Source organism: Crassostrea angulata, chromosome 7, assembly GCF_025612915.1.
Source record: "Crassostrea angulata isolate pt1a10 chromosome 7, ASM2561291v2, whole genome shotgun sequence".
Taxonomy (NCBI): domain Eukaryota; kingdom Metazoa; phylum Mollusca; class Bivalvia; order Ostreida; family Ostreidae; genus Magallana; species Magallana angulata.
Genome location: NC_069117.1, coordinates 16,076,484 through 16,218,419, shown reverse-complemented (window position 1 = coordinate 16,218,419; position 141,936 = coordinate 16,076,484). Strand labels below are relative to the sequence as shown.

The 141,936-nt window shown below is 33.2% G+C and overlaps 19 protein-coding genes and 2 long non-coding RNA genes across 26 annotated transcripts; 10 read left to right on the top strand and 11 right to left on the bottom strand.

Annotated features, from left to right (window-relative positions):
• Positions 1-282: 282 nt before the first annotated feature.
• On the bottom strand, positions 283-3,878 carry LOC128192701 (dnaJ homolog subfamily C member 22-like). Its single transcript, XM_052865596.1, has 3 exons — positions 3,439-3,878; positions 2,748-3,211; positions 283-1,549 (listed from the first exon to the last, which is right to left on the bottom strand). Exons 1-3 carry the CDS (start codon positions 3,833-3,835, stop codon positions 1,289-1,291), a joined length of 1,122 nt encoding a protein of 373 aa, XP_052721556.1. The 5' UTR covers positions 3,836-3,878; the 3' UTR covers positions 283-1,288.
• Positions 3,879-4,075: 197 nt separating this feature from the next.
• On the top strand, positions 4,076-6,423 carry LOC128192702 (dnaJ homolog subfamily C member 27-A-like). The gene is made up of 6 exons (XM_052865597.1): positions 4,076-4,226; positions 4,594-4,659; positions 5,051-5,123; positions 5,372-5,568; positions 5,677-5,747; positions 5,959-6,423. Exons 1-6 carry the CDS (start codon positions 4,158-4,160, stop codon positions 6,077-6,079), a joined length of 597 nt encoding a protein of 198 aa, XP_052721557.1. The 5' UTR covers positions 4,076-4,157; the 3' UTR covers positions 6,080-6,423.
• A 153-nt stretch (positions 6,424-6,576) lies between these two features.
• Positions 6,577-10,910, top strand: LOC128192700 (DC-STAMP domain-containing protein 2-like). The gene is made up of 3 exons (XM_052865594.1): positions 6,577-8,411; positions 8,595-8,980; positions 9,296-10,910. Exons 1-3 carry the CDS (start codon positions 7,404-7,406, stop codon positions 10,581-10,583), a joined length of 2,682 nt encoding a protein of 893 aa, XP_052721554.1. The 5' UTR covers positions 6,577-7,403; the 3' UTR covers positions 10,584-10,910.
• Positions 10,911-11,274: 364 nt separating this feature from the next.
• Positions 11,275-16,271, bottom strand: LOC128192699 (uncharacterized). Its single transcript, XM_052865593.1, has 6 exons — positions 15,891-16,271; positions 14,677-14,841; positions 14,326-14,445; positions 13,667-13,799; positions 13,278-13,480; positions 11,275-12,312 (listed from the first exon to the last, which is right to left on the bottom strand). Exons 1-6 carry the CDS (start codon positions 15,999-16,001, stop codon positions 12,052-12,054), a joined length of 993 nt encoding a protein of 330 aa, XP_052721553.1. The 5' UTR covers positions 16,002-16,271; the 3' UTR covers positions 11,275-12,051.
• Positions 16,272-17,813: 1,542 nt separating this feature from the next.
• On the bottom strand, positions 17,814-22,256 carry LOC128192698 (uncharacterized). The gene is made up of 6 exons (XM_052865592.1): positions 22,031-22,256; positions 21,329-21,493; positions 19,536-19,655; positions 18,963-19,095; positions 18,569-18,777; positions 17,814-18,426 (listed from the first exon to the last, which is right to left on the bottom strand). The coding sequence occupies exons 1-6, from the start codon at positions 22,130-22,132 to the stop codon at positions 18,166-18,168; spliced, it is 990 nt and encodes a 329-aa protein (XP_052721552.1). The 5' UTR covers positions 22,133-22,256; the 3' UTR covers positions 17,814-18,165.
• A 2,576-nt stretch (positions 22,257-24,832) lies between these two features.
• Positions 24,833-33,885, top strand: LOC128156605 (uncharacterized). The gene is made up of 3 exons (XM_052818800.1): positions 24,833-24,988; positions 32,723-32,980; positions 33,130-33,885. Exons 1-3 carry the CDS (start codon positions 24,931-24,933, stop codon positions 33,399-33,401), a joined length of 588 nt encoding a protein of 195 aa, XP_052674760.1. The 5' UTR covers positions 24,833-24,930; the 3' UTR covers positions 33,402-33,885.
• Positions 33,886-36,835: 2,950 nt separating this feature from the next.
• LOC128156851 (uncharacterized) lies at positions 36,836-38,979 on the top strand. The gene is made up of 3 exons (XM_052819160.1): positions 36,836-36,866; positions 37,448-37,705; positions 37,916-38,979. The coding sequence occupies exons 1-3, from the start codon at positions 36,836-36,838 to the stop codon at positions 38,188-38,190; spliced, it is 564 nt and encodes a 187-aa protein (XP_052675120.1). The 3' UTR covers positions 38,191-38,979.
• Positions 38,980-47,686: 8,707 nt separating this feature from the next.
• Positions 47,687-49,823, top strand: LOC128191589 (uncharacterized). Of its 3 annotated transcripts, none has more exons than XM_052863724.1 (3): positions 47,687-47,996; positions 48,244-48,489; positions 48,604-49,823. In XM_052863724.1, exons 1-3 carry the CDS (start codon positions 47,909-47,911, stop codon positions 48,759-48,761), a joined length of 492 nt encoding a protein of 163 aa, XP_052719684.1. In that variant the 5' UTR covers positions 47,687-47,908; the 3' UTR covers positions 48,762-49,823. The 3 variants fall into 3 exon arrangements, 1 of the variants encoding a protein (XP_052719684.1); XR_008244441.1 differs by having other exon boundaries at positions 47,699-47,996; positions 48,360-48,489; positions 48,573-49,818; XR_008244440.1 differs by having other exon boundaries at positions 47,717-47,996; positions 48,573-49,816.
• Positions 49,824-52,200: 2,377 nt separating this feature from the next.
• On the top strand, positions 52,201-54,348 carry LOC128157403 (uncharacterized). The gene is made up of 3 exons (XR_008239818.1): positions 52,201-52,330; positions 52,591-52,836; positions 53,603-54,348. It is a non-coding gene; the product is annotated as an uncharacterized LOC128157403 (long non-coding RNA).
• Positions 54,349-57,758: 3,410 nt separating this feature from the next.
• Positions 57,759-64,709, bottom strand: LOC128191500 (uncharacterized). The gene is made up of 17 exons (XM_052863600.1): positions 64,639-64,709; positions 64,230-64,534; positions 63,914-64,068; positions 63,460-63,697; positions 62,896-63,001; positions 62,093-62,180; positions 61,901-61,996; positions 61,660-61,710; positions 61,415-61,499; positions 61,174-61,233; positions 60,860-61,036; positions 60,404-60,542; positions 59,747-59,855; positions 59,555-59,627; positions 59,257-59,400; positions 59,016-59,161; positions 57,759-58,157 (listed from the first exon to the last, which is right to left on the bottom strand). Exons 1-17 carry the CDS (start codon positions 64,667-64,669, stop codon positions 57,923-57,925), a joined length of 2,238 nt encoding a protein of 745 aa, XP_052719560.1. The 5' UTR covers positions 64,670-64,709; the 3' UTR covers positions 57,759-57,922.
• Positions 64,710-65,682: 973 nt separating this feature from the next.
• On the bottom strand, positions 65,683-69,848 carry LOC128193237 (arylsulfatase B-like). The gene is made up of 8 exons (XM_052866583.1): positions 69,542-69,848; positions 68,756-68,942; positions 68,200-68,369; positions 67,925-68,036; positions 67,482-67,577; positions 67,057-67,300; positions 66,730-66,884; positions 65,683-66,256 (listed from the first exon to the last, which is right to left on the bottom strand). The coding sequence occupies exons 1-8, from the start codon at positions 69,791-69,793 to the stop codon at positions 65,994-65,996; spliced, it is 1,479 nt and encodes a 492-aa protein (XP_052722543.1). The 5' UTR covers positions 69,794-69,848; the 3' UTR covers positions 65,683-65,993.
• A 2,863-nt stretch (positions 69,849-72,711) lies between these two features.
• LOC128157281 (arylsulfatase B-like) lies at positions 72,712-77,643 on the bottom strand. The gene is made up of 8 exons (XM_052819757.1): positions 77,282-77,643; positions 76,386-76,572; positions 75,565-75,734; positions 75,219-75,330; positions 74,763-74,858; positions 74,197-74,440; positions 73,780-73,934; positions 72,712-73,636 (listed from the first exon to the last, which is right to left on the bottom strand). The coding sequence occupies exons 1-8, from the start codon at positions 77,537-77,539 to the stop codon at positions 73,365-73,367; spliced, it is 1,494 nt and encodes a 497-aa protein (XP_052675717.1). The 5' UTR covers positions 77,540-77,643; the 3' UTR covers positions 72,712-73,364.
• A 5,698-nt stretch (positions 77,644-83,341) lies between these two features.
• Positions 83,342-85,443, bottom strand: LOC128156497 (lachesin-like). Its single transcript, XM_052818668.1, has one exon. The coding sequence runs from the start codon at positions 85,342-85,344 to the stop codon at positions 84,250-84,252; it is 1,095 nt and encodes a 364-aa protein (XP_052674628.1). The 5' UTR covers positions 85,345-85,443; the 3' UTR covers positions 83,342-84,249.
• A 2,691-nt stretch (positions 85,444-88,134) lies between these two features.
• On the bottom strand, positions 88,135-92,079 carry LOC128191901 (calcium load-activated calcium channel-like). The gene is made up of 7 exons (XM_052864268.1): positions 91,932-92,079; positions 91,658-91,735; positions 89,557-89,613; positions 89,325-89,371; positions 89,137-89,204; positions 88,679-88,823; positions 88,135-88,349 (listed from the first exon to the last, which is right to left on the bottom strand). Exons 1-7 carry the CDS (start codon positions 91,990-91,992, stop codon positions 88,254-88,256), a joined length of 552 nt encoding a protein of 183 aa, XP_052720228.1. The 5' UTR covers positions 91,993-92,079; the 3' UTR covers positions 88,135-88,253.
• Positions 92,080-92,092: 13 nt separating this feature from the next.
• LOC128191900 (uncharacterized) lies at positions 92,093-99,261 on the top strand. The gene is made up of 9 exons (XM_052864267.1): positions 92,093-92,279; positions 92,556-92,628; positions 94,205-94,303; positions 94,482-94,595; positions 95,591-95,632; positions 95,762-95,892; positions 96,458-96,512; positions 98,358-98,536; positions 98,761-99,261. The coding sequence occupies exons 1-9, from the start codon at positions 92,208-92,210 to the stop codon at positions 98,884-98,886; spliced, it is 891 nt and encodes a 296-aa protein (XP_052720227.1). The 5' UTR covers positions 92,093-92,207; the 3' UTR covers positions 98,887-99,261.
• Positions 99,262-99,962: 701 nt separating this feature from the next.
• On the bottom strand, positions 99,963-102,044 carry LOC128191899 (uncharacterized). Its single transcript, XM_052864265.1, has one exon. The coding sequence runs from the start codon at positions 102,001-102,003 to the stop codon at positions 101,044-101,046; it is 960 nt and encodes a 319-aa protein (XP_052720225.1). The 5' UTR covers positions 102,004-102,044; the 3' UTR covers positions 99,963-101,043.
• Positions 102,045-104,343: 2,299 nt separating this feature from the next.
• On the top strand, positions 104,344-108,525 carry LOC128191898 (uncharacterized). The gene has a single exon (XM_052864264.1). It carries the CDS (start codon positions 104,405-104,407, stop codon positions 105,422-105,424), a length of 1,020 nt encoding a protein of 339 aa, XP_052720224.1. The 5' UTR covers positions 104,344-104,404; the 3' UTR covers positions 105,425-108,525.
• A 1,541-nt stretch (positions 108,526-110,066) lies between these two features.
• Positions 110,067-111,506, bottom strand: LOC128191903 (uncharacterized). The gene is made up of 2 exons (XR_008244481.1): positions 111,379-111,506; positions 110,067-111,202 (listed from the first exon to the last, which is right to left on the bottom strand). It is a non-coding gene; the product is annotated as an uncharacterized LOC128191903 (long non-coding RNA).
• LOC128191896 (tripartite motif-containing protein 3-like) lies at positions 111,201-113,275 on the top strand. 2 transcript variants are annotated; one of them, XM_052864262.1, is made up of 2 exons: positions 111,201-111,488; positions 111,775-113,275. In XM_052864262.1, exon 2 carries the CDS (start codon positions 111,868-111,870, stop codon positions 113,203-113,205), a length of 1,338 nt encoding a protein of 445 aa, XP_052720222.1. In that variant the 5' UTR covers positions 111,201-111,488; positions 111,775-111,867; the 3' UTR covers positions 113,206-113,275. The 2 variants fall into 2 exon arrangements, with proteins under 2 accessions (XP_052720222.1, XP_052720223.1); XM_052864263.1 differs by having other exon boundaries at positions 111,201-111,492.
• An 8,717-nt stretch (positions 113,276-121,992) lies between these two features.
• LOC128191902 (E3 ubiquitin-protein ligase RBX1) lies at positions 121,993-129,902 on the bottom strand. The gene is made up of 5 exons (XM_052864269.1): positions 129,764-129,902; positions 125,781-125,808; positions 124,700-124,821; positions 123,471-123,556; positions 121,993-122,378 (listed from the first exon to the last, which is right to left on the bottom strand). The coding sequence occupies exons 1-5, from the start codon at positions 129,866-129,868 to the stop codon at positions 122,366-122,368; spliced, it is 354 nt and encodes a 117-aa protein (XP_052720229.1). The 5' UTR covers positions 129,869-129,902; the 3' UTR covers positions 121,993-122,365.
• Positions 129,903-130,089: 187 nt separating this feature from the next.
• On the top strand, positions 130,090-139,495 carry LOC128155812 (uncharacterized). Of its 3 annotated transcripts, XR_008239647.1 has the most exons (10): positions 130,091-130,259; positions 131,855-132,258; positions 132,529-132,662; positions 133,356-133,498; positions 133,660-133,756; positions 133,927-134,079; positions 134,509-134,681; positions 136,090-136,255; positions 136,607-136,775; positions 136,896-137,036. XR_008239647.1 is itself a non-coding variant. In XM_052817674.1 (9 exons), exons 1-9 carry the CDS (start codon positions 130,117-130,119, stop codon positions 137,091-137,093), a joined length of 1,614 nt encoding a protein of 537 aa, XP_052673634.1. In that variant the 5' UTR covers positions 130,090-130,116; the 3' UTR covers positions 137,094-138,552. The 3 variants fall into 3 exon arrangements, 2 of the variants coding, with proteins under 2 accessions (XP_052673634.1, XP_052673635.1); XM_052817674.1 differs by lacking the exon at positions 136,090-136,255 and having other exon boundaries at positions 130,090-130,259; positions 136,896-138,552; XM_052817675.1 differs by lacking the exons at positions 136,607-136,775; positions 136,896-137,036 and adding an exon at positions 138,563-139,495 and having other exon boundaries at positions 130,092-130,259.
• Positions 139,496-141,936: the final 2,441 nt, after the last annotated feature.

The window sequence follows — 141,936 nt, the reverse complement described above, 5'->3', positions numbered from 1 at the left end:
GCAATAAAATACTGCAATTAACATGTTTTTAATCTGTCTCAGGTTTTTTCCTCAGTATCTGTTTAGTTTTCATACACATTCTAATACATTATGATTATTCTATTTGAACAACATGAACAGTATAGTAATAGCTTTAAAATATATACATTGCAAAAATGGTAATCAAATCAACAAAAATGAACAGTTAGATTTAATTTCAAGACAAACACAGACACAATGGCCCCCTTCTCTCTCTCTTCCCCCCCCCCCCCCCCCCCCCCCCCCCCACAAGATATAAGATATATCAGGACAAGGACGGACTTGTATTTTGAGATTTGATTAATATACATGATTTATTTAGTGTACTGAAAAGATAAAAATATTTTGACATAAACGCAATAGTGTTTAATCATTTAAATAATTCAGTTGCATAGATAGACAATGTTGAAGTATACTTTAAAATACTTTAGATCTAACAAAGTTAAGGAATGCATGCATTTTGTACATTTTAGCAAAGTTTTATAAAGAAGACAAAAAATATTAAATATAGTTTCAAAAATTAGTACATGTGCTCAGTTATGATGTGCTGATTGTCTAAAAGGGGTGTACGTTTGTGACAAAATGCATGAAATACTGTACTAGTGGTGGTAATTTCCACATACAAGTATCTAAATTAGGTCATCCTTCAAAAAATGTGGAAATGCCATCTGGAGGTTTCTAGATCCAGGGGAGAGACAGGGAATCTTTTTTTTTTATTTTTCAAACTTAATAAGTTTAACTAATCAAAAATTGGTAAACAATAAAATCTTCACATATTAAAAAAAAGTTTTTAAATTTTTTGCTAATAAAATTTTATCAGCGGAAGGTAACGTTATTTCCATGAGGCAATTCCAAACAATAATTTTATTTTGGCCTTATATAAGTATGTCTTCCACATTGATAAAGCAGCTTAAGTAATAAAAACTTGAATGTTACATATCTCTAGAAAACTGTAAAACTCTTGGAGTAAAAAAAAAAAGGAGGATATGTGTAATATACATATGACATCTATTTCGAAAAAAAAACTTGTGTACATGTAGTTAACAGGATACAGATCATGTTTATACTTGTGAGAGCTATAGAAAAAACTCTAATTTACAAGCTAGATGACATGCTTTATGCTCTCAAAGGCTTTTAAAAAATCTTTCCCCAGGGCACACAACCATTCATCCCTATCAATGTTCAACATTATAGAATGACTGGAAAAAAAGAACCCTCACTTAACAAATTCTTCATAAACTAACTTATGAATAATTACGAGTAAATACTCCTAAAACTCATCTTTCATCCTTTTCTTTCTGCCCGTTTGATCATAGTCCTCTTCTTTCCGCCTATCCCTCGTGTTCATTTTCATTCTCTTGCTCTGAATTTTGGAAAGAATTTCATACGCTCTCTGTATCTCCATAAACTTTTCCTGAGCCTCGGCCTTTTTACTTGGGTCAGCATGTTTATCAGGGTGCCACTCTTTTGCTAGTTTCCTATAACTAGTTTTGATTTGTTTTTCTGTAGCATTTTCTTTAATATTTAGGACCTAAAAAAGAGTGTAGAAGAAATATATACTTTTTGTTTAAATTAGTGTTGTGAACGAGTACTCAGTTTACTGGTTAACTGCGCCAAATGATGCAAATATCAGATAGTAAAACTGGTATTCGGTTACTCAGGCTAGAATTTGTTGAAGGTATGAAATGCATGCAAATACATTTCTCTTTTTCAATTACCATTAAACTTGGTCTTGTGGTTCACAAACAGGATCAATTTATTTTGATAAGTTTTCAGTTTATATAATTGATAGCTTTGATTGTAAGGGGATATATAAAAGTATTCAAGACCTGGGTTATAATTTACCTCATTTAAACCTTTGCTAGTCTGAGGAACATTATTTATAGCAAGATGCCACCACAGACATCAAAAGTGTGAATATTTTAATTTTAAAGAAATGCAGATTCAAAATCTGAGATAAATGTACATAAATTAATTGAATTGGAAGTATCTTATACATCATGGACTACAAATATGTTAAATCATCTAAAATTAAACATAATTTGGAAGCCAGCAGTTTACTAGATACTCTGCAAAACAACTGGCAATTACCTGCTATACATGTATTAATTCTCCTCGATCACAACATATATAAATCAGGGTTGAAAAGGAGTTTGTAATTGTAAATATAAATAAAGTTCATGAAAAGCTAATACATTAATTTTATATTGCTACTGATAATTAAAGGAAGTGGGAAAAAAATATATTATATATGAAAACTGAAATGAACAATCATCCCAGTAACAGAGTGCTTAAGCCGAAAAAGCAAGCGAAAAACCAATTATCAAAATCGTCAGATTTGACAACACTAGATCAAATCAATGAATTTATAATATACCATTCAATGCAATATGCTGTAAAATCAGATGTAGAAAGTTCAATCTTAGTGTAAATGCATTTTGAATTTCAATGAATATGAATTTATATGTACCAGTTACTGAATATTATAAAATATAAAAACAAAACCTTATTAACAATATGCTAAAAAGTTGTGGACATACCGTGGTAAATCATTCACCATTTAGATTCATACAATATAGATATACAATGGAACTAAGGTAAATGCAAGCATTCACAAATAAAATATTTTCATTTCTGACATTTTTTTCCAGCTAACATCACCAACTTTTTCTTGCCTTGAATCTATTTTCAAATAAAATATACATGTAGCATTGTATTCGAGGTCCTACCTTGTATGCATGTGCTTCTCCTGCCGGGTCTAATTTCTCCACAAATTCTTCCCAAAGCCTCTCGAATCCGTGCACCTGATAGAATTTGTACAACTGCTTCAGGGATTCCTTCATTTCTGCCCATGCAGGAGAGTTAAAGAAGTTAGGGATCGCCTCTCTCAGTGGAATTTCTTCTCCATCCTTAGTGGTGATACTGGCAGTTTGATAAATAGCCACTCCCCACATGGTGGAATATAGAAGACAACAAAAAACCAAACACAAGAAGCGTCTACAGAATGGTCTGTTGTTCCCTACCTCTGGATTCCATTGCACACCCTTCCAATTAACAAATATAGTAGCAAGTATTGATGAGTAGTGAATGCTCCCCGAGTCATATATTAACCAGGGAATTCCACACAATGCACCTACTAGTGGCCAATAAAAAGAAGCCCTACATGGCTTTTCGTTGGCAACCACATGAACCCCTGAAAAAAAAAAACCAAATATTGAAATATATTCATTAGACTGGAGAAATTTACTTATTAAAATGCATTATACTGAAATTCTAGCAATGGAAAACTATTGTAACATTAGAACAAAAATAAATGATTTTTTTTTATCAAACCCTTATAGAGGCAATCAACATTAACACCATTTTAGATAATTACAAATAAGAAGTAGTTCAAATAAAAATTGATAATAATACTCTTACCTAAAGCGGTGGCAAGTGGGGGTACAGTAACACAAATCAACCAACCAATTCCTTCATATGCGTGTTCCTCTGGAACGCAAAGGCGGACAAGGACCCCAAATGACCATCCAAGGATTAATTCCCCACAGAATCTCACTACATTAAATGGTGGGGTTGAATAACAAATTCGTTTGTGCTCAAATTCTCTCATATACCCTTTATCTCTGTTTGCAGCGAATATATACTCCGGAATTCGCCATAGGTCTCTGAACCAACCAAGTCCAAAACACCCGCCAAATGTGGCCCACCATATAAATGCTTGTCTGTCCCTCCCAAGATAAAAGTGGTGAAGTCCCCATGTTCCACCAACTAGCCATAATACGTATGCTATTAATATGTGCGCCATACTGCAAAACATACAGAATGCACTACTTTCCGTTTCTCTTTTAATTTACGGTGTTTCCCCAATCAACGTATAGAGTCATGAAAACACTTGAGGATACCCGAACATTAACACCTAAAAATAACTGTTTGCAACGTGTCGTTTAAAATGTAGTTTTGTAAACAGGCCCATTATTAAAAAGAATAAATCATACTTTTATATGTTTATTTATTCATTAAGCTTTCAGTGCATATTATTGAGATAAATGGAAAATAATATTCCCCATTAATATTTTGTTTTTGTTTACCGTATCGAGGGAGACCAAAAAATGGCTACCGCGCACATGTAAAATGTAAACATGGACAGAAAACCAGGCCATTTGACTAAAAATGCCCAGGATGCCGTGAATTCCTTGGTGTGGATAAAGGTATAGTATATAAATAGTCGATTTATAGAAAATGGCAAACACTAAATGGTTATAAAAGAATCTATAAATTAATTGTTATTTCTCTAGTAGCTATATATATATACTAGGCCTACATGTACATGTATTTATCTAACTATATAGTTAATATTTAGACATCCACATGTAGGTAACATCCCATGTACGGATGTGTCGATGCAAAATAAAACGCAACAATAGCAAAAGAAAAACCAAAAACTAATTTCACTTCCATATTTGTAGGTTCTGCATTTTTATTAATTATTGTATAAATACATTTTTGAAAAATTAATTATGTATATATATGCATGGTTGCATGAATAACTAGTATATAGACCACTTTCTGTTGCAGGTTGTAGGCATTGGAAATGGATGCGTTGGGAAAACCTGTCTTATCAAACATTTTTGCGAAAGCAAAGTAAGAAATTGTTTATTTATGTAAAGATGTTGCATTGTGGACATATACATGTAGATCTACTATGGAATTGAACAATTACTTCACAATATTGTTATAAAAACGTAATGATAAAAATCAATGTACCATTTAGGTTGTTTGTTTATCTCATTCATATACTGGGGAATCATTAAAATTCTCGGGGCCAATTTTCATGGATTGCTTAAATTTTAATGTAAAGGTTCGTGGGACTTAATTTCGCGTATCATCTTATAACATTATACCTACAATTGAAAACATGGCTTTCATGCCATAATTTAATAATTCGTCAAGGATGTTAATTCGTTGATGAGAAGTACCCACGAATTGAGCTGCCACGAAGTCTTATGATTACAAAGTAAATTTGTTTTTACAGTTTAGCGGTGGGTACCAGCCAACAGTTGGTGTAGATTATGGGTTTAAAATTCAGCACGTGGAGGGGGTTGACTGTAAGTATATAGATGTACCTATCCTTGCTTGGTTGAGTTATGCACAAAATGATAGTCAATTAAAATGGAATTGAAAAATGCAAACTGAAATAAGAAATTCAGCACATCTGCTACATCAAATAGACAGGAAAAATATTGTGTATAAAACGATTTGGAAATGTTCTCGATATCTGAAATGATTTTTTTTAAAAATTAATGTATAATACATATATACTTTACATTGTATAATTTCTTCTTAATTTTCAAAGTAAGAGTACATCTATGGGATCTCTCTGGCAGTCCAGAATACATCGATGTTAGGAATGAACTATATATCAACACAGACGCCATATTTCTTGTTTTTGATGTCACAAATTTGTCAACATTTGAAAATATGGAAAATTGGCTGAAAGAAGTGCAAAAATACTCATCCGGAAACCCTGAGCTTATTGTCGTTGCCAACAAGGTATTTCCCTCTAGAGACAATCAACCGCATTTAATTGGGGATTTTTAAAAAATTTATCAATATAACTTACATGAATCAGTAGTATATTTACAATGTTTTATTTTTCAGATCGATTTGAAAGCAAAAAGAGTTGTTAAATCAGAGGATTCTAAAAAATGGGCCCAGCAAAACAACGCAAAGTAAGAAACTATGAAGGTTTTCATTTCGTTTCATCATAATACATTTATATATACATTATACATCTATACATGTATGGTTCAAACAATATTTTGCAACAGCTTTGTTATGGTGAATCTATTCGGAATGTTGAAGCAAAACAAAGACTGATTCCTCACGGTAATGCTACCTAAAAACTTTGCAAGTCTTTAACACTATGTTCGGCATTTCTAGATACTATGAGACTTCTGCCGCCTCTGGAGAGGGTGTGGATAGACTGTTTAATGATATGCTGACTGGGCTGATAGAACGGAAGAAGCTGTGGAAAGCCAAGTCAGCAAACCCCAGCATCTGAATGATGGAATTTCGCGAAAACAAACGCAAGAGCTAGGACTAGATTGATTGTGAATCACGTGATCATGGTCACCGTGAACGTTTAGTGTTCTGTCCAAGTTTGTTGTAAAACGTGAAAGCAGTATATTTCCTGTATATACATTGTATGTCTTTATATGATAACGATATATGTACATGTGTTAACCAAATGCCAGTGACGTGCTTGCCTGTAATCCATGGGTTTGACCAATTTGCAATACACTGCTTTATACAGATCAAACCAAATAGTATGCCATGTTAATGTACAAATACATATGTAATGCATTCGTGTTTATCGTATGTTGAAAATAAAATGAAGAATTGGTCTTTTTAATTTTTTTGGTAGTAATTTTGTGTGTACAATCATTTTGTCCTAACAGTGTAATCAATGTTAAGTTTTGCATGTACAGATAAATCACAGTAAAATAAAAAATTAACAATTCTGTACAAATTAAAAATATGTGTTTAATGAAATAATTATAAACAGTTCTGTTCTGTCAGTATGTGTAGCAATGATAGTAAAACAGTACTTACTAGCATATAACTGCCATTATTGAGATGATTAAGATCATAATACATATTCAAAGAGACATTTTATACACGTTATCATAAATATGATCTGAAGTTCTTGCTTACTGCATAATAATCATGCATCTGTACACCTGTATCGTTAACTTTTGATTTATTTTCCAAGTTTCCTATAATTTATTTTAATATAATAAATAATGTTTTAAGAGGAAAAAAGTATCTTTGAAAAATGCCCTCATGTCATGAGCTACTTGTATGTGCTTTTACTATGTTCGTTTACAGTATACATCATAAAAATACATGTACATAGAAAGAAAACAACCCCTTAAAGAAAACAAAATAAAGTTTGAGAAAAATATAATCAAGTGCTTTTTCACAAATATATAATCAAATTCTTTTTCACAAATATATAATCAAATTCTTTTTCACAACGTCCAGAGTTGTGGTATATAAGAGAAGAAAAATACCTCCAATATTTACATTAATCTTTATTCTGTGTAAGATGCATGTTAAAAAGTCTGTACTTCCGTTAAAGTCCGGAAACACAATATCCGTTCAGCACGTATTGCGGGCTTTTTTTTTTTTTTTTTTTTACACTAAAACCTTTCTTGATGCCAGGACGAAGGTATTTAGCTTGATATAAAGTACATGCACTGTCTTTATTGTCATTTAATGCATGGAATTAATTATATAATAACCATTATTAATTTTAAATTTACTTTTAATCCACCATTTCAAAAGATATCATGTTTTAACAATTTCCGCATATAGAAAAAGCCATGGCAGAACAAGACTTGTCACGTGAGTACAAAGTTATCAAAGACTACCCGTCATCAGCACCTCAAAATCTGGAACTCCGAAAAGGAGATTACATAACGCATGTAAAGCCTCTGAACAATGAATGGGCTCTAGGGCGGAAAGTAGGGACCGACGAGACGGGGTTCTTTCCTGTTTCCTACACTGAGTATTCTAGACAGTCCCCAGAGCTTCCTAAAAATCCACATCGTACCACCATGATTATTCCCGAAGATCAGAACGATAGCGATGACGAAACCCCAAATCTTTTAAAACAGAAAACACCACTGCTAGAGAAAGGAGATAAGAAAGCAGAACAAGGGAGGTACGACCAGCCTGGTCAGTTTGAAATGAGCGAAATACCAATACAGACGAACAACGGTAACCTGATAGAGGAGCTTACACAGAGACTTCGGACAGGATTCCCAGTCAATGCATTGAGTCCCAAGACTTCACGCACCATTCGGAGAATCGTTTTGATTGTCTGTGGTATTTTGCTGGGAGCGCTGTTTTGTGGTGGCCTTTTCTCCATTTGCGTTTACAGTTTTGGATACACCTACAGAGTATCAGGAATTATAACGGGCGTGGCCTTCCTTCTAGTCCTGATTGGAGCTGTTGGTAGTCGATTCCTAAGCTGCTGCTTGTTGCTAGTGGTGCCATCCCTTTTCACCTCACAAGGAAGGGGTTTGGTCCTCGCCGCCATTTTCATCCTCCTTATGTCTGGACCGGGATCAAACATTGCCTACAACACGGTAGAAGTGTCTCGGTGTTTGGCATGCGTGGCTGACTTGATCCAGAACCAGTTGATGCAGCTAGGCAAACAGATCCTTCAGCCGTTATATCGCATCGCCTCAGCACTGAAGAATGTGTTTCAAACTGTGGTCGATGCTCTAACACCTGTGGTTAATACTATCAATTCTATTGTCAGCGAATTAGAGTTGTTTCTCAGTACAGTGGAGAGAATCGCTGCTGAAATTTCCAATGTGTTTTCTGTAAGTATTTTTCATAATACCTTCATCGTATCCAAATTTTATGTTTTTAAAGCAATATATATGGAATGTTGGATAGTTATTGATAAAAGGAAAAGAACAATAAAGGATAACCTTGTTATAAAGATTTGATATTTAAAAAGAAGTTAGTCTTTTTATCATGATGAACACATGTTTTATATCCAGTCTTGTGAAAAAACAATGACAGACGCTAAGTCTTCGTGCATTAACGGGATCAAAAAAGCAGAAAAAGACTGTGAGGACGCTGTCAATGCGGCAGTGAAATGGCTAGAAGATGCCGCAAAGGCAGTGGTGAATGCAGTGAAGTCAATTTGGGGGAAAAGACGTAGACGAGCCATAGGTTTTCTCCCCCTAAACACGTCTGGTGCTCCGAATAGCCTAATGAATTCAACAGCAATGCGTGGTAAACAGGCAAACAAGAAGGAGGGACGAAGTCGATCATATGATGCATTGGTTATGGAAATCGAAGAAAAGGAAAGATTATCGTCTCCCTCTGTAACTCAAGAGGGTGAATACAGAGCCTTGTCTGCGAGTAGAGTTAAACGCGACAGGTATACCATATATATATATATATATATATATATATATATATATATAAATATATATATATATATATATATATATATATATATATATATATATATATATATATATAAAAACCAACCACCAACGATTCTAGTAACTTAAATAACTTCATTGACTTGTTGATCAACTTTACATTTGACATTTTTCCGCTCTGTATATCCTTAAAACTTGTACTTATAGCTTTCAAAAGTTACCGATGTTTGAAAACATATGTACACATTTAGTACCTTAATATATATCTCTATTTTGGTTTTGAAGATGAGTTATACTTTGCGTTTCAGGAGGAAACGATCATTGGCGAGCTCTATATGTGGCATTTTAGGAAAAGTTGATGTGGTCTGTAGTGTATTGGACATTCCAGCCTATCTTTGTAAAGCAATAAACTTTGTGTCGGGCGAGCTTTCATCGGCAGCTTCTGCAGCCATGAGCGAATTCAACAAATTTAAAAATGAATTCGTTTTTGGGTTTAACTCTTCCTTTGACTTTAACATGAATATAACATCATCTAAAACCGCATCGCAAATCGTGACTGAGGTGTTAGCAGACATCACCAGCAAAGTATCCAGCATAACTACCATATCTGGCATCATCAGCCAGGCTCTTGGAGTGACAGTCCTATTCCTTTTTATTAAGTCTGTTATATACATGACCCGTTACATGAAGCAAGATTTTTACGACAACATATACATATCTCCGGAATTTATAGAATACGACGAAAAATGCAAGAAAAACGGACGGGAGTCGGTCCTTCCACTGAAGTTCAGAGAACACTCGAGGTACATCATCACTTCATTGCCATTTCCTACCGGTCAAGAATTGTCCTCGGCTCTTTCAGGCCTTGCCGCCTTCTTCACCCATTTTGGGATTGCCGTCGTCGTAATAGGTTTTGATTACGCCCTGTATTACCTCCTTGTTCTGATCGGTAACTATGGACAGGTAGCTGTTCTGTCCTCCAGTGTCAGCAGCCTTAACATTACAGTGGAGGGCAGCGGATTCCTCGCCAACTTCTTTCGAGACCTGATAGCAAATTTAGATCTCAATGTTAACATGACCGTCGAATTCAACATAACCAATTGCTTACCAAACCCAAGCCTGCCAAGTGAAAGTAATATCCCCGTTTTCTCGCTTCTGTACGGCGGTGTGCTGTTCCTTGTCTTTGTTCAAATGTACTCGCATAGAATCCGCCGTGTCATCACTTCTCATTTTTATCCTGACCGAGAGGAGGAAAGATGTCGTCTGCTTCATGAGTTGATACGTCATCGACGCAAGACGCTCTTCACCTGGGTTAGACAACGGCTGCAAATACGTCGTCATGACATCGATAACCGTGTTTCTATCCGGGGTCTCTTAGAGTACAGTTCGATTGGCATCTTTTGTAAACCATTCCTGGATATCTGTTTACCGCAAAAGGCAACTTGTATAAGCTGCGAAGAAGAGGCCAGTGGTAATGTATCCTTTAGGAAATGCAAGCAGTGTAAATCACTTTATTGCAAAAATTGTTTTGAGATGTTTCAGAACAATTGTTTGCTTTGTCATGCCAAACAACAAATGAAACCCGGTAAGAAGTAAACAGAAACGATTTCACGATGTTTTTATTTCTTTAATTTCTTTTTATTGTATTTAAGTAAATATATACCAATAGTAAAACATATTATTGATGTTAATTTGCTTAATTTTGAAGTTTCTGTTCATTAACAGTATTTTTAATTCTTATATATATATATATTTGAATTATATGAAGTAATTCAATTTTATCAGACTTTGATTAATTATTTTGTAAATCGAGGTAATATCTATGAAATTTATAGTTCAGTATATATTGTTGAATATATCCAATCTAATATCACTGGCGTCGGAAGCAAATTGAAAGTGGGGGGGCTAAACTAATCCTCAGAAATATTGAGAAAAAAGTAATTCCCAAAATCAGGGAAATCCTAATCCGGGGGGGGGGGGGGGGGGGGGGGGGAGTGGAGTATACCTATACTTCCTAAAGTATGCTAGTATGCTTCTGAATCCAACTTCTCAATCTTTCAAGGTAAATTTAGGAACAATAATCTTTCCTGCGAGGAAAAAGGGGGGGGGGGGGCTGAACCCTCTATCCTGCTATGTTTCTAATGGTTAGGTATAACTTTGCAAAAAAAGTGGGGGGGGGGGGGGGGGGCTAAGCCCCCCCGGTTCCGACGCCTATGAATATTCATACACAAGGAATTGCATCGTTAATTTTTTTATTAACATGAAATAAAAAATAAAGACACAAAAGTATAAGTTCAATTGTTTTTTGTTTTATTGTAACAGATAACATTTTATCTAGAAACTTTCTTTTTAAAATGTTACGTTTTTTACTACAAATTAATACTATATTTACTTTAGTTATACTTTAATAATTATTAAGGCATGTAAGGAACAGAATGAATATTTACTAACAATTTATTAAAATAAATTTCGTCGATCTTCAACAGTTGGAATCCTTTTCTGTTTTCGGAGAAGTTGAATTTTTACCTGAGTATAATAAGGGAGACACAAAAAAGAGAAACCAACTAACAATTTACATACACAAAATATAATGCATTGTACAACAAACATAAAGTATAATAGGTAAATATCAGTATTTATAGGTTATCAGCAAAAAATTGACATTGTCATACATATGTTAACATTGGCATTGAACATTTTTGAAAAATCTTGCCCGAACTTGTGTAAATAAGAGGTCTAATTGTACATTTTCTATATTCCATCATGATCTTGATGTTCTACCCAAAATGCCGGTATATGTACTAGATTTTTCTCTAAACCAATATGCCAATACCTTTACTTAAAATACTCGTCAATCGTTCATGATTACAATACATTGATTCGATGTACATTGATTAAAAGAAATCTCCGAGTTAAAATATCAATCAAAGTAAGCTTTTGTGGGTTTATAAATAAATAAATAAATGACAGTAAAATGAGTTACAATGAGTTAGTACAAAGATGAATAGCTATAGATTAATCATGACATATACAAATAAATGGAGAATGTAAATTAATTTTGATACTATAAATTTCCCACAATTCTCTGCTGGAAGTCCACTGTGAGATGAGCCTTGTCCAATCCTCGAAGGGTTTTCAAATAATCAAAGCTGTTCTTATATTGTTGTTGAGTAAACCCTAGAGTACTGAAGACTTGCTTCAGTCCATCAGACCGCGCTGTTTCCAGTGAGGCGGTGTAGTTGGCCTGTGACGTCACCGTAATCAGGTTTGCAATGGCTGTACCGTTTTCTCGAATTTCCAGGGCCTCGTTTTTGATAAGTTGTACCTATATATTGTTAGATTATACAGTATAATTATTCACGAAAATATTTTTAGATAAATTGATATAAACCTATTGAATTTAAACTACTTGTCATTTAAAGAATGATTTGGTTAACCTTTTTTTAAAACTTCATGTACATGTTTAACTATGATACAGTCTAAACTCTATTCCAAATATTGGCAAAGGCATTCCACCGACAGTCCTTCGACAAATATTCTTTGTCAATGGCTATTTAACGACTTGATGCAGATTTTAATAACAACTTAATATACACACACATACTAATATCTTTAGTACATGTATATTATACAAAGGTGAGACTCATCATACGAAAATGGTAATGGATTAAAAATCAAAATTACTTCAATATAAACTAACAAAGACATTTCCCAAATATGAAAATAATGATTCGCAATATTGTTGTAAACGTCAGCCAAGAGTGAGAAAGAGAGAGAGAGAAAGAAAGAGAGAGAGAAAGAAAGAGAGAGAAAGTCTCTAGGGGCTTTTAGTCAGTTGACTAATGCAATGTCTAACGGCATGCACAGTTCTTCTCTGTTATGCTGAAGACATAAGGATTAACTTTAAACACAGCTGAGATTCGGCTCGGCTTGGTATACGTACCATTTTGAAAATTTGAATTTCCTGGGTGGACGTAAATACAAACTTTACAAGATGAAAAGGTTTTCTTGTGGTCACGTTGTAAAATTGAATATTTACACCCATCCTCTAAATTCAAAATTTACCACATGACATTTCGATGGAAGCCTTCAAGTATCTCTAAACGTTAAAGCGCAAGCCCAAAAACGGTTAAACCGACATGAATCTCAGCCGTGATTAGATTGAACTAAAATAAAACTGGAATATATGATAAAATCAACCTCTATAAAACTACTACAGTACCCCATTGACAATCAAAAAATATAAAGTACTAGCAAGTGACCGTCTGCCTTCGACCACACTGATCCTACCATTGCTGTGGTGTTTTTCCTGACGACCTGCGCGTCCTGTAGCAGCTTCTCACGGTCAGCCTCTTCCTGCAGGGTCAGTGCCTTCATGTACTGACTCTGGACATCGTTAGGGATGGTGATGGAGCCAAGCTGGAAATACTTCACGTCCACGTAATAGCCTTTGTCCGTGGAGGTGCAGGTTGTCTTACAGCCGGTGGGACATGCTAACGGAATCAGAAGGGAAAAGGTAAATCATCCCGGCTCATCAATCATATAATCAAAAATTCTCTTATAAAATTGAAGAATCTTGTTGAGATTAGAGTTTTATAAGATAGTTCTACATTTAAAATCTTTTGTAACATGACTTTATAAAAGTTTGTTTGTGATTTTGTTATCTGCTGTCAACTTACCAAACTTGTAAGCGGTACAGTCTGATCGACAACAGGTGCCCCCGAGTCTCTGACTGACCGCTTTATAAATGTTATCCTCCATAATCTTACGGTTTGCAACAAGTTCTCTTGTATTGTACCCCGTAGTGGCACCCTTCAAAATTCAAACACATTTAAAAGTAAAATTTAATTTATGGGCAAAACATGTGAAAAAAAAAATTAACAATATTGTCAGTCAGAGACGCAGTTTAGGAAGTTGCAAAATACCCACTCTCTTAGACAAAAAGTTTTATGTGATAATACTACATGCTATAATATCATTCCCATTTCCATGAACTCAGATAATTACCCGCACCAGTAGTTGAGATTAGTTGGTTAAGTTAACATTTTGTCTTTGCAACCTTTCTTTTAAAGTTGAAAGATTTTCATTTCTGAATATATTGATTTCTTAACATCCGTAAATATTGCTTTGTATTTTTTTTCAAAATGTTTGTCAGGCAAAATAACGAAGACAGTACGATTTTTGTGATATCTTATAAAAGTTAATTCGACAAGGATTCCAAATCCCCCGAACTCCAAATGTTTAGTACACTGTTCATTAAAGGACATCATTGACATAAATTTCATTGTTTCGATCAAACTTATTATAAGTAACCTTTAAAATACAGGTAGTAGTTTACCTTGAGAGCGTCCAGCGCGCTGTTTTTGATGATGTCCTTGTAATCCGTGTCGTAGGCGTCATGGAGGAGCACCAGTTCGTCCTTCCGGAGGAAGTACTGGAGATAGGCGGTCATTTTCACCTGACAAAATAAGGTATAAAAACTACTAAAATTCTTTTTTTTTAATTATCTCCTATCAACTAAAAAAACGTTATATCTATAACCCGATGTCCTTTTTTTAAAATCATCAATAGAAATTATATACACAGTAAATCTTGTCGTAATTGTATCACTTTTGAAATCCTCATATCACATTTTTTGTATTGATAATGACGCTAAAAGATGATTCAAAGTAGGCAGATCTATACTAACCTCTAGTTTGTCAGCGGTAAAAATCGCTACATCGCTCAGTGTCACAAAATGTGCGTCCGAGTTAAAGGTTTTGAATTCCACATCGGGTCCCACGAAGTGTTTGCCGGTGGTGTATACCTCAGTCTTATCCACGGTTCCTGTGGACTTCTGTCGCTTGAACCCGTACTGGAACAAAGGGTGAGAAATAAGTTGGTTATAACGAGAATCAGTACGTGATCACAAGGAAAATGTGTAAAGGTACCCATAGAATGAAAATGATTTGTCTTGACTTTCATTCTAACAAAGATAATGTCAAACATGATGGTAGGTGAGTTTTACATCAAAATTTCGTTCAAAATGAATTACATATTTCGTTCTTTTAGAAAAGACCCCTCACAAGCTTTAAAAAAACCCACAACAATGAAAGGTTCTGATTACGGGGGGTAACTTCATTTACCTTCAACTTTTTTTTTCAGATATACAATAAAAAAAATTAAATTTTAGTGAACTGTTAATTTATTTTACATACTCAATCTTTGCGATGCTAGTCATTTTTTTCTGGAAAATATGTCTGTGCAACCCCCAATTTTGAAAAGAATGATCAGATATCGATGCCAATCGTGCCTGTCGATTCTTTATTAGACGATCACAAGCACGTGCTACTGAATATTTACCTACTAGTTTATTTTAGTTGAAATAGATGTTTCGCCTTTCCTGAAACCCGTGTATCGCGACACAGCCGGATTCAGGATAGCGAGGTGTTTCCTTTCAATTGGATGGTTTCAACAATACATGTACGTTGTATTTGGACCATTTACATTAACAAAATTACTCTTCTAATATTATTATTTTTCATAAAAACTCTTCTCAATTTTACCTTTTCAACTCTAAGGTGTTACGCGAGTAAACAAATACTTTACCTAGCTTTATATTGAATATTTTAAAACCGCGTTTCCAATATATCGTGTGTTTATGCTAAGAGTCAATACCACGGTTATTTTCTACAACGTACTCAAGTCCAACCAGAGACGTGTTCCCAGTGGGAAATGTCAACAGAGTTGTTTATTTACTATGCATTGAAAATAGAGACACGACCTGATTCAATTCATTGACAATGGTTTAAATAGCTATACGTTTAAACAGTTGAATGAACCTAGCTCTCAGGATGTTTTGTTCATTACAAAATTTAATTTTCTCGGTTATAATGTGTTTCAGTAACCCAATCACATACCTACCTCATAATATTCCAGTCCAGAAAAACTAACAGGAACCAAGATCACAATTAATAGAACCGGGATTCCAATAGCAACCGCGACGATGAAAAAGCACTTATTATCGTCCGTCATAGTTAGAGACTATCCTCACAACAGGATGCAAATAATCCCCCAAACGAACAGTCCAACTATAGTAAATATATCCTTATTAATTCAGCAATTGCGTAAACACTCGGTATTTCCTGGTTATCTATGTCTTATTCAGATAATCGTTTCGTGCATTTCGAAATAGTAGAGCCGACAGTCCGTATTTTTAAACGTTACGAATCGATGACCATCCAAGTAGAACAGAGGCTTAGTTGTTAAGCAAGTGGATCAATCCGTCACATGTCGGGTACTTCTTTACACGTTGCTATCTTCATTCTGTAGCCATCGCTCGCCGAGTCGCGCAAATACACATATATACAAGTTATGTTTCGAAATGTAAAGCTAATTAAAAAAACAAATAATCCTCCCCTCTGTAATGTAGATACAACACCCGTATAAAGTCCATATACATGTATGGCCAGAAATTAGTCCTGACTTTTACCCCTTTCTATTTGTAGCCAGTAACATTGGTTACATCGGTAACAATGTTTGATTATGAATGATTTTCAAACTTTGATGTACTTGTGACATGTTACAGTGGTTACTGGTAACATTGATTACAAAAGAGAGTTAGGTTTGGGTTAGGGTTAGGATTAGGGTTAGGGATTAGGGGTTAGGGTTAGTTTAGGATTAGGATTAGGAACCAATTAGGGTTAGGGTTATTTTAAGGCTAGGTAACCATTGTAACCAATGTTACCAATGTAACCAATTTAAAAAAAGCCCCCCCCCCTTGTAAACCATGAAAATGACTGTCACCGCTGTTACCCTATGTCACCAGGAGAATATAGCTGTTACCATTGTAACCAAATAAAATAAGACCCCCTGCTAAACAGAAAAAGGCTCGTCATCTATGTTACCTCTTGTCACCAATAGAATATAGCTGTAACCATTGTAACCATTGTAACCAAATAAAATAAGACCCCCTGCTAAACAGAAAAAGGCTCGTCACCTATGTTACCTCTTGTCACCAATAGATTATAGCTATTACCATTGGGTAAAAGTCAGGACTAATTTCTGGCCATATCTAATAAAGTCGGCCGTTTCCTCAGTGTGTGAAATACATATAAGATTACATTATATACGTTTTAAGGAGACTGGGCGGTCAATAAATGAACAATAAGATCTACATAGATTCTAAAATTAGAGATATGATTTATTTTGATATAAACAGACCTGTACGTATGTATACATACTAGTTAGTATATATACGCTCCTGATATAAACTTTCATTCAGTAAAAAAAAAAATCATATATTTTTTCCTTTTAAATTTGGGTATTTTTGTATATTTTATATAGAGCTCATCTAAAGGAGATAGATGCAGTCTAAAAATGGTTACGACCACCGAGTCTTCTTAATTCAAATGTAACTCAATGCAGACCTTGATACACTGAGAGTTATGGATATAAAACTAGGCCTATCCAACGTATATAAATTCGATAGCTACTGAGACTATATATAAGTTAAAAAGGAATGTCACAGTTTCCGCTTTTCGAATGGATTTTGTTACTATCGAGTATATTTCTTATAATAATTCAAGTAAATAAAGTTAAGACTAAATATATCTGTATTTCCCATTATTAACAAAGAATTGTAATAGACGTCTTGCAAATTAATGGCGCATATCACGAAGGATGGAAAAGTGTAGATTACATGTAGAAACAAAAAAGAATTGATGTGGCCACCAATTGTTATGCGGCAAAAATAATCAATACCTATGACGATATTATAAATTAACTTGTAGGTATGTATATGTATTTCTTTTAGTTTTGTTTAAAATATGCCATTCTGGAAAAAAGGACCATTAATTTATTTTATTTTGTGCAAAAGTTTTCACGAACAAAGTTTCATAATTATAATTATATATGAAAACGTCTACATTTTACACATATAGTTAAATAAGTTAACATATTGTACAATAAATAAATTCACATTTTTTCTGTTCAATGTTTATAATCCGCTCCTGTGTTGGTCGTAAAAACCAACGAAGGGAAATTCCGTAGGGAAATTCAGAATGACCAAAGAGATGGAACAGATCAAAAACACGTACCCTCTCTTTTTGAAAACATATACAGATATGAATCAGTTATAATTAATATTAATTTACATAAGGATACTCCAACGTTACAAAAACAAATTTATACACAATAATTAGATATTTCCAACGATTCTTTGCTGGAAATCAAGAGTAAAATGAGCAGAGGGCATCCCTCGTAATGTCCGTAGATAGTTGAAACTATTTTTGTATTCTTGTTGTGTAAAGCCAAGGTCATGAAAGATCTGCTTCAGTCCGTCAGACCGGGCGATCTCTAATACTGTACTGTAATTAGCCTGAGCTACAGCAGTTAACAAATTCGCCTCTATTGTGCCATTATTTCGAATTTCCTCCGCCGTATTCCTGATTTGCTGAACCTGTAGTATCAATAAAAATAAAAATTATGCAGTATGACATAATAAAATAAACTAGATAAATTTTATTCATATGAAATAGATAAAAGATGTAGATATCAGTCTGAGTAAGCTACACACGTTAACATGAGAATAGTTAGATTACCATGGCATTAGTAGTTTTGCGCACCACCTTGGCTTCCTGTACAAGATTTTCCCTGTCAGACTCCTCCTTCAGGGTCAGTGCTTTCATATACCGTTCCTGTACAGAGCTAGGTATGGTCACCTGTCCAAGCTGAAAAAACTTCACATCCACAAAGTATCCCTTATCTTCGTTGGTGCAAGATTTTATGGCTTTGCAGTTGGGGGGGCATGCTGAAATATGATAGTTGTATAAACATTTTTTTTGGCAGTCTGTACATGAAAAATGGTGTACAAGTAAAAAATAAGGTTATCTAAGGGCATTTATCCTTTGCTCTTTTTCTACTACTTTGAAGCGAATTACTTAATGCATAATCGACGTTATAGGAAATTAATTTATTTTCAGAACGATACTGCACCGTGTGCATACGATGAACAGTTTGGCAGGCAACACATGCCCCCTAGTCGCTCCCTGATGGCCTTATAGATGGTCTGCTCCAGTAACTTCCGGTTATCTACCAGATTCCGGGTTGTGTACGCTGTTGTAGAACCCTGTGAGGCCCGATAACAATAGATCTTTATTTGGTTTGGGTTTGTTGAATCAAAATAAGAAATGCAGTGACGGATGGGAAATATTAATGAAGTATGAGACGGCTTTTTTGTGAAACACTGTTTTTTTTTTTATCTCAATAATAGAATTTACATTGAATTTTTAATTGTTTTTCTTCTAACATAGTGCAATTAGTTAAGGGCCAGATTTAAATCTGTAAGTCATTTGTTCGAAACCGGCTGAATGCATTTTTAAAAAACCCACAGAATTTTGAGATTTGTTACATGTAAATGCATTTTACGGTTGTAACATTTAATATGAAAAAGCTACATTTTGAATATTATTTACTCGAAGTATCCCATACCACTTCAGATGAATTTGGCACCGCTCTCTATTTTTGGTTATATGATTCAACAATAGATAAACTACAAAATGGACTAACCTTCATAGCATCCAAAGCGCTAGATTCAATAGGACCTCTGTAATCCAAGTCAAACTTGTCGTGAAGTAAGGGAAGCTCGTCTTTACGTATGAAATATTGGAAGTGGACCGTGATCGCCACCTAATAACAAGAGGACCAAAAGCTGCATCGCTCACCTGACACCAAACTCTGATCATAATTTGAGATTTTTTTAAATATTTTCATGCAATTTTGATATCATAGCTTATTGTACCGCAATATAAAAAGTTATTGCCGCCTACTTCTTCACAGAAATTTTATTTCAGAGATTTGACTCTTGAATTAATTTCAGACTACAAGGGTCATGAAAAGAGCACACTTGAATCTACTATACGTAAGGTAAATGTAGCTTATAAACGTTTTGGTTTTAATCGTTTCTGGTCCAGGAGAAGATGATATTTGAATCGTTCCAACCTATTTTAAACAATTTGTAATTAACTCTCATTGGTAAGAAATTTGAATGTTTATTTAAAAAAACTGAAGAGACGGGAACCCAATGAAATTTTGACTTAGATTTGTTTAAATCTGTTTTTAGCAATAAGATGAAGAGATAAGAAGTCTACGATGTTGCAGACAGACCCTGGACTTATTTTGATCAGAAAAGCTTACTTCAACAAGCGAGTTAAAAAACCAATTCTTTACATAGTTCAATTGGACATAACTATGATTAAGACAGTTCTGTGACCTGTCGCCGTTTTCAAAATAGTCTGATCTGATCTGCCTTCATCTGCCTTTGTGGTATTATCTAAGAATTCATTTGTGGGTAATTATCTCTCAAACGCTAGTTACGACCTGTATCTCACTTATGAGGAAAAGTAAGGAAATCTTGTCAAATATCCAGTCCTTGGTATCACGTGCATATATAAGTATTCATTTTACAGATTTTGGCATGATTTCCACAGGTCATTGAAATTTACTGAAGTTCATATTTTGCATGTATTTTTCAACTTGAGATTGACGAATATCTCGCAGATAATACGTTCGAATCGCATAATGCTGGTTTTTAAACAATAAACCTTACTGCTAGATCGTTCAATAAACTAAAATGTTTATGTTGAATGAACTCCGTGGTAATTATATAATATGAGCCAACTATTACATGCAAAACATGCAATAACTAAGTCAGAATCGATCGCAAAACACCCGATCCAAAAGATTCAGTTAACACGGACAGTGTACTAATTTTGCGGAATAATTTGTATCGTTCAACGTAAAGTGTTGTTCACTTTTGTTGTTGCTTATTTTGCATCTACATTTATTTACCAAATAGTAAATGGGAGTTGCTATTCCTGACTTTCGTAAACGACATTGAACGATCGAACATTTTAACGATGTGTCAAAGCATACAGGTGAAAGTTATGTATCTTTTGTAGATTGTTTCTATGGAAATCTTATAGATTTCCCCACAAATACAACGAGAGTCGACAAACACAGTGAATATCAGAATTTGAAGAGTAATACTACCCGTTGCCTAGAAACTGGGAACATGCCAGTAGATAATGGAAATAAGCTTGTGTCTTACCTATCCATTTATATCTTAGGTTTCATTTTATTCAAGTTCATTAAAAGGATCCTGATGATTTAAATGTAAAATCTTGCAGTAAATACAAAAAATACTTTTAATTTTTTTATCTCAATAATTTGATTACTACAGACAAATGTATTGAGACTATTAGACTTCTATATTCCTGTAATTTATCCACCATGTTCATACCCCCCCCCCCCCCCTATATTAAAACTATCGATCTTGTTCGTATTATACTGTTGAGAATCACCTCTAGTTTGTCTGCTGTAAATATAAGTGCGTCTGCCAGGGTGACATGATGGGCGTCCAGCGGAAACACTTTGAACGTAACATCCGGTCCGTATAAATATCTTCCGATCGTATACACTATTGTCCTGTCAATCTTCCCCGTGGACTTTTGTTGTCTGAAGCCAAACTGTAATATTTATGGCTTATTAATTTTCATTAAGAATAAACACTCAATTCATCAACAGTAAAAAAAAATATGAATCTATAATAAATACAATGCATCTACTAAGTATACATAAAAATGTATTATTTGTGTAATATGTTATCAATGAACTGATTGAAAAACTCTTTTAGCTAAGTATCTAATTGGATCAAGCAGGTAAAATATGAAACAATCTGATTGAAACAACTTATTTTCTTATATATTTGTCCTATCAATGAAATTAAACGTTAACATTATTATGAAAAGAATATTTCAGAAACATTTTTAAATGCTATTATATTTCATATAAATTGCAAGATAATAATCAATTTTATGTAAATCATATTGAATAAAACTAACCTTTGAGAATAAAGCAATGAAATTAAAGGAAAGCATTAATATAATATTTCAGAAACAAAACCTTTAGTGCCAATTAGATGTTAGACAAGGAAGTATAGAATAGAATCTATGCAAATATAACTTAATAAGAATACTTTATGAGAATAAAACTTGAAATATTACCTCATAATATTCTACGTAACTGAAACTGAAAACCAATAGGAGACTTCCGATGAAGAGAACGATGAAAACAGCGATGGCTATGGAAATTGCTTTGTCCGCCATTGAAGCTATTTCACATCTGAATTTCTTACTCTGAATGCATTATAGATAAAATGTAATGTCAAGGTCGGAACATTATACAGTATTGACAATTGTAGTAATTCTCTTAATTTAGAAGTTAGGGAAGCAACATCTCCCAACATATTCAAGAAAAATATTACTGAAAGTATTCCTCAACCTCCGATATATTTTTCATTCGGTAAACGCACTATCAATATTTTGCATACCAAATTGAGACACAGTTGTATTTTGAATTATGATCTGTACAGAAGAAACATTATTGAATCACCTAAATATATTTGTGGTCAAAAGGAGGATGTTTATCATTTTTTCTTTGTGTACCAGAATTATGTTAATGCTAGAAACAATCTATTTGAACTACTTTTTAATAGGCTTGAAGAATTCCAAAAGCATCAAAAGCTTTCAAACATTATTTGCCGACTGGAGGCGCCTTTTCACACAAAGAAACCTATAGAAATCTTTGCAGGAAACCAATAAACTTACAATAGCAAGAAACCACGGATATATCCTATATATATGTATATAAAAATAAAATTAAAAGAACTAAATAAAGCACCATAAAACACTATCTTGAATCAACGAAAATCAATATGTTTCCCACATAATGCTTTTGCCACAACCACAACCACAACCACATCCCACTGTACTGGTCTTAAGCTCTTTTTTTCATATTCATCAAGTAAACTTTATTCACCGAATCAACAGGTTAGACAGTGTTGATTTATAATAAATTTTGAGATTTCGACACATGATATTTAGCTCTGGGCATTTTTGAATATACTGAGTAGTTTCAATTTAAGTTATGTTAACTATTTCATTTGTCTTCATTGAGCACTGTATCATAAATATATTTACTAATCGATGCGTGAAAATACTAGTATAAATGATAGATGAAAAGGATAAAAATACTATAGATTTTGATTTTTAATAATATAAGAAAAAATACCACCTGTTGAACTTAGATTTAAAAAAAAAAGATATTGAAGTGTTTATCATTATAGAGTTATGGATAATGGACTATGGATACTGTTCACACACAAAAACCCCAGTTTGCTGTCACTTTGGCAGCTTTTAACCGGGTTTTCCAAAAAAAAAATCCGTTTATTGAAATGGTGGAAATGGCGGTCGGGCGGCTGACAAAATGGGACCCATATCGTACGGGTAACTCCTCCTTCAGTTTTCAGAGTAGATAGTTGTTATTGTGCAGATCAATTGTACATTAATCAGAGATATGCATATTACCTGGATTTTAATTTTTTTTTCATAATTGATGAAACATATACTAGCTGTTGAACTTTGTCATTTTCTGGCAGAATATTGCATATAAGGTGCTCTGTTTCACTGGATAGGTAGTCTTTATCAATTCAGGGTTGACAAATGGATTATGGATACATATCACATAAAAGAAAACACGGTTTGCTGTCACATTCACAGCTTTTGACATGTTTCTTGTTTCATGTTCTTTCAGCTTTTTGGTAAAACACGTAATACTACTTAATGTACATAGGTGTATTTAATTAGGTGCTGCACTCCGCACAATGATTGCATTCTTAAGCATATTAAAAAAAAAACTATTTATAAACCAAATTGCTTCTCCCTAGGTTACATACAAATACTAATCGTCTTTGAACATTTCCGAAAAGCGGAAAAATAACCTCGATTGCCTCGTTCAAGACTGACCCTTTTTCTTTCTGTCTTTCTTTCTCTTTTATTTAATAATATTTGACACAAGTACTTGACAATGAATCTATACAGGGCATACGGGTTATTTTGCCAATATCTTAATTGAAGGGAAACAACCCCAATTTGAATTAGATATTACATTCAGTGAGCTGTATAATACAGTTTCATTAGGTTTCTGTTACACGGTATATTTCATGGAAAATATAACTAAAGACCTATTTGCTATGAAACTTGGCAAGTTAAATGTGTTTTAAAGTTATTTTTGTTACGTTTGGTTTTTAGTCTACCACGATAAAAAGGACACTTTGTGTATTTTATCCCAAAGGCATTCCTTTATAGGGATGAAAAGGGTTAATTACAGTTCTACGTCGTAACAGCTTTAAAAATCTATTTTTAAAAAATGCTCCCCTCTTTGGTTTGAAATTCCCTGATAGGACTGGTCTTAACGAACAGGTATAATAAAGCACATGCAAAACCCCATCACTGTTATCCGTATTACACAACAGTTTTTTATCATTACTACTCAGAGCCAACTGAAAAAAAAATTTTTTTAAAAGTGTTAGCAGCATGGTTTCACGTCGCAGCTGAATCAACCACCATTAACCGTATAAAGCAATGCAGTTCTTTTATCCCGGCGTTGAAAGCACAGATGACTCAGGACATAAAATACAAAAATAAAAACTGCATTCATGCATATACACGAAATTTGAATTTGAATGCTCGTTAAATAAATTCTAAGAACCATTTCCGAATCCATCAACTGAAAATAAAGTCGGTAATAAAAATTTAAAAAGTTGATTTCTTTTAACTTGCATAGGTCATGTATTTTAACCGGTTACCTCGTGGTTTAATTAAGTGATACATAATCAGAGTCACGGGATTTAAATGCAAAGTATCCTCAGGTTCTGTTGTTTACATTTACATACAATAACATAAAATAAGATGAGAAAGATAACTTGTGCAAAATAGACTTAGTTGTATATTTGATTCTGTAATTGAGAGGGTCGTAATGCATGGTTGAGCATAACTGGGTTTGAAACAAAACTTTGACATACATATCCATAACCCTTGATACAACATTTACTCAGATCGGGAAGATGACGTTGGGCAACATATTCCTAAAAAGTTTGATTTTTATTCAGTCAGTGAATGCAGGTAAGAGAAATATAAGTGTGAATGAAATGTTGGGTTTTTTGCAATTTCTTCCACGCTGCAAGGAGGATAAAATATTACTTCTAATGTTGTTTCGAGTGGAAACAGTTTCCTTCAGTTTTCTTGTATGTAGATGAAAATTACATGCACAGAAAAGGTTTCATGCGGATACAGAATACTTGAATCTGAAATGTATTCGAATACATCTTCATACATGGTTTTAATACTTTTTCTGAAAAACTAATTTAAAATGTTCTAGATCATCAAATTATATTTTCAGTTGACGTTTATTAGTAAACATTGTGCCGGATAATTATGGCAGTGACAAGGTGACACTTTTAAGATGCATTTAGGGAAATTTCATTTCATCAAGTGATAGATCATTGTCTAGAGAATGTATATCTTTTTTAGCTCACCTGAGCTGAAAGCTCAAGTGAGCTATTCTGATCACATTTTGTCTGTCGTCCGTCTGTCCGTCCGTCTGTCCGTAAACTTTTCACATTTTCAACATCTTCTCAAGAACTACTGGGCCAATTTCAACCAAACTTGGCACAAATCATCCTTAGGCAAAGGGAATTCAAAGTTGTGAAAATTAAGAGCAACACCCGTTTTTAAGGGGAGATAATTGGAAATTAATGAAAAATTTCGAGAAATTTTCAAAAATCTTGTTCTCAGAAACTAATGAGCCAGAAAAGCTGAAACTTGTGTGGAAGTATCCGTATGTAGTGTACATTCAAAGTTGTGAAAATCATGACCCCGGGGGTAGGGTGAGGCCACACTGGGGGTTGAAGTTTTACATAGGAATATATAGAGTAAATCTGTTAAAATCTTCTTCTCAGAGACTTATCAGCCATTAGATCTGATAAGGTACCATTAGGTAGTGTAGATTCAAAGTTGTGAAAATCATGACCCCCGGGGGTAGGATGGGGCCACCATGCGGGTTGAAGTTTTACATAGGAATATATAGAGTAAATCTTTTAAAATCTTCTTCCCAAATACTAATCAGTTAGGAAAGCTGAAACTTGTGTGGAAGTATCTGTATGTAGTGTAGATTCAAAGTTGTGAAAGTCATGACCCCGTGGGTAGGGTGAGGCCACATTGGGGGTTGAAGTTTTACATAGGAATATATAGAGTAAATCTTTTAAAATCTTCTTCTTAGAGACTTATCAGCCATTAGATCTGATAAGGTACCATTAGGTAGTGTAGATTCAAAGTTGTGAAAATCATGACCCCCGGGGGTAGGGTGGGGCCACAATGGGGGTCGAAGTTTTACATAGAACTATATACAGTAAATCTTTAAAAATTTTCTTCTCAAAAACTAATCAGCCAGGAAAGCTGAAACTTGTGTGGAAGCATCCTCAGGTAGTGTAGATTCAAAGTTGTGAAAATCATGACCCCGAGGGTAGGGTGGGGCCACAATGGGGGTTGAAGTTTTACATTGGAATATATAGAGTAAATCTTTAAAAATTTTCTTCTCAGAAACTAATCAGCCAAGAAAGCTAAACCTTGTGTGGAAGCATCCTCAGGTAGTGTAGATTCAAAGTTGTGAAATCATGACCCCCATGGGTAGGGTGGGGCCACAATTGGGGCTCGAAGTTTTACATAGTAATATATAGAGTAAATCTTTAAAAATCTTCTTCTCAGAAACTAATCAGCCAGGAAAGCTAAAACTTGTGTGGAAGTATCCCTAGGTAGTGTAGATTCAAAGTTGTGAAAATCATGACCCCCGGGGGTGAATGGGGCCACAATGGGGGTCGAAGTTTTACATTGGAATATATATACAGTAAATCTTTAAAAATCTTCTTCTCAGAAACTAATCAGCCAGGAAAGCTGAAACTTGTGCGAAAGCATCCTCAGGTAGTGTAGATTCAAAGTTGTGAACATCATGACCCCCGGGGGTAGGATGGGGCCACCATGGGGGTTGAAGTTTTACATAGGAATATATAGAGAAAATCTTTTAAAATCTTCTTCCCCAAAACTAATCAGCCAGGAAAGCTAAATCTTGTGTAGAAGCATCCTCAGGTAGTGTAGATTCAAAGTTGTGAAAATCATGACCCCCATGGGTAGGGTGGGGCCACAATTGGGGCTCGAAGTTTTACATAGTAATATATAGAGTAAATCTTTAAAAATCTTCTTCTCAGAAACTAATCAGCCAAGAAAGCTAAACCTTGTGTGGAAGCATCCTCAGGTAGTGTAGATTCAAAGTTGTGAAAATCATGACCCCCATGGGTAGGGTGGGGCCACAATTGGGGCTCGAAGTTTTACATAGTAATATATAGAGAAAATCTTTTAAAATCTTCTTCCCCAAAACTAATCAGCTAGGAAAGCTAAAACTTGTGTGGAAGTATCCCTAGGTAGTGTAGATTCAAAGTTGTGAAAATCATGACCCCCGGGGATGAATGGGGCCACAATGGGGGTCGAAGTTTTACATTGGAATATATATACAGTAAATCTTTAAAAATCTTCTTCTCAGAAACTAATCAGCCAGGAAAGCTGAAACTTGTGCGAAAGCATCCTCAGATAGTGTTAATTCAAAGTTGTGAAAATCATGACCCCTGGGGGTAGGATGGAGCCACCATGGGGGTTGAAGTTTTACATAAAAATATATAGAGTAAATCTTTAAAAATCTTCTTCTCAAAAACTAATCAGCCAGGAAAGCTGAAACTTGTGCGAAAGCATCCTCAGGTAGTGTAGATTCAAAGTTGTGAAAATCATGACCCCCGGGGGTAGGATGGGGCCACCATGCGGGTTGAAGTTTTACATAGGAATATATAGAGAAAATCTTTTAAAATCTTCTACCCAAAAACTAATCAGTTAGGGAAGCTGAAACTTGTGTGGAAGCATCCTCAGGTAGTGTAGATTCAAAGTTGTGAAAATCATGACCCCCATGGGTAGGGTGGGGCCACAATTGGGGCTCGAAGTTTTACATAGTAATATATAGAGTAAATCTTTTAAAATCTTCTTCCCCAAAACTAATCAGCCAGGAAAGCTAAACCTTGTGTAGAAGCATCCTCAGGTAGTGTAGATTCAAAGTTGTGAAAATCATGACCCCCGGGGGTAGGGTGGGGCCACAATGGGGGTCGAAGTTTTACATAGAACTATATAGAGTAAATCTTTAAAAATCTTCTTCTCAAAAACTAATCAGCCAGGAGAGCTGAAACTTGTGGGAAAGCATCCTCAGGTAGTGTAGATTCAAAGTTGTGAAAATCATGACCTCCAGGGGTAGGATGTGGCCACCATGGGGGTTGAAGTTTTACATTGGAATATATAGAGTAAATCTTTAAAAATCTTCTTCTCAGAAACTAATCAGCCAAGAAAGCTAAACCTTGTGTGGAAGCATCCTCAGGTAGTGTAGATTCAAAGTTGTGAAAATCATGACCTCCATGGGTAGGGTGGGGCCACAATTGGGGCTCGAAGTTTTACATAGTAATATATAGAGAAAATCTTTTAAAATCTTCTTCCCCAAAACTAATCAGCTAGGAAAGCTAAAACTTGTGTGGAAGTATCCCTAGGTAGTGTAGATTCAAAGTTGTGAAAATCATGACCCCCGGGGATGAATGGGGCCACAATGGGGGTCGAAGTTTTACATTGGAATATATATACAGTAAATCTTTAAAAATCTTCTTCTCAGAAACTAATCAGCCAGGAAAGCTGAAACTTGTGCGAAAGCATCCTCAGATAGTGTTAATTCAAAGTTGTGAAAATCATGACCCCTGGGGGTAGGATGGAGCCACCATGGGGGTTGAAGTTTTACATAAAAATATATAGAGTAAATTTTTAAAAATCTTCTTCTCAAAAACTAATCAGCCAGGAAAGCTGAAACTTGTGCGAAAGCATCCTCAGGTAGTGTAGATTCAAAGTTGTGAAAATCATGACCCCCGGGGGTAGGATTGGGCCACCATGCGGGTTGAAGTTTTACATAGGAATATATAGAGAAAATCTTTTAAAATCTTCTTCCCAAAAACTAATCAGTTAGGGAAGCTGAAACTTGTGTGGAAGCATCCTCAGGTAGTGTAGATTCAAAGTTGTGAAAATCAGGACCTCGAGGGTAGGGTGGGGCCACAATGGGGGTCGAAGTTTTTCATAGAAATATATCTATAGAGTAAATTTTTAAAAATCTTCTTCTCAAAAACTAATCAGCCAGGAAAGCTGAAACTTGTGTGGAAGCATCCTCAGGTAGTGTAGATTCAAAGTTGTGAAAATCATGACCCCGAGGGTAGGGTGGGGCCACAATGGGGGTTGAAGTTTTACATTGGAATATATAGAGTAAATCTTTAAAAATCTTCTTCTCAGAAACTAATCAGCCAGGAAAGCTGAAACTTATAGGGGGGTATATACACATTAGGGGGATGTTAAAGTTTTACATAGGAATATATAGAGTAAATCTTTAAAAATCTTCTCAGAAACTAATCAGCCAGATTATTCTTTATAATTATTATGACTTTACTCCAGGACAATTCTTCGGCATACAAGAAGGTTCAGAGTTTGATGTAGCTTTATATCCCATATATAAACAATTATTAAGTATCTTTTTGAGAACTGCAATACTCATAATGTGATATGACTTTAAATTCAGCCTGTTAGAAAAGCGACTAATGATTATAAACATAAGAATATCCAGGGGGGAAATGGATTTTATTTATACAGGATCTACATGTATTATTAAATTGTCCAGATAGTTTGTATTATGACTCGATTAAGCTGATTTTATCATACCTATTGTTCCTCAGGTGAGCGATGTGGCCCATGGGCCTCTTGTTTGTTTTTAATGTTTCACCTGACAGTTGAGATATTTACCTTTAAAAAATAATACCCCGTGGGAAATAATAATTCAAATGGGAGAAATGATCCTCCTTCAGGAAACATTGACATTCATACAGGATTTTCTAATTATCCAATAGGAATGATATTTCTTATAGGAGAAAGGCATTTCCTGTAGAAATTTGATTCAGACAGGTAGGTCTCCTAGAGGAAATAAAGTTATTCTATCGGATTTTGCAAATCCTACCGGAATTTAAATTCCTAGAAGAAGTTCTTGTATTCCGATAGGAATTTTGAAATTTCCTACCAGAAAATTGTGTCTCCTATGGGAAAATTTAATTTCCTGTTGGAATTTATTTTTGAAAGGTAAATATCTCACATAACAGGTGAGATACAATGATAACAAAGGTGGTTAAAAACTCTTTGAGCAATGGTCTATTTTATTGCACATTTAAATTTTTCTATTCATGCAGCTCAGACGCATGCAAAAATATCACCTTGGCACTGGCATAATTATCCGGCACAGTGCCTTTCTTAGAATATTTCAAAATCATAGTTTGGTTAGGTACATAAAATGTTGATAAAAGGGAAGGTGAATTAACCGACATATTTTATGGTGTTTTATAGTAGTAAATCGGGACTACGGACTGGCGCGGGGCTAATGAAAAAAGGAAAAATGCAATTTTTCATAAATTGTCAGTTCATTCTGGCTCTGGTCAAGATCTTGTAAACAAAAGATGCCTAGGATTTATGAAATTCAAATATAAATTCTTTGAATGATCCTCCATAACAATAGCTTTGTTTGATAGGATAACATGGAGCTTTAATGTTTTGTTAACACAAAGAAAAATCATGTTTAAAACTGGGTTTTTTTTTAATGAAATATGAAGGAAACAAGTGAAAAACTTTCAATGTGACAGCAACTGGGTTTTCTTTTATGTGAACTGTATCCATAATTCATGTCAACCCTGAATTGATAAACAATACCTACCGTATCCAGTGAAATGGAGTACCATATATGCAATATTTTGCCAAAAAATGACAAAGTTCAAAAGCTGGTACCTTTTTCATAAATAATTAGAAATCAAAATCCTAGCACTCTGCACACCTCTGACATATGTACAATTGATCTGCAAAAGAACAACTTCGTATCTTGAAAATTGTAGGAGGAGTTATCCGTTGGAAAACCCGGTTAATAAGAAACAAATCTCGGAACTTTGTCCACTTTGACTAATGAAGTATATCTAGAATGCCTACAGTCTCTTCAAAAAACGACATTAAAAAAGTTTATTACAACTGTTTAATTTTCTACACAACTTCTTTAAAGCCGTCAAGTACAGGGAAAAGATTCATCAAATCACCATTTTAGATAAATCACTAAAAAGACAATCTGGAACCATTTACTAGATCTTTGCCTTAATAAGTATAAAATGCAAGCAATGCATGTGTCTAAAAATTAATCTCAATGTGCATGTCTCAATGTGCATGTGTCTCCGAGATGCAGATCATTAAGATCATGTTTTTGGTCAAAAATCTAACCTACAAATAAATCAGAAGCATGTCTATTTAAAATTTCCAAGAACAATAATAGGCAAAGTTTCATATGCATTAATTGGTTCAAATATGATAATTATACATATTGAGAATATGTTCTTAAAATGCATTGATTAAAGATGAGAACACGGTCTTAAAAAATACAAAGCATTTGGGATGCATTTGATGGGAATTCATTGTTGAATAACCATACTTAATTTAGATAGTTTGTCTGCTGCGGTTTAAAATTGTTGAGCAAAACAAAAACAAAACATCAAGTTCCTCAAGACAGGTAGACATAGGCATGAAAGGGACAGGCAGAACAAACACTTTATGTCACCGATATAACTTCCATGTCTTAATCATTAGTTCATAAAATAGATCGAAGTATGTTTATCAGAGTTTTTTTCTTACTAAAACAAATCCAGACCATTGTACATCCTGTCTTTTTATTCCAGTATTCTCTTCTCATTTGAAAGTTTAACATAAATATCTATAATATCGGTATAAAAGGTTTCAAATTTTGGGACATGAAATTGAGGATTTCATTTTCTTAATTCATAACGTTTTGTTTGACATAAAAACTATTGTAATCGCAAAAGCAAATGAAACATTCAATAAATTTTGTGTCCAATTGTTTGTTAAATCATTTAACACATGAAATTCTATGTACATGTACCTATAAGAGATTAACTTGACAATAATTAATAAAGTCCGTTCAGTTGAATTTAATACCGTGATCAATGTATATGAATGAAGGCCGAACTTAACTCATTAAACGAAACAAACCATTAGTATCATTTCAATTCGAATCCAAAATGTATTTATTATTCAATTTTCTCGCTCGTTGATTTCTTTACACCAAGTATCGGTATACCATTATTTGTTATGAAACCTAAAAAAGCAATTAAGTTGAATAACGAAATGTAGATAAGACACTCAATGTGAGACCTTGTTCCTTCTGCATACGTCTCTATTATCCTACTGTTTGTGCCTACCTCCCATAAAAGCTTTTGGCGTAAATCTAGTTTGTACATGCATCAGATTCATGTGCTTATAACCACATTCAACATCATAATTTGTGTGTGTGCTTTTTAAAAGCTCTAAAATGTTTATAGCTTCGGCGTTGGCTTATTAATAGATTGAAATTAATCTTTTTAAAAGAGAATTTGAAAAGTTAGAACGAAATCGTATCCTATACATGTACATTACTTGGATTCCGAAAATGATGTTGAATTAAAATTGGAACATATAGAGTAGTAGTCATATTTAAAAAAATAATCTTGAACCGTATCGTAAAGGAGCTAATAATACCCGGTATTTAAGAGTGTCTCCACATAGTTCTAACTTTCAATAAGTATCGGGGTTTAGGAAGTATGAGGGTTGTACTTTGAGAGCAATGTTTTGCCAATCTGATTTTGTAACCATTTTCTTCTCTTTTAGGACTGGGTCTGTCGTGTGTAAAATGCACGTATCTCAGCAACGTGGATCTCACCCAGATCACTGATGCTACCACCCTGGCAGTGATTAATGGCGTGATATCGTCGTCGTACTCTGCAGCGTCTTGTGACACAGCCACCCTGGGAAGCAGCGCTACCCAGGTGTCGGATGCCACCTGCCTGGAGCCCTCGGACACCGTCCGTACTGGTTGTTTGAATATAACCGGATCTTTGGTATTTACAGAGCTAGTTGGATTACCAGGTAAACTTTATAGCCAATTTTCTATCCAGTTGAAAACGATCAACAGTCAATTCTAGAATTTGCCTCGAAAATCTATAGTTTAAAGCAGATTTAAGTCATCGAATGAAAAGTTCCTTCTTTCATAAAGTCTGATTAATGCGATATTTTAGGTGTCAATGTAACAGGGAATGTTGTCCACAGAGATTGTGCAAATCAGACGACATTCAGCAGCGGATGTATCAGTAAAACACAGGGGAATTGGTCAGACTTGCCTTGGTATCAGTCGTTTTCTCTCTTGCATCCCTTGGTATCTGCTGGAGAATTCACCGGTGAGGTCTGCCTCTCAGACGTCCAGGGAGGAAACAAAGCGCCAATAACAGAAACTCTGGGACCACTGATGATTGCATTTTGTATTTGTGTTGCACATTATCTCATTTTTTAGCGTCTTGTAGCTAGCTTTTTGCAAAACTCCGTACGTTTTGTCATTTTGGCCGCGTTTTTTCAACCTAGCAAGATGTTTGTAGATTGGATGCTTCAAAAGAGAAATCTTTTCTAATAAAATATTATGTTGTAGTTTTGTATATAAAATAATAAAGATAAATGTGCTGCATAAATATCTTGAAATAGGTAAGATTATTATTCGGTAACTGAATGAAACCATTGAGTGTCTTAGTCATAGGAAGAATTACTGTAAATTCCTAATTAAACGCGGGGAATTAATATCCGCGTAAAATCGCGAGAAGCATCCTTCGCGGATTTTAAAATCTCGCCATTATTTTCTGAGAGTTGAAAACTATGAGAAATAAGGAGAAAAGTTCCACGTTCGCGATTTTAAATTCTCGCGATTTGACACAAACCAGCGGGGTCGCGGAATTAAGTACTCGCGTAATATAAGGAATTTACAGTAATTGAGAATTAATGGGAAAGCACACACTTAAAACGCAAAGGAAATGGTTAACTGGGACAAAGTACAGGTTTTAAAAAATTGTTTTATTTACGTATGAAAAAAAAGATTGCCACGTACATTGAAAACTGTCTAGAAATGCAATTCTTAGCATTATCCTTCCAAGCATGACTGTTTGTTGCATCTATATAACTTACAAGTAAATAATTACGATAAATTATGCGATTTGTTACACTCTCTCCATGGATTACTAGAAGATTACAAGAAAGGTGTATTTTTAACAATAGTGTGTTTTGGGGGTGATATATATATATATATATATATATATATATATATATATATATATATATATATATATATATATATATATATATATATATATATATATATATATAAAGGTAATAATCTCATCTGTGAAAAGTATATATATTTTAATTACAAATTTTCGAACAAACGTATATCAAAGACAAAATAGTAGAACCGCCATGATGTAATCAAACTCAAATATATATATATATATATATATATATATATATATATATATATATATATATATATATATATATATATATATATATATACATTACCTCACTATATTTAATGTAAAGTGAAAGCAAGCAGAAGACTGTTGATGAAAAGGGCGATGAAACAACGCGAGATTGAGGTAAGAATTGCCTTGTCCGCCATAGAAGCTACCGCAATTCCCTAGGAATTTCCTAGAAATATAAATGTAATATCAAGGTCGACACAATTAACAGTATTTTGTTCTTAATATGTGGTTAAACATTTGTAGTTTTTATGATTATATGTCGGGCTCTTTGCGTAAACAATGACCATGCAGGCTATAGCTAAGGTGGACAGTACCGATCTTGGCTAAACAATGATGGAATTGATCTTCGCACAAAAATATACATCTACTTCAAACTTAAAATTAAACATCATACCAAGTCATATAGGCAGTTTAAGTTTACACATCATATATTAAAACATCACATGGTAATCTTGTTCTTTGTCACACCCTAAATACGTCAAGTTTGCACAAGTTTGCAAGGAAATGCGTTCATGACATCACCCTTCATGAGAGTACATATTAAGGCATACAAGGCTGTAAAGATAATACTTTAAATGATAGGAAGCCACTCCGTTTTGATTAAGATTCTAGCATTCTGCGATCATTTGATGTACCCAGAAAGATGTATTACCACACTCATTACATAAAATGTCTTGAGCAAAGAAGCACAAAGGTTATATTAAAAAAGAAAAAAGTAAATGTTGACTTTAAAACAGATATTGTTTTTCCTGAGTGGTATTACTTCATGATAAAATAACTAAGGACACTTAACAAGTCTGAATGATTTCTAAGGAATGAATAGGGTTAATTACAGTTTCACGCTGTCAAAGATATGAAAATTCTTTTTTTTTAAACATTACTCACTATTTTGTTTGAATTTCCCTGATAGGGGGGATCTTAACAAAAATGTCAAAATGCACAGGCAAATCCTCATTAGTTTCATCTGCAAAAGCAGTTTTAAGCAGAACATTTTCAGAGCCGACATCATAAAACAGGGTTTTTTAATGTTCTAAAAGGGTGATTTCAGATAAGATTATAAACCAATTGCAAATAGGTCTACCACCATTATACAATATACAACATATACAACGTAATCCTGATGGTGTTGAAATCATAACTATCATCGCAAGAAAACAACATAACAAAGTAAAAAAAAAATGCTAGTTCTATAATATAGCACAAAACAATACTTAGTTTACAGTACAATTGATGTGAAGTAGCATTTTTGCTGTTTACCATCTTTAATTTACATTTATTGCTTACGCACACATTTGTTATGCAAATTATAATTCATATTTACCACAAAGTTTCTTAGATTGCCGATATATTAAAAAATCAAATTGAATCGAATATAATTTTAACTTAAATGTGCATTTATTACGAATGTAATTTTAATTTAAATGTACATAACTGCAAATGATGTAAAGAAAGTTTAAAAAATAAAATTGATTCCTTAAAAGTTACATTAGTCATATAGGTCAATTTTAAGAGAACATAACACTCTTTTTGCATGCATCAGGTTTTTTTTCATATTAGTGTTTCAACGTTCCGATTACATCAATATTTTTCTAGTTTCATTATTGATTTCACAATTAACGATTCTGAAAATTCTTAAGTATTTGAAGTCAAAATAACAGAAACCTTTAATTATTACTGAAGTGAAGTGAAGCTTAAATTGCATGTATAGAACATTCTCTTTTGATTGTTTATATAACTACAATATATAATAAAATGAGAGGTAAAACTTATACAGAAATGACCAAATTGTGAAATCGATTTTACTATCGAGATGGTAGTAATACATGGCTTGGCGTACATATAAACCATTTCACACAGCTGTCTCTGATACTCGAATTTGCAAGATGACTTTGTGTAACATATTCTTAAGAAGTTTGATTTTTATTCTGTCTGTGAATTCAGGTATGTATGTTCACACTTCAATATATTTACGTGTAAGTAAAATGATTTCGTTAATTATTTAAAAATATTGATAATTTTTGTCAATAAGCATGGAGAATACAAATATTGCAGCGTACAACCATCCCCCAAACACACTTGCACTATAACATAAGTAATGGAAATAAACGCCTTTGTTAGTATTTAGTTTTCTTAATAAGAAGACATACGGGGGTATTGTAAGGAAACATTGTGATTAGAATGATATATAGGCTTGTATTGTACATGCATGCAATATGTCAACTTCAAAGTATGCTTTTGATACCATTTTCGAGTACTTATTACACATTTTATAATTACACATTTTCATGGTCATTAAGTATATTTTAAATTCAAAAATATTACTTTTCATTTACTGTTGAATATTCTTACATTCAACTTTCGGATAAAAGAAAGTGCATAAAAGATAGTCACAGACGTCTCGAATCAGGAACTTGACTCCAAAATGAAGCATACAAATGTAGCTCTCTACATAGGTAAAAGCCAAGGTCTGTGGACCTTTTGTTAAAATTCATTGCAGATTCTGTGAATATTTGTTACAACTGAAATTAGCAAAATTCTAACTTTTTTAACAAATGGTTGTAGAGAGGAGACCAATGAACCCCTTTCATATTTTTTCAGATTTTTAATTTCAAAATAAGTCTGTAGATGCACAGTTCGACAGCTGTTCTGAGTGATTAAAAAGGCATTGTCCTGTTCTTGTATGCATACTTTTCAATCAAAATAACATGTAGGACTTCATATTTATTGCTTTAATATCTTTTGACAACATTTTTGGTCAGTTTCGGGCAGTAACAAGCCAGTTCAAGAAATGTTTACATTCTTTTTCTCAAACGTACAATATGGCCGCACTTCACACCCTTAATTAAAATTTAATCATAATTTAAAAAAACATTAAGTGAAAAGAGCATCGAATAAGTTTTTACAAGAGCTAATTTTTCTTCACTTGCCTCTGCATACTACTATATTATCAAAAGTAAACACCAATAAAAAATTATATTTCGTTATTATGTTGACAATCTGAGTTTAGTAGCTGATACTATATCTTTTGTTTTAGGACTGAGTCTGTCCTGTGTAAAATGTACGTATCTCAGCAACGTGGATCTCTCTCAGATCACTGATGCTCCCACCTTGGCAGTGATGGATGGTGTCATATCGTCCTCGTACTCTGCTGCGTCGTGTAACACAGCCACCCTGGGAAGCAGCGCTACCCAGGTCTCGGACGCCACCTGCCAGGAGCCCTCGGACACCGTCCGTTCTGGTTGTTTGAATATAACCGGCTCTTTGATATTTACAGAGCTAGTTGGATTACCAGGTGAGATTATCACTCCATTTCCTATCCAGTTGTAAAATTCAATCGTCAACTCTAGAAATAAAGAACAATGGTCTCGTGAAGAAAAATTCAAGCAAAATTAAAATCCTTAGATACATAAGATAGATCCTTTTTCACTGAGGTTAACATTTTTCATTTATTTTTACAAACAATTTTGATGTCAAGAACATAGGTTAATTTTGCACATTGTAGGTGTCCATGTAACAAGTGACGTGGTTCACAGAGATTGTGCTAATCAGACCGATTGGGAAAGTGGGTGTCATATTGAAACAAAGAAAAATATGATGAGCATACCATGGAATTCATCGTTTACTCTCCTGCACACATTGGTATCAGCTGGAGAATTCACCGGTCAGGTCTGCATAACCGATATCCATAGAGGAGCGTCAATCACAGAAACTCCGGAACCGCTCATGCTCACAGCCGTCCTTGTTTTACACATTTTATCATCTTGGAGACTCTTGTAGACAGCTGACTTTTTAGGAGAAGAAAATTAGCATGAATATAACGTAGATTATTGTTGTTTGCATTATTGGAATTGTTTTCATTACCAAAATAGAATACCATTTGCCTTACTATAACAGATTGACAAGTAAATCATCATTTTTACACCCTATCTGTTGGAGCTAATGATACTTATGATATAGTAAAAAATGAAAGACAGAAATTCGAATTAATGAAGTAGGATAGTAATTAAGCAGGCTTCATGATAAGAAAATTACCTATTATATTTAAATTAAAATTTCACATAAGATCAAGTAAGAAAAAAAAATTTGGGGTTAAAATTTAAATATGTTTGTTAATCTTTATACGGAACCTTTTTATAGGAAGGAAACGAATATAATCTAAAATGTCTACGACTAGCTAAACATTTGTTAAAATTTTATAGTCTCAATACCTTATTTGAAATATTAAATCTTTAATGCCTCCACCAAAAGGTGGTCTTTAGGGGGGAAAAATTAGAACCTTTTACAAAAATAAGATTATTTTTAATTAAAATGGAAAATACGGGAACTTGCTTGCCTCTACATACATGTAAGTATCTATAATGTTAACCACTTTCCCGTCCCCTTTGCCAAATATTTCACGTAAAATTGTAGTGCTATAAAGTCATGATTATTTATTCGCTATTTCATAGATATATTAAACAGAATGAAAAAGTAATATATGTGTCTATTTCCATCCCTTTTCTGATATTGTTTTCGTCTGAATATACTTGCAGCCCAAAATAATGTACCCACATGCATGCAGTTGCATTACTGGTATATATTAGTAAGCTGATTTAGATTGTTCTAGAGAAAGCTAATAAAACTTTTAATCAAAAAAGAGTTTTGTTGTTATTTGTCATTGCAATGTATTTTTTTGACAAATAATATTTAATTACACCTCTCCAAGTAGAACTCTCTTATTAGGCTTATAATTACGAATCTCGTTATCTAAATACATGTATAGTTTAAGCAATGTAATTTAATTTTTGTTTCCAATGAACATTTTTTTCCGATACGACAGTTTGTTTTGCAACGAAGATCGTTAAAAGAGTAGTGCTACTCTACTGCTGTAGATAAATATATCATATTGTAAGTTTGAATTGTAAACCAATATGCCAATCTGTCGAGCAAAGCTATCCAAAGAACAAAGACGGTTATCATTAGAAGTTGTACATGTGTCTTTGTTTTTGACCAATCATTAAAAATTAAAATCAATAAAGTTTTTTTATCAGTTCGGGAAAATTTGACAAGTTATAACTGCTTAACAAGTTTTCATGCATCATGTCAATCAAGCTATAAGATTTTCTTAAACCAACTGATAAATTAATACCAATATACCTGATCCAATTTTATTGAAAATCGTCCTTAAATAATCTAGTATAGCTGTTCATCAGATATTTCTCCATTGGAAAACAGATCATTTGATTCCCTTCTCCTATGTACTGACCTATTCAACTTCCATATCTTAATAAAATGAAATAATATGTAAAGATCAAAATAAGAATCGTTCATGGTCGATTGCAGTCAATTTTACTTAAAAGATTCGCTAAAGCTTAAAAACATCAGGTATTCAAAGTCAAAGGGACACGGGGTTTAAAAGGAAAAAATATGAAAAAGAACCATCTTAACAAGTAGACCGAAATATTCTTTGTTAGTGTTAGTAGAATGACATGCAAAATCAAACGACTATCAATGTGTTTTTACCTTAAAATATCACAACAGGTATGCCTTTTTAAGTAATTTTTTGCAGATAAAATTTCGAGAGAAAAATTTATTATTAAACAAAGACAAATATAAACATTTCAAATATTGCATTTTTTTATTGTTATTGAAGATTTAAAATTAAAGGTATCAAAACAATTGACATTCCTTCTAATGGCAACTAGTCATAGCTTGTATGAAACTGCAGGCATAATAGAAAAATATGATAATCTAAAAAATGTATGATTTGGCCTAAACCAAAAAATGGATATGACAACGTTTTAATTTTGGAAATCACTTACAGAAGAAGGTTGTTTGTCTGTAAAATGTTCACATTATTGTCTTCTTTACTGGTAATTCTAGGCTACATTTAACCAAAGCATCCTGATGGGAAGGGGATTCAAAATCGTTAAAATGAAGGGCGAAACCTTTTATATAATATGTGATAATTACGAAACAGTGAAAATAGTGTGTGTGTCTTTTAAAATCCTATAAGAATCACTGCACCTGAAATGACAATATTTATATCAATGTTTGTATGTATACGGTGTATATTCAAAATTGTTCAAATTAAGACCCCTGGACCAATACTTGGGTCAAAGTTTTACATAAAAGTATAAAAAGAACATATTTAAAACTCTTTTCGATAAAGATACAAAGCTACAATTTGTGAGATTACTCAATCAAACAATGAGGACCCAAAAGGGCTTGAAAGCTCTAGATAAAAATAAATAGGAAAAATGATTAAAACACTTCTTATCAAAAACTACAATGCTACAATTTGTAAAATTATTATGCAAGTATCATCATATAGTGTTTTCAATCATTACAACCGTAACCCCCAGGCCCAAGAGGGGTTAAAAACAATATAGAATTGTATAGGGAAAATGATTTTAAAGCTTTAAAACCGTGACCCCCAGGCTTAACTGGGACACCAGGAGAAGTTCAAAAACCAATATAGAATTATATAGGGAAATGATTAAAACCTTCTTATTAATAACTTATATGCTACAATTTGTGAGATTACTATGCAAGTCTCCTCAGATAATGAGGATTTGTTCAAACCGTGATCCCCAGGCCAATACCGGGGCCCTCGGAGGGTTCAAAGTTCAACAAAGAAAGATATAGGGATAATGTTTTGAAATCTTCTACTCAATAACTACAACACTACAATGTGTGGGATTACTTTGCAAGCATCCTCAAATAGTGTAATTTTAAATGGTAAAAACCATGACCCGCAAACGCAGGGACCGAAGGGAGGGTTCAAAGCACAACGTAGAAGTTTATAGGAAATATGTTGAAAAATCTTCTTCTCATGAAAAACAATGCTACGTTAAGTTATTTTACTATGTAAGCATCTTCATATCCCCATATTATGGTCACGGTAACTTTTTCCACTTATTTTTCATTATTATATATAGTCCATTTTACATTTTTGTTATCTTTAATACATTAAGGCTTAGGATAATAAAGTTGGTCAATTGATGCATCTTAGATCTTAGATCTTGGGATATAATGTCCAAAAATGCTTCTTTGATTTATTGATTTATCGTTTAATGTATTATCAGATCCTGGAATATGAGTTTTACAATATTCTTAATGAGTTTCATTTATAAACATTTCGAAATAGAATCGTGCAATCACTATTTTTCAGGTAAGCAATATGGCAAATGGGCTTCTTGTTTTAAATCATACAAATCGAGGCCTCCGTTCAACCATTCTTTTATATTCAGCAGTAATCTCTCCTCATTTATAAGTTTAGCAAAACATTCATAATATCGGTTTGATAAGTCTTAAATTTTTGGACCATAAAAATCCGGATTTCATTTTCTTGATTTATAATGGTATTTGTTACAAAAAACTTAACGCAAATGCAAATGGAATCCTTCAATAACTCATTTATTTAAAAAAAAAACATGCTTCAAGTATCATTTTAATTCGTATCCAAAAGTTATTGAATGTTCATTTTTCCTGCTCATTGATTTCCTTTACACCAAGTATACAAATAGTTGTCATAAAACATAAAACAAGATGCACACAGGCCTCGACGGTCACTTGCGTAGAATGACATATCAAAGAGTTTTGTGTTTGTATTTTAAGATTCATTTTGAAATATGAACCCTAATCTGAGATTCCATCGACTGTTACTGCAACTTTTATTATTTGATCTTTGAAAAACATTTATTTTATTCATGAAAAAGGGGGTGTTAAGAAATGGAGGAATCATAACCATGCAATTAGCTCTCCTTAAATACCTCTGAAGTAGAGAAGAATTTTTTTAATATTTTAAAAAAATATAGCCATATTGGCCCCGTCCTAGGGCCTGGGTCCCTGTTTTATGGACAATTAATTTTGCAATTTAGGTAAAGGAGATAGACATCATTACTAAGCGTTAAGTTTTCCACAAACATGCATTGAAGTACAGAAGATTTTATAAGAATTGAATTTATCTATATGGCGATATTGGCTCCGCCCTGTCACCTGTCCCAGTGACCATTGATTTTGCACTTTAGGTAAAGAACTTCTTAGAAATTAGAACCATGGATTTAGTTTTATATCAAATATGTACAGGAGTAGGGAAGAAGATTTTATAAGTTTTGATATATTTTTACTCTATGGCGATATTGGCCACACCTTGGGCCGTAACCCCTGACCCATAGGCCACAAAATTTCACAATTTTGGTAAATCATAACAATGCATTCAATATTTTCCCCACATGTTTCCGAGGAGAGAATTAAGGTTCTAAAAAATTTGAATTTTTTGCACATTTAACCCAGCCTATGGCGTACAAGGGTGGTGGAGAAATTAATTTCCCAATTTAGATTTAAACTACCATAGAGTTGCTTCACACTAAAACTGGTAACAATTAGCCTTGTAGTTTACAAGAAAACGACGACGCAAAAATTAAGTCCATACTTACACTGTCCTTTTACTAACCCCTCCCCCCCCCCCAAAAAAAATATTAATACTTTTAAATAAGGATTTTATTTTCCTTTTAATTGATTTTTTTATTTACATATTTAAGACCTATTAAGTGCATTTAAATTATTTTCCTTGCTAATTTGGTTCATTGCTTTTTAACGCGTACGTGATTCCTACAGCGAGTATGTCAATATTCTGATTTGCCTCTATACTGACCATGTCAGTTATCGTAAATTCACGTTTATTTGAATTTAAAATAACAAACTTTTATTAGAATAAATTATGGTGTTTAAATGGTATATAAAGTTATTTTTTGTTACTACATGTAGTATATTAAAATTAATGCATTTATAAAAGATGGCAAGGGTAGTCTATTTACAAAGGGACGTAATTGATTCTGTTATTAAGAGAATCGCAATGCATGATGGAATGTAAAAGACTACATTCGACACATATATCTTTGACCCTTGATAAAGAATTTGCTTAAAACTGCAAGATGACATTTTGTAACATAGTTTTGAATATTCTTATTAAGTCAGTATATAGTTTACTTCACGAGTAAATTAAAAAACATACGCGCAAGAATTGTCTGAATGGCTCGTTTTCGTGGGTCCTGTAGAAACAAAATCGCAACTAACCAATTTTTAATACAATTTTTAGGAAACCTGAGTTACTCAGGTCTGAAAAGTTTTCCGAGGGGAGAGTACAATGTAATAGGAATAGCCTTTTTCGGGATGGGCTGGCTAAGACCTATTTTAGATCATTTCACTGTACATGCATATAATTTTAAGTTTGAATTTTTCAGGGAGGGGGAGGGTTATCTGATTGTAATACTGATTTTATCAACGGAATGACAATAATTAAATTTGTACACGTGGGAGTATAGTTTGAAAAGGGAGCAAATACTATGAAACTATAAAATTTAGTGAATAATAAATTAACTTTAAAAAAACGGAAATAAAAAGGGGCGTCATCTTTTATAACAGATGGTTTAGGCATTGTCATTTAATATGATCATTATTTTTCAATTTGACAGTTGTTTTGTATTGAAAGTCGTTAAAAAATGGTGGATTTTTAATTTTGCTGGAGATAAATCTAAGATTCGTTTGAATTGTAAATTAATATGCCACGTGTCGAGTAAAGCTTTAAGAAGAGGATTATCATTTAGAGGTTGTGTTGTAGTTTTTTTTTAACAAATTATTGCTTTCAAGATTTTAATCTGTTTGAAAAATTTGTTGATAAACCTTTTTCCAAAAAGTTTTACTGCTTTGCCAGTTTTCATACAGCATGTCAATTAAATTCTTTGAATAATCTTCTTTTGCTATTTATTAAGTATAGTCCCCTCAAACAAGAGGCCCATGGGCCACATAGCTCACCTGAGGAACAATAGGTATGATAAAATCAGCTCAATGGAGTCATAATACAAACTATCTGGACAATATACAATAATTCATGTACAGTAAAACACGGTTATAACGAACACGCTTATAATGAATTAACGCTTAAAGCGAAGTGATTTTCATTCCCCGTGACTATATTACATGTTGTAAACTTGACGGATATAACGAGTTACGCTTATAACGAAGTAAAATTGAACGTCCCTGGGACTTCGTTATAAGCGTGTTTTACTGTAAATCCTGTATAAATAAAATCCATTTTCCCCTGGATATTCTAATGTTTATAATCATTAGTCCCTTTTCTAACAGGATGATTTTATAGTCATATCATGTGTTGAGTATTGCAGTTCTCAAAAAGATCCCTAACAATAGTTTATATATGGGATATAAACGTACAGTAAACTCTCAACCTTCTCGTGAGGCCAATGAATTGTCCTGAGGCCAAAGTCTTAACAATTATAAAGAATCATCTGGCTGATTAGTTTCTGAGAAGATTTTTAAAGATTTACCCTATAAATTCCTTTGTTAAACTTTGACCCCCCCCCCCCCATTGTGGCCCCACCCTACCCCTGGGGATCATTATTTTCACAACTTTGAATCTACACTACCTGAGGATGCTTTCACACAAGTTCCAGCTTTCCTGGCTGATTAGTTTCTAAGAAGAAGATTTTTAAAGATGACTCTGTTTATTCCTATGTAAAATATCGACCTCCTATCGTGGCCCAAACCTACCCCCAGGGGTCATGCTTTTCACAAATTTGAATCTACACTAACTTAGGATGCTTCCACACAAGTTTTAGCTTTCCTGGCTAATTAGTTTCTGAGAAGAAGATTTTTAAAGATTTACTGTATATAATCATATGTTTAACTTCAATCCCCCATTGTGGCCCCAACCTACCCCCAGGGGTCATGGTTTTCACAACTTTGAATCTTCACTACCTGAGGATGCTTCCACACAAGTTCCAGCTTTGCCTTCGAATTAGTTACTGAGAAGAAGATTTTTAAAGATTTACTGTTTATATTCCTATGTTAAACTTCGATCCCCCATTGTGGCCCAACCCTACCCCCGGGGGTCATGATTTTTACAACTTTGAATTTACACTACCTGAGGATGCATCCACACAAGTGTCAGCTTTCCTGGCTGATTTGTTTCTGAGAAGAAGATTTTTAAAGATTAACTGTGTATATTCCTATGTAAAACGTCGATCTCCCATTGTGGCCCAAACCTACCCCCGGGGGTCATGATTTTCACAAATTTGAATCTTCATTACATAAGGATGCATCCACACAAGTGTCAGCTTTCCTGGCCAATTAGTTTCTGAGAAGAAGATTTTTAAAAATTTACTTTTTATATTCATATGTTAAACTTCGACCCTCCATTGTGGCCCCACCCTATCCCCAGGGGTCATGATTTTAACATCTTTGAATCTACACTACCTGAGGATGCTTCCACACACGTTTCAGCTTTCCTGGCCGATTAGTTTCTGAGAAGAGGATTTCTAAAGATTTACTCTATATATTAATTTGTTAAACTTCGACCCCCCATTGTGGCCCCATTCTCAGGTGAGCTAAAAAGGTTAAGTTTACAATTCAATAAGTTGGTTTCTGGAAGAACAGGTTTTGAAAATTTTCGTAATAAATATTGACAATTATTTTACTTTTTAAAGCGCTAAGCATAGCTCAGCCCTTTATTGTCGTTAGACTTCAACTTCCGGTGCATCGAATAACCGCCCCCTCTAAGCAAAAGTATACATCATTTAAACTGGTTAGGGAACCAGTTTCAGAGGTTTATGCACATAACTGCACGGGCTATTGTGAATCTAATTTACGGGTTATTGTGAAATTAATGTACGGGGCTTACATACATCATTGCAGGGACTGTCATGCAGTGATGAGGAAATATAGTGCGTATACAGAAGCTGAAATGCTATATACATATATCTGTTATATACATACAGAAGCTGGGTTAGCGCTTTTCAGTACTATCAGTACTTTGATTTAATCTTTAGCTTTTAAGATCTGTGTACAAACATATAGAATTGCTAGCAATTCTCTGTATCTTGCTTATAATTCGAAGCAAACACTCAAAAATGGTTAGTAAATAGAAATTGTTAACAATTAAACACAAGAAACATGCACTACATGTATAACAAATAAAGAACACAATTTATTTTTTCGAAATGAATCATATATATACATGTATATACCTACATATTTCCGTAAGCGATATCAAACTCTATTTAAACTGAATAAACTAGAGAAAATGCCGAGCATCTTAACAAAAACCTATTGCATTAATCTACCATTACGCAAAAAATAATGCCGAATTACCGATAGAATGAATTGTATTTCAGTACTCCTACATCAGATTTTGCTTAATTTGCGCAGGTAAACAGTTAACGTAACTGTTTGATTTACCGAAGTCTCTGTTTGATTTGATACGTAAAAATCACGAAATACAGACGACAGTTTCCAGGTTACAAAGCATAAATAATGAAAACGAAACGAAAATCAGAACAAGCTAACATCAACGTCATGTGTGAAAACTGTCAACGCATTGAAATATTTAGCCTCAATTTACTTCACAAAATCGGCACCAATATATTTTTCATCTTTCAAAAATTCCCCTTCATACGCGAACTGTTGCACAACAAGCAAATTCATCATAGTCAGATCGACCCTTTTTCGTATAATGTCATGGCTGCTTTAAACAAAGAACCTCGTTTTAGAAGTATGGAATACGAGTCTTGGTAAAATGGGTAAGCAAAACCGGGCCGTGGCAAAATAAAAGCCGGGGCAGATCGGCAATCGTCAATTCCAAATACGCATTATTTTGCAGTAATATTTACAGCAAATACAAATATACTGGTCCATCAAATATCCTGAAATTTTAATGAGATTGGCAGATTAATAACTGCTTATCTTTTGTTTTGCCCAGGCCAAGTCTTGTCTACCCATTTTACCGGATGCCGAATCCAAGGCTATTAAACTGATTGAAACACGCCTTTCCTTTATTATTATTTTCGTAATAACTCAGATTTGAAACAGTATTAGACCTTAATTTTTGCAATTTATATTTTCCTTCCCATAAGGATAATTTATGCTAAACTACGTTGAATTGGAATCAGTAGTTCTTGAGAAGAAGATTTTTAAAAATGCACCCCCCTTTTTCTACAGTTTCAAGGTTTTCTCCGCTTTGAATACAGATCGGACTTTTATTTCTGCAATTTATATTCGCCCTCCCATAAGGATGCTTTGTGCCAAATTTGGTTGAAATTGGATAAGCGGTTTTAGAGAAGAAGTTCAAAATGTAAAAAGTTTACAGACGGACAGACAGACGGACAGACGGACAGACGGACGGACGGACGGACGGACAGACGGACGACGGACAAAAAGTGATCAGAATAGCTCACTTGAGCTTTCAGCTCAGGTGAGCCAAAAAAGGAAAGCAAATCATCTGATTTCCCTCTTTAATGCATTGACCTATTCACCTTTTATGTCTGAATGAACATTAATACTATTAAATCAAATAATATGTAAAATCAAAATAATAATCGTTCCCTGTCGATTACAAGCAATTGTACTTAAGATTCATCAAGGGTTAAAAAACTCATATGTCCAATGTTAAAAGGACACGAGGAGAAAAAAAAATATTTTGCTAAAAAACCATATATACATGGATCGACATGAAAGAAATGTTCACATGATGAAGTGCGAAATGAAAGGCATATATCTGTGCTTCTTACTTTGGAATATTACAACAGGTTTGATTTTAAGCTGTATTCAATTAAGATATATTGTATATGAAAAAAAAAAAACAAAATCAGTGAACATATCTTTTTTTAATTTTCAAGTTAAATAATCATGAAACACGTAATATAATTTCTGTAAGATTAAAGCTAAAATGTTTTGTTTTCAAACACTTGAAAAATAACAACTTTGGGAATACCAAAACGTTTTAAAATTTTCAACCGAATGTCTACTTGTTGTGTTAAACATTTCTGTTGACAGGTAGCAATACGTCTTGTTTGAACTGTGTGTGTGCGTACAATGAGGACCTTTCTGGGATTCGGGATTCCCAGATCCGGTTTTCTTTGTATGGTTTGATATCTTCCTTCTGCACACAGGCAGGATGTCGAACCGCTGGAGCCGAGGATACTAATCTGATCTCCGATTGCTCGTCTAATTCACAGTCAAAGACACCTGCATGCGTGGTATGTGACGGAACTCTCACGTTTTCGTCAAAGTCAGCACCAGGTACGTTGCTTTTCATTTAGAATCTATACTTTACAATGTATCAAATTTGATATTTAAAAAACTACAAATCAGAATTTTTTCAGATGAAAAATTCACAGCAACCATAATTTACAGAGGCTGTGCAGAGGTTGATTCAAGTAACGTCATCACGTCATGCAAACAATATACAAAAACCGATTGGACGACTCTACCGTTGTTCCAGAGATTATCAACTTTTCAGGAAGCTTCCAATGAGGGTTTTTACAGCGGTTCTGTCTGTTACAACGTCTTAGCAAAGTATTCAAAGGGACTTTCAGTACATCAAAACTGTAAATATTTTGAAGTCGTTCAATTTTTTGTTTTGAATGTATTGTTTTTTAAAATGCTTTAAATTATCATATCATTTACTTTGATGTTAAGTAATGTTTTAAGATATATGTAAGGACATTTCGAATTTAACTAACATAAACAAATGCTCGTCAAGAAGAACGTTTATGGAACCTATGTAAAAGCCAACCATACTGGCGTAAATCACAGTATAAAACATGTTAAATATAATGTTCAGGTTGTTGATTTTGTTAATTTTATACAATCTTTAATATTTAAATAAGGTTAGCGTGAGTTATCCCTCTTTGTCGATTTTTTTTTCTACGAAACATATCTTTAAACTATGTATAATGTATTAAATGGACGTCTAATCCCCGTATGTTTTGCCGTTTTAGTAGATGATGTATTTCAACCTCAAATGTATCTTTATCAAAAGATGCAGTCATCAACTTGAACAACAACAACAACAACAACAAATTTAGTTTTCGCTCATCAGAACAAAACAATGCTAATGACACTTTTTAAATCTAACAAGTCACCTAGAGTAGAATCTAGTATAATGAGACTAATCATAATATAATTATGTATCCATTTAAAATACAATTGCTATACGTTTTATTAGCTGTAAATGGTTTGCTTATTCCAAAACAAATTTTCTCTAATATGGTTATAACATAAGTTATGAATGAACACAATTTTCAAATTATCTTTATTTCAAATTATGTTATCAAAACACACAAAACAGAAAAGATATTGTTTAATTAATCGATAATTCAGTCACATCTAGTCGTAGAAAATCCTATGATTGTCGAATATGAAAATAATCATGTCATTTAATGAATAAAAGTACAAATACATTAATGTTCCTGCTTTTTATCATATTTCAACAACAAATATTTCAAAAAAATAAATAAAATAAGAAAAAATGTGAGAAAATGTTTATTATGATCCAGAAATGTAAAATGCTTAATTATGTTAAGATAATTACCAATGTACGAAGAAATGGTAAGATAAATTGTATGTGTAGTTCTGTGTGTGTGAACAAGTGCATTATAAACCAGCATCTGATCATATTTACTTTTTCAAATTTTTTCCAAAATCAATCATTCTACTGTATTTTTATGTATCATCTCGCTCTATAAGACAGTTTCTATGAAATGTGTACACTATCTGTCTATTATTATTTTAGTGAAAGAATATTTGTAATCCAATTTTATAATTGCCAATTTACAAAGTGAGAAACATATTTCTAAATGTATCTCTACAGATGGATATATCATGTATATACATGTATCTCTAAGTGTGTCCCTAACTGTTGATATAAGTAACTTTACTAAATTCCCATCCAAAATGCATTTTGATTACAAGTACTCCATATTTACCCGCATTATCAAAATCCATATCAAGGACTGGCTTTTAAGTTTTAAAAAAGCTAAAATACACTTTTATGGCATATGTGCATACCACCCAAAAAGATCAGGAGAAGCTTGATACGTTCAATCGGAAATGCCTCAAGAGAATCTTGAAGATACACTGGCCTGATAAGATACTAGTATCAAATCAGCTATCTTTTGATAGTACACTAACGATCCCAATCTTATGAACAAATTAGCGCCGTTGATGTTGTAAAACGTGCACGCTTGATTGCAGCCAGCGAAGCAAGACACATCAATTCAATTTATTATTTTATAGCTCCTCCCATTTTAAAAAGGTAAATGGGCTTCAAGAATGATCGTTGGATGTATTGTACAATTACATTTCACTTTTAAAAGGTTCATGTAGCAAGCAGTAACGCTCAACCTTTTAGAAGGTTAAAGAATTCCCCCAGTATTTTTAAGAGATATTTAATCACTTTGATTATTTTTTATTTTTGAAAATCATCCATTTGAATGACGTCGGTTTAATTTCAGATTTGCAAAGCAACTGATTAAGAAAAAGTTTTTATGAAGGGATTTTTACGATGATTTTGGTACAAGATATGGATCTTTTGAAGTGCAATACATCATAGGAGGTATAACCTAGTTTGTAGATTGAAGTACAATTACATTATACTCTTTTTAAATTTGCTTAATAAATTCAATAACCATAGGCTCATAAAAATAATAATTTTACCATATGAAATCAGTGGTTAAATGAAGGACACTCGATAAGATATTTAATTCAATACTTTTATTTAAAATGCTGCATCTTACAAGTTAAGTTAGAATAAAATTAAAGCTAAATAGAATTGAAATAATCAACCTATATTTAATCTACCAAAGCTTTTAGTAAATCATTCATCAAAGGAATTTCACAATGTTAATTAAAACGAATAAGAAGTTCCTAATCATTTCAGTAGTTATGCGAAAAACTTTTTCAAGGCAATAATAAATAAAAATGTACCTTTAAACCTAATCATTGAAGCCCTGTGTAGCTTTCTCACTTTTTGCCGCTATGGTTTGATGTTAAAAATCTTTTTTTCCCCCAAATCTAGTTCAACAAAGGTGATTATGTGCAATTCTATATGTTATGTAAAAGTCTTTTGTTTTTCTGCAACAATATCTTATCATTAAATCAAAATTTACATTTTTAACATACAGAAATTTGATTACCTGATTTACCATGTCATTTATGAAGACTAAGAACTGTTCATAAGCAATCTATTTAATCATCTCAGACTCATTGTCATTTATCCATTTCTATTTTAAATCAAATGTTTTTGTTTGATTTACGATTCTCTGTAATGGGTCTTAAATATATGGGTATAATATGCTTAAGATATATTTGGTAAAAAGTTCAAAATTCTCTGATCTAAATCTCAGAAAATAAGATTTAGATACAAAAATGCAAGTTTTGATGCCGCTTGATTTTAATAAGCAGGATAAAGATCTAATCGAATTAGTCATGCAAGAAGAAAAATTAATAAACACGAACAAAAGATAATCGAGATTTAATTGCATGAACCTGAAACAAAAGTAATGGTAATTCTATTTTTTACCTACAAAGAAATAACTCTACACTTTTTTTCATTTATATGAGCATGCTTTCCTTGACCTTTTGACCTTTCTTGTCCTGCAATCTTATGATTAAACTTTACTAAATGTGTTTGAAATAATATTATCGATGATAGATTTATAATAATGTATACTGATTGATATTTCAATAAATGTATTAGGTTCAAATCCCTTTGATGTATTGATATTGTTTCCGTATTATGCCATTTTAATTAAAATTGCAAGACGGAAAGAGATAAAAACTAATAAAACAATATCCTCTAATCACTATATGAACAATTTTACTGCTAGCATCGTTAAGCTCATCCAATCAGATTTAAACATGGCTGATTTAACAGTAGACACCCGGAATTATAGACCCTTATAAAGGTAATCTTAACAAAAATCCAAGTATATAAATACCACAAGTCAAGTTTATAAGCTTACAGAAGAAAACATATCTACAAAAAGCCATTTATAGATGCGACAAGCTATGGTGAACATAGTTATGTACAACGGAAAAAGTTTATTCCTGTGCAGTATCTTTTGGAGTATCACACTTGGTATGCTTCCGTTCAGTTGAATGTACCTTTTCTAATTTTCTTTAAATCTTTGTTAATTTTTTTTTTAATTTCATAATTCCTGGACAGTTGTGTAGTATATAAAAGTACTGATTATGTCCGTTGGATTACAGTAATTTGCAAAAAAACCGGCAAGTTGCAAATTGTTTGATCAAAATTTTCTTCAAGGAAGGGGGTGTCAGAAAATGAATGATAGATAAAACATAAAACATCAAATCATGTTAATATCAATTTGTTAACAGGTGCTAGTATTCCTTGTATCAACTGTGTGTGTATGTACGATAGCGAACTTTCTCAAATTCAAGCTTATCAGGATCGATTAGCGTTGCGTGCGCTGATTAATTCTTACTGCACAAATAAAGGATGTCGGACTGCTGGACCCGTAGATCTTGATATGATCTCCGATTGCTCGTCTAACACAGAGTCGAAGATACCTGCATGTGTGGAATGTGACGGAATTCTCACGTTTTCGTCAAAGTCAGCGCCAGGTACGACCTGATTTATAGTTTCAGTCAGTACTTTCCTAACATATATTTTGCATTTACTGCTTTTTGTTGTGATATTTTGTTTTTGTTAGAGTTCAAGAAATCAACTTTAACTGTAATTAATTAAAGTTTACATTTAAGAATACTTTGAAGAATACTTGCAACACTTTTTGAACAGACTTTGTTATACATTCTTAAGTTGAAGAAAAGAACCTTTTACCAATACGATATTACTTTATACTGTCCCGAGATTTTGCTTCCACCATTCTCCGCTTGATAGTTCGATAATTATAATATATACCTTTGTGGTCAAACTACGTTCATCCACTAATGTAAAAATTGTCCAGATTATCTGTTTTGAAGCGCCCCCTCAACCGCTTCAGGTTTTAATACATATCCAAAAATAGAAAGTCTACGGGGATTTTGCATTGCATCAACCATTAATAAGCCCGGATGATAACATTGAAAAATTACGCGAGGTGTCCCGAGTACTTCCAAATGGAGAAAAGATGTAAACATTTCCCATTATAAATCTCTGTAAGAAATTTGTTTTCGTTCCTGTAAACTTTTCTGAGTGAAAAGGGATAATTTGTTAATGAAGATATCTTGGATATTTTCCGTTTCATCGATTTCAACTGTACTTCTTTCACAGGTATGCGTATTTTTATTAAAAATCATCAAAAAGTGATGGAAGCAATAACTTGGGACAGACTTTATATCTCTATATATTTTTAATCTGCTCTTTTCTATCTTTGCGGTAATTTTTCAGATGAAACTTTTACAATGACCATAAGTTACAAAGGTTGTGTTGAGGTTGACTCAAGTACCATTTCTTCCTGCGAAAGATATACAGAAACTTCTTGGACGACTCTACCGTTTTTCTCAAGAATATCAACTTTTCAGGAAGCCTCTAGTGCAGGGTTCTACAACGGATCCGTTTGTTATAAAGTCACTCATACAGATTCTGAAGGACTTTCAATACATCAAAACTGCAAATATTATGAAAAAGTATATATGTTTGTGTTGAACGTACTGCTTTCAAAGCTTTTTTATCAAACCTTTTAGCATATAATTAATGTTATTCTATAGACAATTTGATGCGCGAGTCAAATATGAATTTCCCGACTACCTATATCGATTTAAAAGTATTCTTAGGTTAGTAGAAACAATGACAATATATTTTGTATTTGTACAATTTAAAAATTTTGTCAACAAAAATCATATCTTCGAACACAAAAAGATAAAGGTTTCCTTTATAAATAACTGTTTGTAGTAAACTAGTAGACAGTCCTTAGTCTGGTACCCATTAATGTTTTGTGGGCAAAAATAAAATTGAATGCAATTACAATTGAGAAATTGTTTTCGTAATACATATTTTTGTTTTTAATATGTTGATGTTTTTTATTGGAAAAATGAAATTTTACTATCTTTAAAAGAACTGCCATTAGAAGATTTACGAAGGTTGTTCGATATGTAATGTGTATCTCAAAGCATTCTACACAAATAGTGAAATAAACGTTACATCCCTTCAAAGTATTATCCGCGGTTTAAAATACATGTACATCTCAATCCCTGAATCCATTTCTAAAATACATCACGGTACACTGGTTCATGTAGACATATGGGACACTTACTGATGGCTGAGCCAAAGATTTGTCGGGACTTGTAACGACAACCAGATAAGAACTCTTTAGGTTTTGGGAAAAGGAAAATATCGCATGGGGCTTGATCAAGAGGGTTTGTTTGGTTTGGCAAGACTGTCACCTTCTTCGATCGACTTCAAAATTATCTTCACAACTTAAAATGTATGTGATGGAGCGTTATTATGAAGTAGACGAACATGCCTAAATCCTGACACAGAACGTCGTTTATAATAATTCTTATTGTTTTGCCTCGGACTAGAATGTCGCGACGTCATTGGATGAAACGCGTCACGTGGCTGCCTTACAAATTTCTTTAAAAGGCAAGCGTCAAAATTTATAGCGCAACATGGCGGACGTAACGTTATTTGAACTGATTTTCTACACAAACGTTTGTTTACATATCAAACTTTAGGTCCTCGACAAAACAAAACACTTATTAGGTGTGTTACTGACTGTTTAAAGAAATTTGTGGGGTCGGTAAAGTGCATAGAAGGCGAGGCATACTGACCTGTAAACTTTTTGCCGTTTTCGCCAGAATTTGTACGGTTACACCATCACATGAAAAGAATAAGCAATAAAGAACCTTTTTGTGCTTATGGTTTTTTTTTATCAACTTCAGGCCATCTATCGTGTTAAGTAAGCCAATGTTTCTTACTGGTTTGAAAAAGTGAACTAATGTTTCGTCACTAGTAACAATATTTGCAAATTATTTCCCTGACTTTTGAGACATTTGCCTTGTCTGTTACAGTCAAAGGCGGTCAGATTTTACGCATCTTTGACGGACTCTGTGTCAATCAAAATTTTCTTTCTTCACCTACGAACTTGTCTAATAAGATTCCTTATCAGACTATAAACTTTCCCCCTTATCAGTAAAAATCTGCATTATTACCATTTTTCAATAGTGGTCAACGACTGACTCTACTGAAATGACTTTAAGTTTAAAACTATGTGAAGCTGAAGACTCATGTTTATACCGTTTGAAAGGTATTAAAAAACGTTATTCAAGTGTATCATCATCAGCGAAATTGTGCAAAGCGTTATCGCGCTGAGCTTCAAAGCATATTACAGATTAAATAGCCCTCGTATTGAAAATTAGACAGCCCCACAGCAAAACTAGACTAATACTTAATATACTTTTTGGACATGTAGTACCAAAACGTCACGGGTACATTTGTAGTTTTTTGCATGTAAATATGTCAAATTTGCAAGTGTTTAAATCTGTAAAAACATTACTCTAATGCGTTATGCGTTTGTCCTGAGATTAAAACATTATTCAGTTACATAATTATTCAAATCATGCTTTTTGTTACATGCGCAAGAATTTAATTAGAAGCTTAAGAAAACTTCGCCTACTAAGAGTAAAGTTTATTCATTCTTGCTTTTTCGAAAATCAACAAATCGGTGCAATTAATTCTATTTATCACGTTTATTTTATGTAATGCTTTCGTATAACATCAACATGAAGCTGACTAGTGATATCACAGGCCGATCATTCCTTGAAAGGAATACTGTTTTTATAACTAAAGGCATAATTAGTCATTTTTTTCACTTTACATATGCTGACTTCAATAGATTAAAATCGCTAAAGAAATAGAATTTTATAAAACCACCAAATTTTCATTTCAATTGAAATTGGGATGTTTTATTTGGTTTATTACTTGTCAGTCCTTGAGAGTCCAGATGTGGATTTTATATATTAATAACAAAATAAAGAGAGTTCTTATTGACACAAAATTTCAGAAAATGTAGCGCCACTTTCTGAAAAATTCTTTCTCAAAATTGACAAAAATGAATATTTATCGTTACTTGGCATCTTTCCAACATTGCGCTCTAGGATCATCATCGTGTAGAAATATGACATAAAATTTGAAACAGTTGTTGGATTTTCCTCCTTAAGAATATAGTCTTCTTTTTATACATTTTATAATTAAATACTGAGTTTGACAATGCAATATTGGCTGTTACTACAACTAGAAACAGCCAGTGCAAAACAAACATCATACACCTGACTTTAAATGGTTATCCTATGATAAAATTCTGTTCATTCTTTAGACTTGCTACCACAGCTTTATTCCATAAATGCGTGGTTTTCTCGTAGACAATGTTATTATTTATAAGTTAGATATTGTTTAGTTTAGAAAATTTATATAGTAACCGATAAGCCATTCACTTTTCTCTATATTAAATGATATCCTAACAAATAAGACATCAAATAAAACTGAATTTAAAATGACCTAGTAAAATATTCAATGCCTAAAACTAGGACACTTTAGAATTATGAACAATAATTTAAGGGGGGTCGTACTTTTGATTTCGTTCGTCATTAGTGTGTACCTAAAAATTAAAGGCTATAATATTAGAGATAATATTTTGTGAAGGAAATAATCATGCTCCGTGGTTTTATGGTTTTATATATTTAAATTTAGATAGAATTTTTTATTTGAATTATCAATTTGTTTTAAGGAGTACAATCATAACTTACTACTTAATTAATGTGTTAGATGTACTTTTAGTTATCATCATCGGGTCACTAGAGTAAACATTACATTTTTCAACCTTAACACATCATAAAATGAAATATCGGTTTTAATAATATGGTTAGTGTTAAAAGTTTCAGCTAATAGAAGATTAGAAGATTTAATGTAAAAAAAAAATCTTTCTGAAGTGGGGCGGGTGCTTTAATTGAAAATAAGATGTTTACTTCTTTCACGTTTTAATAATCCTATTTTTACTTACAGTTCTTTAAAGGTTGGTATTTATGGTGTACTTTAAAAGGCAAATATGGCGTATCTAGGCTTTAAAAGATAAATATCAATTTAAATGCAAACGCGTGCTACTTAAATCAAAATTATATTCAGATCATCGAGTTTGAATAGGATTTCAAAAAAGGCCTCTTTCTAGTATCATAACGGAAATTCCATACAAATCGGTTAAAGTATATGCATTATACAAATAGCGTTTAATTGTTTTTGTTCAAGGAGAAATGTGCAATGAGGTCCGGTGATGGACCTGTCAGACACATAAATGAAATACTACTACTGACCACGGTGCGTCAAATCATTAGTATGGACTTGATCGCATTTACTTATTAGGACGAGAATGTTGATCTCGAGGATCTATATGAACTAAATATCATAAAGCTCCATTTAACAAAGAAATAAGCGTCATGATACTAGGGTAATGTTTTATCATACGTCATGGTATTTCAGAGAATGTATATTAAAAACAATGCGTTTTCAATGAACATGACTTGAAAAATGATCACTTTCATTTTTTAAAAGAATTTACGTTCTTGTATAGAAAATGTTACAGGTGGTAGATATAAATGATTTTATTTCAGGAAAATTGCACAGTAATTTCACAAAGTGCTTATCTTTCATATCAATATAGGATAATTATTATACATGTATGTATGAAAAATGTATTTTTATTTTGAACAACCACGATCAATATACACATTTTCCAGTAAGCATGGAAATGCAGTTCCAACCAGTAGTCTTTATTGGACACGTGCTAGATTTTAGTTTACCATTGAACACGTAGTGTATGGTGATTTCCTCATTTGCTCCACCCCACAGATTGATTAAGAGATCCGCCTCCTGATACACAATGGATCTGATTCTGGTGCTTGAAGCCGGAATCCATTTACTTACATCTCCTAACATGTATATTTCGTTATTTCTACAAAGATCGTAGAACAAGTTACATATCAAAATAGTTTTCAAGACGCATCAAGAACTGATTATGTTGTATATAAAACAAATAAATATGTATATACCTGAAATACCACTTCATATAATCAAAATCATAAAGTAAATCACAAATCATAAATCAAAATTTAGGTAAGTGTAAAGCTTTTCAAAATAAAAATCTTTTTTTATAATTATAAAGCATTCAATATATTATCTTATATCCAGATTTGCACAAAATAACAAAATTATAAAAAAAAAATCATGAATTGGATAATTTTGTCGAAAAACTCTAAATGCAGCCTTACAAAATCCGGAAAACTTTGTTACTCCTTAAGGTTTTTTTTAGAATAAAGGGGGGAGGGGTGTGGCCAATTATACATTGGACACCAACGAAGCCTCTCAATATTTTTTTCAGATCTTCAAATAAATTTGCAGCTGCGGAGTTCGACAGTTGTTGTAGGTTATTAAAAAGGCATTGTTCATTGTTCTGTTCTTGTATTCATAATTTTTATACAAAACAACACTTAGAACCTCATATTTATTGAGTGTTTTATCTGTTGGGAACAGTTTTGGTTCTTTTTTAACAACAACGAGTCAGTTCAAAAAATGTTTACATTTTCTTATCCTCAAATGTACAAGACGGCCGCACATCCCCCATAAGGTTGAATTCAATTGTGATAAGAATTGATACAAGTTAAGTAAAGGACTAAATTATATTTCAATTTTTCTAACAATTATTCACCAGTATGTAGTAACCATCACACACAGCTTTAACATGTTTAAATGGCGTTGAATATGTATATACATGTATGTATGAAAATTTTTGAGCACTAAATTCATCACTTACCCATATTCTAATTTGGGAACAAAGTGGAAAAGACAAAACTCAGATTTGGTACAATTGTTTGGAAGCACCAAATTATCAGACGTCTTAAATTCTCGGAAAGATGACACGTCCTTGTAATCATAGACTAAATAGGACACCCCAGGGGTCTGAAAACAAATGTACGAATAGAAAGGTTCAACTTTTGTTTAAAGTGAATCAAATATGAATTGTTGTCCAACTTATTAATCATACTTGTAATTACCAGAAAGTCCATGTCTTTATATTTTAGTGTGACATTTCCAGAGGTTTCAACTGCTAGTATCGTTCCCCAGTTCAAGCTTGTGTTTTTAAACATATTCATGCTATACGTGGACCAGATTTCCATTTTCAAAGATTCAAATGCTTGCTAAAAGACAATATTGTTTCTGAAACACCCATTAAATAAACAAGATAAACATTGATTAAACTTAGTTTGCATTTCTTATTTAAAAAACCCCCAAAATTGCATATTTATTGAGAACAGTCATATCCATTCAAGTTTAAACAATAATAAAGTTTACCTTTATGATTTGAATATCCATTGCAGTTGCTGGTTTTGATGGATGCATTAGTTGTCCAATATAGATAGAGGTTCTACGAACACAGATATCATACAGAAGTCAATCTCTCTCTCTCTCTCTCTCTCTCTCTCTCTCTCTCTCTCTCTCTCATTGTAATCATTAAATTCATAATTTTAAGAAAAAAGATTTTACTTGTTGATAAGACGGTAATCAATATGGCCTGCCATATCACTTGGGCCATAAGGACCAGTAGAAAGGGTGGCGACTAACGCATTTAGTTCCGTATAAGGTTCGGATTTCTCTGAAATTAAACACCAGTAATAAAATATTATTGCTAGAAGCGTGCCGTTGCAGAAAATGATGAAAAATGAGAAAATGTTAACACAAGATACTAACGGAATACATGCTGTTTTGGTTGTTTGATGCATTATGTATCATTAGTGTAAATATTTATGATTCTGGCCCGAGATTTTGCATTAAAAATTATATTAATCAGCTGATATAAAATCTTATTTAATGTATTTTGTCACCAAAATACGGCAATCAAATACATTGTTCTATATCTAATATATTTAGATAGAGCAGAAAATCTTTTCTGACAAAATTATTTCATTAGTACTTTTTAGAGAGAAAAGCTCAGAATTTGAAACAGAAAAAAACCACATTAAGCTTCTTTGAAAAAAAATAGTTTAGAATAGCTTAAGCTTTATTTACGAAATACAAGACTTTTGTGACACAAAAGATTAGATTTTTGTAGTCCATTTTACATTGTCACAATTTAACTTTTTAATAAATGCATACACTTTTTATTAACATTATTAAAATTGTTGAATTTTGCGTAGATTTTACTGTAACGATTTCCTGGTTGTACGTCTGTTGTCCAGAATGTATCTTTTGATGGCGCCAATCCTAAAGCGTAAGCAAACATGGACGACACTCCGATCCGCCATTGTTCTCCGCCGGGTGAGTAGTCGTCGCTGACTCGTGCCTGCGTTTAGTGTCATGTTGTAAATTTTGTATTTACTGCCACAAAGTAAATTCAAAATTTACAGCATGACATTAGAGTCACGTGAATGTTCATATTAAACAATGCACAAGCAACCAAATTAAAACGACATCAAAGAGTATTTACATTCGTTTTTAATAGAAATAGTCTTGTTTCTTCAAATTTCTTAAATTTATACTTGCCAAACATGTATGGTCAACTAAATTGTACCGATACCAATTTTATTCATTAGTTCTTTTAGTTGCTTACCATCTTGTATGTGATACTTATACTACCAGTATTGTCAAAGATATATGTACCTGCGTTACTTGCGAGAGAGTAAGAGACTGCAGTGCGTGGCGAGGGTTTGCCATGCAGTACTGTATAAACACGTCGTTGGTCTTCGCAGCCTCATTCATTTGGGTGAGCCACATTTCTCCCAATGTCAGGTTCGTTTTGAGGGCTTTTATTTTATCAAACTGAACGTTCAACCAATCCTATAGGAATTGGTACTACTTCAAAATGTACGTATATAATGTGTATTTTAAAATATTATATAGGTACACTGTAATTTGGAATTTTAATTAATTCTTATTGCAAGGTTTATTCTTTTTAAAGGCGGCCAAATGCTTACTTGCTCGTACATAACAAGTCCCCAAGTTAGAGTTTTGTTAAGAAGATCATTCCAAAATTTCTGAAGAAGAAAATTGGTGAGATGCATAAAATGTAAAAAAAAAACCCCAAAATATATCAGTCAGTAAAATAAAATGACTATTAACATTTTTGTTTGATGTTTTTTTTCATATTATAATTCATCAATCTTATAATTACAATTTATCTATGATTTTTAATCAACGTATAACAGTATAGAATACCTGGTCCACTGGCAATGCACCCGTATCCTCAACAATGAAGTTGTAAGCCCCTCCGTTTTGCTTAGCATACTGAGTATCCGCTGACCTTCAGTTGAATAAAACGCTTTAAGTTCACATTTTAGGTATTAGAGGGAAAATGCCAAATAAAGTATAAAGTCTTAGTACATGTATAATACTACTTCTTCGGTGTTTAACTCTTTGTTAGTAATAATGTTGCAATAAACACATAATTGTTCTTTGCTTACCAATATCGATTATGAAGTGCCAATAAAGAAAACGTTTTGTTGTAGATATATCTGTAAGTAAATTTAAATTGTATATCAAAGTCTTACTATATACATGTATATACAATACTTACTATTTATTATTATTGCAAGTTTAAATTTCACATAAAAAATATGAAACCGAAAAGTGGAAAATTTTATAACTCGATAGTACATGTAACAGTTATTGACATTCATATTTCCGTTGCACGAGATGTCCTACCCAAGACCGTGAGGAAATACATCTGTACGTGGCTCCCAAAGCTTCACCCCACCGGCTAGCCCTTTGTAATACCACCAGGAGTCAAACTGAAAGTAGCTTTAATTGAAACGACATGGATCTATAAATCTTGTGTCTTGTGTCAGCTGTACGTTTTTGAAAAAAGAAAACACGTTCAATGTAATAAAAACTTACTTAAACGTGAACACTGTTTTGTTCAAAAGATCCAACATTGTTTGTTCATAATTCTTCTGTGGTTCAGTCTTGTAATAGTAGTATGCTCCTAAATAGTATGAATTAATAATATTAATATTTAGATAATCTCATTTTCTCTCTGATAACTAGCTTACTTCAGATGTCTTTTAAAAGACTAAAAGAGTCATGGTCACGATTTTGGTCAAATTCTATTTTTCTGTTTTTATTATTTACGATGCTAAAGATATACATTTCTAATGATGAAATGATATTTGAGAGTCAGTCATTAGTTTATAAGCAAGATACAGAGCTCACAATTCTTTGTTATGTAAACAAGGCTCATGCCCTGTTATTGTTTACATATACCTGTACGAAATCTTTTTCCAGCTTATTTGTCTATCTTCTTATTCATCTCAAGCATTGTTTACATTGTTTACATAGTAAAGATTTGTCAGCTCTGTAACTCGCTCATAACTCAATGAATGACACTCAAATTTGGGTTGCATATTAAAAATGCCTTACTTAAGCATTGTAAACATTAAACTTTTTGACCATAATCGTGACCATGCCCCATCAAGGAGGCTGGGTGGTCAATAAATTAACCATTATATCTACATTGGTAAGAGTTTTCTTTTTATTAATAATCTATTATTTGATAAAGAATAAACCCAAACATTTTAGCTTTGATTATTTTGCTATATCTTTATACAGAGCTCTTCTTCTAAAGGAGATTAATATATTTTAAAAATGACCACGACCATCCAGCCCTCTTAACAATAGTTTTTAATATTTGCTCGCGTTACCATTGTCTGTCCAGTAACCGGCCCTGTGTAGTGTAAGATCTTGTGCCAGGGAATTCTCTTTGCTTCCATATAGTTTTCTTAAAGCTGTTCCCCATTTTTCAAAAGCCTAAATTCATTAATTAACACATTTTATTCCAGATTAAAAGTGCAAATTACTTTGAATAATTTGCATTATTAGAGTCGTTATTTTAAAATCATAGTTCTTTGAATATTAGGTAAACAGGCCCCGGGGCATAAAAGTAACACGAGCTCACTTTTAATCTCAGTCTCACTTTTCTTTTGTAAAAGTGAGACTGAGATCAAAGCTGAGGTCGTCTAACTTTTATGGCCCCGGGGCCTGATTTATTAAAAAGCCCAAATACATGTATATAAATATGCGTGTTCATGTTTATTTTTCTGAAAGTATGAAAACAATATGAAAGTAACATAAAGGAATGAAGTGCATTAAAATTAAAACTCACTGTGGACGATCTAAATTCTTTTTTTGCTTAAGGGTGTATGATTCATGCTCCAGAAAATGAAAAATCATTTTATCAACCATTTAATGTCTGTCTATACTCCTACCTTATTGATCCCCTTGGCGTAGCAGACTATCGTCATGTAGGTGTAGTGATATGGCACCTCGTCTATCCCTCCCATCAGGCCCCAATATATGTTCCCCCCGACTTCTCTGTCCTGCCAGTTTGAGGCCACCATAAACTCAGAAAGAGGGGAGATAATCAACGTGTTACCCTCTTCGTCAAATATAACCAGGGGTCCTCCCGTTAGTCCGTCTCTTATATCTTTTGTTTGGTCTCCCCATCTAAAATGCATGTACAAATAGTTTTAACAACGTTGACACGTATTTGATTTACTTCATTGAGAGGTAAAAAAAGGATATTCTTAATGTGTGATATCTCTTTATATCGATAAATCTTAGAATATTACTTCACAAATCAAAGGAAAATTCAAAATATTTTCATTTTCTTAGAGGAAATAATAGTATTAAAAAACTGAAAAAGATATATGTCAAACCTACTTTCCTATACTTTTGTGCGTATCACCCAACATATATCCTCCAAAGGAAAGATAACCTCTGTTAACGGGGCCATCTTGAACTTGAAATCCTGGGAACCCGGATATGATTTTATCAAATGAATCAGCTTTTGCGCCACTAGCTCCATCGGTATAGTTCTTAATTCAAATTCAAAAGAAAAGCCATCAACTCATTTAATTACCAAAAACCTCACCAAAAAGTATATGAAAATACCAAAATTCAATTATGCTTAAAAAATGATCAGTGATATATTTAATCATTTAGCAGAAAAATGCGTCTAAAACGTTTCAATGTATACCTGAATAAACACTACCAAATTCGGATCATGGTCGTATTGTCTAATGGATACAAACATTTCTTTTTTTCCAGCCCAATATAGATAATCCGATGTAGTGAAATTGCCCAATTTGTCCACTCCCACTTCGTGAACGGTGTAGAACAGCTTAAGACTCCCATCTTCAGCAGTGAACAACTTGCCACTGTCTCTGAAGAAGGCGGGCGCACTCTTTAGCCACTCTTTTCCATTGACGTACAGGGAGTATGTACCGTTGGAGTAAGTTGTTATTGAAAATGGATTTTGGCATAGTGATAAGGAAACCAAAGCTAGGCAAAACAAATTAAGAGAATACAATTTCTTGCACTTTACGGAGATACGTTGCCTATTAAAATATAATTCCATACAATCAATTATAAGTAGATTCCTGTACCTTGAAATATGAAAATACTGGTTGTAGCCATAATATTAGAGACGATAACAGCTGATAACAGCGATCTCCTGTCCTTATCTTCTACATGCAAAGAAGTCCAGACTTTTTGTTGACGTAATGAACCAGCTCTCTATCGTACAAACTAAACTTGCATTGAATCAGATATGGTTTTGAAATTTAAATTTAATAATTTCTCCAGTAAACGAGATGCGTTTTACGAATTTTTTGTACGAAATGATGTAAATTTATTACGTAGAAGAAAATTTGAACATATAGAACTTTTTTTAAAGATCACATGTTATTAGAATTAACGTTAGCTGCAAATATTAAAGGGAGTTGGTGTAGTTTCAGGTTCGAGTTCGGTTTGCCCGTTGTTTTAGAAAAGAACCGAGCAGACCTTTCGATAATTTGGCTTTCAGAAAAATATTTCATTTTGCAATGTTTAAAATTACATGTTTGTTACTGTTCATTGTTTCACTCCAAAATCTCAAAAGACGACATTGGTGGGAAATACCGGTATTCAAATTTCTATCAAAACTCTTTAAAAAAAACTTTGATTCAAATTAAAATTAACAATTTACACTGATAGTGCTTGGGTTTATTTTTTTTTATACCTGTTGCTATGCAGTATCTGGTGACGAATGGAGTTTCTGAAGCAAGTGGCGTAGTTCAAGAGGTCATGGATACAACTTTTTATGAATGAATATCATATTCTCCGTGATAGTGTGGTGGATGGTATACTAGTATTTGAACAAACGCCCTCACTTGGGCGGCTATGCGACCAAAGTTTTGGCCAATATCCCAAAAGAGCATTATGAGGGGAGAATCTCAAGATGAATAATTTTTTCCGAATATCTTAGCAAGACCTAATCTCCGAGACCTCATGATACCTGAATTTTTTTTTATACCTTTAGCTTATGGTACCCACAGTGTTCGGCGCTAGCAGTAAATGAGGCACTGATATTCGTGTTGAGAGCAATATATAGCTTGCCAATATTGTTCAAGACATCCGGATGTTACCATAGACCAAACGAACAAAAGCCATTCATCAATGATATTTTATTAATCTAAACTTATATAAATTAACTTTCTACAAATGTATTTTGCATGCCAGGTGTTCTTCTAAAATGTTTGTACAATGCTAATCTAGAAGAAACTGACAGCGTTTAGTATTCGGGCATTTATATCATTACAGTTACGCAAACCATCGCTCAGCATAATAAAATAACAGAACACTAAGCCCATTTGGAAACCAAAGAAAGGAAGAAGACACAAGGTCAAGAAGAGTTTTGGATGTGATGAAATCTTCTAACAAAATGGCTCCAATATGGGTGTAGGCTTTTGCTCGTTAAATTTTATTCCCATGGTCCCCAATATCCACCATGATACTTTGGATTAGCTTTGCTGTCCATGGCCGGATATCGACAAGGTACAGCTGTTTTATTGTACTGGGCTAACAACTCCAACATGTTTATAACTACGTGCTGATAGGTGCCTGATACGTCATCGTGTTCGTTAGGGTCTTCCGTTATGTTGAAGAGCCAGATGTTCTTAGAAGCTGGGTCTTTGGATAAAGTTATGGAATCCATATGAGGAGGTGGAACCCAACTTCCATTTCCTGAAAATAATTACAAAGAAAAGTGTTATGACTTCCTAAATGGTTTTAGTTTCAAAATGATTCTAAGACAGTCATGATCTTTTATATGAAGTCTCAATATCTGTTGTATAAAGATATTGTTTTGCTGTTTTAGAATCATAGAGACTCTTTAATTTGATAATTTGAAAACAACACAGGCCCTATCACCATAAAAATATATTGGCTTGCTTTTGATATTAGTCTCAGTTTTAGAACAAGGGTATATACAATCAATAGAAAAGTGAGTCTTTCTTATTAATATGCTTAAAAATTTGATTGCTTGTCTCTCTGTCAAGAGCTTAAAGGGGGGAGGGGGGGTCTTTAATGTAACGAAGCCATCGATGGCACCGGAAAGTTTTAATACAATTTGTTAGTTTCGTCACTATCATAATAATAGTCAATATTTTATGAATTATTGCGGCAGCAATATTCAAAACTTTTTCGGTTCCTCAAACCTGGAAATCCAGTGACCAGTTTCCAGTCGCCCATTCTGACCGCCGCCCGTATTCTGTTATCGAATGGGCTGCTGGGCACCCTCTGGCCCACCGGCGGGTACATAGGGTCAATGTTGTGAAGAATGGACTGTCTTGGACCAGGAGATGAACCTTCACTGCAAATACATACGCATTAGTGTTGTAAGGGGATTCTTACTTTTGTGGGTTTTGTTTGTTTGGACTATATACATGTACACGTACCACTTGCACAACCTTACGCAAGATCACACGTTCAGTGTTTACAAATTGTGTATGTTTCACGATGTTTACCGTATTTAGATCATTTACCTTATGGTTTTCCATTGGTCCATTCCATCCAATGGTTTGGTTCCGTTCAAGGTTCCTCCCACCATGGAAATGAGAGTTGGGAACCAATCAGAGACGTGAATCAAGTCTCGTGACACCGACCCTTTCCTCTTCAACATCTCGCCGTGAACAAACCCTACTCCATGCACTCCTCCCTCCCACAAGGAATCCTTCCATCCGCGAAGAGGGAAGTTGTTTCCCCCGGCATGAATTTGACCTCCATTGTCTGCAAATTAAAAGGTATTCACAAATTGTTCATCTCAAATTCTTTTAAAAAATCTTTGATGACACTTGAATAAAGAGCAGTTAGTATGAAAAGTAGTTTCAGTCTATCAATAAATGAAAAATTCATCGATCATATGCATAGAAGTATATTGTACATTATACGGAAAGTTATTTTAACATACCAGTTGAGAATACCATCAGCGTGTTATTCCACATCTCCCTTTTCTTGAACACATCAGTCAAGTTCCCAATAGCTTCGTCCATTGCCGAAACCATCCCTAACAATGTAATCAAATTACTCTCAAGCTACTATAATACGGACGTAGATCGTTTTTCCAGTTTCTAGATCTTTCTCTGATTTTTGCATAAAATCAAAATGATGCATATTTAATGCTATGTCCGTTGATAAAAATTGCTTATACAACTTTTTTTTAGTATGCTATCTTGTATAGGTCAGTTTTCTTATTTGTACATAGCCTAGATGTTTTGATTTTAAAAGTTGTCAGAATGTGTGCCTTTAGATTAAGTCACACAAAAAATTAAATTTGCATCTTTTCACTGATCACTGTAAATTGCAATCTAAATCCTACTTTTTTAAAATATTTTTTGAGAAGTAAAGAAATACCGGCATATGTTCGTCTCTGTTTGTCCTGTATGTGCATATAAGGCTTTGTGTACTGTTCAGGAACTTGTAATGGCCCATGTACAGATTGAAAAGGCAGATACAAGAAAAGGGGCTGCAAGGAAAACATTAATACGTGTTTAATTGCAACTTTTTTTTAAGTGGAAAGGGGGGGGGCAATAGAATTTGTTCAGTCTGAGTCAAAGTGATTTTCGATTCTTGGATTCTCGAATGCAGTTAATTCCTGACCTTTTTGAAAAGGATTGAACCATTAATACCTTGTCTGTATTGTGGTTGTTGACTACTTCTGCTGCTTTTTGGGCAAACAAGTGTGTAGAGTAGACTCCTGTGTAATTAGCAGGATTCATGTTGTCACGAAGATCGGTCCCACACATGGCGCCAAAACAGCGGTCGTGTTTGAAGTAGTCTTCTGCTCCTGTTAAGTATCCTGTAAAAACAGAATCATCAAACGTCTCTTCAGTTGATCGCAATTGTGCATTGGCAATTTGCTGTTGTAAAAATTTATTACATGACACAACATCCCCTCTTTTCTATCCACAAACAAATGGGCAAAATAATGATTTAACGGTGCCTGGTAACATGGTACATTGTAACACGTTTAAATTAATCTGTACATGTACAAAGAACGTATTGTAAGCCAAAACTTGATAACCAACACAACATTTATCGATAAAAAGGGCAAATACAATAACGAAATATAATATAAAAGAAGAAAGGATTCTGATGAAGGTTGTAATGCACCATTTTTTTGCAATATTTAAGAGTAATGACATAGTGTGTCTTGCATGAAAGCCGTACGGTTTTTTAACCTACCGAAATGAGAATCAAATCCTCTATTTGTTGGCAGATACTCCTCCTTGTAAAACCCGAGATGCCATTTTCCTACTGCATGTGTTGAGTATCCCACTTCCTTCAGTTTCTGTGGCAGTATTGCACTGTCTAGGGGTAAACCGTTAGGTTGTGGAGGGCGTATGACTCCGTGCTGAAGACCGGTGTGTATCTGTACAGGAAATGGTTTAATATTGAAATGACTCAAGAAGTACTTTTGAAACAATTACAGCATGCTTTTTCTCTCTTGTACGCATATGTTGACAATATCTTTAAGGATAATCTACGTGAAGATACACTGTGTAGGACAGAGAACTCTTTTGAGAAGACCATTATAATTGTATGATTACGATTTCTAATAAACTATTGATGGTCCCAGACTCTTCTTTTTTTAATTTCACCACCTTGTTTTAATTTGCTACTTGTACAGCGATTTCGCAATAAACTGTTGACAGTTTAAGATATTCACACATTTGATAGTTAGAACAAAGTCCTTTGTAATTTGAAAACACGGGCACAACTATATTATTATTTTTCGAGGTGTTTTATAGAATAGGAAATTCTGATTTATTTTTTTTTTTTGGAAGGACCATGACATAGCCTGTATAATATTAAACCGAACTTACAGCAGTGTAAACGGTTTGAATGGAATTCACCACGTAAAGCTAGAGCTAAACAAAAGATTTCATGTTTATTTTTATTCTTCTGCTATTGTTTACATGTACATGATATTGTATACAACCATATCGGGTGAGGTTAAGATACGTGTACCTGATATCGTCCAGACATGAGTTGACTTCTTGTGGGTGTACATATCGGCTGCACGTAGTAATTCTCCAGCTTAACGCCTTCTCCCGCAAGCTTGTCTAAATTCGGCGTCTTTATCTCAGAACCATGATACCCGATGTCGTTGTAACCAAAATCGTCTGCTATTATTAACAGGATGTGTGGTTTTGTCGTCTGACATTTTGAGAGACTTAAGGTGGCCAGCAGAGTGATGACCGAGGTTAGCGTCTTCATCATATCTATGTAGCTAGCAATAACCAGACGACTTATATCAGATAAACATTATCAACACTCGAGTAAATACCTTCTTGTTGCATTATTTTTATCGAGCTTAAGGACATCACATGATTGTCACACGGTTTGTCAAGTATGCTCACAACTTTAATGAAATCAATCAACGTTGACCGTTATCGTGATTACTAAAAGCTAAAAGTTTACGGAGATTAAAAGTAAACAGTGTATCCCTAGCATAAATAATGATTTGTAGCTCCCATGTGATAGTTTTTTTTCTTTGGTAAAAAACGAATTATATCAGAGTGCATATATCAGGGATTGAGTACATGCAAACACATGTAAAAAGAAAAATTTCGAAATTTATTTTTTGCCAATATTACTGGGAGCAGTATTTCACGTCATCCTTTCTAAAATGCATGATTTCTTTTGCGTTTCGCGTTTGCATTTAAAGCTTCATTCTAAGAGTCTTACCCCTAATCTGAGACTCCTCTGACTACTGTATTTTCCCCGTTTCAATTTTTTTTTATGTTTGCAAAAACTATACCCTAGCTCTACGATCCAGAAATTGTAAACTTTTGATAAAAATAGATCTGCAGACCTTTAATAAATTAACGAATTTTTATATAGCGAATAAATTATGAAAATGCTGCATAAATATCTTGGGACAGAGTATAGTACATACTAAGCCATAAAATATTCAGGTTACATTGGAGTCGTGATAGTTGATCGAGTCCCAAAAAGTAAAGGAAGAATTATATTCATGGCGCTGGATTCCTTTACATAAACCCATAAAATTAATTAATTTTACATACAGATGAGCACAAGACACGACGCACAAACTAAAAAAAGCAGCTTAATAGTGGGGAGAAAAATAATAAAAATCATAAAAATATATAATGGTTATTTAGAAAAAATTATGGTCAATATTAAGGCAAAGAGAAATAACTCACATGGAATTATAATACTACAATTGCATATCGTGAATACTAAATTTTTATCAAAGTTTGCAACGTAAGATAGGTCAAAATTGTGTGCATTTTTATTGTTTATCAAATTTTATAATTATAAAATTTTGTAAAACATTAAATATCTGTTGAAGTAGATTAAAATTCAATTAGTTAGCAATGCCCATTTATTGTGTGCCAGGTGAGCTAAAAAATGAGAAACAGGCTGCTTGAGACATTCACCATCTCAATAATGTATACATTGTACGGTAATTGTGAACTAAAAAGGAACAGAAGTAAAAAATAACAGTAAAGAAAATATTGTTTATTTTTTTTCCCAATATGTCTTTTACAAAATAGAATATTAGAGCAAAAAATATATAAAAATGTAAAACATAAAAAATTTTTATAAAGATTCCAGTCAAGTCAAAATAACTAAGTCAAAACATCTTTAAGGATCTTTTCATAATTTTTTGTATAAAATAGTACAGCGCCAGAGATTGTTCCCAAGATGACAAAAGAGAAATGTTATAATATTCTTAGGGAGCATAGATGACTACCATTCCAATGAACACAAAGTCCTGAATAAACACATCAACTGGGTATGGACCCAAAAAATCAAACTACACAAGGATGTATGATTCATAGGCACTGAAAAGAGATTCTTGTATTGCATTATTCACTGTAAACAATATAACAACAAAAACACATAAAGGAAGCATTTTCAAATAATCTTTCTACAAAAAAAAAAAGACTTCTTTATATTTAATTCAAAAATCCCATCCTTTAAACAGTAAAATTTAAATCACCATATACCATTAAAGAAAATGATGCAGTTGCGCATAATTTCAATAGTAAAATTTATGATATATCTTAGTGTGTTATATCAAAATTCATACATGTATATAAAATTTCACAAGAAAATTAACAAAACCATTCAACCAAAGTCAACTGCATTTTAAGGTCCTCGACACACCAAAATTTTATTTTATGGATCGATAGAGAATCTTTTTTGAAACATGATTCCACAAAACAGAGATCAATATCGGCTTTCAGTTATTTTATACGAATTTTTTTGTATTTTTTCAGTGAAATAGGAAAAACTGTTTTGCAGACAAACAGAATATATTAGAGCTTAAAACTTGTTGTCAATTAATGTGTAATATAATTATAAATAAATTCATGCCAAAGATCGTTTGGTCAAGTGTTTAATTTTTTAATTAAAAAAATATTTCTGAAAATCAAAATTGTGATTCTTTAACATCTTTTTAATCTATGGATAAAATTTTAAAAATAACATATAGTCACATAAACTATTTACTAAACAATATTTTACAAAGAAATTGAAATGAAAATGCGAAATTTTGGAAAAATTGCTATTTATCAAATTTTAACCGATCCCGATTGAAAAAAACTGATCCCGATCAGAATTATTTTAAAATTGCTATTTTTATGATATTTTACAAAGAAATTGAAATGAAAATGCGAAATTTTGGAAAAATTGCTATTTATCAAATTTTAACCGATCCCGATTGAAAAAAAACTGATCCCGATCAGAATTATTTTAAAATTGAAATTTTACAAATAAACTGCAGTTTTTCTCTAAGTAATTGATATAAATTATAAAGTTAGTAAATGACGAAACCATTTTACAGCTAAACAACCTGAAATTTTTGCAAAATTCTGATTCATTCTAACTTCATGTGATTTCGTTCAGGATCAGTTTAATTACAATCGGGATCGGTTCGATTTTAAAATTTTTCATTCATACTTTAATTTCACTATTTGGTTTCAATTTCTTGTTGAAATATGATTGTACAGCAATTGTTAAATGCGAGTAACAGTTTATCTGCAGTTTTTATCCATAGATTTAAAAAATATCTACAATCCTTTTTTTTCATTTTCATAAATATTTTTTTTACAAAAATATTTCAAAGTTTATCTGGCCTTTTTTGATATGTATTTATAGATAATTGTATTGTGCATTAATTGATAACAAATTTTTAGCTCTAATATATCTTGTTCGCAGTTAAAACGATGTTTCCGGTTTCTATAAAACAATACAAAAACATTCATATAAAATAATCAGAGGCCGATATAGGTGTCATTTTTGAATAATCATTTCTCAAAGAGAATTCTTCATCGATCCATCAAATAATGCATTGGTGTGTCGAGCCACCTTAAATAGGAACAGAAAACAATACAAGTATAAACTGTGAACCAACCTCTATTGGTGGGGACCTATTTTTAGACAAATAATCTTAAACTGGTACAAGAAAGCATTGAAGGATGAGTAAATCCTGAGAACTATTTGTGAAAAAGAGGTTCAATCTTGTCCACCTCACATAGTCTTCTTGCATGTGAATAAAAATTGGTTTCCAGTGACACACTGAAGTCACAAAGGCAACCTATAACATTACTAGATCGGATATTTTAAACAAAAATTCTAGCACAAGCACTTTAACTCAAACATTCATATCACAAAAGTTCCTTGTACATTGCAAATAAAGGTACCATAATTAACTTATTGAAAATGTTACATATATCCTATAATAAGAACCAGAGACACCCACAGCTTACACTGTCTTTATGTAATGAATGTGTAAGGGAATGTAATACAAATGTACCAATCAAAGCCATGGTCCCCAGTATCCACCCAGATACTTTGGATTTGCCTTTTCATCCATTTTCGGATATCTGCAGGGTGCCGCTGTTTGGTTATACTGAGCTAGAAGATCCAACATTTGCATGACAACCTTAGGGTTGATATGAGCCACATCTTTGTGTTCATAGGGATCAGCAGTAATGTTAAACAACCAGATGTTCTTTTCTGGAGGTTCACTGTTATCTTCCATCTGATGCAGCGACTTCATGTGAGGTGGTGGAACCCAGCTACCATTTCCTAAAGGAAATATACAATACTAACAATAAAGAGTAGTTCTTATCTATGCATATGTCAAAACATAGCTTTTGTCAACAATTAAAGCTATTATTGTGTAATAAAATCAGAGAGATCTGTTGAAGAAATATGACAGGTGCTTTTACCTGGACTGCCAGTTATAAGTTTCCAGTCTCCAAAGCGTACAGCAGCTCGAATTCTATTGTCGAACGGGCTCTTTGGGAGTCTATGTCCCACTGGTTGAAACAACGGGTCGATGTTGTGTAGGATCGAACTCCTTTGGTTAACAGCTGACCCTTCACTACAAACAATTTATGATTCAATTACAGAAAACCCTATTACAAGTTTCATAAAATATGCACCCGTTATTCTCTTGAAATCAAAATTGAGCAAATATTTTTTTTTTCAATTGCAAATCATGAATGCATCAAAATAATCTTCATTTTTCTGACAAACGATGACACATAATTATAGGAGTAGGGTTAAGAAAGTTGCTTTACTACATGTAGTATAGTTGTACAATCTCAATTTTAGGTTAGCTTTAAGATGAAAGCATTATTAACCTTATTGTTTTCCACTGATCAACACCATCCAGAGGTTTCGTTCCATTCAAATTACCACCAGCCAGTGAGACGAGGGTAGGGAACCAGTCTGTGACATGCATCAATGCTTTAGAAACTATCCCCTTTTTCTTTAACATCTGGCCATGAACAAACCCCACCCCATGCATTCCTCCCTCCCACAGAGATGCTTTCCATCCCCTCAGTGGATAGTTGTTTCCGCCCTCTAGGATTTGACCACCGTTATCTAAATATAAATTCAAAATTTTGCTTAGATTTATATTCTCTAGTCCCAACAATCATTAACTTCTGTCAAAATTTTAATCATTCATAAAGTTAAGTTTTACAATGATCTGACACTTGAAATTTATTCTTGACCATGTGAAATAGGACAATTTTCAAAAAATTCAATTTCTTAAATTTCATTTTTTTCTCATTACCAGGTATTAAACATTAAGACAATGTGAAAATTCAACTTTATCAGTGCTTTCATTACTGTGGTATTTCAAACCCTAGTATATTTTAGTATTATGAGACTTAAAAAGAAATTAGAAAATGTATTTAACAACCAGTTGAAAAAACCATCAGAGTATTATTCCAAATTCCTTTCTGTTTGAAAACCTCTGTTAGATTCCCAATGGCTTCATCCATGGCAGCAACCATTCCTTATAATTAAAATTATAAACTCTTGTATTGGTAATCAATTTCAAACAGAGATAAGATGATAACTTGATATATTAGATAACCCTCAAAATTTTGCTCACATAAATAGAGCTGTGAAAAAAGGAAAAAGCGTTCCAAAGCTGATAAGGGCCACTAAAATATTCTGGCAGAATTCCATTGGGCAGATACCTGGTATTGTCAATATTTGGGTGGAGGGTATAAACTTGGTGGGTCTTTTTTTAATAACTGGAATTACAATGATTCTTTTGTATTGGCTGAAGTGAAGCTCATTTATTTCTTTTTCTGAAGCTCATTATTTGCTGTTTTAAAATTCTGATGCTAACAAAAATATGTACATGTACCAGCATACTTCCTCCTTTTTTCATCTTTAATGTGCAAGTACGGCTGTATGTACTTCTCTGGTACTTGCAATGGGGAATGGACTGATTGGAATGGCAGATACAAAAACAGAGGCTGTAAGCAAGAAAGTTACATTAGATTTACTTATTTTAATTAATATCTCATGGTCACTGTAATGCAATTCATTTCAATAAAAGAAAAAACTCAAACCCAAGTAATGCAAGTTTTTATAGGTCTAAACTAAACTGATAAAAAAAATTGCTCAAATTTATAAATCCTTACCTTCCTATTTGTAAACCGCATAATAATTCCACTTAAATATCTTTTTGACACTTTCATATAACGTACCTGATCTGAATCGTGTTTTTGGACAATGTCAGCTGCTTTCTGGGCAAAAAGATATGTGGAGTATATCCCAGAGTAGTTAGCTGGAATAGCGTTTTCTCGTAGGTCCATTCCACACATTTTACCATAACAGCGATGGTGAGTATAGTAATCCTCACTGCCCGTCAAATATCCTGAAATGCATCTTGTGATTAACAATTTTTCTTGTATGCATGAACATATGAGATTAATAAACCTTTTGCAAAAGTATATGTATATACTGGTACAGTGGCAGCATTCAAAAACTCTGACAAATCAAAATGAATATTGAAATGCTTTGAAACGTTAACATTTTCCATCAAAAAGTTTAAAGTATGTTTACACAAATCCAAGAGTGGGATTTTGTCATTTACTCAGGGTGGCTTGCAATGTCCGCTGCTTACCTGATCAGCGGGCCTTGCAGCCTCACCTGAGAGTAGGATTTTGTCATTTACTAAGGACAGCCTGCGATGTACGCTGCTTCTATAGTTTGATAAATTGTAACAATATGGTACATATATAAATGTATACCAGGTATTTCAATATAACTGGTACAGATGGTGCTGTGGCCTTTCTTGTTCAGGCAATGTTTCATATAATAAGTGCTGACAGGGTGAACTTCTGGGTTGAAGACAATATAAGGAGGGAGGAATGTATAGTGCTATAAAGACCGTGGATACATGTATGTGTAACTCAGTAGCAGAGCTCCTGATTAGAGGTGCAGGGGTCCTAGTTCGATTTCTGGTCCAGCCATGTTTTAAATGTATTTATATGCTTATTTATCCTTTTCTACTACAGATATTTACCAAAGTAAGAGTCAAATCCTCTGCTGGTTGGTAGATATTCTTTCTTGTAAAAACCAACATGCCATTTCCCTACAGCATGTGTTGAGTATCCCACTTCCTTCAGTTTCTGTGGCAGTATTGGGCTGTCCAGAGGCAATCCATTTGGTTGTGAGGGCCAAATGATACCATGCTGAAGACCTGTGTGTATCTAAACTCGACAAAATATATTGAATATTAATGCACACTTGGTTTTAAAATTTAAATAATGTAACATGAATATTCATCAAGTACCAGTAAATAGGAAATTCCAGAATGACAGTTTTGGCTGTTTAATTTTTTACTCCTGTAAACACTGGTACTTGAGATGCGTCAGGTCATTCAAAGTTCAAACATAGCTCAGTTGGTATAGTTTAATGTCCTGCAAGGGATTAGAAAAACCCAGATTGTTGATCCTTGAGGTCTTATGATTTAATGAGGATGAAGAGGCTAGGTCCATTGAAAAGGTTACCAGTAATATACATGTATGTTTATTCAGATGGACAGTGTCATGCATGCAGATACTAAAATATACTATCAAATAATTATGAAACTGTCCTAATTACTAAATGAATGAGTTTGTGCTGATTTAAGAAAGGTTTCCTAAAAATGTGACAATGAAATATCCTTTACAATTGTTTTTGTTTTAAACAATCTTGATTTGTATTCATACACCAAGTGAGCTATAATAATTAAGCACATGAAATGAAGAGAAAAAGCAATAACACACTTTATAAGTAAAGGAGTTCTACCAGCAGTTGACTTCTGCAGTGCCTAAATATGTCTTTATTTTATTGTCACCCCCCCCCCCCCCCCACCTTGAAAGAAAGTAAACCAATGAAAAAAAATTAATGATTTCTGAGATTTGTGTTCATAATTACCTGATATCTGCCAGAGAGAAGTTGACTCCTTGTTGGTGTACAGATCGGCTGCACGTAGTAATTCTCCAATATAATACCATCTCCAGCAAGCTTATCCAAATTCGGTGTTTTTATCTCAGAACCATGATACCCAATGTCGTTATAACCAAAATCGTCTGCTAGGACGAACAAAATATGTGGTTGGCTGCTTTTTCCTTGCACGGGGAACGTATTGAAGAACAAAACTATCAAAAACGTCAGCCTTGTGTCTAATGGCATTTTAACGTTATCTCTGAAACAAATGAACAAATGTCAACATTATTTTTAATACCTAAATGGCAAAAAAAAAAAAAATCCTACAGGCCTATCACATGATCTGTCTACTTTTTATTTCAGCAAATGAAAACGTTTGCATGACCCCAACAAAAATACTAGTTTTAAAACGTAATATTTCCGGAATACTTGCGTTACAAAAATAATAAATTTTGTTTTTTTTATTCTTTTCGTTAAGTACATGATAAAATAGTTAATCCCTCTGTTATTCTAATGGAGTACTTTGACACCTTATTGTACTTATTGATATAAAACATGCTTACTAGCCAAATAAATGAAATAGCTCACTTTTACCCCCGAGTACCCAAACTCCGTCACCATAAGCAGAAAACATTGCGCGTTTCTCTGTAAATTATTTTTTGCGGTTTTTATCTTTTGCAATCACTACATATAACCTGAAACGTTATTTATCACACTTGCCATCATAACTTATGAACGTAACTCCGTCATGATCACCCACATGATCTAGGTTATGATACGCCGGGGAATGGGCAGGTCTATTCGCCGGAATGGCGACGGAATAGACGTAGTGACATGTATAAGAAGGTCGATAACTTGTGTTAGGTATAAGCTATCACCATTCAGTTTTCAGTTTTTTGATCTGTGGATAGAGGGCTATCGAAATATGTAAAAACTTATTTGATAGGTACATGTTTGATACATAAAACCTTGACCGGAATGAGCTATGGTCGCAAAAATCAGCTGCCGGAATGACGAAGTCGACTTCATAAAACACCTAATATCTCAAAAAGTTTTTAATATTTTTTCATTCGGAAACGATTTTTTTTAATCACAACGACCAGGCCTATAAAATGTAAAAAAATTAAATCGATATCTTTTGATTTAGTATGCAAAACCTTGACCGGAATGGAAATTTGTCGTTAAAAAAGAATGCTGTAATCGTGCAGTCATCTCTAAATAATCACCAGTATCATAAAAACCATTGATTATATTTTCATTCGGTCACGGTTTTTTTCATCCATGGGTATACACCTTTCAGATAATATATAGTTTTATATATCAAACTAGATTTAAATGCTCAAAACCTTGACCGGAATGAAAATTTTACACTCAAAATTTACAAATTTTATTAATGCGCTCAGGTATCGCTCAGGTAAAGAAGCCGTACTACAGGAAGGTGTGAACAACACATGTAATAAAAACATATATGTACTACATGAACTCGTATACGTAGATAATCTTACATCTGCTTTTGTAAACATCATTTTAAAAAGAAACAATCTATACGCGAAATTAAGATAAAGAAATTGTTATTGGTTCTTTATTCTTTTAAAAAGTTATTATATAATTTATTAAAAATAAATATCAACGATGCTTTTATCACAGTAAGTAGAACAGTACCAAAGCTAAAATTGAATTAAAAGCTGCTTGTCCATGGAAGCCGTGATGATGATTTAATTGTTTACATTAAAGTGATTTAGGATGTATCAAAACTATTTATATAATTATATGTAAAAACTGCTTGTCCGTGTAAGCCGTGATAATTAGGATCGGATGATGATTTTAATTGTTTACATCAAAGTGAGTAAGAATGTACAAGAGCTAAATACATAGAAGCAGCTTGTCCATGGAAGCTGTGATATATAAAATTGAAGGATAATTAAAAAGGATTCCGAAATCGGTATGTCGCCATCACAGATATTCGATAAATTAAATGCCGCTAAAAGAGTTCCAAGTGGTGAATACATCCGAATACATCGGGGTGATGAACGCTCGCGACGTCAAACAAGTGAAAAACATTTTAACTAGTGTTAAAAGTGCAAAGCAGTTGACAAAAGACGAAAGGACTAAGTGCGGTTTTATGCAATTTTTGCCCCCAAAAATCAAAGTTTTAGAAAGAGCTTTTAAAATAAGGTGAAAGATAGTTAAAATCATATTGGAAATAAAGGTGTAAAAGGTTATCACCACAGTGACGTCACAATGTAGAAATGACGTCATGAATATTGCATTATTTTGATAAATTGATGTTTTGTAGCAAAATATGGGTGTTTTCCGATGGTTTTTCGACTGGGAAACATCGAGCGCAGGCTTGCTCAAGTACCATATTTTAGTATAATGTGTATAACCATCTGAGGAAAAACATATGTTAAAATCGCACTTGAGCAGACCTGCGCTCTATACTTCCGAATGCAAAATATAGAGCAAAAATGAGAATATTTTCATTTGTTTTGCAAATTTGTGGGAATTGGGCCATTTAGGTGACGTCATAGATACACAGCGAAAGAGCAATGATGACTAAAATCATTATTATAGTTATAGGCATCCTCTATACAATAATTTGTGAAGATTTTATTTTAATACGATACTATTTAAAAATTGGTTAAAATCGGGGGCAGATATTTGACCATACCGCACATAGTCCTTTATAATTTAGTTTTATTGTCTAAGAATAGTTTGAAACGTAACGATAAAAAATCCGGTAGGAAAAAACCGCGACCGAATGATTGCGACAAGGAAGTTATATCAGCTCCGGATTCCGACGCCGCCCGCCGCGTTAGAACAAGATGATGTTTGCGACGACATTCCCGTTAAAAAATTTTTGACGAACAAACTAAATCATGGAAATGCGATAAAAAATTTGAACATACTCAACCACCTCAGTTCAGATACATCATACGGGTAGAAGTCATTGGGTAACATCTTTTCAAAATAATAATAACGAAATTTGTATTTTAGATAGTCTTAGCAAGAGCAAGAACCAAACAGTAAACACTCCATCTCTTGAAATTCAACTCTCTCTTATTTATGGGCGTAATAAGACTTCTATTCCTATTAAGATTTTAGATTCTCAACAACAAGAAAATGGCTATGATTGTGGATTATTTGCAATTGCTAACCTTGTAGAATTTTGTTTTAACCCTGATAATTCATTTCAAACTAAAACCTCTTTTAAATCAGAAAGTATAAGGAGCCATCTTGTAGAATGTTTAGAAAATGGATTATTTATGCAATTTCCGCCAAATTCATCACAAACTCCTGACATTACAGTTTTAAAACATAAGATTTTAACAATTAATTGCTGTTGTTCTTGTAGATTTCCAGATTTGGGTGGATGAAATGGTAGGCTGTGATTTTAAATTAGGGAAAAAGCTTTGTAATGTTTGGAAACATTCAAAATGTGCAGATGTAAATAATGATGTACAGATTGGCTATGTATTGACCATTGTCGTGATTAAATTTGCGTTGTTCTATTGAAATTCGTTGTTTTAATAAACTCCCTATGTTTTTATTACTTGTGTTGTTCACACCTTTTTGTAGTACGGCTTCTTTACCTGAGTGCATCTAATAAGATTTGTAAATTTTGAGTGTAAAATTTTCATTCCGGTCAAGGTTTTGAGCATTTAAATCCAGTTTGATATATAAAACTATATATTGTCTGAAAGGTGTATACCTATGGATGAAAAAAATCTTGACCGAATGGAAATATAATCAATGGTTTTTATGATACTGGTGATTATTTAGAGATGACTGCACGATTACAGCATTCTTTTTTAACGACAAATTTCCATTCCGGTCAAGGTTTTGCATACTTAATCAAAAGATATCGATTTAATTTTTTTACATTTTATAGGCCTGGTCGTTGTGATTAAAAAAATCGTTTCCGAATGAAAAAATATTAAAAACGTTTTGAGATATTAGGTGTTTTATGAAGTCGACTTCGTCACTCCGGCAGCTAATTTTTGCGATCATAGCTCATTCCGGTCAAGGTTTTATGTATCAAACATGTACCTATCAAATAAGTTTTTACAGATTTCGATAGCCCTATATCCACAGATTAAAAAACTGAAAACTGAATGGTGATAGCTTATACCTAACACAAGTTATCGACCTTTTTATACATGTCACTACGTCTATTCCGTCGCCATTCCGGCGATTAGTCCTCACCCCGCGGAATGGAGACACATTTTAAAACAATTAAACAATAAAATGCTTTTTTTTGGTGTTTCATCCGGGATATGAATGTAGCGACATTGCAGGAAAAATACATAACCCGCGTTAACATCTTTATTTAACTAATTAATAAACTGATTATGAGAAAGTTAGTAAAATTCACTAAATTACTGTTAATGTACAAATGTACGTTAATGTACGTTAGCTAAAAGAAACAGCCAAATCCTCTCCTGTGAGACTTTGAGTCTGGCATCGTCATGATTATTTCGTGCAGTCCGGGATTTTACTAAGGTCGCTGTATGTTCAGTCCAATCGATAAACAGGGCGTGTCAATTTCAGTCCTGTCACTCTCAGCCGCTGTAGATTTCGACTAATCGATAAATAGGGCGTGTAGATTTCAGTCTGGCTGTTTCGATAGAGCTATGAATTAACTTTGTATAAGTTTCCGTAAGAAATAGAGGAAATTATGCTTTGGTAGATATAAATATTTTAGTTTAAACTCAACTTGTATCTAGGCCAAGTTATAATAAGTAAAATTGGTGTATACAATTTAAATGGTATTTAATTTCATTGAAATGAAATGATCGCCCGAATAAAAAATGGGTCCTTCTAACAACAATCACAATGACCGTTTCAGAATGTGTGGATACCGTTTGATTTATGTCCTTACATATTTCAAATATATCATTTCAATAATGAATATATTAATGACTATATTATTTATTTATTACATTTTTAATAAATGTGGCATATTCTAAATACCGACATACCGCATATATATGTAACACTGCCGGTATAAGGCAAAAATTACGGCATGAGCGATTTGACTGCATAAACGCTATTGCGGACTGAAAAATAATGTATTAATCTAATAAAAATAAATTGCATGCGAAATGTTTTATCTTGACCTCTTAAAATGACTGACCACCGTAAATCATCGAATGGGTCCGCATGTCAGAAATATCGTTATTTCAATGCACCCGTGAAAAAGCATTTATAGCTGATTTCACGCAATTATTGTTGCATAAATTGAACAAGGTGTATTTAGTTACGTACGTTTGAACACATTCTTAAATTTACCATTGTGAATTGTTGACATTTGATTGAAGATATTTGATATGCCAAAAATGACGTCATAATTGCACTAGCTATGCGATACCTTAAAAATAGTTTTTAAAAAAAAAACACTAACATTTTCATTAATTTTCTCATTAATATAAATTTTTAAACATAAGACAATCAAAGCCTAATCAATAATTTTTATAATCACGCGAAATAGGCCTAGTTGTTTTTCAAGACCGACAGAGCCTTAAGAATTTGATAAAATTTTGGTTGGGATCAAGTGTATCATTGTACAATATTATTCATTTGAAAATTTAATATATGTATTCAACAAGCTTTAAAGGGTAAATTTTCTTAAAATACGTTTTCAGTCGTTTACGAATGGGGCATTTTATTCTGTTCAATAGTGTTGTAAAGCATTATCTGTCAAAAACGGCATTTCCTCTTTACTGTAAAAGTGATTATTTACGTTGTTGGTTAACTATGCGTTTTATATAGTAGAACACTACGCATAGGTATTAAATACGCAGATACATTTTTAACCACACGTAAGTTGCGACTTTTCTACCATTCATGCGGTATTATTTTACATGGTTTAAAGCTTACTGCGTAACTACATGTTGTGTAAATTCCCCCCACATGTAAATAACTTTTACACTATTAAGATCCATAAATGATTGCTTTACCTTTATATCTTATAGAAAAAAAAAAAAAGTTAAAGAAATGAAATGTACATGAAGCCATGCACTCCTATTCAAAACAAAACACAAACAATTTTCCTGTTATTTATCTTTAAATTTATTTAATGTCTTAAATATTGTATAAAAATCATCAGAATGTAAATAGGAGTACCATATACATGAATATACAAAATAGATTTAGAAAACTCAGTATACTATATCACTGATATGAATGATATGCATCTTGTATAAAAATATTCTCGCACACATTACACAAAGTGGTCCATATGAATGGGAATGTACATAAAATGATATGCTTCTTGTATACCAATACTCTCACAAACCTTTATGCAAAAAATGGAATGCATTGCTACAAAGCACTCAGTAAAATCACAACTTCGTGAAATATAAAAGTAATCACAACTTCGTGAAATATGAAATTATATGGAAAGATTGAAAGTACATGAAAAATATACTCTTTTTTCTTCTGTTCTTGTATAAAGCTATAAATCAATGATTTCATATTTTCCTATAGAATAAAATCTGTTATAACTGAGGGCTAGGAAGTCTTCCTTAACAAACGTTGAGTCAAACTGAATAAATAAGTTTGTGATACATTTGATGATCTTAGTTTTTTTCCCAATGCCATTATATATATCATATGTTCACAAATTAAGCCTTTCTTTGAGTTCTTTATGATGAAAATGTACAAAATACAAAAAGATTAACATACCTCAATTTTGATAAAAAAAATTAATGGCACAATGAATAAAAATATGTTCACTACCACACAAAAAAATGATGCTAAAGTATGTATTAAAATACATGTCTTTACAACCAATTTAGGTAGCTAAATTGCCAAAACATGAAAAATTATGAAATATAACAGTCAAAATTTGTACAGTCTATAAAAGTTGATCTAAAAGTGTACATTGCATAGTTTGGCTTTATTGGTCATTTGAAGCATCAGAATAAGTTCTGCTGCAAGATTTGTCCAATGTTTCAAAATTTATGCAGAAAGCAAACAGAAAGTAACATCATGATTGTGATCATACTGAATGTCAACATTCCGGCACCGTTAATCTGGCCTGTGGAGTCAGGAGTGGGGACATTAGAGGACTGAAGTTCTATTTGGGTGCTTCCACTTCCTTCAGCATTGGATCCCATACACTGGTAATAGCCAAAATCAGCATTGGTAACGCTTTTGATGGTAAGTTTTATTCGGACTTTGTCAGATGCTCCCTCAATGTATGTTGTTTCGTAGTTCCCACCAGTCGTGATAGGTTGACCATTTTTAGACCATGCGACCTGCTGTGAAGAGGGGATTGGATAACCTTCAAATTCACACATCAAGTCTTTACGATATCCAACTTTCTGTTGTACTGGATTTTGAACAGCACGGGCAATTGGTTTAAACTGCACCACTACTGAAACAACACGTGAAGCTTTCCCTTTCTCATTCTGTGCTGTACACTTGTAAGATCCACGATACTCTGGTTTTGCTTTTCCAAGATCCAAAACATAGTCTCTATGTTCTCTACCTCCAGTTGGTAGCAAACCTCCAGCAAGTTTTTCCCATTTCACAATTGGAAAGGGTCTTCCAGTGGCATTGCATTTCAATGATACAGGATCACCAACTTTAACAGTCATATCACTGTCTGTTTCAAGATCTGCTATTTGAGGTGCTGTAACAACTTTCAAGGTACGCACATCTTTAGCATATTTCTGGACACCAATGGGCACCCGACAGTAGTATTTCATTTCATCTGTTAGTTGTACGTTTTGTATTTTCAATCTCCATTGAAGCGCGGAGGGAACATCAATTTGATATTTGAAAGGGTCTTTGGAATCCGGACCATTGGAAATGGAAATCAAAGGAGCTCCGGGCTGCATAGGTATACCGACCCATTCCACATCTTTGTCGGGTGGTTTGTTTTCAACTTTGCAAGTTAGGTAAGCGTCGCTGTTTTTGGTCACCGTCATTATTTTCTCGAACGGTAAAAATTTTGTAGGAGGACTGGTTTCGTCGATTTTGACATCTGGATCATTGCCAAACACTTGTAGAATCACACACATAAAAACTATAAGCCCCTTCATGGTTGAGGTTTCTTACAGTCAATACATCGTAAATTGTTTGAAAACACAAAATATGTCCGCTGACTAATTTTGCTTCCGGACTCGCAAAATGCGCATGCCCAGGGTATTTCAAATGAGTTGTTAGTTCAAACGTGGTTAATTCGCATTTTAAAATCTGGATTGCCTTTACACTTTTGATAAAAAAAATTCGATTTTTTTTGTTTGTTAAAAGATTGATCATTTGACATGCCAATTTTAAATGATATTTTTGAGACTCTACTCCAGATTATATATACATCCTACATGTATGTTTACCGAGAATTTACGTTAAACACTGATGTGTTCAACGTTATAGGAACTGTTTATCCATGCTTAAACTAAATAAAAAGATAAAACAAATAAGCTGGAAAAGATTTAATACTGGTATATTGAACCTATGTAAATAAAAACAGGACACGAGCCTTGTTTACATGACAAAGACTCGTGAGCCCTGTATTTTGTTTATAACTCAAATTTTATTTGATTATTAGAAATGCTTTACTGAAGCATTGTAAACAATAGAAATAGAAAAATAAAATTTGACCCAAATCGTGACCATGCCCCTTTAAGGCACAAAGTTAGTCTACTGAATAATAAAGGTGTATTAGGCGTATATATTAAAATGAAATACATGACAGCTGTCTTGAAATGTAAGCGATAGTTAGGTTTGCATGGGTCGAAAACATGAAGATGGCTCGGCTTGCCCTCTGCGGCTCTGCCACGTCTCCTTACCGTCCGGCCCAAACTTGATATAGCTAATATTTTGAGACAGTATCTCACGCACACCACATTATCTCATGCATGCTCATGGTATCATCTCAACACATCATTTATCAAATTTTAAGTATGACACATGTAACATTTAGGGGGTTAGTGTCCCCTTCTAGAAGAAATAAAAACCTTGTGTGCGCTAAAAGTTTATGATCTCGTGCACTTCTACTTATTTCCCGTGTGCACTACTTTTCTTCGGTGCACTACTTGTTTTCTTGTGCACACGACATATTATCACATCATTCTCATGATGTCACCCCTATACACCACCATCTTCTCGATACATGCACCAGCAATCAAATTAAAAGTATTATAACAGTTATTTAGAGGTTAAGCGGGTTTCAGGGGTTTAGTGTCTCATCGATAAAAAAAAATATTATACTTTGGCATAGTTGCTGTACTTTAAATAAGTTCACTACAGTATCAAAGGAAGACATGCATATATATTTAGTATTTGTTGCAATTTATTTATAAGGAATAAGGAATCACTTTTTAAGTATTAAAGGTGATAATTTCGGTCGGGGTCGTGGTTAAACCCAGTTAACCTTAAAGAATGATTCCTTATTACTTATATTTATATATTTTCCAATTTCTACACTTTAAAAAACAACATTTTAAAACCACTAATTGTAGGGTATCGGGTTCGTTCGCCTATCTACCTGTTCGCTCGAGTCCGTTCCGTTCGCTCTAATTATCGTTTGCGCCTTGTTTTTTGATAAACCACATCATAAGTTATTTAATTTAATTTTAACTTAAAAATTGTAAACTTTTATTAATTATTCGTGTATTTTATGTTTTCTTTCATAAAAAAAAAACGTAATTGGTATAATTGTAAAAACATGTAAAAATGATGCTGGTTTCAAGCGAAATATACACCGATTGCGTAGTCAAAAGCCAGACAAATCCTGTTGATTTCAAAGAGCCATGATTGAGTGGCCTACAATGAAACAGACAGGCCTACGTCACTTTGCCGTTTGACTCAACTACCCAAAGTCCAAGCTCTTGTTAAAATGGTTATACGGAGATTTCATAATTATAATTTTGTTGTATTATGAGGTGAAATTTACAATAATTACAAAATAATAACAGAAAAATATTTAATGTAGTAACATTAAAAAAATTAAATAAATCAATTCACAAGTTTTTGTATCGATATCATGTCACCGTCAGTCAATTGGTGATTATTATATAAAAAAGGGAAAGGGTGGTATTGTTTTCATTAATAAATCTCTTCATAATGTTTAAATTGATCAGAATACAAAAATATATAAATACATTATTAAAACCTATATATAAATAAGGCAAACGGACCAAGGGCGAACGGCGTCAAGGGTGAACGTAAACTAGAGCGGACGGCGTCAAGGGCGAACGTAAACTAGAGCGGACAGCGTCAAGGGCGAACGTTAACTAGAGTGGACGGCGTCAAGGGCGAACGTAAACTAGAGCGGACGGCGTCAAGGGCGAACGTAAACTAGAGCGGACAGCGTCAAGGGCGAACGTAAACTAGAGCGGACGGCGTCAAGGGCGAACGTAAACTAGAGCAGACGGCGTCAAGGGCGAACGTAAACAAGAGCGGACAGCGTCAAGGGCGAACGTAAACTAGAGTGGACGGCGTCAAGGGCGAACGTAAACTAGAGCGGACGGCGTCAAGGGCGAACGTAAACTAGAGCGGACGGCGTCAAGGGCGAACGTAAACTAGAGCGGACAGCGTCAAGGGCGAACGCGTTGAAGGGCAAACGAACAGCCAATCGTTATAAATGTAGTATTACTACGCAGCGAGGCCAATACCGTTTTTCTGTTATGCTATAAGACACACCCATTTTGTGTCCCTCATCCTTTATGAAATTAATATTGGGCTATAGCCTTTAAAATTGATTCGTAATAATATCACAGAAAAAGACAGTTGAAAATGTAAATATAATTTTTAGATGCCAATAGAATAACTATTCCCTGGGACAGACTCTAACTTACAGACAAGAAATTCAAAAACAAAGAGAGATATTCAAATCTTTGATATTTCTTTATTTATGATGATGAATTCGTGAGAGTTCAAAATTATACACATATTACAAATTTCATTGCACTATAATTCAATGCCCATCTTCCAGTGATAAGATAGTTTATCTGGTGTTTAGCTGACCAGGGGTGGCAAACAGACCCCCTCCCTGTTTACTCGCTGCTCTGGATGGAGCCAGTCCAAGAAGTTTCTGGACATTCTGCAAGGAACACAGTAACTTGAATTAGCAGAAAATCAGATTATTCATATAAAATAAAAGTAACTTAATAGCAGAAAAATCAATTTATAAATGCAGTGCGAAAAAGTAAATAAGCAGAAAATTAATTTATTAATAAGTAACTTAACAATCATTGTTTTAATAATTAAATGTAACTTAGCAGAAAATCAAATTATTAATAAGTAAATTTGATATTTAATTCAGATACTGATAAATTACATATACCTGCTATGGATACAAATTTTAAATAGTTCTTGAGGATAAGTTTTTAAGATTACATTTCATAAAGATGCAATCATAGCCACACTCACCTGTCTGATTGACATAGTGCACAGGATATACAAGAAGATGAATGAGCAATCGGAGTAATCATCTCCGCCTAAGTTCCGATGGGAAATTCCTTGCAGTAGACTTATTGGAACAAAGGGCATTTTGGCTACCACTCGACCATCAAATCTGTAAATAACATTCAAGTACTCATAACATTTTTAAATAGAGTCTAGAACATTTAATTTTTCATGTTGAATGATAAAATGAGAACAAACTTGAATTAAACATTATTTTACGACCATGTCCATCAATTTGAAAGAAAATCAAATAATTGTTTTGAATGATGACACATTGTAAAACCCAACCGAATCAATTGAAAACAAAACAATATTTCAGACACCAAAGTAAAAGTGACAAATAAATAAAAGAACATAATCTTGTTAAGTAGTAAAAATGGTAAATGATAAGTTAAAAGGGTAATAAGTAAGTAAGTACTTACATTGAGTTAAACATACTAAGTAGAGCTGTAAATGCAAATCCAATAGCAAACATGGACTTCATTTTTACCTGAAAAAATATATTGGTACATCAGTATTTCAAATCAATTTTCCAATTCCAAATTCACTTCATCAATTTAGACACTGTTGTGTGATACATGACCAACTTTATCTTTTAAGTGAGACTTACAAAGGAAAGATCCCTGTTGTGATTTTTCAACCTCTCCTCCTGACGTTCTAAAATATTTCAGAATGTTAAAGAAAACAAAGATATGGTGCAGTAATAATTTGCAATCACGTTTCAAATACAATTTTTTGTTCTGACTTAAGTTTCTTCTTTGCACTCTTAAGAAGTACATTGTATATTAAATGATGGACCCGGTTTTTAGAGTCATCCAGCTTCTACAGTACAAATTGCATACCTAGTTTTTTCTTCTGACTTCTGTCTGATGATTCTCCCCCTTCTTTTTTCTTTTCCACTGAAATGAATTATATTAAAGTATTTGTTAAAAAAATCAATATTCACATTTATCTTAATTAACTTACAAATTTAATTTTATATATATAATCATATTATAATACACGTATATACGAGGGTTGTCCCAAAATAGCGTAGACAAGTGGCGTTATTCAGTTAATCGAAGACAAAGGAAGATTAAATTTGTGCCACAAAGGGTTCAAGAAATTTGCATTCAAATAATGTTTTAAAATTAAATATTGTTTGAGAGAAAATTAGTGAAATGAAAGCATGTTAGATCAGAAATTCGACATGCGGCGCAATGTCAAAAACAAAAAGTTCAAATCAACATAATGATTCAAAATGAAAATTGCGAGGAAAAAAGCTTTTCGAATGAAAAAATTCAAATAAAACATACTTTTATATTTGATAATAATTATATTATTTACTCAGAAAATGTTTTGGCTATAACAAAACTTATTAATATTTTATAGCGCGTTTTGTGACAAGTTAAAAAGTTAACTCGTAAAAAAATGACAATGTCAGCGTTTAAGGCGGCGCAGCAGTAACTGATAGAATTTTGTAAAGACCATGAAATAAATCCTAAGCGGCTTTGGAAGTAAATGAAATTAACAAAATCGATTAGAAATGCGTTTTGTGAATAAGTAGTTAAACAACATTAAACATATTTGAACAAGTATGATGACAATAAGTGGGAAAAAGAAACACCGAACGATATCAATTAATGGACGTCAAAATGCTGAACGACACATTTCGGCAAGACGGACGTTAAACAACAGGTAATAAAGGGCAAATTTGGAGCCGACAGATCGTTTGTACTAACAAATATTTTAAAAAAACCCAACTAGAACTATATGTTGAATGCGCACTCAGGTTACATGTTCAAAGATAATATTTTTTTCTAAGACATTTTCGGAAATAAAACGTTAATGTTATCGTAAACGATGTTGAGGGTTTAGCAACAACATAAAACTGGAAATTTTCGACGTCGCATATTGCGCCGCCTGACCAAACTTGTTGTTACTAATTATTCATTTTCTCGAGAAATAAATAAAGTACAGATTTGAACTTTTAAGTATTGTTTGCCAAAGGGTCATTGAAGAAAACATAGAAGTCTAATGAAATTGCAGTGAACAGATTATAAATTGTGTGTCCTGTCTACATTATTTTGGGACAATCCTCGTATTTTAGGGAAATTTATATGTCCCTGATTTATTGAATAATTTCATGTGATAACATGAACTTTGTCCCAATTTTTACACAATGAATACTTTTATATTATATACAAAAACATCAGGAAGGGAGAAAGAATGATGGACCAGACCAGGATTCAAACCCAGGCCACCTAAATCTGTAGTGAGAAGATCTACCCACTGAGCTATCTGGCAATGGTATTTGAACCAGTTTAATCATCAAATTCCTCCCCTTTAATGATATTGCCCTCAAAAATACATCCCAATTAAGGCTTTCTCTCCTGTTTTAAAACATATCAAGCTCAGTGGCTGAATGTAAAGGTGCAGTCAGATGATACAATTCTCCATCAGATTTTTCAATTACATTTTCTCATCCGATTCGCTTTCGACTTAAATCATACCGTGTGACAAACTGAGTCTTAAGTCGAAAGCAAAGTCTGAAGTTGATTGAAAATCTGAAGTGCGTCTGATTTTCAATCAATTCTCTGGTGAAATCGTGACGTCACAATGACTTTTCCCGTACAAAAAATATTGAATAGGTTTTATTAATCAAAAATCAATTGTAAAATCATATCGTGTGACCACCTCAACAATCGACTCCAATCAACTTATCTGAGCAAGTCGATTGAAAATCTGATGGAAAATTGCATCGTGTGCACCTTAACAGGGAGAAATAATGATGGACCAGACTTGTATATTATTGCTCCATTTCTGCTCTACTCAATCTTTTATTAATCACAACGGCATAAAACATTTGCAAAAGCTTAATGATTTACAGACTAATTAATGTTAAACTGCATGCTCATAAGATAATAAGCAGGTTAACATAAAAGTCTTTTTTTTCATACTTACACTTTTTGCTTTGTTTTTCAACCTCTGCCTTTAACTTTTTGTACTTTTCTGTTCGATATACTAGGAGCCATGTTAATCCTTAGGAAATATAGAACATAGTTTAAATAATTTACAAAGGAAGGACATCGCGATAATGATCATAATCCAGGCTTCAACTATATTCAAACGTACTTACGTGTTACTATAGAATCTACAGTACTGTATATTACTTTGGATAGTTTACATTTTTAAAATACACTAAAAATGCGGCATTATATCAACTCTATCAATTTACCTTCTCCAAGAAGGGCCGTGCAGATTGAGATGAAGACAATTAACAGACAATCGGACAGCATTCTGAAAAATATTTCTTATATCCGAATTTTCTCTTCTTAGTGGGTCAATAAAAATTGAATCAAAACGGGTAGTTATTTCCGGATAGTTATTGCTGTCGGGTTCGGTGTCCCGATTTGTTTATAAGATAGGCATTTTTATCAAATTTATGGTCATTTTTATTGCTTTTAGAAATCAAACATCAATCATGCCTGTGAAACAATGTTTGTTTTGAACGATGAACAGAGACGTAGAATTACAGAAACTGGTAAAAGTTACGGTTGTCACGATTGATGGAAATGAGAATCAGGTAACGTTATACCACAGGGGCTTGTGTAGAAAAAAAAAATCGTTAAAAAAGTGGGTACCTCCAGGGACGTATATACTAACGTTAGTATATACGTCCCTGGTACCTCGGAGGAAAAATAAATTATTTTTCCTCCGAGGTATCCACTTTTTTCTACACAAGCCCCTGTGATTATACATGTACAAATGAGTTATCAATAACTGCAAAAGCTTTCTAAAATGCATTGGCAGAGTGTGTCTAATTTCTAGGTATTTCTAGGTATTGTATTTTCTATTTTAGGTTACGGTACCTGTTGTAGGCGATGAACAGATTTCTGTCACTGACATTTATGCCAAAGCTTGTGATCGTCTAGGTAACTTATAAAACATTCACTATACTATTGGTGAAGTTACACATTCAACTTATATTATTCACTTTTATACTGGTTCATGTTATATGTGTGGTAGAGTCAAGTATATGGCATTCCTACTAGCTCTGGCTAGCAGGTCATCTGATTATTCATTTAACATATTTTATTTTTTACTTAGGCCAGGGACGTATATACTTGGTGTATATACAGCACGTCCCTGCTTAGGCCTAGGTCAAGTTACATGTTTTTCCAATTATAAACTATGATCGTACTAGAACGTTACACATTTTATCAATCACAGCGTCATGTTACATGCTAACTCCATGGGTAATTAGATTTTTTGTTTATTATTCAGTGGTGCATGTTACATGCAAATCATTTAATGGTTCATTTGATATGTTTTTAGCATTTTCTGTGTCAATCATGTTACATGTTCAATTAATTAATCACATAATAATTTTAAAATAAAGGTTTTATACACTTTATCATTCTCATGTGCAGTTAAGTGAGTTCCTGGTTAATTTTACTTGTTCATTATTCTCAAGATGATGTTACATGTTTATCATTATTGATATGTTACATGTAATAAATAGATGATAATTAAATACATGTATATCAGTAACTTGATGATGTTATATTTTTATTAATCTGAATCACAGTTTCATGTGGTTGTTGACTTACTAGTTTGAAATACATGTACCTGTGTTTGTCATTCTCTGGGTGGTGTAATAATACAATTTGTGTTGTCCTCAGTTAGGCACCGATTTATAATGCTCAGTGTATTTTATGTTTGATGGGTTCAAATGCTTCAATAGTAATAAGTATTTGGAATTTTTAATTCATAATATACCGGTATATATATGATAAGGTTGCTAATACTTTCTGTTAAAAAAAAGAGGTTCAATTTGCTTAATAATTATAGTTTAATCGTGGATGATGAATCTGAACCCTTAAAAATCTGAGTCTGCAACAACTACATGTAATTGTATATAGTTCTGGCATTCTATACTAGCTGTTATAAAACTTTTAAAAAATTACCTCTTTTGAGGATACCTGAACATTTCATATACCCATATACATGTGCATACATTAAAACATGATCTTTAGTTGATCTTTAAGGATAATCATAATCCAATGGATTATTTAAATACCTGTTACCTATTTTGAACTGTTTCGAAACCTTTATGCTTACATGCAAATAATCAAACAAGTACCGGTATACATAACAACTTGTGTGAAGGAGATAATTCATACATGGCATGATTTTATAACAACTTTTAGACTTTTTATTAAGTAATTAACGCTGATTCTACTTTTTACCTTTTTATCATATATTCAAAATTTTTTCAAACCTGTTTTAAAACAAACAATTTTTATTTGCTCAGGCGAGTAGCATTAGGCTATAATGGTAATGCACCCATGTATATACATGTAATTATCTGCATATATCATTATGAATGAAATACATAAATATAACACTTTGGACTGTGTTAATAGCAAACCCAAGAATATTCATAATTCTAACATATGGATAGGGTTCTTAGAATAAAAATCATTTAATAGATTCTAAACAATTCAGGGCTCCAGAAGACAAGTTCCAAATGGTTTTCATTGTTTTGTGGAGGAGAGACAATCAGAAGGTTAAAGCCTGATACCTTTACACACTCTTCAGCCAAAGGTAGGTTTTAAAACTATTTTGTGCATGAGGGCATTTTCAAAGTTGTCATAATCATAAACTTAAAGATAGAATGATATGTAAAGTGTTAAATTATAGTTGAAATTTTAATATTATTATTAATTCAAATGCCTAATTCTATGGAAACCTGATTTAATTTTATTCCTCTTCCTCCTTGAAGAAGTATCTCTCAGGAAATGGTGCTTCAATGGAAGAATAGAAGCCAATATGATAAAAGATGATCCAGCAGCTTGTCATCTTGTCTATCTGGAGGCAAAAGCTGCCATAGAAAAGGGTAAGTCAATGATTTACATGTACATATTTCTTAATCAAATCTTGTGTTGTTAGCAAGATTTCAGCCCAGTATGTCATATAATTATTGTTCATATTATGTACATGTATATGTGTCCATGTATGTACCAAGCCTAAATATAAGATTAAAATAAGTTTTAGGTTTCGCAAAACCCCTTTTATGTCAAAGACATTGCTTATAAATGAAAAATGGCATTGGATGTATGTGTGCAGTATGCACTAGTTACATGTTTTTCTGTATTACACAAGAACTATATCAAAGGTGATTAGTAATCTGTTAGTAATTGAAATTACAACAGGGAATTTTAAGATACTATTAAGTATTCACTGATACTAAAAGAATTTTTAACCGGATTTTCCAATGGAAAAATCATTTAAATGGTGAAAATGGTAGGCGGGCGGGTGACTGCCAGAAGGGTACCCTTATTGTACGGATTAATCCTCCTACAGTTTTCAAGATAGGAAGTTGTTCTTTTGCAGATCAATTGTACATATACCAGAGGTGTGCATATTGCTAGGATTTTGATTTCTGATACTATATGAAAAAAATACCTGCTGTTGAACTTGGTCATTTTCTTGCAGAATATTGCATATAGGGTACCACTATTGTACGGATAACTCCTCCTACAGTTTTCAAGATTAGAAATTGTTCTTTTGCAGATTAATTGTACCTATATTAGAGGTGTGCATATTGCTAGGATTTTGATTTCTGGTAATTTTTAAAAAAAAAATACAGTTAATACCAGCTATTGAACTTAGTTATTATTTGGCAAAACTATTGCTTATAGAGTACCCTTATTCTCTGGATAGGTAGTGTTCATCAATTCAGAGTTGACAAATTGATTATGGATACTGTTCACACCAAAGGAAAGCCGGTTTGCTGTCACATTAACATCTTTTCTCTTGTTAGCTTAAAAAAAAATTCATCATTTCACAAATCCAGGAATTGATAAAATTTATGAAAATTTAATTTTGTAGGATTGCTATCTGTTACCAATGAACAAAGAGAAAAACTTGAAGGTAAAAAAAAAAATCTACAAAATATCTGCTTAACCTCCCTTCCCCTTTTCCACTGATTTTATTTTTGGCATAAAAGTATAACTGAAATTTAAAGATATGTACATTCTTACATATGTGTCTTATTTTCAGAATATGAAGATCCTGCCTTTAAACTTGAAAAAGATTACATCCTGTTAGCACAAACTTTAGAGGGATATTTTTCTGTTCTAATTCAAAACTGCATAATAACTGACCAAGAACCAATTGAGTCTACACTGCAGGTATGCATACATGTATATTTAATTGTGTGATCAGACCAAAAAAAAATCTTGTTGCCTGTTATAAAAGACCCACCCACTGTTATAATTGTGCTTTTAATCATTGTGTATTGTTCCAGCCTGGTTATTTATGCACTTTACAAACTGAATACCTGCACTTTAAATCTTTGATTTTAGATGACTTTGCTAATAAACCTAGTCATTAACATTTTTGCATGTAATTAATTAAAGTACTGCCTGGAAGTAATAAGAAAACACACAGAGAAGATGTTTATTCATCTTATAAATATTTCTGTCATGTGGTATACATGCAAGATTGATAAGAAAGAACATGTTAAATATTGTTTGAACAGATACATACTTAGCGCATACCTATTACCAGTATTTTCAACCAAGCACACAGAACAGCTTTATGGAACTCATAGATATTTTTAATATACATATAAACTACTTTTTTCATAAAAGGAACATGCAAGTTATTGTAATGGCCAAAATACAAGTTCTGGAAACTTTTTGTAGATTATACAACAATTTACAAAACGATACTATGAATTGGTTTTTAATACAGAACTCCTACCCTGGGTCAGTTCGAGTCTCAATGGAGGGAATAATATTACACACAGGTAAGTGTAGTCATCCAAACACTGTAATATTATACTCTGATAAGTGTAGTCATCATAACACGGTAACATTATACACTGATATAAAGTGTAGTCATTATAACACAGTTATGTTACACACAGGTAAGTGTAGTCATCCAAACTCAGTAATATTACACAGATAAGTGTAGTCATCATAACACTTTAATGTTACACAGGTAAGTGTAGTCATCTTAACACTGTAATACTGTATTACGCACAGGTGAGTGTAGTCATCCTAACACTTTTTAAAATGTTACACACAGGTAAGTGTAGTCATCCTAACACTGTAATATTACACACAGGTAAGTGTAGTCATCCTAACAATGTAATGATACACACAGGTAAATGTAGTCATCCTAACACTGTAATATTACACACAGGTAAGTGTAGTCATCTTAACACTGTAATACTGTATTACTCACAGGTAAGTGTAGTCTTCCTAACACTGTAATATTACACACAGGTAAGTGTAGTCAACATAACACTGTAATATTATACACAGGTAAGTGAAGTCATCCAAACACTGTACATAATATTACACACAGGTAGGTGTAGTCATCATAACACTGTAATATTACACACAGGTAAATGTAGTCATCCTAACACTTCAGCCACTTACAAAAAATTACATGTACTAACTAAAGGTATTTAGATGGGCATAATCCAGTTCAGAAGATCTTTCTTTGCACTTTTTGAAAATTTTTAATGATTTTTAGTTCTTGTTTGCATTGATTTGACCATAGAATCACCGTCTTGGCTACAGTGGGTATTGTCCATGTTGTCGGGAGATTAAACAGCGTCTTATCCTTGCAAGAACAATCTTAGTACATTAACTGGTTTCACAAAAGGTGAATGTCATCCTAATAACCTAAGCGAGGGCATTCCGGGTCCATTATGCGTCAAAATTACAACCCACTGGGCTGTTTGAACGTCAATTTCTTTATATCTCCAAAATAAGAAAGCCTGCACGTAGTTTCATATACATGTATATAAATAAGTGTCAAAACTATAGTGCAGAGCAGGCACGTAGCATCGTTTTTAAAAGGGGGGGGGGGGAGGGCAGACTCTTCCCCCTAAAAATCTTGACAACAAAAAAAGTTATTTTACAAAATTCTGAAAATCCTAATCCGTTTTTTTTTTGGGGGGGGGGGGGTGGCAAGTACAATATATCTTTAATTTAAATTTCACTGTTTATTTCCTTATTTTCAATTAATTTTTTTTATTTTTTACATGGTGCAATAAAAGTGGGGGAGGGGGCAACTCCATGTTAATTCAATTTTTTGTATGTAAATCTAAGAAAAAAGTGTGTGTGTGGGGGGGGGGTCCCCCTGCCCTTCCCTGATGCTGCGTGCCTGCAGAGTACTCACACTGCACATTTCGACCGATTTGTTCTTCGGAATGGCAGATGTTTGCCGTATGCCAAAGAATTGCAAATGTAGTCAAACATTTGTATTAAACAACACTTTTTTGCAATTTGAATCGTAATTCATTACATGATGAAGCAGAAAGGTCTTGGTGATTAAACGTCTCATTGAGAATCTTCATACACAAATTTTGAGACGTGTATATCTATACGATTTTATGCATTTTCATCTTTCAATGGCCGTGTGATGTGACACCACACTGTAACTTCGAGTTCATGTTTCACAAAGCAAGTTGCATGTGAGTGAACCTCCCCAAAGGTCGAATGGCATGTACTTTCATTTTTCTCTTTAGTAAGAATCAAAATGCACCCCCTCTCCGGGGTTATTTATGTGATATGTGCTTGTCAATGCGTGAACATTGGTTTTGTAGGTCTTACAGTATTTAGGATTATTTATATTTTAGAGAAATGCTCAAGGACGTTTAAGTGGACACGTTTAAAAAAGTGGACTGTTCATAACAAGTTGTCTCGGGTTGCATTTCTTCATGTTAGTCCCAGTGGTGAAGAGCAAACGGTCGTGGTAGAAACACACCAGTGTGACTATTTATTGTCAGCCATCATCCAAATAGTGAAAGAACTTCAGGTTAGGATCCCAAAGGTCTTGTCGGATAGTTATAAACTTTATCTGTTTATATGATAGTTAAATTTATATATGAAATATGTTATTAATGAATTGATATGTAAAAATATGTTTGAATATTAGTACGCGACTCTTCTTTTTTAGAATGCATTCTTTTATAGATATCATTTGAATATGTTGATACAACTTTGTATTTTAATGAAAAATATTTATTGTTTCATCGACAGGTGGTGAATCCTTCAGAGTCTTTCTTTTACTCTTCCATGATATCAACCAACGAAGAGGGATCTACATCATACGAAAATGTTCTGTATCGTGGCCCGTGTGATGGTGTAGATGATGAAGGCCGGTGAAAACAACAAAAAGAAAACTGTGATATGTATATACAAATTGTACTTTAATATTAGTAGATGAATTCAATACTACAAGACGGGTCATTTATGCCAAAGATGGCGTTTACACTTTATAGTTCGGGTGTGTGAAACTGAGCAAATATTTGTTATATCTGTATGTTTACATGTACATCTACTGAACATTTTCTCTATATTTTCTGACGAAATCCAATCATATTACTGCGTATTATCATACGCATTTCTTATAGCTTTTAAACTGCATTTAAACGAATTAATAAGCAATATTAGGTTCATTAATTTAAAAACATGAAATCAAATATTTACATTAATATTATAACGTGAAATAATTTAATATCATAAAATAAAATATTCACAATTTTAAAATGTGTTGCCGGTATTTTATACTCCCAGGATTGACTACACGTGGACGCTTTGGTAGTCGATGGAAACTCCAGCTGCAGTGAGAACACGAACGCCACGGGCTGACGTCAAACTTCATAATATTTTTAAAATTCTCCACCCGTCCTGTGTGATACTTAGAACAATGTGTCTTTCTACATGAACTTTCATTCCATGTAAATAAATTTTCTGTTTGGGTTAACAATAGGAAAGGGAGTTTCTGCCAAGAAAATGTTAGCGACATAAAACAGTCCAACTTCCGTATTATAATCAAAAGAGTATTACATATTATAATCAAAAGAGTATTACATATTATAATCAAAAGAGTATTACATGTGTTCAGGCTAAACGCAACATACTATAGAAGGAAGAAATGGTTAGAAAGTAATTTTTTTAAAAACCGGTAAGATTTAAAGTATTTGTAATCGAATTATTCGTCTCTTTCTGTTTTTTAGTTCCATCCAGTGAGTTGTCGTTTTGTAAGCAATTTTGAATTGCAAAACTTCCATCAAAATAATCCAAATTAGTACTTATCAAAATGCGAAACGGACAGAAAATGTTATGTTTTATAATATAAAACTTTATTTTATTATTAAATATAACAATATATGTGTACAAATTAGTATTCAGTCTTGGGTTTTTTTTTCATTAATATTTTATTTCTTCCAAATGGAGATTTTGACATTATATATAAAATCAGCAAACATCATTCAGATCTTACATCAATGAAAACAAAGGTAAGAGTGAAAATTGAAAGAGGATATGGTTATACATTTTATTGCCAAAAAAAATTGTGTTCCAGTAATCCACCATTTAATACAAAAATACGAAAAAAAATGCAAAATTCAGTTATCTGCATTTATTAAGAGTATGTCTACAAGAAAACCATGCAAAAGGTGGTGGGAGCAAGGTTCTCTGATCAACTTCATATTTTGTGTGTAACAGTGTGCATCTATATGAAATAATTTGCCACAAATTTTTTTTGATGTGGTCAGTCTACACTTGGTTCTGCAGCAATGTTACTAAAAATAGCATTTTGACCCTTTTAAGAATAAAATTTTGCATAATTCACAAAATTATTGTTAAGAATTCTGAGTTTAGTTTAAATATAAATTCAAAAAGGCATTTAGAGTTAACACTAACAAGATACACTTGTGTAAATCATTTTGTGAGAATTTCCAAATATTTTTTTCTGTTAAGTGTAGATAGGTCACGAATCTGGCATGTTTCCAACTTTTTGTAAAATTGTAAAAATATACATTATTTAAATGCTTAAAAGTCAGAAAAAGGCTCTTTAAATTCACTAACTCTGTTTCTAGTTATAAAAGGACGACATTTATCTTTACAATATATCAAAAATATGTCTTTGGACTCTCAATAATATTGCAAATATATTGTCTTAAAGTTGGACATTTTTCTACTTTTAAAACTCTCCAGAATCTGTAGTTTAGCGTTAGCTTTACATTGTCACATGGGATATTTTTGTTAATTTATTACTTTTTAGTCCTTGTGAGTCCAAAGATGGATTTTATATATTGTAACAATACATCAGATAGTTTCTCATTAACTCAAAATTTTAAAAAATAATGCGCCACTTTCTGAGAAATTCTTTCTGGAAAAACGACAAAAATGTATAATTATCATTTCTTGGCATCCTGCCAACATTTACACCTTTAGGACTTCATCGTTCTATTCATTCTTGAGACTTGCTGCCACAGCTTTTTTCCATATTTGCATGGTTTTCTCGTAGACATACTCTTAACAATAAATGACTTTTTTGATATCTATTGTAACTCTCTGGGTTTTCACGTCGAAGAAGAATTTATAAGGAGCTCCTAAAAACAGGGCTGTAAACACCCAAAACCATTTCTCGCTCATCCACCACGGGACATCCCTCTCGGTGTCCCACCAAAGGAGCATTTCTGTGTCGTGATCATAAGGGTCGATCTTGACTCTTATGACTCGAGGACACAATGGATGCATCTGCCTAGGTGGACCAACAAAGCTCTCTAATTTACTAAGATATTTCAATTTTGTTTCTGTGTCGCCACAAAAAATTGAAAACCTTATAGTCAGGAGAACTGGGTTGTCGGTGTTTAGTTGCTCCTCAAGCCGCTCTAATTGGCTTGGGTCGGTGACGTCTTCACATCGTCGGTATATAAAACGCTCCTCCGTAACTTTCTTATCGTATAAAGTATTAACATCTAGAAATTCGTAGTCGGTGCTGGTAAAGACGAGATACGGGTTTTCCATCATAAGCGTTGTAATGACTGATTTACAATTCGGTGTTGTTTTCTTCCACGAATCTGATTCGATATGATAGCAAACGCTGTTCAGTTGTTTTACAAAGTAATTAAAATAAGCATAACCTCCAATAAAAATAGTCATGAGAAGGAAAAAGATAACTTCGTTTATTCTTTCAGTTTTATTGCAATGATTATATGTTGTCCAAGACATGATGAAAAGGATCAAACGTATGCCGAAAGAAGAAAATACCACTTGATAGAATACTTTCGAAGGATCGAAGAGTTCTCCTCTTCTGGGTTGTTCAAATAAAATGGTTCCATCGGAATTGACAGGTTCTATGGATGTGTCTTCTGGATCAATAAATGAATATATCCAGTTTATAATGCTTGAAATATACATTCCGCAAAACCCACCAGAAATATACAGGAATCCGACTATAGAATTCACATATTGGAAAGTTTCACAATCCATGGCTGTCTTAACTCTGCGGTTTACTTCAGTCACGTACAAAACTTTTCTGGTCTTCCGTAATTTAATATGCCGTGGTCGTTAGACCAAATCAAAAATACGTACCAAATTAAAAAACGCAATGATTCTGAATAGAGGCGGCGAAGCTTTCATTATCATTTTTATATTATTTGGAAAGATTTTTAATTAAGACTATTTAATAGAACAGAGGACAATTTGTATTTACAGGAAAGCCCCCCCCCCCCAAAAAAAAAATTTAGATATCCACAACGAATATGGACTCAGTTGCACATGGTCAATGTTTAGTTGGTAATTAAGCTTTATTTTGGAGTGGGACAAGATCCAGGCAAATGTAAAAAAAAAAATTGGTAGAAGCGAATAAATTATATTTTGACAGCAACACCCCACCCCCCTCCAATTTTTAACCTCGATCGTAACATGATGATTGTCTCCCTTATCAAAATGGCTTACAAAAGATTTTTAAAGAGCAGCAACTATAATATTTGAATTACGTTCCGATTAAAATGTCAGCTAATTTGGTCTAGAAGATGTTACCGCACATTAAATGAAAAATTTTGGACGGGTAAACTTTACAGTTGATGGACGGAATATCAAACACGAATGCAAACTTAAGGTGGTATGGGACACTTCCATGTTGTGACGTATTGTTTATCGAAATAAACAATAAAATAAAGTGTAATTATATAAGTAGTTTCTTTCCAAAAATGGTCACCTAACTCCGTAGCGCAGTGGGTTAGAGGGTTTACTACGAAATAAAAGATAAAAAAAGAGGGTTTCTACGAACCTGTAAGTCATGAGTTCGAATCCCGCTGGGGGTTTTACAATTTTTACCTTTTTAAATATTTTTAAAAACAAAATTTGCGTGTCTAGAAACATTAAAGACCAACTTCAATGAACTTCGATATCTCGAACCCTCGGATATCTCGAAGTTTTTACTCAGTCCCGCCAAGTTCGAGATACCGAAGTTTAACTGTAGCACAAGCTGTTATACAGCCCAGTCATTTTTAAAAGCCCGCTGAAAAAATAACGTGATGTTATTCATGTATTACCAAAAGCATTGGTTTATTTGAATGTGTGGTTGTATTTCATTACGGTAATTAAACTTGGTTTTTTAAATGGTTGGCTTTAAACGTAAGCCAAAGTCACCTTCAGTCGCAACTCCCTGGTGCCTAGTTTGGTCATTTCTAGCTCTTTTGCATGAGACGGTGAACTACTAGTTTGTATCCATCAATGATTGTAGTATTTTAATTAAACACAAGTCATAAATGCAAGACAAGAGCAACAATGTTAATAAAAATTATAGATATTTGAGCGGGGGGGGGGGGGCGATCTGGTGAGAAAAAAAAACCTGATTGGCATCCATGAAACTGAATTGTAGCTGCAGGTCTGTATATAGCTCCCAGTCTAAAAGATTATTCGGATGGACGGTCATCCATTCTGAAAATTGCAAAATTCTCTCTGGATTTCGTATGAAAATTACACATATTTCTCTGGATTTACCAGCATCCTAAAGTTTATTGAATAAACTAAAAATATATGTTGCAGGCACGTAGCATCGTTTTTGAAAGTGGGGGGGGGGGGGTGTCAGACTCATCCAAAGAATTTAAAAAAAAGCATGTTGCTGCGAGAAATAGTGGGGGGGGGGGGGCTTTTATGCTACGTGCCTGTGTTGTACCATGCTGCCGTGTCCCTCAAGGAAGTGCAAGCTGCGCTCGTCGTACAAGACATGCATGGTATCGGAGAGAAGTCTTGGGCCTACCGATGGACGGAATATGTAGAGTCCTGTGGACAAAGACCGCACATGCCTAGCTCCTAAACTAGTGGTCCGTTCAATAAACATGGATATCAACGACCTAGCGTCTAGGCTAGCTGCTACGATTTTGAACGCATTCCTAGATGATTATTTGTCTTGGACAGGCTAGATGTGCCTGTAAATCCTGTAGTAGGCAAACCATTATTTAAGTTGGTGAGGGGATAAATCGGAAAAAACAATTAACTTGCCTGCATTATCTCATATTTAAGTTAAGGAGTATCAAAATGCTGCGGTAGTAACATTTTGGAGAACTAACTGATCCTGTAAATTTATACTTGTATTTGGACACTGATTTTAAAGTTCTGAAAGCAAGTCGATGATGAAAACTAGGTAGAGAAGGGTAGCTTATGCGACCCTGTAAAAATAAAGTTAAAATTTGATATATCTTTTAAACGTATAGTTATGTCTATATTTAATTGGGAAATAAACAAAATTGTTAAAATACTTTGTTCCATTTAACATAAACCAAAGTCACGGTCACCTTCAATCACAACTTCCTGGTTCCTGGATTGGTTGATTCTTTGCAAAACACATCTAGCTCTGTTGCATGAGACAGTCAACTAAACAGCCATGGACTGTGAGACTTTCAACTACATTAATGATACATCCGAAGAATTCGGTTTTCTGTCCTGTATCTTATCAGGAATGCTGACATTTATAATATCCGGGATATGTTTACAGAGGGAGCAAATTAAAGATGCGGCGAATGAAGTTACAGGTAACAGTGTCATCGACAATGAAGGAAAACTATTATTTGATGAAATTGAAAGTAAAAATCCAATTAATCCAGGAAAAGTATTTTACACAGTCGTATTCTTTAATATCGGCTTACGAGTGATTCTGGCTGTCATGGCTTCCACTACAAATAGTCATTGTAACGTCACAGGAGGCGTCACAGACGTGCCGATGGGTTTCGCTGGACTCGTAGCTTATTTCGTGTACTTTAATATGCACTTGGCACAGGTTAACAATCATATTAGATGTTTATCGCTATTGAAGGGTACAGAATTGAATTGTAAGTCGGCCATCCAGTTGCTTCTTAAGGGAGATCCCACTCTTATCTTTAATCACGGCGTTGTTCTAGTAAACCATATCGTGAAACATGAGAATAAGTCTTTCACTTTCCAAAGATGTGAAGATGTCACCGACCTCTCTCAATTAAAGCGACTCGAAGAACGATTGAACCCTAACAACCCGGTCCTGCTAAAGTTAAGGTTTTCGATTATATGTGGGGACACAGAAACTAGAACGAGGTACCTTGCTGAATGGAGAAGTTTTATGTTTTCTGGGAGTGATATAAATCTTGCCTTTGCAATACATTCATCGCTCCAAAGAGAAGTGAAGATTGATTGTTTCAATCAAAACAGAGAGATGATCCTTTGGTGGGACACCGAGAGGGATGTGGACACCGAGAGGGATGTCCCGTGGTGGATGAGCGAGAAATGGTTTTGGGTGTTTACAATTCTGTTTTTAGGAGTTCCGTACAAATTCTTCTATGACTTTAAAGCCCAGAAAGTAACAATAGATATCAAAAAAGTCATTTACTGTGATGCGCAAAATGATAGTAAGAACACAGTATCATCACAGTGAACGCAGTAAGATATTTCGTTTTGATATTTTTTTTGCGGTGGTGAATACTAGTATTGTATTGGCTGATACCATGATAGTAAAACAGTGGATAAAAACCACAGAAACAAAAAAGAACAAAAAAAAAAAAACCTCAAAACAAAAAAAAACAACACCCCACCCCAGTTTACAAGTTAGCTAATACATGTATTGGCTGCCATAATTCATTTTAAAAAATGTGCATTTGGTTCTTCGAACATAGATAATTTTCTTTTGCATGAAGCTTGTTTCTGAGAAAGTTTTAAAAGCAATGAACCCAATTTGTTTGCCAGGGGATTTTGAATGAATTAGATGGATAAAGCATTTTCAAAGTGAAATGCAGTAATTTAGTGGAACATTCTTTACTTTATAGGTACCAGACATAACATCTTGAATGGTTGGGTGATTGACATTTTCTATATGTTGTTGCCACCAATATACGTATATGTATTAGATTTTTCCAGAAAATTTGTATGGTTCTACATTGGACATATCCAAGATGTATAGTGTCAATTTCAATACAGTTGTCTCTGTTCGGACAATTTCATTTTAAAAAGCGACTAGTTATGTACTATGACTCTGTGTAATATTTTGAGCTGAAGAGATTGTGCGTTAGTTTGTGTGCAACACTGAAACGAATAATAATTTTTTCATAATCAGAGACTGGAATTTCTACTTCAAATATTTCTGACCAATTTTGGATACAGAGAGTTAGTTCCTTGCAACTGTTGATTAAATCCAATATGCATCTTTACATTCTAATTCACTTACAGGTAGAACTTTCCCTTGAACAGACAAGGAATGTGTTACATTTTCTTAGTTATGGGGAGGATGTATTTTGTCTTTGACATATTTTTTTCTTCAATTATTTGGTATAAAGGTAAGGAGACTGTTGTATTGAAGAAAAAGGGGTTAAATTTAATTTTCCATAAAACTTATCTAAAGTAAAGAAATGATCATCATTGTTAGTAGTATCTTTTAAAAACATTATTTCACTTTTATATACCATTCAGAAAAAAAGATTGATTTATTTTCGATTCATTTAAAATTGTTAAACCACAAGCATTCTGTAAATATGGTGGGTTTATGCTAATTCTATTTAAATAGCTTCTAAGTATTTTCCATGAAGTGGTCATATTACATTTTTCATTAAAAAGTAGGTGATTTTACTGGAAAACTTGGCAGACTACATCTTAATTGTTAAGCGAAGATCAGTAATTTCTATTTTACTAATAAAAGCATTTATTTTTTTTTTTCCAAATTTGCATCACCCTCACTAAAAATTCTTTTGATCAAATTTAATCAGTGAAGTGATTTAACTTGAATTTCAAAATTTAGAACTTTTAATCCAACATCAGCTAACTTTTGAAATCTAATAATGTATTTTATTTTAGAGATCTCTGAATTCCATGCAAATTTATGTTTTCATTTAATTATGTTTTCTGGTATTAGAATGACAGAGACTAGGAATACAAGTTTTGACAACGCTAATGTTTTGACGATTAAAATTTTCCCTTACAGTTATGGACTGCGCATTTTCGAAAGATTAAGGGTTAGTTTTAAATCCTCGAATTTGGTTTTCAAATTTTTGTCGACAGCATTATTTTCATTTTCACTATTGAACCAAAAACCTAAATTAAAAAGACTCCCCTCTGAACCATTTTACAGCCAGAGTGCCTAGTTTGTAATTTCTTTTTGATCCTATCCAGAATGCTTCTGTTTTATTCAAATTTAGTTTTAGTCCAGATACGTTATCAAAGCCAAACCTTTATAATTACTCTGAATCAAAGCTCATTGTCAATTATCCTCGTCCAGTTGCCAAATATTTATACTCATCTATTAAAAGAAGACAATCAATTGTATTTAAGTAATGAGTTGTAAACAAATATATAAAAATAATACTTAAACCCACTGATATCCCAAAACTCCTTAAAGATTTATTTGTTGTATTATGTATTTAAACATGTATTTTTGCTTTTTTGTCCTTTTGGGGTTTTTCCCCATCTTGCATTGCGTTCTTTTCTTCATGTATTATGTACATTATTATGTGCATTATTGTGTTTACAGTTACATATAGGCCCGACGGGCCGGGTGTTGATCTTTTCGAGTTTTTCTTTTTGTCAATTTTACAATGTACTGTAAAGACATATGTCACTATAAAAATAAATTACTTACTTACTTACCTTTGCATAATGTTGAGAACCTCATAACCCGACTCTTCAACACTAAGAAAACAAGTTGTGTCATCGGCAAGTTGACTGATTTTAAATTCAGTTTCACCTATTTTAATACCTCTTATGTTTTTGTTTTGTTTTATTGCTATTGCTTGAATTTCTATTTTCTACACATAATACAAATAGTATGGTGATAAAGGGTAGCCATGTCTTACTCCTCTTTTTATATTGAAAAACTTTGAAGTGTATGCATCATTAATTAATTATTATACAGCTAGAAATATCATTATATAAAATAATGACTTAAACTGTTTCTCAACCCAAATATACTCAAAACTTTTTCTAAGTAAGACAACTCAGCTGTATCAAAAGCTTTTTAAAAATCTACTAATAAAATGAAGCCTGGGATATTTTTCAGATCTGTAAATGTGATAGGGTCTGAAATAGGTCTGATATTTTCACCATAAATCTCTCTTTTATATTACATGTTTGATCAATTAATTTTGGTATAATGTTTATGATTCGATTAGCTAACACATTTGCCACTAATTTATAGTCAAAATTTAGAAGGGACATAGCCTACAGTTATTTTTTATTTGTTCTGTCTTTATCGTATTTTGGGGTTCTAGAGTGATAACACCCTTTTTTGATCATATGACATGCACTTTTTGAAATGGATATAAATTTATACCTTCAAGAACCAAGTTTCGTTTTGATGTTTAGTAAAGGTTTATTTCTTATGTGCTATAAATAAATGTGCATTGACATTTCTTATTCAACAGCTCGGATTGTGTTTTGTATACATTGTACATTTGTCGTAATACTAAACGCCTATATGTGGATTCTATATATACAATGTATAAATAAAAAAAGTAATACTGTTCTTTTGAACATGGACAAGTGGTGGACAATTGACTCTTTCAGCCTTCAATATATACCCCCTTATAATTACCAAATTCATCTATAAGTTTCATTGCTGTATAATAAATGCATGTATGATTATCTATTCAAAGATATTTTTGTCCTATTAATTGAAATGTTTCATTAAACCAGCAAATTAAAAATCAAATCTGAGTTCAAAAACAAAAAACAAAAGAAATAAAAAAAAAAAATTATATACACCCTCCCTCCCCGGGGAAATAAAACCCACAAAACTCTTCCATTCTGTCACACCATTCCTAAAAAACAAAAGAACGCTCAATATTTCTGTGTACAACATTGACATAAAGACAGTCATTCTGACAATTTAGTTTTGAAAAAGTAAAAAAAATTATTTCCCACAAAATGTTATCTTTCTTTTAAAGTAGATCCAGTGTTCTGTGACGTCACCCTTTTTTGTAAAACTTTGAATTCTTTAAAAATTGTGCAACATAGTTTTATTTATTTTATGTGAATATAATCACATGGATGTAATTAGAATTAATGGTTGGTTAAAGATATTTTTGCACTTAATTTCATACTAAATTTCCAAATTTTTATATATTTTATCTATGCAAAGGGGAAATAACTCTTTTTCTGACTTTTCTCTCAGTTGTATGTCTAAATGCTATAGTTTTTCTTATTCCAACGTTTAATTTTAAAATATTTTTGTAATTTTAGTTTTCTGATAAAGTTGACATTAAAATTAAACAAGAAAAACAAGTTTCTGCCTACAAGATTTTACTTTTAACAGAAAAAAAATACATTTTTCTAATGCTAAAATATGCTTTAGTTTAAGTTTATCTGGCATCTCAAAAGGTGTGATGACATGTATATTTTTTCTAACAATTGATGACATTTAAGTCTATTAAGTTCAAATCAGTTCGGTTTTTCAACTTTCCTCAGAGAATTTTACGAGTATGGAGCGACCTTAAGGAAGGAGTCTTTTCTGGTTTTCGACTTTTCAAACGTAAATTTGATTATTTTTTCATTAAATCAAGATGAAAGGAAATTAAAATAGTATATTTTTCTTTCTTTTTTACTATCATACAACTTGGTATAGAAAAATGTAATCAATGTTTAGAATGGAACAAGGACTATATTTTTGGCGTAGGAAAATATCACATGTTGCGCAATTCAGAATTGCAGCAGATTATATATATATAATGAGTCTGTTTTATCATTTTAAAAACAATAACAATAATGTTGGATTTTTTTTACTAATGTGAACTAATAATATGATACTTGGGTTTCAGAATATGTTTTTAAAATATGATTTGCCTATCAAATAACATTTTTATAAGCTTTTTAAAGCGCCCATTCTATACATTGATTTTTGTGAAAAAATCACTAAAATCAGTTTTTCTCTCTTATGAAACGGTCAATATATTAGCTTTTCTGTCAATTTATATCTTTATATAAAGTCTTTATAATACATAAAAATTAGAAATATTTTATTATTGGAAGCATAAAAAAATAATCAAAATTTCTTCAAAATTTTAGAAAATTAGAGGAAATGCGGGCTAAGCAATATCAATTTTAGTATAAATATTTATTCCAATTTAGTAGTATAAGCTGATAGACACTCTCATGGTCTATGATTTCATTGAAGATTTGAATCTTCAAATCTTAAACAAATGTCTACAGAACTATAAAGAGCTACACTTATTTTTATCACTCTTTACGTTGAGGAAAAAGGTAGTGACCTTGACCTGACCTTTATCCGAAAACAAAAAGGTCAAATTTAATTAAACTGATAGAATCATTAAGTAATATGATCCGTTTGACTGTGTCAAAATTTCATGCATTTCTTATTATAAGAAGTATGTTTGATAATAAAAAGACTCCTTCCTTAAATACTTTTTTTTAATCCGTTATGAAAAAAAAATCGCCGCCAGAACGGTTCGAACTCGGACACTGCAGTTCACGTATCTATTCATGAATGTGTATGTATGCAAGGTGATATTCATTAAAAGAATGAAATAATAACATTCTGATGTATAATCAGATTGATTGATATTGAATAAAATTTGGCTGGATGGCGTCAGTGGCACCAAGTGGTTCTAGAAACCCGATTTTCGAACAATAGCTCATAATCAATCAGTAAGTAAGTATGAAGTAGCCACTCGACTAAGCCAGCTCTTACTGGGCGTAGTAAATAACCTATATCACTGCCACGCAGTTGAGCAATACACACACAACAATCCCAGTTATCGATTTTTACATACTTTTAAATTTGGACAAAGGTTATTCATTATACAAACAATTTTTTGATTGATAATCAATACGGTATCTCTTATGTAGTTTATGAAAACTGCACAAATTAAAACATTAATACGCTGTATGCGTGCCAATTCTCAGGAGTACGTAAGCAGATTTATAAAGGGGGATTTATCTATGCCAGCTAGTGTGTGGATTGAAGAGATCTATGCGCTGTGCTATCACAATCTGTAGTATGAGCTGAATTTGCGTGTAAAACAATCATATTAGCATCATAGCTATATAAAGTTACAATTGTTTACATGTTAACACCATAGTGACAGTATAATATGTATGCAGGCACTAGGAATGCGGAAGAGGAAGCTATATAGACGTCTGTCCTCTCAAATCCCCTGCACACCCTCCACCTCCAGGATCCCTTCTTCGTGGGCTCGTGTAAAAACATGGGTAACTGATAAAGAAAAAAAACCCGAACAATAAATATTTACTCCTAGCACAACGGAAATAAACCTCTTTACCTTTAAATCCTATATATTACGTAATAGGCAATGGATGGATATCAACGTGATATTGATAACAAACACATACGCATATCGATGTTTGTTTGTTTATACTTCGACACTTAACTGATTATTTATGTAGAGCACAATCGTGTAATATTGGAGGATGAGCCCGAGCGAATGTAGGTCACCTATTTTCTTTTTCATTTTGTCGATAGCTGTTGGATCCTATGGACTGTAAGTATGTCAGCTTATCCTCCATTTTGTTCTTGGTTAATACATAATTTTGTCTTACGCTTAGAATGTTTAATCTCATATCCTGTTTATTAATGGCCGTTGAGAGTGGGGCTTATGTTTCTTATTTAGAGTATGAATAGTCCGGACTCTTCACGTGTGGGTTGGCGTGTACCACAAATCGTAATCAGTCCAATTGATCAGTGGGCTAGACGATCCAAAGGTACAGCTAAATATCACAATGAGTTAAATGGAACTTAATGTACATTTTTGGTTCTGTTTCTTGCAGTGTCTAGGGGATCGATAGTGCAAGGAGAAGCTATTTATAAATCAAGGTGATTCTGTATGAGGGGCAGACAGTTCTATATTGAACAGCCACAGGATGGAGTACATCAAATTCCTCCCCATTCTGGAAATGTGTATGGAAGAAACCATTTCTCAGAAATCAAAGTTATGTGAAGCAGCCAGGATCACCTCATCGGACATAATTAACAGAGCAGAAATATTGCATGCCGTTATTAATAGGGTCAAAGAAAATCTCCTAGCGAAAACAGAAAACGTGTTGGAAATTGAAATTAAAAAAATGGAAAATCGTGAGAAAGAACTGAGAACCTGGATATCTTGGTTATCTGCTCAAACCGACATCTCTCAGCAGAACTTGCCATGCTTTAAAAGAGGAAATAATAAAGAACATAACATGCATAATGGAAAGAAAGAATTGCTTGCAAGCTTACAGCGGCTTTGTGAAATTCAGCATACAAGTTTGTACTTTAAAAGTGGAGAAAGTATTACCGACACTAACATTGGATCATTGTTCGGGACTGTGCAGAATTTCAGCATTACGCCCCCCTCTCCGATACGGAAAGTCAGACGTGACACTTTTCCTACGATTAAAGTGCACTGTTCATCTCGGTTCAAATGTAAAGGATCCTCCGGGAACATTCATGCTATTGCCCCAATATCAGTAAACGAGGCGTGGATTTGTTGCGGATGGGGCAGCAAAGAGATACAACTGTATCATACAAATGGAGAACTGTTGGTGTCAGTAACTTTAGACATACCCGTTGACCACATAGTGTCAACAAAAAATGGTAATGTTTTGATATCTAGTTATAATGGCAATTCAATATGGCGTCTTGATGAGCAGCTAAATGTCACTCTATTCGCCAATTTATCTTTTATTCCGCGCGGGATGGCCGTGCACCCGAGGACAAACGAATTATACGTCTGCGGGGTAGAAAGAGATGGAAGTCGAGATGACCTCTTGTCTCTAAATAGAAGACATCTCATTGCTAGATTTTCCGCAGACGGTACTTTCATCTCGGACATAACGATTTCCCCCCATGATCCACATCGACTTGGATTAATGAATGAAGACAAGGTGTGTTTCTCTGACTATGGGAAGAACAATAAACGCCAGCTTGTAGTGATGGACAAAATGGGCACCGTTCTGTGCGTGTACGAAGGTAGACACGAACTGGAGAATCCTTTCTATCCTCTCGGAACACAAGTAGATCAGTACGAAAACATCATTGTAGCAGATTGGAACAACGACTGTGTTCACTTACTGGACAAAAACGGAGAGTTTTCGCAGTTTTTAGTTGACCAAGAAAGTGACATAGAGCGTCCTTGCTCTCTAGGGTTGGACACTGATGGTCATCTTTGGGTAGGAAACGCGACAGGCCACGTGCATGTGTTCAGTTATTGCACTTGGTTGTAGACCATATTACTTTATACATTATTTATTTATTTATTAAATCGTTAATAAAGAACTTTATTATGAAGCAGTTTGTACAGTATGCATGCAAAATACCTAGAGGAGGAAAAGACGCACAATACACATCGTTTTGCGGAATGTACTCAAGACATACATTTGTTCTGTGTTAAGGCCTGAATATTGTGTTCATCAAAACAAGTCAAAAAATCATCCATTTAGACAATTAAGTCTACTATCACGCAAATATGCGTTCGGATAATGGAGTCAGATACCCCCTACACATGTACTAGTAATTGAGGTCAGTGTTCAAGTAAAGAGGTTGGAGAATCTCTATCTGAACGCATTCGTTTGTACTAAAAATTAAACCACAAAGGTCGGTTTATATAACCGATAATAACCACAGTACCTGTTAAACACTCATCTTGGATTAAGTAAGTACATACGTATGGTGCATTTGGCTTTTACCGATAATCAGTGTAAACATGTTATCGAATACTAAGTAAACATCATTGCAACACAGGGTACGCAAGTTGCGAAACAATTCGCTTAGTGTCCATACCAATCGACCTATGCCAATTCTTGGCATCGTTATATATCGGTCAGAACTCCCAACATTTAACTCTTATTTGTTCTAACCAAATCCTGTATAAAACTTATGATTAGTCGCTCCAGTAAATTTTCAGGGGTGACTATCAAAAGACAAACTCGTAGTCAGATTTTGGCCACTTGATCATGTTGCACAATCTATCACAGTTCAGTGACACCTGGTTACTAAGAAGTGGCCTTTGTCGGTAAAAAATATCTAGGGCAGAGCCTTAGCACACTTACTACTGACCGAATTTCTCGAGTAAGCACGCTGAAATACAATTCAACACAGAAACTGGTCAGTTTTATAGACATGATACAGCCTCATGTCATTGTGTGAGGATGAAAGTTCCTCGGTACAATGATCGACAGCGTTTTAGCAAGTTACACTGTATATATAGGTCACAGTAACAGTGAGTTTTATATTACAGGTGAGAGCAAAGGCTAAGTCAGTGACCTAAATAACATGGAATGTGGCATTTTAGTACTTGTTAAAGTATAACTGAATTACAACCCCACGTTACGAAACAAGAGGTTATAATCCTTATCACTGACTCAAGGACCTTAATTGTATCTATTAATTAGCCACAACATACTTTTCACGCTTAACTTTTCTGTGGTATTGCATACCATAATAGTCATGACTTGAATTACGTTTTATTATGACATATTTCTGATTTATACCCTCTGTCCGAAAAATTATATAAAACAAACATTTCATAAAAAAAAACAATACCATCTATATGAAGATGGAGAAGGCATTTAAAAGGGTTAAAGATGTATTGTAATTCATTAATATTTGTAGGTTTTATTTCATATTAAGTTATCAAGTGCCATCTTGGATGGAAGAGTAGGAACGTAGCGTACCCCCTCAACAAACACCAGTCCCACCCCCTCTGCAATAAGAAAAAGATCATTTTCACAGCATAATAATTTTGTAGAAAAACGGCCATACCCAGTTAGGGTCAATGTCCTTAATTAAGGATAGCAATAGCAACGTTTATTTTTAACTACTAAATACTTTATTTTAACTACTAAATACTTTGAGACTAAATATGCACTGGGTGACTGTCTGCGTCACGACATACAGGATTTGCAAGGATGATTAAAGAACTCTGATTGCTATATAAATGACTGCGTGTGTAGTACGAACTTTATGTGCATAGGCGTCGGAACCGGGGGGAGGGGGGGGGGGGGGGCTAGGGGGGCTTAGGCCCCCCCCCCCCCCACTTTTTTTGCAAAGTTAGACCTAACCATTAGGCACAAAGCATCATAGAGGGTTAACCAACCCCCCCCCCCCCCGGCACTTTTCTCGCCGGAAATGAAATTGTTCCTAAAGAACTATAATGATAAGAGTCAAATTTGGCCCCCATAATTCAACATTTTTAAAAGTGTTTCGGGTACAATAAAATGTTATGTTATAATTTAGAAGAGTTTATATAAAATATTTTTTTCACATATTTGTTTGATTTATTTGCACTCACTTGCAGTATATGACGTCAAAAGTGACGCTATTTCTATAATTCAATCAAAATCAGTCGAAAATTGACATTTTTCTCATCTTTTTTACGAACGGGAAATATAGAGCGCATGCTTGAACCAGGACAAATTTTTTGACACTTATTAGACATGGCTAGATACATCTCTGATTAAAATATTTTGTTGGTTCAAGCATGCGCTCTGTTTCCTGAAAGAAAAACTGCTTGAAAACAAGCTTTTTTATGCTAAAATGCAAAAATGGCGGGAAAAGGTTGTCTTTACAATGCCGTATTTGTAAATTGTGGGCACTTTAATCAAAACGAACAGTAAGTTAAAACATCACATATATATCTGTACAAAGAAAACAGAGAATTACAGTAAAATAATTTTAGGCCCATACCATATATAGTCCTTTACCTTGAAAGATTGAGAAGTTGGAAGTAATAGGAATACTAGCCCCCCCCCCCCTCCCCCCCCTCCCCAAAGGATTAGGATTTTCATGATTTTGGAGGTTTTTTCTCTTTATAACTGAGGATTAGTCTAGCCCCCCCCCCCCCCCCCCAAATTTCAATTTGCTTCCGACGCCAGTGATGTGAATACTCTTGAAGTAAAAAAGTACAAATCAAAAATAAAATTTTAAATTAAAAAAACAAAACAATAAAGAGATTAATTTTAAATTTTTATATCTATTTCATTTTTAGTATTCAAGGGCCGATGAGCACGAGAAAACTTGGATTTTAATTAAGTCTTATTCTTATTCTATCTAAACTATAAATTCAATGTTTAAATACGTAGATGTTCATTCACTCTCGGGAAATTAAATTGTCATCAACAAAGTCACTTAGAGCTTTCAGAAGAGCATACATAGGCCTATGTATATTTGTTCTAGTATGATTAAATCATTGCTTCTTACTAGTATCTACTGTTGGGGTTTTTCGGGGTCCATTAGGATAAATCGGCGTATCGTTTCTATGTATTTGTTATGTTGTAAATTTTGAATTTAAAACATTACAAATATATAAAGGCCATGTATTTCGTGTTTGTATACCGGAATGATGTTTCGACTTAAAGTAAATGGAGCGTATACATGACGGAATAGAGAATTGGCCTAATGTAAAGACCTATTCATATCACGTAATGAAGTTTAGACAAAAAGTCAAGACATATTCGTATCAAGTAATGTACTTTTGGCATTAAATGATACAGTGTTGACATAATGAAAGGATGTGTTAACACCATGTATTAAGGTGTTGATCAAATGCAAAAATATATTAATAACATGTTATAAAATGTTGACATAATGTAAAGATAGAATCGCGATACGTAATGCAGTGTTGATATAATGTAAGGATATATTGATAGCATGTAATAAATTGTTGACATAATGTAAGGATACATTTGCCCCATGTAATGCAGTGTCGAAATAATGTAATGATGTATTGACCTTTGGTTGTACAATGTTGGCATAACGTACGGATGATTTTACATCACAACGTAAAAAGTTGACATCATGTAAAGACATGTTAACTTCACCTAACGTGCGTTTGACATCACGTAATAACGATTTGACCAAATGTAAAGATATATTCACACCACGTAATGGACTTTGACATAAAGTAATGATAATTTGACATAATGTATCTATAGTTTTATGCTATAAGGCAGCGATGGCGTTCCATAGATCTCTGTATTACCGCTATTGTTATGTAACATTATGTGTTTATGACATGAAGATTATGTATTTTTAACCATTTCCAAATATTTTCCAATAAAATTTTTATAAAACGTTATACTTCAAAGGACGAAAAGCGCAGAAATTAAAAAGAAGACGCACGTTATGTTTCGAACACCCCTTTCAGCCAATAACGATTTTCTTCATGTCTCCGAGTATCACGCTAGGCTACATTGACCCATATCAATTCTGGTTGTAACACGCTTTCTGGTTGGTTGGAAAAATTATTTTATATCATGTTGCCTACGTCATAGTAAGAATAACGTCAAAAACGTCGTATCAATCCGCCTGACGTTACATTTGAATTTTGTACAATTTGATGTCATTTTATAGATCAAATGACTGTTTTTATCAACAATTGATAGCACATAAATTAAATTATAACGAATGAATTCAATATTTATTAGTTTTATACGATATAAAATGGTTTGGAACAGTATTGAATTCATTCCTTAAATCAAAGAATAAATTTCATAGTTTGATGATCAATGAAATTTAATGTTTTAATGAAAACACTCTGTTGGTCTTGTCTCCATTTTAATTAATCAATAGTTAAACTAAAAAAAGTTAATTCTGGTTGTAACCCGCTTTCTGATTGGCTGACGTTTCGTTTGAATTCTGTACAATTTTACGTCATTTTAAAGGTCAAATGGCCGTTTTTATCTACAAAGACGAGTAAAAAAATTAAATTATATGCAATGAATTCAATATTTATTAGTTTTATACGATATGGTTTGAAACAGTTTACCGCTTTGCGGTTTATAAAGCGTAAACTGCCCCAAACCATTTTATATCGTATAAAACAAATAAATATTGAAATCATTCCTTAAGGAAAACATTTAAATAAAAGTACTTTAAAGATGGAGGCTAGACCAATCCATACCTAAATTGTGAAATTAAGCACAGTATAATTGGTAAAAACTTTTGGCATAAAACGCTATGCTGCTTACTCTGGAAACCTACACCTGTCGTTTTTACAGAGACGGATGAATAACAAACAAACTGTCATCAGTAAAACTCACTTGAACTTGCAGCTCAATTTCCAGGTCCAAAGACTTTTTTTTCAAATGAATAACAACGTATAATCAGAGCACACTATTCTTTTTTATAGGATAGCTTCAAGTTTATAATAAATTACAGCCACTGCAAAATCAAAGTTATGGATTTTCCCACTATATTGAAGAAAGAAAATAATGGATAATTGTCCCTGGTGAGGGAATTGCCTTTTCTTTCAAAACTTATGAAATTTGGAAAGAAAATTGTGTACTTTATATGCATGGATAGTTTAAAATTCTATGGTATTTTGAGTTAATTTATCTTTTAAACTTTAAGAAATATCATCTCTATTACTTTCAAAATTAGTGTACAGTAGAGGAAAAAACTTTTTTTTTAAATATGAAAATGTGCGAATAATTTCATCTTCAGACAGTGCTTAACATTTTTAATTTTACCATGGATTTTATATTATTACATCTGTATGCTCATTATTGCAGGACATAAATCAAATATAATAAGATACATAGATTAGCTTAATTGCAGGTGCCCACATTTGACTTTTCCAATAAACAAAAGCAGTATTTCTGAAGTTTGTAGACAAAATACCAATTTTGTTGTCACCCATGTAATGCAAAAGTATAAGTGTTTATGACAATCTAAAATCCTTAACATATAACAACAAGAGGCCCATGGGCCACATCGCTCACCTGAGAAACAATAGGTATGATAAAATCAGCTCAATGGAGTCATAATACAAACTATCTGGACAATATACAATAATTCATGTAAATCCTGTATAAATAAAATCCATTTTCCCCTGGATATTCTAATGTTTATAATCATTAGTCCCTTTTCTAACAGGATGATTTTATAGTCATATCATGTGTTGAGTATTGCAGTTCTCAAAAAGATCCCTAACAATAGTTTATTTATGGGATATAAACGTACAGTAAACTCTCAACCTTCTCGTGAGGCCAAAGAATTGTCCTGAGGCCAAAGTCTTAACAATTATAAAGAATCATCTGGCTGATTAGTTTCTGAGAAGATTTTTAAAGATTTACCCTATAAATTCCTTTGTTAAACTTTGACCCCCCCCCCCCATTGTGGCCCCACCCTACCCCTGGGGATCATTTTTTCACAACTTTGAATCTACACTACCTGAGGATGCTTTCACACAAGTTCCAGCTTTCCTGGCTGATTAGTTTCTAAGAAGAAGATTTTTAAAGATGACTCTGTTTATTCCTATGTAAAACATCGACCTCCCATCGTGGCCCAAACCTACCCCCAGGGGTCATGCTTTTCACAAATTTGAATCTACACTAACTGAGGATGCTTCCACACAAGTTTTAGCTTTCCTGGCTAATTAGTTTCTGAGAAGATTTTTAAAGGTTTACTGTATATAATCATATGTTTAACTTCAATCCCCCATTGTGGCCCCAACCTACCCCCAGGGGTCATGATTTTCACAACTTTGAATCTTCACTACCTGAGGATGCTTCCACACAAGTTCCAGCTTTGCCTTCGAATTAGTTACTGAGAAGAAGATTTTTAAAGATTTACTGTATATATTCCTATGTTAAACTTCGATCCCCCATTGTGGCCCAACCCTACCCCCGGGGGTCATGATTTTTACAACTTTGAATTTACACTACCTGAGGATGCAACCACACAAGTGTCAGCTTTCCTGGCTGATTAGTTTCTGAGAAGAAGATTTTTAAAGATTAACTGTGTATATTCCTATGTAAAACGTCGATCTCCCATTGTGGCCCAAACCTACCCCCGGGGGTCATGATTTTCACAAATTTGAATCTTCACTACATAAGGATGCATCCACACAAGTGTCAGCTTTCCTGGCCAATTAGTTTCTGAGAAGAAGATTTTTAAAGATTTACTTTTTATATTCATATGTTAAACTTCGACCCTCCATTGTGGCCCCACCCTATCCCCAGGGGTCATGATTTTCACATCTTTGAATCTACACTACCTGAGGATGCTTCCACACAAGTTTCAGCTTTCCTGGCCGATTAGTTTCTGAGAAGAGGATTTCTAAAGATTTACTCTATATATTCATTTGTTAAACTTCGACCCCCCATTGTGGCCCCATTCTCAGGTGAGCTAAAAAGGTTAAGTTTACAATTCAATAAGTTGGTTTCTGGAAGAACAGATTTTGAAAATTTTCGTAATAAATATTGACAATTATTTTACTTTTTAAAGCACTAAGCATAGCTCAGCCCTTTATTGTCGTTAGACTTCAACTTCCGGTGCATCGAATAACCGCCCCCTCTAAGCAAAAGTATACATCATTTAAACTGGTTAGGGAACCAGTTTCAGAGGTTTATGCACATAACTGCACGGGCTATTGTGAATCTAATTTACGGGTTATTGTGAAATTAATGTACGGGGCTTACATACATCATTGCAGGGACTGTCATGCAGTGATGAGGAAATATAGTGCGTATACAGAAGCTGAAATGCTATATACATATATCTGTTATATACATACAGAAGCTGGGTTAGCGCTTTTCAGTACTATCAGTACTTTGATTTAATCTTTAGCTTTTAAGATCTGTGTACAAACATAGAATTGCTAGCAATTCTCTGTATCTTGCTTACAACTCGAAGCAAACACTCAAAAATGGTTAGTAAATAGAAATTGTTAACAATTAAACACAAGAAACATGCACTACATGTATAACAAATAAAGAACACAATTTATTTTTTCGAAATGAATCATATATATACATGTATATACCTACATATTTCCGTAAGCGATATCAAACTCTATTTAAACTAAATAAACTAGAGAAAATGCCGAGCATCTTAACAAAAACCTATTGCATTAATCTACCATTACGCAAAAAATAATGCCGAATTACCGATAGAATGAATTGTATTTCAGTACTCCTACATCAGATTTTGCTTAATTTGCGCAGGTAAACAGTTAACGTAACTGTTTGATTTACCGAAGTCTCTGTTTGATTTGATACGTAAAAATCACGAAATACAGACGACAGTTTCCAGGTTACAAAGCATAAATAATGAAAACGAAACGAAAATCAGAACAAGCTAACATCAACGTCATGTGTGAAAACTGTCAACGCATTGAAATATTTAGCCTCAATTTACTTCACAAAATCGGCACCAATATATTTTTCATGTTTCATAAATTTCCCTTCATACGCGAACTGTTGCACAACAAGCAAATTCATCAGTCAGATCGACCCTTTTTCGTATAATGTCATGGCTGCTTTAAACAAAGAACCTCGTTTTAGAAGTATGGAATACGAGTCTTGGTAAAATGGGTAAGCAAAACCGGGCCGTGGCAAAATAAAAGCCGGGGCAGATCGGCAATCGTCAATTCCAAATACGCATTATTTTGCAGCAATATTTACAGCAAATACAAATATACTGGTCCATCAAATATCCTGAAATTTTAATGAGATTGGCAGATTAATAACTGCTTATCTTTTGTTTTGCCCAGGCCAAGTCTTGTCTACCCATTTTACCGGATGCCGAATCCGAGGCTATTGACTTGATTGAAACACGCCTTTCCTTTCTTATTATTTTCGTAATAACTCAGATTTGAAACAGTATTAGACCTTAATTTTTGCAATTTATATTTTCCTTCCCATAAGGATAATTTATGCTAAACTACGTTGAATTGGAGTCAGTAGTTCTTGAGAAGAAGATTTTTAAAAATGCACCCCCCTTTTTCTACAGTTTCAAGGTTTTCTCCGCTTTGAATACAGATCGGACTTTTATTTCTGCAATTTATATTCGCCCTCCCATAAGGATGCTTTGTGCCAAATTTGGTTGAAATTGGATAAGCGGTTTTAGAGAAGAAGTTCAAAATGTAAAAAGTTTACAGACGGACAGACAGACGGACAGACGGACAGACGGACAGACGGACGGACGGACGGACGGACGGACAGACGGACGACGGACAAAAAGTGATCAGAATAGCTCACTTGAGCTTTCAGCTCAGGTGAGCTAAAAACAATGTTTACGTAAGTTTATTTTAAAATGGCATGTATTAAAATTCTTTACAATAAACATTATCATAGATACATGTGCAGGCTAATTCAAAAAGTCTGTTTCACATAAATAGCAGAAACAGAAAAATGTCAAGAACTGTCATCAGCAGTCCATCTATTTCAAATTTCATGTATTCAAACATATACTCAAAAAAATTCTGAAAATATCAAGAAATTTCATTATTTTGCCCTTTCTTTCTGATGAAGTAGGTCTTTATTTTTTCTTGGTCGCCTAGACATTTTGTAACCTGTATGGCAAAACGTACTTATTTTTCAATTATTATTAACAACAGCTATTGTTCACTTTCTGTCCTTTGCATTTTACAAAGACCAACTTTTAGTGTCCATACCTGTAAAGAAATAGATATTTATGTTTAACTCAAAGATGATATACATCTACATGGATATAAAAATGCATTAGTATCATTTGGCAATTTCAATTTATTTAAGGAATAAGGAATCATTCTTTGAGTCGGGGCGTGGTCAAATCCAATAAAGCCAAAAGGGCTTTATGATAGATTTGATCACGCTCGGACCGAAATGATCATCTCATAATATTCAAAGAATGATTTCTTATTACATGTACTTATATTTACATATTTCCAATTTGTACACTTTAAAACAATATTATTTTAAAACCACTATTTTTTTAAGTAGCACATGCTATGTATTACTACGCGGCGCAGCCAATGGCGTTTTTCGTTATGCTATAAGACACGCCCATTTTGTGTCACTCATGTTTTATGACGTTATTGGGTTTTAGGGCTCAAAATTAATTTGTAATGTTATCACAGACAAAGACAGTTGAAAATGTAAATAATAACTAATCAAATCATTCTAATTAATTGTTCATTACATAAACTGTCTAATAAAATCTATTCTCTAAATAGATGAATAAAATACATTACATCAAATTTAGTCACAACTACTTTGTCTATTTAATGAGCAATAATTTGTATTGTGTGTTTCAATATTCAATTCAAACAACATCTATATAAATTGCCTGTGCGTTTTGACAAAGGAACCAGCATGTGAATGTATTGACTTGACATGCTCCTTGGGTAAATATTTAAGCTTCTGATCACAAATCTATTTTCATTACTGTATAATGTTTATAAATATTCAAGTGTTTATAAAAATTATTATTACTTTAAAGTACATGCATTAAGAATATTTTAAGAAGTTGACATAATACCAGTATAAATCATTCAACATTTACTAACTATCTGAAAAAATAAGTTAAATAGATCCAGAAAAGACATTTTCTTTTTGTTTAGATGTTCACTATATCCTTTTTTTATTAACAATACATGAAATGGAAGTTTAATACTTTGTTTATAATATTAGCCAACATACATTGCCTAAAGCATATGATATTCACAGTAGTCTACTAAAGTCTGCAGAGTATCCTGCATAGAGAACACATCACATATTATACTTACTTTTGGAACTCCCATTCTCTGTTATCCAAGGGACATACTTGTCGAGTTTTCAGCCATCGTGATATACAGTGAAAATGGAATGCATGCTGTAATGAAGAAAAAAATCAATCCATACTTGCCAAATAATTGTAGCGCAAGCACATGAAATATATTTTTGTACATTTGTAGTAGTTTCATACACCACATACTGATGCCAAGACAATAACCAGGACTTGTAAATGTCATGTACAAGACTAGAATCCTTTCTACAGTACTAATATCATAATCTTTGGATTTAAATACATGTTTACACAAAATATACAGTATTAAATATATGTACTTAAGAAATAAAGTACGAGTTCTCGTAAATGTTGCAGAATAACCTCCGAGGTTAAGAAATGTTGTTTTGAAATATAAAAGCCGAGGCGTTAGCCGAGGCTTTTATATTTCAAACAACATTTCGAGACCGAGGAGGTTATCCTGCAACAGTCACGAAAACAAGAACTTTATTTCTATTCTATTAACAGCCCAGTATTCCTACAAATCGTTTCTCCTATAGAGAGACGATCTAGGTCATTTTGACGGCTGTTCCGTGTAACCCAAACGGTTTTGTTAGTACTGTTTACATGTGTATCCATCAAAGGAATCACATGCAGACGACAGACTTTTCTTAGGATTTTAATTCTCTTCACTTATTTATAAAATATCTTTGAATCACATTCCTAATACTTTAATGGCAATTTAATACGATTATTACTACTACAGGTTATATATTTTATGTAAAAACACGGAATGAAAATGTGCTAGGGAGGTCCTAGGAAGAGCCGCATTGATCGCTTAAAAATAAAAATTTGAGGCAATACACATTGTTTTGACTGGAACTAACACGTGAAATTGACATAGTTTTAAAACTTTTTACGGTTTGAAGTTGTACTTCCATGATTAGTGCGAGACAAATAGGTATTTCTGATCTGATAATTTACTGATGACGATCGTGGTATATTGGAGAATAATGTCCGCGGCATCTCTTTGATCTCGGCAATAACTGTAGTAGAAATGTATTTATACTCAGACAAGGAGGAGTCAACTCAGATGAGTAATTAATGAAATAAGTAAAACAATAAAGATTACAAACTAAAACATGACCGGTCACTTGCAGACTTCTTCAGTAACTGAATAGCTAAATGATTTTTTTTCAGACAAACACTATTTGTGTACCAAACATTTTGAAAATGTTATAATTTTCTTACATTGCACACTCCCCAAGCCACTGTGCATTCTTCACTTGTAGCTGAGGCTTGGTTGGCTTGGCATTCTATACAAAGGTCCATGATGTGATTTCTGCAGATAGCACAGTTGTCAACCACTATATCTACAATATCACAAACAAATAAAAAAATTAATTCTAGTGGATGTTTGGTTATGGGAGACAACTACCCTCATTAGCCTGTGACAGAAATATGTTGTCTCTACCAATCGTCATCACAGCATGATATGTGTTGTGTGGCTATACTAGGTATATTATTTCTGAATATGGAACTTAAAATCCCTTTGAGTAATGTAGTGGAATAATGGTAATATACTTGACGTCTGCAGCATCTCAGTGCTGGGACTCCTTCCACATCTATAGAGAGGAGAGGAACGTTGTTGCATTTAGAGTAATTTTAAAAGATCACAGAATTCAATGAAAAAACACAGTAGCATGTAAATATCTATATATATTCCAATTTACAGCAATGTGTGTAAGGCACAGGTTCTATGGCGCTTGCATCTTAGAGAGGCTACTACACCATTTTGCCCTATGTTTATGGCATGCTCTTTGTATCATATTGACTATTGATAAAATAATATCAGGACTATCTTATCCTAAATTCAGTTTTTGCACTGTACATTGATACTTTATTAACAATGTTTGTTTACATAGAATGAATAAATTGTATTCTATAAAAGTGATTTTGATTCTTGGTAGGGCAATAGATTATTTTCTTTAACAATAAATAGATCAACCCTTTAATTTGAATTAAGATTTACCATACACATTATCAACTTAAACAGAAATCCCATGAACATTTAAAACTATGTTTATTTGCAAATTCCCTAAATGTTAATGAAAAACTAGTTGAAAGTCATGACAGATCTTTTCAGAATGTTTTTGGAAGTATTTTTTTAAAAATATAAATGGTACTTTGTACAGGTTGAAAGGTTTGAATGCTAAAATGAAAAAAACCCACCAGAACAAAAGCTTTTAAAGTTCATAGCAAACACAATTATTATATTTAGAAGGTGGTCCCAAAGATGAACTATTGAACTACCACCAAATTATTTACTTACCCCAAGCCCACAAAGCAACAGCATTCCACTGTAAAGAAACAAATTTATAGTTATTAAACCATCACTCTCTTATCTGACATTTAAAAAATTCCTATTACTCATACATGTATCATGATGCTTTCCAAACCACTGTAAAGTCTCATGTATAAAACGCACGTATTTTCGCCAAAATTTGATCAAAAGTGGGGGTGTGTGTATTATACATACATGTAGGAACAATTTTTATCCCATTTTTAGCCAGGCTCTGCTGAAAGCAGAGTCCTGTCTGTAGGCAGGCAAATCACCAATGTTACTATAAATAGCACAACTTCAAAAGTAAACAAAAAACCAAACAGTGTCAAAGTAAAAACTTCCGCTATACGAAATAGTTACACAAAGAGCCACGTTTTGTCAAAAGTGTTGGCATTTTGTTCCTTTTTTTTTTCATTTCGAGAGAATTGTCTTTCTTTTTTAGTTTTCTTATTAACCAATAATAATGTGTTTTAAAAACAAGACAGTGCATTTTGGACACATACAATGCGCATGAATTTCCATGATTTACTTTGCTGCGCGTTGAAGAAATGAGAACTGATTATATAACGCTTGTTGCAAAATTCAAGGCAGCAACTGTTGAACTTTTTTCTACTAGAGTAAGACAGACATATTTTTGTGGTTAGCCGCTTACAAAATTTGGTCGCTCTCTGATGCTTTGCCAACATTAGACGCAAGAGAGAAAGAAAGAGAGATTTTCAGTCTTTACAACACAATATGCATAAAGACACACCAAAGGGCCCCACTTTCAGTACTTCAGTACTTTGATTTAAGGCTGTGATCCTGGATACCGCAGGAGTATGACTGACTATGTCTTGTGTTATGCAAGTTGTATGAGTGTAAACTAAACCAAAACCAGGGTTTTCAAAAAAGCGGGAATACTCATAATTCCCAGGACGTTGGGAAATACTGGGAAATAAAGTATAACTACATATTATAGAATTCATACTTAGTATTTATCAAATCTGTTGAGATGTAGACAATAGTACATCTTGTCAGCAATGAAATTTTATAATTGTCTTTGATTTAACAATTTTTGACCGGCATGTAATGCATTTGTAATCTTCTTATGAGTATTCCAAACATGATTCATTCATACACCAAAACACAATTACAAACTTTCCATAGTTTGTTCATTTGTTAGTAATTTGAAGTAAAAAAAAAAAAAAAGACTATGAAAACCAGATAAGTATCAACAATGCTTTGATCAAGAAATATGGTTAGTTTCACATGTGTCTTGTCAAATTAGTAGATGGAAAATAAAAAAAAAAACACAGACACAAAAGTATCGATCTTTTGGAAATAAATAATTGAAGAAGCAAAATGTTCAGTTCATCGATATCTTAAATTGAAAGAAGACAGAAGAAATTTCTTGGGAATATCAAGTACATTTCCTTGGCTATTTTTGACGAAAGATGTTTAACGTCTGAAACATGATGTCTTAATGTAGACTGAGTTTGTGACGATTACCGTATTTTTCCGACGATTAGTCGGTATTTTTTTCCTCTGAAGCAGAGCACCCGACTTATCGTCTTGTTCGACTTGTCGTAGGCTCGATGTCAGAATTTTTTTAAAAATCGCATAAAAATCTTGGTTTTAATCATCTTGAGTTGGCTGTGTGATTGAAAATTACGTTGTTGAATTCACTATTCATCTTTAATAATTATCATTTTCACTCATCTGTCAACACTTTAATACATAATAATAACAACAGTTATTAAAAAATGTTACATTGTCTTTAATCAATTAAAAGTTTTACCGTTCCGTTTTTATAAACACATCGTCACATGGTTCTATGTATCACTAGTAGGAAGATAACATTGCGCAGTAAAATTGAAACCAAGTTTGAATGGAAGAAAATATTGCAGTAGGTCCGGGGGATGTTTTTTTTAAATATAATTATTTTATTTGTAAAGAGTTGTTAGTGGAAAGTATAAATCAGAAATATTTAATGGTCAAATTCAATCTTAAAATACGTAATCGGCAATTATCAATACTACTGTTTATACAATAGGCTGACACCGGTTGTGTTAATAATCTTGCCCTAAGGCTGAGATCTTTACGGCAATTTCACTCCCTGTGTATATAAAGAGTACCGTTATAAGAGTAATTATAGTTCATTGATTAATTATTGTCCAATTCTTTGATTATTGTTAGATAATTTTTTTAGGAAACGTATGTATGTCGTATATCGTCATTATCAAGTCGTACAAATGATCAATCTATTTCTAACAGTGTCTATGTAAAACAATAGCGTGTAACTGCATCACTGGATACAAAGTAAACAAGTTTCATCAAATCATAGTAATTGCTAAGCTTTCTGCACTTGAGATCCACCTTTGAAGTCCGACACAAGACAGGTGCATGCCTATGACACCGGAAATTGTTAAACAAACATTGACCACGCGCCGAGTCAACAGGTGGCTGGTTACGTAATGGCGAATACACTGGCGATAGTCAGAGTGGATACTTATTTTAATGCTTGGGAATAAAATATTTCTGACAAAGTAAGTTTAGTTTTGCATAACACGTGATATCGGGATTTGTTTAAAATGCAAGTGACTTTGTAGAAGTTGCCGGTATTTGAAAATTTGATGCATAAGTATAAAGCGTAATTGTTTAAATGTTAATCATTAATAATAATTGGTAGCAATATCGGTGACATCGTGGCATCATACACTGATAATGTTACTGCAGTTTTATAGGCCATTTTGAAGTGATAAGATCGACGTATGGTCTGAGATCGACGTATCGAAGGATTTTGTTATAATTTTGGCGAAAAATGGGCAATTCGACGAGTCGTCGGGAAAATACGGTAGTTTAATTTTCGTTTGTGATTTGAAGACAATAAATTTTATTCTCTCTTTCACAAATATCAAACTTATCTGTCTTGTGTAATCAAACAATCTGCACTCGGCTAAACGGTTACTCCATTTACACATTATTTAAAGCGTTTGGAATACATTATCAACCATAAACACAGGTGATTAAGAAAATTAAAATTGGATGGAAAATTACTTCGATTTTGGGTGGTTTTTTATACCGAGCGCAGCGAGAGGCGGGCGAAGCCCGCCTCGCGAAGCGAGGATTAATGGTAACACGTATATATAAGAAAATCAGTGAAAAATGAAAGTTGAATCAGGGGTACTAAGGCCAAAAAAATTTTCTTCCAGCCCTGGGCGCCGCCATATTGGCAGCCATTTTGTTTTTAAAAAGTTAGTTCGATCATTGATTGACTGGCACTTATCGATGTTTATTGCCCCTAAACTCGATTAAATAAGTTCCAGTGTTTCAATAGAAGGTAATTTGAATTAAAAGAAATTAAAAAGGAAACCAGATAAGTTTCAATAGCGCTTCAATCAAGAAACACGACTTGTTCTATGTATGTCTTATCAAAATATCAGATGGAAAATAAAAACATTAACGTCAAGGAACTGATCTTTTTGATACTGAACAAAGTATTCAATTTTATTACATTGGCATTCATATGAATTAAATTGATAAACAATAAAAGAAGAAATTAAAAAAAATTCGGAATCGCGTTACTTTCTTCGAGACAAAATTTGAACGTTTTACGTCTGAAATATGACGTCATAATGCAGACTGAGCACGCGACGTTTAGTTTAACTTTGACGAATGGTATGAGTAGGCAGGCGGATCCTACTGTGTGCGTTTTATCATACAAAATTCAAATTACATTGTGTTAAATCTGCGCTCGGTCCAACGGTCACACCGTTTACATATTATATAGGAACAGTCGGTTTTTAGCATTAAACACCCAAATTGAGAGTGTGTGTACTATGCACAAGACTTTACAATAGTCTAAACACAGTCATACTTCAGGCTAGCAGTGTCATAGGTAAATTTAGAATTTGACAAAGAAAAGGAACTTCTTCTCAGTTTTTTTGTAAAACCTAAATTAAATAATATTCAGTTATTTTTCTGAAACACACTTTTTTGACTTCAAATCTTTTCTTTCCACCCTTTTCACCAGATCCGGAAGGAACTTCGAGATCACCGTCCGCACCACTGTCATCGACATCCATTGCAGCCGCCATTATTTAGTTAGCGCATGCGCAAATTGGAATAATTATAAAAGATTAACATATGAAAAAACGAACTAAAAAAAGGTAAACAATTTATGTTATAAAAATTGTTTTTTACTTTTTTTTTATGTTTTCACTTAGAAAATATAACTTTATGTAAATTTGAAATAAGAGACTTTAATGATATCATATCAGCATTATGAAGATTGTTTTCGTTTTATGTGTTTCTGATATTGATCTCAATTATTTTGCCGTATAACATGTCAGGCATGGATTTGCTTGGGCTAGGAGGTAAAAATTCGGAGAAAAATACTCACAATCATGTTCCAGATGGGGCTTGTTGTGGGGGAGATAATGCAAATTCCAGTAAAGACCATCCTATTTTTGCTGCAGTGAAATCGGGGTAGGTGAAATTATTGAAATTAGACCTCGTCTTGCATGTCTTGTGAGCTTAGGGTTTCATTTTATTTTGAAAAATGTTTTTATATCCTGTTCTTTAAATTCATTTATGCTAAAAATATGCTTTTTGAAGTTCGTTTATTATATAATATACACTATTTTCAATTTTTCATTCAAACATATTTGTGATTGTTTGATAAGTTTTACAAATGAGTTTGTTTTTATAATGTTTATACCGTTGCTATGTCCAAATTTTAACCAAGCAGAGACCTCGAGTCAATTAAATTTGTGCTTCTACTAGTTCTTCATTTTAAGAGAACTGTTTTGTGGTACGTATTCCCAACAGTTGTGATTTTTGCTAAGAAAATTTGCAGTTAATATAATCATAATGACAAAACTTCAAATTACTTTATTTGCAACTGATTCTTACAACAACTTTATGCAACATTTATTACAAAAAATAATGGCATTCGTTAGGAACGTTGTATTTTAATTTAAAAAAAATCCTATTTTGAATAAGGAAATAACACAGAGCATGAGAATTTTTAAATAGGAATTGAGAAAAAGATCTGGTTGATAAACCTTTTAAAGATAGGAAATATGGTTAAGATGGTTAAACTTCCTGCTGCATTTAATGTAATGCATCAAGTATAAATGAGTGCTGGCACAAAATCACTTTAATCTCAACTCAAGGGCATTTGATGTACATGGATTTATGATTTTTATGATTTTTTTTTTGACTAGGTTATTTTGTTTTATTTTATATACACAATTCTTTAAGTATTAATGAATAACTTCTGGGGGTTTTAATGAGGAAATACTAAAAAGTAAAAACAGTGAGAGCTTTAAAAATTTCCTTCTTCATAATGTTTTTGTAGAAACATTTAATGAAGTAATATTTCAAATCTATGTTTCAAAATATCACACATTTCCTGCATTCTGACAGGCTCCTTCATTTTTTTTAAAATATAAAAACCTCCAAAATTAAAAGGATTTTTATCACCCTTTTTCTATTCAAAATTTTCTTGAAAAATGAATATATTGCATGTAGAACACGGCCCTTGAAATAAATAAGGATCCAGTTGATCAATGGTATTGCTCATGGAATTCTCTCAGAAAGTTTGTTACCATAGAGGATGTGTCATTCTTCCCATAAAAAAAAAACAAAAACAAAAACGCCCCATAATCTCTTTTTAACTTGTTCAAGAAGGGAAAACAATTGTAAACAAATTATTCATGAAATTTTTAGTTTTAATTGTCAAATACAATGTTTGAAATTCTTCATTGATTACAGAGCATATCATACACTGTTGATTGTTGTTAATTCTATTTTACATTAAAAGGCAAGTTATTCTTATTGCATTGTTGTATGAATAGATAACTTAAGTGGGCAGTTTAATGAAGTTCACATTGTATTAAAGTTACATGTGCAATGTATGTTGGGGAAATATTTTAACATACCACTCTGCATCTTCTCAAGCCAAGGGTTTCTGATCCACTCTGTTTGTGAGGAATGGCGCAGATCAGAAACCTTTGACTTGTAAAGATGACCCCATTTTGCATGAAACTGTCATTCTTAATTTCAAATTGTGATTCCAGACTCCTAGTTCCTGTGCAGACCATAGCAGAGGATGGGCCTGAAGTATTCAATATGCGGGATGAGAAAGGACATACTCCTGCTCATTGGGCATGTTTGGGGGGTCACATGACAATTCTAAGGTTCATTATGGACAGCAAAGGTCCAATAGATCAACCAAGTAACAATGAACTAGGTGCCCATCCCATTCACTGGGCTTGTGTAAATGGTCACATCAACATAGTGGACATTTTGCTTCAGTATGGTGTGAATATTGACACAACTGATCTAAAGGGATGTACTCCATTAATAGTGGCATGTCAATATGGGCACACGATGATGGCAGGGTACTTAATGGGCAAAGGGGCACGTTTACAAATGGTGGACAAAGATGGGGACAATGCATTACACTGGGCATCCTTCAAAGGTATGGGTTATATGAATCACCAGTTTTATTATTCACTGAAATCTATGATTTACTATTACCGGAACAAAGAATAAATGTATCACTGTTAGCCAACAGAAATGCCTACAGTGTTTAAAATATCTTGAAATGCTAAATCTTCTCTGAATCTGAATGTTTAGTTTGGTCCAATCATGAAATTGTCAATGTCAGAGGAATCACTAGTGGAAATATTTTACTCATTAATGTTTGTTTATAATTTGTAATTAATACATGTATAATCCTTATATTTAGGTCACTCAGAGCTTATGAGGCTTCTCATATACTCTGGTTTCAATCCACGTCAGAGGGACAATTTTGGACAGACACCACTTCATCTAGCCTGCATCAATGGAACATTACTAGCAGTACAAGAACTTTGTGAGCAGGTACATCACTGTACATGTAGCAAAATAATCAAACAATAATTAATTAACCCTTAAGAGCTGTCTGTTAATCAAAATAGTATGGTTACAGAATTTCAAAGTGAATATTCATGTGCAGTTTATATGTAATTATGGGTATTTAATCTTTAAGTAAGTGTGAGCATAAATATTATATAGGCTTGTGTTTCCTGTTGCTGAAAAAAAATTCAAAGAAAAACCATGAACAAGTGACTCTTCAAAGTTCTAAGACAATCTAAAATAATTACAGAATGTAATGATTTATGTCTAGTTTTATTAACCGGAAGGAAAAACCTGTTTAATGAAATGGTGGGTGGGCAGCTGGCTAAAGAATACCACTATTGTACAGATAACTCCTCATTTTCATGATAGGAAGCTTTTGTTTAGTAGATATGAACATATATCAGAGATGTGCATATTACTTGGAATTTTGAATATGATTTTTGATAATTTATGCCAAAAATACCAGCTGTAGAACTTCGTCTTTTTTGGGGCAAAGTATTGCATATAGTGTATATAGTATCGTACTCATTTTTTGGATAGATTGGATTTACCAATTCAGGGTTGACAAATGGATTATGGATACTGTTCACACAAAAGAAAACCTGTTTGCTGTCACATTTACAGCTTTTGTCTTGTTGACCTTGTGTTTCATTTTTAATACTGCTACTGTTGAAGGATGGAGTGGAAATAGAAATTGCAGACAGAAATGGGAAGACTCCACTGATGTTGGCAAATGGCAGAAAACACGAAGAAGTGTGTGACTATCTCCAGAGGCAGCTCAAGAAGAAAAACAGTATATTACCCAAAATAGATTTTTAGTATGTATTATCCACTTTGCTATGTTCCTAATTTGTCAATTACAGTCAAATTCAGTCAAACTTAAAATATGATTATATTATGTGTAAATGTTATGCGTTAAACTTATATAAGATTCTGAAATTCAGTTGTTGGTTTTCTAAGTTTTGTCATTCTCTTACAGCACAATTGCATTTGGACCTCCAGGAAATAGCAAAGCTGCCATTTTGTTCTTCATGATCAATGTCATATGCTGGGGATATCCAATGTATATTGTGAAGGTGAGAAAGATTCAGTTACTTTAATCTTATATGATGTTTTTGTGTCGGTGTTCAGAATTTAAAAAAAATGAAAAGTGTGCTTCATCTTTAGAATTATTCATTGTATACAAAGAGCTGTAACGACTCACTACCTTGCCACTCAGCTAATGATTTTCCTTCTTCTTTTGCAGTGTTTGCCATATACTTGGAATGAGCTCCAGTTGGTCCACATAGTGTTCTTCTTCGTTAATATTATAATGTGGTTTTGTTTGTTCCATGCTAGTACTACTGATCCAGGTTTTCTTCCAAGAAACATCCCAGAATATGATTTAGCAATAAAACAAGTGAGTTACAGACTTTTTTTTGCACATATTTAACACATTATTTTATGCAAGTTTTGTATTTCAAAACTAGAAATAACCATAAAATGGTACCGGTAATCTGACTTGTAATCTAAATGGAAACGAGAGAACTTTTATACTGATTTATTGGAAGTTGTACAGAATTTTGATTGAATTTTTTTTGTAAACAAAGTTTTTATTTCAATATCTATACTTACCTGCATCAAACATTTAGCAATATGTAACGGACTATTACTACTATGCCCAAATTATTTTTAGAATGAGTTATCTTCCCTTAACCAACTTTCTTCTTGTAAATATAGCGTCATAAATAATTATCAGTTACAGTTAATCTGTATTTCTCTGTTTTGAACTGTTTAACAAAAGTTCTAAAAATGCAGGAGGTTCTTATTTTATTATTTTATTTTACAGGTAGCACATTTTGATGATTGGAAGCAGGGGGAAAACCCCTTGAGTCGTCTCTGTCACACCTGTCGCACGGTCAAACCACTGCGCTCCAAACACTGTCGAATTTGTAACCGCTGTGTCAAAGTCTTTGATCACCACTGTCCGTATATATACAACTGTGTAGGCTACTATAACCGGTAAGGAACTCCTTGGCTTTAAATGATTACCGGTATATATATATTATATGTGTACATGTGTATGCTTGTAGGTATTTTGTTAAATAAAAGCTTTTTGATGTCATGCATATAGCAAATAGACATAATGGTATCTATGAGTTATCACAATCATTTTAATTGGCAATTATAGAATTGTGTTAAACTGAAGAAATGCAAGCAAAACACAGTTAAAGTATGCATCAAAAAGATGGGGTTTTTTCTTTAAAAAAATGAAATTATTTTCTCTTAATAATATGTAGTTGTATGTATATGACTATTAAAATTTAAAATTGAGAGAATTAGATAAAATAATGAATTTATTTTAAGTAAAAGTGAAATATAAATTTCATATTTACCAAATTAAAAAATGCTTTATGCCTGCTTGTATATAACCATCCTTTTATATAAATACAATGTTACATATATATATGTTGTTAGTTGCATGAGAAGTATTCAGTATGTGTACATGATACAAGTATATCTAATCCTAATCAGAAACAGACATGAATAAATGGAATTCATATGAGAAATATAAAAATTGTTGGTACAAGGCTGTGATGTTGCATGTGGGTCTCTCATTGATCATGGTCAAAGTTATCTCCCTTCATAAAGATCTATCATCCTCCATCTATCTTCCATTTCATCTTTAGATTATCTGCATGGTATTTTAGCAGTGTTTGGAACCACTCTCTTTCATTTTGTTTGTGTAGAACATTTTGTATCCTTTGTTTTTGTTGTGATGATTGGATGGAAATCTCAGGTTGTTTTTCAATCATTTGTTAGAGCTGCTAAAGAGTGTACAAATGTTCTTGAGCTATGGTCCAAAGTCAGCTCTGTTCAGTTAACTTCACTATTCTCATGTAATATGGGACACCATATTTTAACCTGTCTGAATTCTAAACATCATGCTCTGTGAGTGCATCAATAACGAACATGTGTAAACTACATCTGGAAAATACAAGGTAGCATTAAAGGTCAACCTCCAACTTATTAAGCTTCACTTGCAGTGTTCATTTGCTCAATCATCCCAAGTCCCTAGGGAGAGGATCATACATAGTGATACATATTGGCTGTGGTTTGTGATGATGGGGTGTACACTAATTTCAATATTACGCACAAATTTTGTTAACTGCATTGCACATTACCAGTATTTTAAATCATTTATGCTTTGCATTTTCTAAAATCTTTCATTGATATGTTTTTTAATATCTAATATTTATTTAATTGTAAATGTTTTGCATGACTAATTGTGAAGATGTTTAAAATATTAATCTGACCAGAATAACATGCATGATTGAACACCAACTGAGGAATTTAGTTGTGTTACATCTGAGTGTACCCGTTTCATATGAGCATGACCGAGGCTTGATGACAGTTTCTTCTGTTGTAGGCCCTGGTTCTTCATGTTTGTTTTCACCATGTTTGCCAATGCAATTTTTACGGACTTTTTCTGCTACCATCTTCTTTCTGAGTTTGGCTGGGACTGGATAGTTGTTATAGGAGCGGTGGAGGCTGCTGTGGCCACAGTCGCTGTCACAGCCGTGTCCATTCTCATGGTAAGACTGCCCAGAACTGACCGCTACAGTCAAGAGCCTTCATGAAGCATCACAGCTGTGCACTAACTTGTGAGTGATTGGTTGGATCTGTAGGATGATTACACCAATCACATTGTTGTACTTGTTGTAAAACAATCTCCTGATGTTCAAAGAAAGTAAAGAAAAAGAATGCCCGTGTGATCATTTACACGCTCTAAAACATAAAATTTCTATTTCAGTTTAAAACATATGTCTCTAAAACTCAAGACTTTTTTTTTTCTAAAATCAGGAGATTGTTCACTTTGCAGCGAAATGCCGAATGAAGACCCTTGATATGAGTAATCATTATTTGTGTTGGTTTTGTTTTTTCAGAGTCTCATTTGTAGGATTCGTCTTCTGCGTCACAATCAATGGCTATATAAGCACCTTCTTTAGTTACTATGCCTTGACTCTGTACGAGGAACTGAACTTTGTTTACATCTTCTTCCTGTTCCTTATGGGGTTCTACCTGATAGTGGCCACTTACCTGAGCGGATACCTGGTGAGTCAGAGACCAACAGACCTCCACAGAGAGTCAATTGAAATTCAATTTTCTGAAAAACCTCCTACTTTGCTTTCACAAACGCATGACCCTCACATGACCAAGTGTTCTTTTTTTCAGGTCTTTGGGATCTTGATGAATATAACAACCAATGAACAGCTTAGATACAAAAAGTATGCTCACATGAAGGATAAAGATGGAAAATTTTTCAACCCTTTCAATGGTGGACCAAAGAGAAACTTTTTGGACTTCTTTTTCATTAAACTTCTCCCAAGGAATGAAGATGGAGACTACATTTTCACCAGATTGCCTTCCTGATTAAGGACTTGCTGCATTAAGTTTGATATTTATGCTTCATGGACATTTATGATTTTTTTAATGAGTTTTCAAGAGAACCTGTCATGATCTAATTAATATTTATTATAAACCCTTCCATATTTCTGAGTTTTGTGAAAATTTAGTTGTGCTAGATAGTAGCTACATATAGATCTCTTCATATAGTCCGTCAATGCATACACATTGTGTCATAGCATTTTGAATTTTCAAAATTTACAGTCTGAATTTTGAGAGAATGTGTAAAGTAGATTGTACTTCATTCTGGCCATGTAAAACATGTCAAAAAGGGTTGATAGCATAGTTGTACCATTGTAAGGAACACTTTCCATGCCATGAATTTCATGTAACGGCACTGTCATGATGTTTTCCTTATTAAATGTGATTTTGATGCATTTAGTAACTTTATAACAATAAGACATCAATAATTGAAGAAAATGTATATAGAACAAAATTCATCGCTTCTATTTGGAATGTAAAAAAGTTGCATAATATTGTTGTTTTTACATGCTTATTATATTTATTTTTTTTATATATATACCTATTTATATATTTTTTAATATGAAATTTGAAAGAAATTATTTTATGCATGAGATTTGTTTTAGATTTTTAAGATTATCTGTAGCTTTTATTTGCATATACGATGTTAGTAATCAATGTCCATTAATTGTCTTTTTCTTTTGTGTTTTCTTTTTCTTCACTTGGAAAATGTTTTATTATATTACCATACTTCTTATATTTTTATGATTAAAAGTCAACTGGAAATTAGATTTCTTGTAGTGTATTTTAAAAAATACATGTCTCTCTCTAATTTTTTTTATGAAAAAGCAATTGCCAATACACTTATTGATGCATTTACATCTTTAGACACATAGAAATACAACTCCTATACTGTGTTGTGTAATTGGGATGTGATATTGAAAACTTTTAGCATCTCAATATAAACGTAATTAAGAAATGACTTTAATACTCAATTAATTGATATGAAAAACATTATAAAATTGTACCATATATTAGTCTGTTGTTAATTTAACTGGTCTAACTAATTTGAGGTTGACTGGTCTGCCGGCCAAACAAAAAAAATTAAAAAATTGTTAGATCATTACATAAAGCTTATTGATATTTGTCAAATCTTGATGGAATGGAAAAAGCCTAAGGGACGTGCAACCTGAATGGCTAATTGCTACTTAAAATAAAACTTGCTTCTGTAGTGAAGGGTAAAACAAACAGTTGCTGACAGGGATTTGGGCAATATGGTTTATTGGACCTCGGCCTTTGTGTCTTGAGGTCCAACAAATGATATGTGCCCTCATACCCAGTCAACAATTGTATAGTATTGGCAATTGTTCTAGCAATCAAAAGGTACATTACAATACAATTATCTGTAACTGTCAGAATTCACCATAACATGATGAATTACCTTATAATGTTTTGTCTTTTTATTTTTTTTGCAGACTTTCCATGCTGTGTATAACATCACTGCTAATGAGCGAGTTAATTTCAAGCGTTATAGATATTTAATGGATGGTAAAGGCGCCTTCTATAATCCATTTAATAGAGGCATCGTACACAATCTCAAGGAATTCTTCTTATTAGTGAAACCCAGAACTGAACAGGATGTGGAAATATTAAACATCTGAAATGTATCATTTCATATTTACATCTTTCTGTATGCTGGAACTTTTTTCTTATATATGTTATTTAAGTTTATACATGATTTTTCCATGAACATTGATCTTGTGCCTGAAAGATTTTTTACTGAGTAGTTGTGATTGGGATGAGATTTCATTAGTGGTTAATGCTTGTGCCTATACATTCAGTTGGTGCAATCAGAGTTCATTATCATAATTAATCAGAAAACCTTCACTCATTTAGGTCATTCTACCTTAGCAGCTGCAAGTCGTTCTGAATTTCTTAAAACCAAACATTTACATCTTGATCAGATGCTGATTATGTTTCAATTTTTTTGTCGGTTTGTGACAATCATACTGTTATCATTTTTTTTTCATTTTTTTTGAGCGGTTGACCATCTGAATTTTTTAAGGAAAAAAATTATAAACATCAACATTTGAAAGTTAAATTAATAGATTTTGTGTACAGTTTTGAGAATTTAAGCAGTTACTTAATGGTCTTTCTTGAATGTCAGAAGTAAATGAATGTGCATGTATATTAATAAAACTGTTGATATTATTTAATTATGATACAAAAGTGATGAAAAAATGGGTTTCAAATAGGTAAAGATTACTTTGAACAAATAACTAAAGGTAATGTCATGTAAATTATATACATGTATTAAGTGTATTATAATGATACAAGTTACAATGTATTAGACATTCTGACAACCAAAGTTTTTATACCAGTTGAATAAAATAAAATTATTAAATGTTTTACATTTTCTGGTTGATTTTTTGAAAAATCTTCATATTCTGAACAATGTTGTATAGGTATTAAAGGTTTACATATTCAAAGCTGTATATAAAGGTTTTTTAAGGCTTACAGCCGTCTAGTTGCCGGATAATCTTTACGGCAAAGAGTTCAGTTATCTGAACATGCGCGACAAAAAATAGTTTTATTCGAATGCTGCAAAGTTAACTGTTTGTTGTTCAAAATAAATATCTTTTAGCAAGATTATATTTTCCCTATGTTATTATCACTTATGTTATTGTAACCAATATGAATTGAATTTATTTCAATAAACTCGAAATCTAACGCGAATGAATATTAAATGCAGTGTTTTCCCTAGGCCGTTTTTGCATAGAGGTATTACCCCCGCCATGCATCACACAGTGCCGGTGTAACGAAGAATATTGACCCGGGTTGAAAATTGACCCAGGGGTCATTTTTCAACGTTGAATATTGACCCGGGGGGGTCATTTTTCAACGTTGAAAATTGAGACCAAAATCGTGTAATTTATACCCGGGGTCATATTTCAACGGTATGAGAAAGATTTTTCTAAACTCTGATGTCCTCGACCCGTTGAAAATTGATCCTGTTGAGAATTGACCCAAACCTCAGAGTTTTGATCTGAGCTGGAACTTACTCTACATGGTTTAAATGTACAATCATGCACATATTTGAAGGTTTCAGTTTTAAAATGTACATACTGTCCGATACATATGCGGACGTGGCTAATTTCTTTTAGGCTGATATGTCAAATTAATCATTTAGTTTTTAGATTGAAAATATGATATCCATTTATTATTACAATACTATATATATAATTGTCACTTTTAAGGCAATTCAACAGAGCTCTATTCGACAGGCACCTGACGTTGTATATTTTTCTAATAATCGAAAACATATAACCTCTATACTGTTTTATTGGGTAAAGGGTATATATATATTTATATCAAAACAAAAGGATATAATGTCAGATACCTATGCTTAATTTGAAGAAGTCAGAATATTTCACTGACAAAATAATAAATGATTGGTTGTAATATTTTTTTCCTTTTTCATATATACTGGGTTTTTTTTATACGTATATATACAACATATACATATTTACACATGTTTTTAATTTTTTACGACTTTTACGACTTAAAAATATTTTTCATAAACTTGTCTGATTAACTTTATTGAAGCACCATCCAATTTTCTGCATATACAGTCATGGTTCTTCTTAAAAATGCAATTTATTTCTATTATTTTGAGTTTTCAATTCTATTATTTACCTGTAAATTAGAAACACTGTCAACTGACGTAATATATTTTCTCAAAATTAAAAAACATATACCCTCTACAGCAAAAATGTTATCAATTTAAAAAAAAGTAGGTATACAGTCGGAGGATTGTTGATCTAATTATATTAATGGTATATACATGAAAAGTATACAACTGATAGATATGTTGTTTGGAGCAGTTGTAAAAAAAAAAAATCTGAATTGCTTAAACATGTACAAATTGAAGTAACCAGGACAGTGACAGGGATCAGACTTAATTCTTCTAAAATAATTTTATTTAAAATAATTTTTATAGTGAGCTTAATTTGGAAACCTTGCAATCTCGAAGGGATAACCATAAACTAATTATATTCTACAAGAATATAAATGGTTTAGCACCACGAGAAATGTTAGATTGAATTCAATCATATTTTCTTACTGAACATGCATATAATCATAGATCGAATTAGCTTTTTACTATCTACCACTATATACTTATTACAATAGCTTTGCTCCGTCTACATGTAAATTATGGAATAATCTTCATGCAGAAAAGAAAATTTCATCAACTTTATCTTTCTTTTAAGTCAAAACTTGAAAAACAAAATAAACCTTTCAGTTAGGACAATGGGAAATATTATTTTACGTCAATCACGGAATAAAGCTAGTAAAGCTTACTTATTTAAGGATTTTTTTCTGATGTGAGTCGATGTTTATACTGTGGGTCTGAATCTGAAGGAAATGTGATTTTTCCCCTGGATATCCAAGATACACTCAACAAAGAGACAAACTTTTTAAACAACTTATTGACATTAGTGTTCAATTTTATATGAACTATATACTTTATGCTAGTTCTGATTTTTCATATACATGTAGATAAAATTGTAAAATTGTTTCCCATGTTTATACTTATATTAGATCTCCAAAGCGTTTTTGATTCTCTTAAGGTACACTGTTTAAACCTATTTAAGTATTATACCTGTATATTTACTTAATATACAGTTCCCTTTTATTTACTGTTCTTTTCAAATGCTGGATCATGAAAATCTCATTCTTATGTTTGTATCTCTGCAGGTATAAATGAAGGTGATATGTTTGTTAATATAGGTGTGAGTGAACATGTCTACCAACAATATATTGTCATACAATCATATATGATAATATT

Coding starts and splice junctions, on each gene's coding strand:
- LOC128192701 (XM_052865596.1), bottom strand. CDS start 3,835: ATGTTTTGCAGTATGGCGCACATATTAATAGCATACGTATTATGGCTA. Junction 3,212..3,438: donor CCCACTTGCCACCGCTTTAG/GTAAGAGTATTA, acceptor TTTTTTTTTCAG/GGGTTCATGTGGTTGCCAAC. Junction 1,550..2,747: donor GAGAAGCACATGCATACAAG/GTAGGACCTCGA, acceptor ACTCTTTTTTAG/GTCCTAAATATTAAAGAAAA.
- LOC128192702 (XM_052865597.1), top strand. CDS start 4,158: ATGGACAGAAAACCAGGCCATTTGACTAAAAATGCCCAGGATGCCGTG. Junction 4,227..4,593: donor ATTCCTTGGTGTGGATAAAG/GTATAGTATATA, acceptor TTTCTGTTGCAG/GTTGTAGGCATTGGAAATGG. Junction 5,748..5,958: donor GCCCAGCAAAACAACGCAAA/GTAAGAAACTAT, acceptor CGGCATTTCTAG/ATACTATGAGACTTCTGCCG.
- LOC128192700 (XM_052865594.1), top strand. CDS start 7,404: ATGGCAGAACAAGACTTGTCACGTGAGTACAAAGTTATCAAAGACTAC. Junction 8,412..8,594: donor AAATTTCCAATGTGTTTTCT/GTAAGTATTTTT, acceptor TTTTATATCCAG/TCTTGTGAAAAAACAATGAC. Junction 8,981..9,295: donor AGTAGAGTTAAACGCGACAG/GTATACCATATA, acceptor TTTGCGTTTCAG/GAGGAAACGATCATTGGCGA.
- LOC128192699 (XM_052865593.1), bottom strand. CDS start 16,001: ATGACGGACGATAATAAGTGCTTTTTCATCGTCGCGGTTGCTATTGGA. Junction 14,842..15,890: donor CTGGACTGGAATATTATGAG/GTAGGTATGTGA, acceptor CCTTTGTTCCAG/TACGGGTTCAAGCGACAGAA. Junction 13,800..14,325: donor GCGCGCTGGACGCTCTCAAG/GTAAACTACTAC, acceptor TGAATTTTGAAG/GGTGCCACTACGGGGTACAA.
- LOC128192698 (XM_052865592.1), bottom strand. CDS start 22,132: ATGGCGGACAAAGCAATTTCCATAGCCATCGCTGTTTTCATCGTTCTC. Junction 21,494..22,030: donor GTTACGTAGAATATTATGAG/GTAATATTTCAA, acceptor TAAATATTACAG/TTTGGCTTCAGACAACAAAA. Junction 19,096..19,535: donor GCGCTTTGGATGCTATGAAG/GTTAGTCCATTT, acceptor CGGGCCTCACAG/GGTTCTACAACAGCGTACAC.
- LOC128156605 (XM_052818800.1), top strand. CDS start 24,931: ATGACGTTGGGCAACATATTCCTAAAAAGTTTGATTTTTATTCAGTCA. Junction 24,989..32,722: donor TATTCAGTCAGTGAATGCAG/GTAAGAGAAATA, acceptor CTTCTCTTTTAG/GACTGGGTCTGTCGTGTGTA. Junction 32,981..33,129: donor AGAGCTAGTTGGATTACCAG/GTAAACTTTATA, acceptor GCGATATTTTAG/GTGTCAATGTAACAGGGAAT.
- LOC128156851 (XM_052819160.1), top strand. CDS start 36,836: ATGAAGCATACAAATGTAGCTCTCTACATAG. Junction 36,867..37,447: donor AAATGTAGCTCTCTACATAG/GTAAAAGCCAAG, acceptor CTTTTGTTTTAG/GACTGAGTCTGTCCTGTGTA. Junction 37,706..37,915: donor AGAGCTAGTTGGATTACCAG/GTGAGATTATCA, acceptor TGCACATTGTAG/GTGTCCATGTAACAAGTGAC.
- LOC128191589 (XM_052863724.1), top strand. CDS start 47,909: ATGGATCGACATGAAAGAAATGTTCACATGATGAAGTGCGAAATGAAA. Junction 47,997..48,243: donor ACTTTGGAATATTACAACAG/GTTTGATTTTAA, acceptor TTCTGTTGACAG/GTAGCAATACGTCTTGTTTG. Junction 48,490..48,603: donor TTCGTCAAAGTCAGCACCAG/GTACGTTGCTTT, acceptor CATAATTTACAG/AGGCTGTGCAGAGGTTGATT.
- LOC128191500 (XM_052863600.1), bottom strand. CDS start 64,669: ATGGCTACAACCAGTATTTTCATATTTCAAG. Junction 61,711..61,900: donor GTATTTCCTCACGGTCTTGG/GTAGGACATCTC, acceptor ATTTACTTACAG/ATATATCTACAACAAAACGT. Junction 61,037..61,173: donor GACTTGTTATGTACGAGCAA/GTAAGCATTTGG, acceptor CAATTCCTATAG/GATTGGTTGAACGTTCAGTT.
- LOC128193237 (XM_052866583.1), bottom strand. CDS start 69,793: ATGATGAAGACGCTAACCTCGGTCATCACTCTGCTGGCCACCTTAAGT. Junction 68,370..68,755: donor AGGATTTGATTCTCATTTCG/GTAGGTTAAAAA, acceptor CTGTTTTTACAG/GATACTTAACAGGAGCAGAA. Junction 66,257..66,729: donor ACTGGTCACTGGATTTCCAG/GTTTGAGGAACC, acceptor AATTATTTTCAG/GAAATGGAAGTTGGGTTCCA.
- LOC128157281 (XM_052819757.1), bottom strand. CDS start 77,539: ATGCCATTAGACACAAGGCTGACGTTTTTGATAGTTTTGTTCTTCAAT. Junction 75,735..76,385: donor AGGATTTGACTCTTACTTTG/GTAAATATCTGT, acceptor GATGCATTTCAG/GATATTTGACGGGCAGTGAG. Junction 75,331..75,564: donor AAAAACACGATTCAGATCAG/GTACGTTATATG, acceptor TCTTGCTTACAG/CCTCTGTTTTTGTATCTGCC.
- LOC128156497 (XM_052818668.1), bottom strand. CDS start 85,344: ATGAAGGGGCTTATAGTTTTTATGTGTGTGATTCTACAAGTGTTTGGC.
- LOC128191901 (XM_052864268.1), bottom strand. CDS start 91,992: ATGCTGTCCGATTGTCTGTTAATTGTCTTCATCTCAATCTGCACGGCC. Junction 89,614..91,657: donor TGAAAAACAAAGCAAAAAGT/GTAAGTATGAAA, acceptor AATTCATTTCAG/TGGAAAAGAAAAAAGAAGGG. Junction 89,372..89,556: donor AAGTCAGAAGAAAAAACTAG/GTATGCAATTTG, acceptor GAAATATTTTAG/AACGTCAGGAGGAGAGGTTG.
- LOC128191900 (XM_052864267.1), top strand. CDS start 92,208: ATGAACAGAGACGTAGAATTACAGAAACTGGTAAAAGTTACGGTTGTC. Junction 92,629..94,204: donor CAAAGCTTGTGATCGTCTAG/GTAACTTATAAA, acceptor TAAACAATTCAG/GGCTCCAGAAGACAAGTTCC. Junction 95,633..95,761: donor ACAAAGAGAAAAACTTGAAG/GTAAAAAAAAAA, acceptor TCTTATTTTCAG/AATATGAAGATCCTGCCTTT.
- LOC128191899 (XM_052864265.1), bottom strand. CDS start 102,003: ATGGATTGTGAAACTTTCCAATATGTGAATTCTATAGTCGGATTCCTG.
- LOC128191898 (XM_052864264.1), top strand. CDS start 104,405: ATGGACTGTGAGACTTTCAACTACATTAATGATACATCCGAAGAATTC.
- LOC128191896 (XM_052864262.1), top strand. CDS start 111,868: ATGGAGTACATCAAATTCCTCCCCATTCTGGAAATGTGTATGGAAGAA.
- LOC128191902 (XM_052864269.1), bottom strand. CDS start 129,868: ATGGCGGCTGCAATGGATGTCGATGACAGTGGTGCGGACGGTGATCTC. Junction 125,809..129,763: donor AAAGATTTGAAGTCAAAAAA/GTGTGTTTCAGA, acceptor GTTTCTTTACAG/TGGAATGCTGTTGCTTTGTG. Junction 123,557..124,699: donor TGGCTTGGGGAGTGTGCAAT/GTAAGAAAATTA, acceptor TCTTCATTACAG/CATGCATTCCATTTTCACTG.
- LOC128155812 (XM_052817674.1), top strand. CDS start 130,117: ATGTCAGGCATGGATTTGCTTGGGCTAGGAGGTAAAAATTCGGAGAAA. Junction 134,682..136,606: donor TGTGTAGGCTACTATAACCG/GTAAGGAACTCC, acceptor TTGTTTTTTCAG/AGTCTCATTTGTAGGATTCG. Junction 136,776..136,895: donor CTTACCTGAGCGGATACCTG/GTGAGTCAGAGA, acceptor TCTTTTTTTCAG/GTCTTTGGGATCTTGATGAA.